The 121,896-nt window shown below is 41.5% G+C and overlaps 3 protein-coding genes across 10 annotated transcripts in view; all 3 read right to left on the minus strand.

The window, feature by feature from the left end:
- The window catches only part of tle2b (TLE family member 2, transcriptional corepressor b), an 83,852-nt gene extending 78,669 nt beyond the window's left edge, over positions 1–5,183 (minus strand). For 3 of the 4 annotated variants that reach the window (XM_080472855.1, XM_080472853.1, XM_080472854.1), the window contains exon 1: positions 4,478–5,182. In XM_080472855.1, the coding sequence (XP_080328981.1) occupies positions 4,478–4,501 (24 nt within the window). In that variant the 5' untranslated portion in view covers positions 4,502–5,182. Of the gene's footprint in view, positions 1–4,477 lie in introns of all 4 variants that reach the window. The other variant, XM_080472852.1, reaches the window with a different exon arrangement.
- Positions 5,184–42,753: 37,570 nt separating this feature from the next.
- tle5 (TLE family member 5, transcriptional modulator) lies at positions 42,754–87,212 on the minus strand. Of its 4 annotated transcripts, none has more exons than XM_080472857.1 (7): positions 86,095–87,212; positions 67,461–67,549; positions 60,250–60,313; positions 56,907–56,951; positions 49,448–49,510; positions 48,514–48,588; positions 42,754–46,556 (listed from the first exon to the last, which is right to left on the minus strand). In XM_080472857.1, the coding sequence occupies exons 1-7, from the start codon at positions 86,119–86,121 to the stop codon at positions 46,335–46,337; spliced, it is 585 nt and encodes a 194-aa protein (XP_080328983.1). In that variant the 5' UTR covers positions 86,122–87,212; the 3' UTR covers positions 42,754–46,334. The 4 variants fall into 4 exon arrangements, with proteins under 4 accessions (XP_080328983.1, XP_080328982.1, XP_080328985.1 ...); XM_080472856.1 differs by having other exon boundaries at positions 42,760–46,559; XM_080472859.1 differs by lacking the exon at positions 48,514–48,588 and having other exon boundaries at positions 42,760–46,556.
- A 5,716-nt stretch (positions 87,213–92,928) lies between these two features.
- On the minus strand, positions 92,929–120,924 carry LOC308115591 (guanine nucleotide-binding protein G(q) subunit alpha-like). Of its 2 annotated transcripts, XM_080473173.1 has the most exons (8): positions 120,583–120,787; positions 101,269–101,453; positions 100,909–101,063; positions 100,291–100,419; positions 99,566–99,694; positions 96,517–96,646; positions 94,870–95,023; positions 93,052–93,394 (listed from the first exon to the last, which is right to left on the minus strand). In XM_080473173.1, the coding sequence occupies exons 1-8, from the start codon at positions 120,716–120,718 to the stop codon at positions 93,204–93,206; spliced, it is 1,209 nt and encodes a 402-aa protein (XP_080329299.1). In that variant the 5' UTR covers positions 120,719–120,787; the 3' UTR covers positions 93,052–93,203. The 2 variants fall into 2 exon arrangements, with proteins under 2 accessions (XP_080329298.1, XP_080329299.1); XM_080473172.1 differs by lacking the exon at positions 100,291–100,419 and having other exon boundaries at positions 92,929–93,394; positions 120,583–120,924.
- Between the last annotated feature and the right edge of the window lie 972 nt (positions 120,925–121,896).

A 121,896-nucleotide genomic window follows, 5' to 3' on the forward strand; every position in this document is an offset into this window, starting at 1 on the left:
ACGAAGTGCAGGGTCACATTTCAAGTTTAGATTCCCATCAATCACAGAATAACAGAGGGAAGGGTTGGATCAGTCCCAAATCCATTCTGCAGCAGGACTGTGACTCCAAACATGCATAAACAGCAATAAAAAAAAAAAAAACTATTTTCAGTAACAAGAAGAACAAGCAGTCCTTCAATAAATGGCACGGCCCCACCAGAGCCCATATGTCAACATCATGGAGTCAGCCTGAGATTACATGATATTATAAGAGACAGAAGTCACTAAGACAGCCTGAGTACACAGAAAAGCTGAAGCACGCACAAAGACTTGGGAAAGAAACAGACTCACAAACAACTTTAAAAATAGTGTTTCTGGTGCACAACAAGCAAAGAGGTGGAAACAAAATAGAATGATTTGATGGCATGTTTTGTGTATCACATTCAGTAATGTGTTAACTGTCAGAAACGCTTCATCCAGATTATCGAACCTCGTCAAAGGAACAACATGAGCTGATGAAGTCACTTAGATAAGGGGCAAAATGTGTCCCAAGACATATGACCGAGACCATGATTCAATTGCTTTAAGATGCGTTCCCCTTGGACAACTGAGAATAACCAACATATTGATCAGATTGTCTTTCAAAGGATCACAACGTCAGTTCAAGGCCTGAAACTTTTACAGTCCATGCATAGAGGGACACACGAAAGCCCTCGTGTGAACCTCAGCACACACAGCGAAATCAACAGAAAACAGTAGCACACACACAGACAGGTTGCTATTACAAATACGTTGTCACTCTCAAAGCACTGGGAGGATAGGACACAGACACAAAAGAAGAGAATCACACCCAAAAAAAAAAGAATAAATAAAAGAAACACACCTCAACACGTGAAGACACAAACAAACAGAAACACACACACACACACACACACACACACACACACACACACACACACACACACACACACACACACACACACACACACACACACACACACACACACACACACACACACACACACACACACACACACACACACACACACAGTTCTTATAATGCTTGCCACAAAAATCCAGTGGAACCAATTACAGCTCTGCTCTCCTGGAAAATCATCCCTGGTTTTTAACCCTTTCCCACCAAAGAGCAAGAAAAACAGTCAGTCATCGTTTGAGCCCTGGATGCATGGTGTGTTTATTTACACTGAGCATCTTTTTTGTTGTTGTTTTTTCACGATCTCCAAAGAGAAGGGGCGAGGTTCAGGGCACACTGAGGGGAATTAAACCATGATGTCCATTTCAATTGACACCAACACGTATGAATCATGCCCAGCAGAGACGAGTCAGTTTATTGGGAAGCCACAGAAGTAACAGATGTGCAGCTCAGCATTTACACAGAATAATCAGAGCCTTGTGAGTCTAATGAACAACAACAAATTCCACATATCCATAACTTGTGAATGTTTTCACTCAAATTTACATACTGAACACGTTTCATTCAGGGAGAACAAGCTTCCTATGACATTTATCTCCAAGAACCTTTTCCACATAAATGTACCTTATCCATATGGAAGAGGAATTGATTTCTAACACTGAGATTTAAACGCAATTGCCACGAAAGCTCATGTCACAGTTTCATGGTATTCAAGTGCACACATGGTATGGATTACTGTTTAGTTTTTTCCCTGGTGTCATACATCAGCTTTTCGAGGTGGTGCTCATGGGCAGCAGAATGTCATTAGAGCGTTGGAGTTTTGTTAATGCAACAGGTTACATAATGAAAGCATGACTCAGGTCTCCACAAGGTAATTTTTCGGGGGTGTATAAATTGTGTAATACTCAAAACATACATGGTAAAGTTGCAATATTATTCTTTTATCTTTTTTTATATAGTCATATTTTATACTAAATATAAACCTTGTATATTGAAAATGAAAGCCCAACTACAGGAGATTATTATCCCAGCTGCTTTTTGTGAGAGAGATCAAATGAGCAGTGGTGGCCTAGAGGTTGGAGAACCTGACTTGATCTGAGGTTTGCTGGTTCAACTCCCACAACCGGCAGGTTACCACAGTTGTGTCCCTGAGAAAGACCGTTAACTCCCATAATGAGGTGGCCCACTGCTCCTAGAAGTAGGATAGGGTAAATGCCCAGAACACTTAAACGATTGGATTAATAAAGTATTTCCTACACTTCTACTTCTAATGATTCCAAAGACGATGAACTTTATCATTTACCTAGAACTGTGTATATACACAACCACTTCTCTGCTACAACAACTCATCTAAGTTAGGGAGGCAGGAGCCAGTAGAAGCTGGGATTGAGGTCAGGTCATGCCCCATGAAAAGTTTGATCGTTCATCCCGGAGAAAGCAAAGAAAAGCACACAATCAACCATGATGACCACACCAACACCCGCAAAGACCTGAGAGCAAACCTGGTCTTCTCGTTTAGAGGCCACAGAGCTAAACACTGCCCGCCCAGCCGTGCCCTAAATTCACACTGTATGTATACCATGTTTATACACACACACACACACACATACACACACACACAGACAGACACACACACACACACACACACACACACACACACACACACACACACACACACACACACACACACACACACACACACACACACACACACACACACACACACACACACACACACACACACACATACACTGCTCTTTGCACCTTCACGCCTCTCCACAGATCACATTTCAGAGCAACACCAGAACTAAAGTTCCACTGGCTGAGGGGAGGAGGGCCGCAGAGGAAGGAGGAGAGCGAAGGAAAACAGAGAGGGAGAAAAACAGAGCAGAGACGGCAAGAGCACGATAGAGGCGATCGATCGGTTGGAGTTGGCTCGATCTGGGAATGAACTTTATCACAAACGCAGAGCATCGCAGCAGGAAGCTCTCTGATACGCCTCTAAAGGAGAGAACAGAGGAATGTTCACACTGCTATTCTGCCTTCACATCTCTCATTCATTTTCATTTCTCTTTCCACCCCCGGCCGTATCTTTTAAAAGAATTCTTCTTCTTTCTTTCTTCCTCTTGCTTGGCTCTAATATCTTTCACTTTCTCCTTTTGTTTTTCACTTCCCTCTGTGTCTTTCAGCATCTTTCTCTCTCTCTTATTTTTCAGTGGCTGCCTTATTAGCATTCTCTCTGTACATATAATTGATTCCTCATGCCTTCCTCTTGTGAAAATGCCATTCATAATTCTCTGTGATAGCTCGCTGGCTGGCTGGATGGCTGGCTGACTGAGTGGTTGGCTGGCTGGATGGCTGACTGTGAGGCAAAGTGGCCACTGACCCATTTGTAGTAGATACAAAGAGACTGACAACCAAATCTGATTATAGCAACCAGACTGGGGCCCTTGTGAAACGAATGGCCTCAGCCAGACTGAGCCTAAGCTGTCATTCATCCCTTCATGCTTTTTAGCCTATATTGAACCTTTATTTTACCCTGGCAGGTAAATTAAAAGCAATTCCTCACTATTGACGGAAAGTGAAACTAAAGGAGGGAAGAGACTTCGAGGATGTACCATATGTTAATTATGAAAAATGTAGTTATCTGTGTGTGTGTGTGTGTGTGTGTGTGTGTGTGTGTGTGTGTGTGTGTGTGTGTGTGTGTGTGTGTGTGTGTGTGTGTGTGTGTGTGTGTGTGTGTGTGTGTGTGTGTGTGTGTGTGTGTGTGTGTGTGTGTGTGTGTGTGTGTGTGTGTGTGTGTTTGCTTAGCAACAGAAATGAGCAAATGGACAGCTGACAGCCAGACTGAGGCTTTCACACACACACACACACACACAGATCTATTCTCACACACGTATTGACATGCACAGTCTTTGACACATACATACACTCGCGTAGATGAATTAAATACCCCAGACACACTCACACACACACACACACACACACACAAATATGTGTACAGTATATATACACATGTAAGCTGAGATGTGCAGATTCAGTTAGATGCCACCTACATAGTCAACTATCAACAAGAGCTCAAAGGCACCTGGCTGCAGCTGACAGAGGGAGGAGTGTGTGTGTGTGTGTGTGTGTGTGTGTGTGTGTGTGTGTGTGTGTGTGTGTGTGTGTGTGTGTGTGTGTGTGTGTGTGTGTGTGTGTGTGTGTGTGTGTGTGTGTGTGTGTGTGTTTGTGTGTGTGTGTGTAACCAGGAACCTCTTAGCTCAAACACCCCAACCCAATCTCTCCTCATGTTACAGTACAGTTCCTTTAAACTAAGTAAGCTGTAACAGACACACAGGGGGACAGGGAGCCCAGGACGAGGTGAAGCGAGGACACACTGGGACTGGGAAAGAAGATGAAAAGAAAGTAAAAGGAAGAGAAGAACAAAATAGAAAGTTAAAAAAAAAAAAAAAAAAAAAAAAACATGAGGAAAGACAGAGGAAGACAGGACTGGCGATGTGGGACGTTGGAGTTGGGAGACAGACAGACAGACAGGAAAAAGAGACATGAGGAGGTACTTACCGGATGCCTGCCCTGAGGGTACATGATCCCAGGAGAGGAGAGGCTGCCAGTCCGTTTGATGGCCAGGTTTGTCCCCTGGCCCTCCACTCCTCTGCCCTCCACCGGTTACACAGCCGAACAAACACACACACAAAGTCTCTCACACACACACACGCACACACACACACACACTGAGCACCCAGTAAGTCCAAGCGGTGCTCTCTTGCTGGGTCTGAACACAGCAGCAGTCTCCCCTCTTCCTCCTCTCGCTCCGTGTCTTTCTAATAGGAATTCCTGTTGACAGACAGGAGAGCTCGGGGTCCGTCGATGCGTTTGTCCCACAATGTCATGTTAAAACTGAATGCCGGACTTTACCTCCGTCTCCTCCTCCTCCTCCTCCTGCTCCTTGTTTTTCTTTCTCCAGTGAAAGGAAAGTCTCAGTTCCTGCTCCTCTTTCCTCCCTCCTCCACCTCCTCCTCGTCTTCTGGACAGTGTCTCTCGCTCTCTCTCTCTCTCTCCGGTTTCCAGACCCTGTGATCAGTCAAGGTCCACACGTAGTGACATGACACGGAGAATTTCATCCATGCAAGCTCCTCTCTTCCACCACTCCTTCTCCTCCTCCTCCTCCTCCTCCTCTCCTCGTGCCCTCTTCACCCAGCAGTCCAATGGCAAACCGTGCAAACATAAACACACACTCGACTCAACCAAATAGTCTTCTCCTCTGCTGTTTCCTCCTCTTCTCTCTCTCTCTCTCTCTCTTTCTCTCTCTCTCTCTCTCTCTCTCTCTCTCTCTCTCTCTCTCTCTCTCTCTATGACACACTGAAGCGTCTGCCTTGACTGCTGCTGCAGGAAAGAAGAAGGAAAAGAAGGAGGAGAAGGAGGAGGGAGGGTGTAAGGGAGAGAAAGAAAGAGTGAGAGCTTTGTTTTTAATCTAAATGTGGAAAAAAAAACAAAAAAAAAAAACGCAAGAGGAAAGCAGGAAAGAACAGCAGGTCAGTGGAGGATCCAGCGGGCTTTTCAGCAGCAAGCCCTAGACTGTAATATATTGTGCCTGTTGGCTTCAACACAAACACGACAGGCTGCTAAAGCTCCTCTTAAGGTGGAACTGAGGAGATGGACAGGCTCATGGAGGAGGGAAAGAAAAAAAGAAAAGAAGAGGCAAGAGATGGATCCTTTTTCAATTGTGGTCAGACAGACAAAGCAATCAGTCATGCACAAAGACTCGAAATGATACGAATCGAGATTCAAACAGACAAACACTCATACACAAATATTTGACAGCCATGTGGACACACTCAATATGCAGTGTAAACACACACACACACACACACACACACACACACACACACACACACACACACACACACACACACACACACACACACACACACACACACACACACACACACACACACACACACACACACGCTTTACTCAGAGTGATACGTTTATTAGCCGGTTTACACCTTGCATTAAAATGTCTCTGATGATTGAATAGCAGTCCAATCATGCCCAGTCACATAAACCTTGATGTTTCATAAAAGAGTACTCCTAATACAATTTCTTGAGTTTCCCCGGGAAAGGGTTTGAGAACGGCTGCATCCAGATGTCTGTCAAGTATACAAATGGATCGTGTCAAACGGCATAAAACCACCGCAAACTCAACACAACGGAGGAGTTCAATTTAGATACGGCCTGAAGGCCGACAATGAAACCATTTAATAAAAGCTTTTGCACCAGTGAATAAATGACCAACCACACTACTGCATGCTCCATTCATGGTGAAAACAAACCGACACACAGCCAAAGCACTGCAAGGTGAATTAATTGGAAACCGAAAGAAGTTTTGTAGAGGTGATTTGGACTTGAATGGGGTCATACTACTGCCTTATACTGCACTACAATGACATAACACGTCACTGATTTTAATAACCATCAAGTCTTTTAAACTGCCATCAAATAGCATGCAAACTACACAGCTGTATAGTGTATGTAACACATACACATTACTCATTTCATAGCTGGCAGCGTTTGATCTTTGATGGTTCTGCTTTTTCAACAGATGGATTTAAGTGTTGTTGTTTTTTTTATGGGTTCCAATCATTTTCTCATCTCTTAAAACTAATAAACTCCGTAAAAATCAAACTACATTATTTGCGGTATGAACCAAAATTGGTTTTTTTTTTTGCACTTTCAATAAACAGTTATGGAAGTAAACAAAAGTAAACATCAAGTAGTTTATTTCATTTTGCTTTCTAACTTCCCAAATATGTGTTTGAAAGAAGACACACACAAAAAAAAAAAATATATATATATATATAAATAAATGAAATAACCCGCCGGGAGTAAACAGAACAGAAAATACCAGAGCCTCCTTCGCTGACCACCAAAGATGTCAGGGAAATCAACAGGTTGAGCATCTGAAGGATTATCACAGTAACACCCCAGGAATATCTGCGCTACAAGAGGACAGAAATGTTTTCCTGCCTTCATTTAACTTTTGGCTCCAACGTACATGTTATTTACAGGACTGCCCAGAATGGACCTGCACCAGCTCCGACCTGGTATTTAAAGCCTTCCCATGTACAGCACACCAGTCTGGCTTCGCCGTCTTTTGGCACTGCTCATAATGAGTTCATCCAGGGCAGCGCTGCCTTTGAACTTGATCAAACAGCCATTAATCCTACACTGCAGAATCGGACACAGTCGGTCTTGGCATCCGTGGAGGGTTTCCAGTAAGACAGAAACTGCATTTGATAACTCCAGGGTTAGCCAGAGGTCAGCCTCAAAGCCTCAATTAAGGTCACAAACAGATCCCATTATTCAATGCAGCAAGTTACCAAACACTATAGATTATATAGGAGAAAACTGAAGCTGTTTTATTAAAACTCCACCCAAAAAAAAAATAATCCACAAAATCTGTTTAAATGCTTGATGTTTCATTTGAAAAGCGAATACTATGCCACTTTGAACTTTTAATCTTCCATATCTAGTAAAAACACCAACTCTATATTAAACAAAAGAATGAAGTTAATGTCTATTTCAACAAAACAAAAAGGGTGGCTGCCTGTTCTCCACTTGTTTATGCAGATAAAAACTCCTTCAGTAAAAATACGTTTGATTTGAACAGGCAATGGACGAAATTGAACAATCGCAACAAGCTTGAGCTCCGCAAGTGGATCTGCACTTCATGAAAAGTCAATCTTAACTAAGTGAAGCTGAGCAGCGACTGCTCACACATCAGAGGGGTCAGGGTCATCAGATGGGAACCTTCTTTATTCCGTGTGTTGTCGGGTTGATCCCATGAGTGGCTCTATGAGCTTCTGCTGGAGCTGATGTGATCCTCACCTTACGTTTTATTATCTTAGAGAGATGAAATAACTATAAATAGAAACACACAATCCTGAAGTGTATTGATGGACCACCTATGCACTTTCAGTTCGATAACGATTGAAAGGATGGTGTTATTTGAAACAGCGACAGAAAGGTGAGAGACTTGGTCACTCCATAAAGTCACAGCAGTGTCAGTGTGGTTCACATTGTCCATCACAGTCACCTATTCACACACACACACATTTACACACTTAACATAGTGTGATTTCCTTTTTTTTTTTTGTGATCTTATGTTGTAAATCGATAGGGATTGGCAGACAGTCGTCGTGGTGGTTGTGCGACCAGACAGCCTGATATATCTTCTGCCAGCGCCAGATGAAATCACACCACTGCAGTGGGACTGCGACGGTAAACAACAGCTACTAACCATCAATAGCGAAGCATCAGAAAATGATGTGATCATCAAAGATAACGCAACACTCAAAACAAGAGTTTGCAGATTCCCCGCATACAAATGCTACTGACACTACGGCTCCATTCTTTTTTCCACTTTGTTCATTTATGTCCTGAAGACACCCGTGTAGAACACACAGGTGATAATGTTGGTCTCCTTGCATACCGAAGTGCATCATCACCTCTGAGTCAGTGCAGTCGGACTGACTGTCGTACCCAAGATTACTACTTCCATGTTGCACAGTGTGGCAAATAATAAACTCATAAATATGCAAACGCCCCACAGTCTATTGACTTTTACTCAGACAACCTCATTGATCCCAATCAGGGAAATTCCGTTCATTCCAGCCCAGGGCTTAGCCAAGACAAATGAAGATGTAAACAGCCAACATGAGTGTTCAGTATGTGACAGAGGAACAGAGTGAACACAGAATATTCCAAAAACAAGACCACGCAGGAGCAAGACACCCTCTCTGTACGCCACACCGAGCCCGAGGTGAAGCAGCCTGATGGCTGAAGGAATGAAGGACTTAACAAGACCATTTGTCTTCCTTGGTGGCACTAAAACGCGGCGGCCCGAGGGCATCAAACCGTGTAGGAGCCTCAGCAGTGACAGCCGCCATGCGAGGTGCTCACACAACCACTGGGAACAACATGAGATTCAGGGTGTTGTCCAATGGCACTTCAACACTCGGACGGCCAGCGATGGGGACCGAAGCAGCAACACCGAGACCACAAGATGAACAACTCTGCTCTGAGCCACCCATAAACTCAGATAAAGACAAGATGGCAATAATGTCAGGAAGTAAGACCAGCCCAAAGTTATGCAAAGAAAAAAATAAAGCAAACTCAATGTACTAATACTTCTCGCATAGTCTCTTCATGTCAGCACAAGTCTGTATGTTAGACTCTGAGCAGGCAAACCGACACCGAAAGGGAACTTCAGACTTGTCAGGTATCGGTGACGGCAGCCGCCCCGCTCTTGTAATTGCAACATTTACGCTTCCCAAACGATGAATGCTTTCTGCCTTGCTGACACTTGAGCTTTATGCATACCTTTTTTTTTGATTCACAACTCCATAGTCTTCCTCTCTTCTGCCTTCATTCAAAAGCTCTTGTGCAATTACCTTCTTAACACAAACACAGATACAGACAGACGCACCAGCAGCGACTAAAGCCCAGGCACTAACACGAGCAGCACCACTATTCCCATGTATCCCACTGTACTAATCAGTGCTATCTAATTGTGTAGAATGGATTATACAGGTAATTATTCCCTCGACTCCTCATACTGGGTTACAGAGACAGATGGGCACGCATGCAAACACACAGATATGCAGACAGATGCAGACATTAACGGCTAAGTATTATCCTGAAGTGGCGTACCTTCAAAGCTTGCAGTTTCGTTTGCCAAGAGTACTTATACTACTGTCGTGATCCGTCGCAAGTGTCCACAGGAACTCGTTATGCAGTGAGCAGTTTTATCAGGTTGAAACAGCTGACAATGTGAACTCAGCATCACTTTACCGGGGCCGACACCATCGTAAGTTACATCGTTACATCAGAGAGAGAAACTCTTTTTTCTTTTTTTCTTTTTTTTTTAATGTAATAAATAACCTGAAAAAGACTGATGACAAAAAGGCCTGGCAAGACTTAAAGAAGAAAATGCTGCCTTGCCTTCTGGCCCATAGTTCTGTCCTGAGGGATTTATTTTTTTGAATCATCAGAAAATTAAAAATAAAAAAAGAAAAGTCGTTGAAAAAGAAGGTAGAGGTACTACACAGCTTTTGGCAGCACGGAAAACAGTGATTTCTTTTTTGACAAACCTCAACTTTGATAATCTAAAACGAAGGAAAAGGACTCTGCCCAGGAGACTAAATAGAGAATATCTACTGATTGCTCGACATTTGAAGCACAGGAGTTAAGAGAAGTTAAATTACACTGTGATCTCAGCTCTCAAACAAGTTCAAGTTGTTTTGTTTGTTTGATACCCCAAAGTACATTCACGCTGTGGTTACCGGGAGCCGCCAGAACGACTGCTGAACACTCAAGATAGCCCTGGAAATATTCACCCTGAAGAAACAAGAGAAAGAAAGAAAGAAAAAAACATTCAGTGCTTAAAGGTATGTCAGGACTCATCCCCTAAACAAAACAATTAGACCGCTGACAATACGAAGTTAATACAGAAAAATTAAAAATCATAGTACAACAAAAAATATTCAAAAATCTCTAACTTTGCTGTCTTTTCCATCTAAACATTGGTCAAATGAACAGAAACACAAAGACGTGGGATCCGACCACGGCTGAATATAAAACTCTTTAAATGTGGTGACGCCTGCTCCTTTAGTATCGACTGTTAAGTGCAACTGGTTTGGTTATACAACAAAGTCGTCACCTGTAACAAGTTAGTTACAGAAACAACGGAGTCAAGTAAAGTTCACACACCTTAAAGAAATCTACATAACGAACACTGAGTGACTTGTCATTGTATTGTATGACAGCGCCTCATGCTTCAGTGTGATGACATCAGTGTGGCACATTCAGCAATGTAAAGCAAAGCAGCGTATTTTGTATCGCGCATTTCAACGACATGTACTATCAGTCACCATGAACATTGCAATAAAGGCAGAACCAAAGCAAAGACAACCGGAAAGGCAGCAAACAAAAAAACAAAACAAAACAAAACATAAAAACAAACTTGTAAAAGCATTGTTATAAGAATATTATAAATAAAAAATAAACAAGAAACTATCTATTTTTAAAAAGTATATTGCTACAACAGGTAAAGATAGACTGCAGCTTGAAATGACCTGATTTAATAAAGGGCAACACAAAATATAAAAGTCCTTAACAGCCACAAACTCACCGACGGCCATCCTTATTGTCAATAAAGTCTAATTACTTTGAAAAGAGCGATTTAACAGCACTTTCGAGACAGATCGAGTTGTCTGTTGGCAAAATATAGTTGTGAACATGTTGTAAATGTAACAGAGTTGTTATGGGATATTGATCTTTGTAGGCTGCTAAACTACATTTTGTTGGTGGTAAAGTTCTCTGCATTAGTTTATTACTTAGTGTTTGCTTCTCCCATCTGAGGATGTGCTGACCACCATCTACTGCAGAAAATGTACAATTACTATGTGAGTAACAGCAGCAGTGGTGTAGCAGTGGCAACATTGATGCAGCAGCAGCAGCAACAGCAACAGCAGCAGCAGCACCAGTGCAGCAACACCAGTACAGCAGCTCCTGCAGCAACACCAGTGCAGCAGCAGCAGCAGCATTAAGACCAGTGCAGCAGCAGCAGGAGCAACAACAACATCAGTGCAGCAGCTTTTTCACATAAACTTCAAACTAATATAATAACAGTTATTATTGTTGTAACTTACATTGAACTCGGGTCACCTGTCAGTCAGACAACTTCATCTACCCTGTACTCTTTCTTTCGTCATTAACAAGTCCTAAAGGTGAGGCTTCGTGCTTATATATCTCAATTTAACCTGCACAGGAGGCCGAGCATCTACTCAGTTCCACCTTAAAGGCTCTTTCCTGGCTGAGGGCTCGATCTGCACTCTGATTGGTTGGAGGATTGCCTGGTCCCAGCCAATGGCCAACAGCAGACCCCACGTTGGGCTCTAACGTCATGTGATAAATTGACCAATTGTGAGCCGACCGAGTGCTGAATGGGTGTGGGCGGCAGCGGAGGGATGAGAGGCGGAGAAGGGAAGGGGGGGGGGTCTGTGGGGGATTGTGGGCATTGAAGTTCCAATTATTCAGTGCGCGCGCGCACGTGCACACGCTCACGCGCACGTTGTCAGTCATGGTACATAAATGCTCAGTAAATTCTGCCATTAATTTAAATCCCACTATTTCTTCTAAACACACATGCGCAAAATTATAGATTTCCCCCCTCTTCAAACACTGAAAAAATCAAACCGAGTTAAAGGGTGGGCTTCAAATTAAAACAAACAAAAAACAACAACAATCAGATGGACCCACATAAATCACTGGAACGTAAGAAATGAGCAGTGACATACAACCTGCAGTGTCTGCCTCTCTGCTTTGAAATACTGCAGTCCAGTGTATGCCTGATGTTATACTTTGTTTGGATCTCTCCTTTGTCTCGAACAATAAACATGCAGCTTCATATTTAAATACAATTTGTACATATTGAACCTGATAGGAATACACATGGTTTTCCAGTCCAACAGTCACCTCAGCCTGAATAACCGTCTTTATTTTTCCATATGTAATCCACATTCCCCCTCGGAGGTATTTGCTCCTTGCATGCGTCACATTTCAGGCTCATTTTGGGATATTTGGTGTCTCACCAGAGCACGCTTCGCCATGATGACTCCCTCAACAGGGTCAGATTTTACAACTCTGCAGCACAGTGAAAATAAAAAGATGCTGACTCCAGTTTTACTCAGTGTCGTGTCTTTACTTGTGCAGAAGGCTGACATAAAGCTTTATGGACAGAGTACATGCATATTTTTTCCCCTCTCAAAGAGGACGCTGTCATATTTATAGATGTGTGACTGCATAATGCACTATGCATGGTAGGTGAACAAAATGGGGGACTTGACTATCTACTTCATGACAGAAATATGAATGCTGGGGAACAGTGAGATCCTCACGTGGCTTTTTAAGTGTTTTTATGCCACACTGCTGTTCGGTTCCTTCAGTGCATTTTCTGAACGGTTTCCGTGTGCCCTTCACTCAGGACAGCACATTTCTATGAGGCCACTGATCACCACTGTAAGTTGTACACCAAGTAAAAAGGATTGTGCGCTGTGATTCCTTTCAACTTACTGACCATTGTTAGAAATAAAATACACATAGAAAACTTTCTTATTAAGAACCAAACCGACTCAAATTCTGCATTCAAAAGTAGTTCACTTTGTTCCCAGTGTACATATTATCCCACTTTTGAAATTCCTCTGTACTACTGCCTCAAACCTGTAAGACCTTTTGAAGGCTTTTAGTAACGTTCAGACGTGGCATTATCTACCGACAAATCCACACATTGTGGACGAGAACTCATTATATTGGATAAAAATGAGCCGACACGTCAAAACCAAAACACTTTTTACAGAAGGACAGTCTCCTTTCTTCACTCCCACATGAATAAGAAAGTTAAAAAAAGTTAAGTAGGTGTTAAGGGAGACATTAAATGTTTGATGCTGGCTCTGGTGATGACTCTTCCTTGAAACCCATATTCCAGCTGTGCTCGTTTGTTTCTTATTTGGCTCAAACGTCTGATTGATCAGATTTCATTCATGTAAAATCAGTTATTCTTTCTTTCACACAGACTCACGTAGGAGGACTTGACGGGTCTCTTTAGCGATCCAAATAGAAGTGGGAAGGGATGTTAGACGACACACTGAAATGAAAGGACTTAGTCTGTTTGGGTGGAGGGGTTTCAATTCTAAGGGGGAACATTGATTCTCAAACTGTGGTACATGTGCCACCAGGGCGAAACAAGCTCCCTCTAGTGGTAACATGGGAAATCAGACATTTTTGAAAGCCAATTTTAAAAAATCGTTGAAAACAGCACAAACAGATCCGATGAACTTGAAACTATATTTGATAGTATCTACATTAAGTTTTTTTTGGAGTTCAACTGTGGCAATATGGGCTGGAAAATCATATTTACATACTCCAAACATTGGGAATAATAACGTATGTTTTGCAAACTGCCAATAGCGGATTAGGCAAGGCTCTGCTAATGTATGGTGGGGTTGGCCATATTGGCGATCCATAATTTCTCTGTTCAACGTTTAATATCTTTCAGCAAAGAGAGGGAAACCCTATCCCCATGATGTGAGAGTCTGGATAAACTCTGCTCTGGGAAACACCGGATAGAGACGGCTATTCACACACACATGCCACAGCTCAACTCCAACCTTGACTCTGATCTTAATCACAACCGCAACATCTTTTAACTTTAATTTATCTTTAAGCTGTCTGCAACCTTTGCTTCAAACGCACATTTTAAAGCTCACCCTTAAAAATATGCAAAACACTCTGGATTCCAGCCTTCCAGTCCTCAGAAGGGAGGTCAGACCCCACAAGACTGGTACATTTTGGACCTCAGTGAGGAAGTGAAACAACTTACACACACACACACACACACACACACACACACACACACACACACACACACACACACACACACACACACACACACACACACACACACACACACACACACACACACACACACACACACACACACACACACACAGTATAGCCAAATGTTTGCACTACAAGGTCAGAAGATCGCGTGTGCTTGCAGGCATTCAGGGACCTGTAACACACCACAGGTACGTGTGTGTGTGTGTGTGTGTGTGTGTGTGTGTGTGTGTGTGTGTGTGTGTGTGTGTGTGTGTGTGTGTGTGTGTGTGTGTGTGGACATGTCTGGAATGGATTTTTTGCAAGATCAGTGTGACTTCCTGGCTGGGAGTGTGGGACATGTGCAGTAACACTCTGTACCATAATTAGCTTCATCCAACTTATTTCCTGCAGTCGTTCGTGTGTGTGTGTGTGTGTGTGTGTGTGTGTGTGTGTGTGTGTGTGTGTGTGTGTGTGTGTGTGTGTGTGTGTGTGTGTGTGTTCACGTGTTCATGTGTTCATGCATGTGCGCACACGTGTGTGAACTGTGACATAGTTTAGAGCTGCCACTGTATTCATTCACTCTGGATGGTAATGAAATAATGACCATCGAGTTGCAGAGCTACAAAAGAATACTCACAGGTAAAAACATTTATCTTTTTTACTTTATTTTCTTGTTCTGTTGTTGTTGTTGTTTTTTCTTTATGCATTCAGGATGAAAATACACATGAACGAAACCAGAAGAAGAGTTAGCCGGTTGCCCTCAGTAACAACCACTTGAAAGAGAAAACGTTTAAACCCACCCAACATTGATTCTAGTCTCAGTATGTGTGTGTAGAAGCGTACACGTTTTGAGTACAGATGGAGGACAGATTACTCATGTAATAAATCATGTACGAGTAGAAAAAAAAAAGAAAACTTTAAACTTCTTTAAAAAAAACAAAATATTCCCAATATAGAAATGTGCATAATGACAATTAGAGGCTTCGTTTCAGGACGGAAGAAAGACAAGTTCGGTAAACATTATCAGACAGTCGAACTGAAAACAGTAACGTATTTTTCTCACATTTCAATAATTTAAAAAAAGCACGATGGTGCCATGGTTACTGTAAGATGATGTCAGGTTTTTGGTCAATTAGTTTTACTGGCGACTTTAAACTGAGGGTAGAAAGTACATTTGTCTGTGTGGATCCATCCTGTTGTCCTGACGTCGATACAATAGAAGATAGATTGGTAGCTCTACGTATTGGCCAGTGGGACCACAAATAATATACCATCCATACATTAATGTTCTATACTGCTTTATGGTTTTCAGGGACGGACATTAGAAAGGAACCCAGCCAACTAAGTGTGACGGCAGGGTACATCCTGGAGGGGTCACCAGTCCATCACGGACTGAGAGACATGCGGCCACACCTATAGGACATATTGGCTCGCTAATGAACTTCACATGTATGTTTTTAAACCATGGGAGGGAACCACAGTACCAGGAAAGTCCCACCCAGGCCCAGATAAAACACGTTAACTCCACCAGAGAAGGCCCTGGAAGCTGAAGTGCTAAAACCACTAAACCAACACAAAAATGTTCAAGATTTGTTTTTAAACTTCAAGGAAATAGTCACTGCACAGAGATACATGACCTTGTATTCATTTTAACGGGTCACTTTGACGCTGGCAGTGGTGATAAATTCAACAGACCTTGGAGGTCATTGCCACAGTGATTTTCCACCATATGAGATCAAGCGTTGCTGTTAATCTGCTCAACTAATTTTGGCGTCATTAAATCGGGAGATAATTTATAAAAGGGGCAACAAGTCCTTTATTGTGTCCCGAGGTTCCTCGAATTAAACACAAACAACCGCAAATATATTTTCTTTAATCAGGTAGAACGCCTGAAGAACGAATCAGTCAAAAATAAGGAGAATGTCCAACCACGCATAATGAGGTCAGCATCCTTTCACCATTTATTCTGTCACATATGAAAAGGGAGAAAGTGAAGAGAAGGCTGCAGCCAACAAACACTTGTTCAGACTTCCTTGATGAAAATGATGATCTTTGTACACATCAAGGCTTCTGTTCAGCACATTTGTGATGTTATACATAAGGGCATGGTCCCCCACATGGAGCATCTTCCTTTGGTTCGTCTAACACACATGCTGCAGATGAACTTATTTGAGGAAAGGTTTGAAAAGTGTGGGTGCGTGTCAATGTATATCCAATGTTATGATGTGCAGAGGAAGGCTGTGGTGAAAAAAATACATGGAACAATAACAGTTTGAGTCGATGTGTGAAGGATACACATAAGTGTGTGTGCGTGTGCGTGTGCGTGTGCGTGTGTGTGTGTGTGTGTGTGTGTGTGTGTACAGCCCTCAAGGCTGTAGTACACCGTGCTGGGATCCTCCCGCCTGGCGTAAGTCAATTCTGTGACTAATTGGGACTGAAGCCGACTGCAGCAAATAAAATACCTCCTCCCCTTCCATCATTATATTCTCTCTCTCTCTCTCTCTCTCTCTCTCTCTCTCTCTCTCTCTCTCTCTCTCTCTCTCTCTCTCTCTCTCTCTCTCTCTCTCTCTCTCTCTCTCTCTCTCTCTCTCTCTCTCTCTCTCTACCATATTACAATATTTAATTTCACTTTTTTCAGCATTGCTGGGAGCACAGCTCTACCAGTTATCCAGCCATCTGGTCCAAATGTAAATAAAAATAAATAAATAAATAAATAAAAAATAAAATAAAATAAAATAAAAATAAAAATAAAAATAAAAATAAAAATAAAAATAAAAATATAAATATAAATATAAATATAAATATAAATATAAATATAAAGTAATGCATCACCGTCACATCCCCTCCCCATAGAGATGCTGACACATGTCAGCCCAACCTGTTGGCCATCGCTGCCTCCATATATTTCACAGAGTTGAACTCAAACTGCTCCAACAGAAGCAAGAGGATACTATTTATGACAACTCCTGGTGGCTACGTTAATCATGACAAGAGCGATGTAGATAAGTAGGAATCAGCCCAGTATTGGATATTAATGACCTCTTTTTCAAGATTCAGGTTGGCAGCAAAGCTTGAGCTTTTATTCATGAAGACAAAATAAACAATGCGGTGGGGCAATAAAAACAAAGTACCCAAAAACAGCTTTTTGGGTACAAGTAGTGAGCACATTTATTAGATTGCAACTAAACCAAAGAAGAAACACTTCATAATACATTTCTCACAACAAAGGGCTTTTCAACATACATATGGTGGATAATTGTCAAACTTACCCAGAGTTTGCGGTGAGAACACTTCATTTGTTTTATGGTTGAGCTTGCATTTACTGACCTGGTCAATCTAAGATGTTTCATGGAAGCTCACGTTGTGTCAAAGTTGGCGCCCATTTGTGTAACGTATTTGAATATTTCCAAATCTGATTCAAATGCTGACATTCTCTTGGAAATTGTTATAAAATACTTTTTTCTACTAAAAACCTGCAGAGCTTCTAACACGACAGTAGATTCTTCATAAACAAACCTAATCCAAAACATTAACTCTCGTGAATCTTCCATCACACATGTGACGCACTGACAGTTATACCGAATTAATAATGGAAACTTGAGTAATTGTTTGTCAAAGTCATCCGCATGAAAGAATTCTCCAGAGAGCAAATACTTCCACGGTAAAACCAGCAAACATGACGTGATATTTATATACTTTTTGTGTCGCTGTGTGTATTAGACCCCATAGATCTAATTGGTGTCTATCGTATTTTCTTTCCTGTTCTGATCAATTCCCCCGACGGCAGGAAAATGCAGCTCTTTACTTTGTGACAGCTGGTCACTTATCCAGCAGCAGCAGCAGCAGCAGCAGCAGCAGCAGCAGCAGCAGCAGCAGCAGCAGCAGCAGCAGCAGCAGCAGCAGCAGCAGCTCAGTGGCTGTTTTGTTTGTCATCTCTGCATCTCATCCTATATGTACCCTGTATGTCAAAGCTCTTTCTTGTGTGCCTCATCAGACTTGAAAAATTGTTTGTCGCTTCATCGACAACACTAATCAAACCGAACTATTTTGACTTTATTGTCATTTTTCTTTGTGCTGGTGTTTCTCTTGCTCAACGTTTTGACAGTAGACGTCAATTATGTAAGTGTAAAACGTCCTGGCAGAGTGTTCAGAAAGACAAGCAGACGAAGAGAGAGAGAGAGAGAGAGAGAGGTGAGACAGGCTGGAGGAGAGCAGATGCACGTATGCGTGTGAGGAATGCCGGATTGCAGTGGGTGCGTGTGTGCGCGCGTGAGTCAGTGTTGAAAAATTCATGATGCCATGTTTGGAGATTCCTGGGAGATATCTCGCTGTTCAACTGGTCCTACAGAGCAGGCGTGCATCGTCTCCTCAGAGAGAAAGTTAAAAGTTGGTAACATAATAGAGAAACTCAAACACAAGGAAGAGAAGTTTCTTTTCTTTTTTTTTAAAGCAATGTTTTTATCTTCCACTCAAGGATGCATCACCAAGTTGAATAATCCGTATCTGTCATATGAATGCACACCAATTTTGCACAACGGTAGAATTATTTTATGTACATTTCTGTTGAAATTTAATTAAAAAGTTAAATGACATTTATTTCCAGTGAATCAAAAGTAAATCTACTTTAAAAGACAATATAGACTGATGCAGCTCATGTTTCTGACATATTGCTGGTTGTATTCCATCATGCACATGGAAACTTCATTGTGTGTGACATTTCATCTTTTTACATTAGATATACAAAATTCTATGACTCATGTTTCATGAATTAAATTATTCCTCTATAATTTAGTCAATAAAGTCATAATTATCATGTGAAAGCTGAAGTTACCGAATGGTAAAGAAAAGTGGATAATGTCTTTGGAGACTTCTCATGTCTCATAAATTATATTAATTTGAATGGTTCCTGAAATATAAAAGTCACAGATGCTGAAGCAGTTGTTTGTAAACGTGCATCCCCTCACTGGGGCTTTAACTACCCTGACACTGACCTTCACAGTGGCCCACATTGCTGCGATCAGGTCCAAACATCTTTACAATACTTCAGCTTTGTCCACATTTTTAAGACATCCAAGCCTTTTTGCTTTGCTTTCATCGGAAACTAATTTTCACTACTTTTCAAGCTGTAACAAGCGATTGTAATCAAGTACATTTCAGTACTTTGTACGCCGTTGAACATTAAATCGGCTCACATTTGTTTAAAGTGTTAAAACAATATATAATATACAACCTCCTGATGGTCCCATGTCGATGTCGCTCTGTCCAAAATAAGCAATTGGTGCTTGACAGTTGAATGTTTGTAAACAACAGTTTATTTTTAATTTTTTTTTTATCCCACTTGATATTTGTTTCTGTGTTTAAAATGAAGACAAAGAGCCACTGATGTAGAGGAAGGTTAAAACGGGTGCATACGAGCACAGCGATCCTTACTCCCAATTACATTCACCTCTCCTCCTGCTGCCTTGACGCCGTGTTTGTTGAGTGAGGTGTTTGGGACATCAGCGTGCCAAGATCATTTGAGCAAACAGCAGTGCAACGCCGAGCAGCGAGCTCGGACCAGCAGTAGGTAATGGAAACTGGCTGCGACCAGCGTGACAAACTCAAAGCCCCACACTGAGCTGAATATGAGCCAGCGGTCTTGTTATAGACCTGTTTTCTACTTAATTTTGACTTTGTTTAGTTTGTCTCTGCTGCGCTGTGTCTACAAAGAGGTGATGGCTCAGTAATTCAGTCCACAAATCAATAATTGGTTTCAATGAGTCAGTTGGTCCATATTTTCGAAATTCTCAATTGTTTTCTGCGCACAGATCATGATGGAGTTGTTTTTTTTAGAGTTCATTGTTGTTTTGCCTGTTTTGCAGTTTGTTATCTGTGTTTACCGTGTCTGCTGTTCAGAAATATCCACCAGAGTTTTTCCTGAAGGATTTCTCTCTATAATGAATCTATAAAAAAGGGGATTGCTATGATAGTGTTTGTTTGATACCTGTCAGGAGTATAAACAACTCCCCTGTAATTGGATTGATTGCCCTCACTATTTTCTTTTATTTCAATGAGGCAGATGTCTTAACGTCTGGCTAAAAGGACAGTGAAACACGTCACCTGAGCTTTGACAGATTTTTTGATTAATTGAGATATTTAATGATGAATATGTAAACACAAGTATCAAGTAAATGAAGTATGGATATTAAATATCCATATATATAGACATACATACATACATATACATACATACTCATATCCATACATATCCATCCTTTCAGCTGACTTGTACACTCTTTTCTTTCCTGCAGGGTAAAAGTTCCAATTCCCTATTTTCTGTCTCGTCATCAGAGTCCACATTTGCAGCAACACAAATCTGGAAATAATCCTGATCTTGCGGCATGGTTTTCTACTGATCAAGATTTTTACTTAATTCACTGATCATTCGAACGGAAGCAGCTTCTACTGTCCTCTACTATTCATGAGGCAGGTTATGCATGGGTGCCTACGTAAAGATTTGAGTTTGGGTGATTTTTATTTAAAAAAAATTTTAATACATTGTAGAACGATAAAATCTTATTTGGATGTGTTTATGGGTGCACCCAACATACTCTGCTGATCATTTCATGTTTTTTCCTTTTAACAATGGCTATATTTGAATAGTAAAGCTTTCTAGCAACATAAGGTTTGTGGCCAAGGAGCATTCTTACAACAAATAAGTATAATAAGTATTCTTTCAAAAGATAATTTGATCATTTAATGTGTTTCATTTACATAGACACACACAGTGTTACCATTGATACAAAGTCTGACGTGTGCACACACAAAAATGTTTGTGTCACCTTAATTATTAATCTTTTTTCATAAACGCATGTAAACCAACACACATGTCGCAAACCTGCCACTAAATGTGCACAAACACAAATGCACAATTTGGAAATTGGAAAGATGCGTTGCACATTTCATACCAATCACTGCAGGTTCAAAATATAAAAGCGTTCCCACATGGGATTCCCACTCTAATCCGCACTATTTCACCCCATCCTGCGACCAGAGTGCATGCACCCCTGTCCAACCACACACATTGTTAAACCTACCAGCAGTCACCTCACTTACATTAACCAGCTGAGACACAGCCACAGCTTGCAAAAAACAGTCATCAAACGCACTACATACCTCCTCAAACATTAACCCAGTTTCCCACCCGAAGACCCACCTGACACCTCCCCCACCCCCGCAACCTCACCAACACCTCAGCTGCAAAGTCTTTGTTCGGTGTGGCAGCCATATCTCTGACAGCCGGCTGATATGAATGTAGGAATTGGCATCAGAGGAGGAGGAAACAACAGAAAAGAACACGAGCATAGAGGGAAGAACGTGGTTATTTCAGGTGGAAGAAGAGACGAGAGATGCAGGAGGAGTGGGGGGTGGGGTGCAGGAGTCAAAAGATGACAGAGGATTGGAAGGAAATGGGCTCCGGGCCCAGTGACCATCTGTAATTTACTACAGTTTTCACTGACATGTCGACGCTAAGGTCTGCCTATTATCGAGAGTCACTCTGACACTGTTTACAGAAACATCTGTGCCTTCTAGATGCAGCTTTTCCAAATAATTCACCTCCATCCCCTCCATCGCGCAAGGTATAAGAAGGTAGAAAATCTGCACAACACACACACACACACACACACACACACACACACCACATATACATACATATATGCAAGCGGGACAGAGTAACCTTCTTGGGCCAAATGACACCATCTGGCAGGGAGCTGGATCTGGGACAGCATGGTCAGCCAAAGAGAGAGAGAGTGTGTGTGTGTGTGTGTGTGTGTGTGTGTGTGTGTGTGTGTGTGTGTGTGTGTGTGTGTGTGTGTGTGTGTGTGTGTGTGTGTGTGTGTGTGTGTGTGTGTGCGTGTGCGCGCGAGCGTGTGTGCATATGTCTGTGTTTATAATACATACAATAATACACTAAATGTTAAAATACCTGTAAAGAGGAAACAAAGTAGAAATATGTGGAGAGTGTGATGTAAGACTTCACCATAGATGAGTGCTTGTGTGTTCCTTGTAGGTTACTTTGAGAGAAAGTGGAGCTGCCTGCTTGGTCGGATGGGTGCTTGGCACTAAATGGGACGTCCAACAAAAAACGTTTGTGTAATATGTTCCACATCCATCACCTTCAAGAAATTTAAACCAATAACAGATAATAATAGACACACAAACTGTGGATTTAATTCGGTCCATGAAAAAGAAATATTCTCTTTTCATTCACATTTTTTTTTTTAGATAAATGTGTCCGGTATGTTTACTACAGAGTAACCCTGTAAAAAATTTGCCTCATTTTTATGACACATTGTCCTCAGTGACAGCAGCGTTCCCTCAGAGAGTAAATGTCAAAGTGACATTGAGCGAGCATCAAACCGGCCTGCACTCTGTACGTCCGCGTGTGCGTGTGTGTGTGTGTGTGTGTGTGTGTGTGTGTGTGTGTGTGTGTGTGTGTGTGTGTGTGTGTGTGTGTGTGTGGTCCCCTGGGACACTGGAGCTGGCTGGCTGACTGTCCCCAAGCTGTCACCAGACATTGACTCACAACGCTCCACACTCACCACTGGCACACTGACTCCATCCATCCATCACATTTAAAAAATACACTCAGAGAAACTTTGAATCCCACATTGAAAGTCGGCATTTTTCAGATCTCTCACTCATTTGCACAGGAATTTGGATTTGTTTTCAGGAAATATTTGCTTACTGAACTCCAATCAGGAAGCATTTTGTCTTGTTAAGCTTTTGATGATTCCGCTGGCAATGCTGTGTGCAACCACGCAGCTGCATCTGCTGAATGATTGCTTCTTTTTTTCCCTTCTTTGTCCCGGAGTTTCAGGGTAATGGAGATATTAACTGGCTGCTACCAGCTCTACTTCATCCATCCAATAGGTCTGGGCTTCTGGGCTGTTAGAGCCTTTTCAAGTCTGCTGCTCTGTGAACCAATCCTGTGAGCGACTGTGATGGACGTGGTATTCTTTCTGAACAAAGTGCTTGTTGGACTGTCTAGATATCATGCAACCATACAAAATAGCCTCATTTGGTCCCTTTGTATACTGTCTAATAGAATAAAGTCACAAGACCAGACCTACAACAGGGTTAGAATCAAATATCATAATTAAATTAAAACTACCTTCCTGAACTTATCAATTATCATTATCATCACCATTATTATTATTATAACGGGTGTTTTTAAGAGACATTCCATGAAGGTGTAACCTTCGCTGGTATAATTTGGTAATACTGCAAAGACATGCCATCCCAACAGCTTGTGAGCAGGTGAGAAAATAGCAGGAGGGAATGAGAGGACAAGATAACTGTTCCCCCAACTGTACCATCCAAATTCCAAAATGCTTGGGACGACGTGTAAAAAGTAAACAAAAGAGGATGAAATGATTGTGTTCATTTCATGAAGTCGTCTTGTGCTCACAACAGAAAGATAGACAACGTAAGACACTCTACATTTCAGTTCTCCGAAACACGTAAAATAAGAATCTGATTAAAACATGGGCACAGTTTGAAGTAGATAGTAGTAACACAACTCTAAAAAGGTGAAACGTAGGCATGTTTACTGTATCTTTTGAAATGTGAGTCTCGCCGTTGGCACTGAGGCATCTTTAGATTTGATGTTTTCATTAAATACCTCCACAGTCTGACAAGTCTGTAATTCTTTCCTCACATTCGTTCATGTTTTTATCCTCTAACTCATTTTCCTCATCTGGCTGTTTTAATTCATACCATTTACTCAGGTGTTTTTGTGTGTGTTTCTATCACCAAATGCAATATTTGCACAGGTCTTTCATTCACAACTGACACTTTGACCCAACATAATTAAAATTCTATATAAACGGGAAAATGATTCACTGGAAACAAAAAAAAAAGCTCTCAACTCATAATAAGAACTATGAACATTGCAAAGATGTGACACAATCTGACAGGCGACTGAGAAGATGGCGCAGATTTTATCAGGTTTGAATGTTTCTCCAGCAGCAGACGACAAGGAGGATCTACTGAATACACCTCCCAGTAGTCTAGGTTGAGCAGCCACTGAGTAACAAGCTCACGTACTGTATAGCCACCTGTCATATCCATCAGCCTGATGAGAGCAATAGATTGTAATAATCCTGCGGTGGACAGGATGAGGCAGAGCTGGATCTGCAGCACTGAGCTGTGCAGAAAAACTAACCCGATCTCAGTTTATGTGTTCGTCGGCCGCTTTGTGCATCATTTTGGAATCTTGCAAATGTGATTTATCTGCATTAAACTTCAGGATTTAATGAGGAGAAATAAACGTTCTGATCATTACTGTTTCCCTGGAGAATAAACCACCTCAGGACTACATCAAATATCATACACAGGAATGGGATGCTTTATGAATATTCCACACATACAAAGCTGAAATTCATAGTACAAATCTAGAAAATAAAGCCCTTTGTTTTATCTTGAAAGCTGCCGCTCACTAGGATGGTCCCCTGCAAGGCAGGGTGGGCAAAAGGATGTCTGTGATGAGCCAAGCCACAGGGTGAGTTCATGTCCTCTTAATTTAATTTAAGAGTTTGTTGTATTGTTTTAAGTTAATGTTCCTCTCTCTCTGTGTGTTCTCTTTGTTTCTTTCTTTCTGCATATAGTCATCTTTAGATCTTATAATCAGCACGATGACCAGAATGCTTTGAACGTTTGTATCTTGGAGAAGAGAATCGTGCTCCTCCTGTTCCCTTATTTCTCACAATTTGACAAACAGTATCTTCTTTCCTGGCTGTTTAAGGTACGTATCCTTTGCCCTGCCACAAGGTGACAAGGTGAGACCTTTTGGTTTTGGTGGTAATTTCAGCCTCCAAACAGAGTTCCACCGTGCTACCACTCAGTGATTGGGTTAACTGGGGGACGTGTGGATCCATTCAGTCTCACTAGTGATAGATGAACCATACAAATGACAAACATGGGTAATCTCCCCAGTCCCCCCCCCCCCAAAAAAAATCGGTGTATCCTTTTAAAACGTGTGTTATAAAGCCTAATCCCTGGCCCCTCGCTCTCCCGCAGATCTGTGTCAGTGTTGTTAAAAACCCCACAGACAGCCCTGTACAAATATAGTGGAGTAAGTAGGCCTACCGCAAATAGAACCGAACTGAATTTAATCAAATCAACACAGCGTGCTCTATGTTCCAACATTCACCCTCTGGCAGCACCCCTCCTCCTGTTCTCTCTCTCTCTCGCTCTCTCATTACTTTATTGCTGCAATTCCCCTTGTTTCTTAAATGCACAACTCTTATTTTTTGATTTTCTTTCCAATTAGCTGTTCATTGTTTAGTCTACTTTTGGTCCTTTGTGAAATCATCTTCAGTCTTATCATTCATCACCAGCTCCTCTGCTATACTTATCAGATACATTCAGCTGATGGTCGATAACTTCAGGACAAAAAAAAAAACCAACATCAAATGTTTCACAAACCATCAGAGGAGCTTCAGTTTGCTGCGATATTGATCTTATATGTCTCTTGCACTCTGATGGAGGGACCCACATCTATATTCTTATAGTTATTCCCTTGATAATGATGGTGGAAATTGCATTGTGTGTTAAGATCAGTTATGTTGAGATATGCTGACTTTTGAGCCATTAATTAACGTATTAATTAAAGCTTGAATTGAAGGCCAGAATTGGTCAATAAAGAATCATTTTTATTGATTTGTAGTGACACCTTCAATCAATCCTTTTTAACTGCTTCATCCAGTTCAGCAGGGGTTGCAGAGCGCTCAAGCTGATCCACATCGATAGTAGGTGAAGGGCAGTGTACACTCCAAACAGGATGACCAGGCAAAAACCAAAAAAAGAAAAGATGGGAGAACATGCAAACTATAAACAGAAAGGTTAAATGTTGTGACTCAAACTGGGATTTGAATGGGATTAGGTGAGAGTGCTAGACCACCACGCACTCCTCAGTCCACAATGACAAATCATCTTGCAAAAAGTGCTGTACAGCATCATTTTGCACCGCTGAAATACTGACATTTCAGCAGTACTCAGAGGTACCTGAGAAAACCTATCCACACACATGGGAATCGTGCAAACTCCACATAGAAAAGCTCTGAAAGAGTTTGCAACTGGAAATGTCACAGTGAAGCGAGGTACTGTGAGCACATAGAGGCACAAGCATTACAGATGTTGGCTGCACTGTTGACAGCAGATCACGTAATCTGACGTTTTTCCATAGATTTGAACACAGATCTTAGTTTCCACTCCTCCAATATCCCATCAATCAGCCTCTGTGACTGGAGCCTCTGCCGTTTCAGCACCAACAACACGCAACACTTTGAAAATCTGATCCTCTTGCATCATGAAAAACTAGAGTCAACCACAGCTGCTCAGCATTCCCATTCATGCCACAGAGCGTAATTGGATATTAATTGCTTAATTGTATCATGTAGTGCACCTGAGTGGAAGCATCTGTGTTCATTATGTTTCTCATATCATTTAAGCAGATTTCCCCCTTTATTTGTAACCTGCCTACATGTGCCGCTAAATAAACGTCACCCTCTGCACTGACACATCACAGCACCCAGTAGACAAGGCCAAGGCACATACTGCTGTGAGTCAGTCAGTTTCATCACTGACCGCTTTTCTGCAGGCTGCAATTATTGGATGATAACTGGTATTTCTTTGTATTGTTCTAGAATTCAGATAAGAGGGAACATTAGGTTGGAGACAGCTTCAACTGGAGTCTGAAGGCAGGGATGTACTTTCACTGTGACATGCGGGGATGGCTGATGATGGGCTTTCAGCGGTGTGTGGGTGTGTTTTCCTGTTTTATTATCGTTGTGATACTCACCTGTCTCGTCTTCATTGATTTGCATTTGGTGCTATAAACCCCCCCTTGCGCCCTCGATTCTTCAATAAACTCTTTAAATTATATTGCTCCGGCCATCCAGCCGACAGTCCAGGCAGCCGGCCTGATCCAGACAGGGTGAAGCGGCAGGCTGGTGAAGCAGAGTGAACCGCAGGCGAAGTGCAAACAGACCTCAGTCAGGCCTCATCACAACCACATACCACCCTGCCATTTACAGGGCTGCATGTGGCTGTCTGCAAGGACGGAGGCAGAGGGAGGAAGGAAGAGCAAAAAGTCAAATAAAAAAAATAAAAAAAGCAGGAAGAGATTTCACAGTTGAAGGCTGTTCAGTCTGTGCAGTTCAACGATGGAGGGCAAAGACAGAAAAGTTGTAGAAGAGGGATACAAGTTAAAGAGCTGTTGAGAGGTAAAGGGGAGAAGAAAATAAAACTAAAATACACACGGAGAAACTGTGATCGAGGAAAAGGACACGTTAAACAGATGGAAAATATGTTTTTCAGCAATTACAAAAAAATGAGCTTTCCATCTTCATCCAGTTTATGTAAAGTCTTTTATATTTACTACTGAGAAATCTGAGTGACATTTCGGCAAGAAGCTAAATTATTTATTTTCTTACATATCAGTGTGCTTTTTATTAAAGTTACACTGTGCAGGAACCCAGAAATGCCCAACATTATGTTGCCAATAACACTGATATTACCGTTACGAGCCGAACTAGGTGACAATAAGTGCTGAACACGACACACAACAGGGGAAGTCTAAATTAGTTTTAGTCATGGATTTAAAAATAGGTGAGGCAGCATTATGTTTGTACTCCTCTAGCGTTACTCCCTCTTGTGCATCTGTAGCTATATAAAGCCGAACAGAAGTATGGAATAAAAGAGCCGGATAAAATCACAAATCAAAAAAAAAAAAAAAAAACAACCTGTGAGGAAAAATCCAACTATACAACATGTTTTCAAAGGGTATCCATGTTTTCAGATATACATTATTATGAAATTATCAATAAGAAAATACTGAAAATTCAAACTTAGTGGCTTTTTCAATAGAATGTCTGAGGCGAAGCAAACAAATAACAATGATGCAAGGAAAGCCTGTGTTAAACTGGAAAAGGCAGCATGTTAACAAATTAGTGGATATTCCTTCATCTTAGTGTTTTTCGGGGTTTTTTCAAAGTCAAATTAAGCCAACCTTTAATGAAACTGAGCTTAAAAGTCACAGACGTGTGAATGAAGGCATCGGTCGTGACTATTAAAACCTTCTCGGGAGACTGCTCTGTTGATTCATGCACATTGTCAAACCTGCCGTTGAGGGTGCACGATCAAGCTTTAAACATTGAAAACTTTGGCCAATATGGAGAGGAGCCGTCATGCCCGAGGGCGAGAATTGATCAAATTGTCAATCCAAACACATATCGAGGAAAATATGTCAAGGCCGGAGGTGGATTCTTTTTTTTCCATGCAGCATAAAAGAACCGAGAAACACTGAACATTTCAATAAACTGAGCAAGCAAAGGCAGACAAACGGGTGGGTGATGAGATCAAATGTTTCCGTTTACTTCAGGTGAAAGTGCGCCGTTACTTTACAGAATTTGCATGTTTTCACATCGCTTTTCACTTGTGTCATCTCACAGTTCACATTGGTATTCAGGCAATTTGGTGTCTCTGAAATGATTGTAGGTGTGAATGGGTGTGTAATTATCTTTGTCTCTGCATTTGGCCGTGTGTTGGGCTGGTTACTAATGTGCTTATTTTGCTATGATTATGGGATGGGCTGCAGTCTTGACGACGCTTAAGTTGTGAAGATTGTTACGACAAGGGGTGGAGGGCAATCTTTTAAACTGAGGTCAAGTTGCGAAACATTGGACATGCGTCTCACTTAAGATCAAATGTTGCTGCATGTTACCACTCAAACCAAAAAAGTTTGAAACCCTGATATAATGGAAACTTTTAGTGGCAATTAGCTCAATTACAGAAGAATAACAAATAATAACTAACAAATAAACTTTTGGAGTAAATGCCAGACATTTTCAAATCAAGAGAGAGGAGGGAGTCCACTCAAAAGCTATTCATTCATAAAAATAACACAAATGTATTCCTTCAGATTATCATCAAACTGAGTCAAAATGATCCATTTATGAGCCACAGATGTTTCAATGAAATTCCACGGCGGTTCATGGAGCTGCAGTGTTGACAGTGTCCCATTCTTTGAAGGGCTCATTGGTTCAGGGATCTTAGGTCAGTCAAAATGATGAAAGAAAAGGGCAAACGGAAAGTTTGTTATCTAATTGCCCAAATGTCTATTTTCCAATGGCCAGGGGTTGTGACCCCAGCAGATCTTCGTCACCGTCGTTGTCAGCCAGACGTAGTGGTCTCGGGATATTTCAGCCCAACGTAAAGTGTTGAATGCACCAACCCCGTCCCCAATAAGCAGTCCCTGATACGGTTGGGGCCAAGCTACCCATGTGGACAAACTCAGCAGGATCTCTAACAGCTCGGATGTGAGCTGGCATTCTAACGCCGAGTCGGATATTGCGGATGACAGCTGAAAACACTTGCATCACTGAGGAATCAGTTTTCCAGCAATTGAGCAAACCTAGCATTTTACAGCTTGACAACCATGTATTTATGAACACGCACAAAGGACTTTGAATGGTTGCCACAGACCATAGCGGCAGGAATAATTCTGCAGATGTGAAAAAGTATGGAACCCCAAATGCAACTAAATACCTTCCACTTACTGGAGCAGCAGCTCAGACCACTCACCACCCTGATTCCCATGAAACAGCCCTGCAAAAAGAAAAAGAAGAAAAAAAGAGAAAAAAAAAAGACCAACTAAAATTAAATTCTGGAGTATAGATGTTGGCAGGAAGGTAGCTGTGAGCACACAAAAGAGCTGAGAAGATGTACCATTAGTGTTACTGTGTTTAAGAAACTAACTACAAGGAAGACATTATGTTGTCATTGGTACTCGCTGTGTTGTTTGCTTTTAGGGGAGCGTGTGGAGTAGTTTGGATGAATGCAGTTAGAACAGGAAAATAAGAATGGAGGCGAAAATAAGAGGCAGAAAACCAGGATCAACACAAAATAAATACACAAGTCTGTAAAACTCAGAACAGCAGCAGCTTCAGAGAGAGCGAGGGAAACGTGGCAGAGGGAGAGAGAAAAAAAAAATCAAATAACAAATCAATGTGAGGTAGAGAGAGCAAGTTTTTTTCAGTGTGAACTGAGAAAAGGAAAAGAAGCAGAGGGAGGCTTGATGGTGCGAAAAAGGAAGACGGACCACTTTTGTTGCGATTCAGTCGGAGGTGTTTTCATACTTGAGCCGGTCCTGATGGATGGAGGTCGTGAAAGGATGAATTAGTGATGAGGATCACGATGAAAGTGCTTTCCAGAAACAACAGGGCCGGCCAGACCGAGCCGGGGCACATGGGACAGGTGAGCCCGGGGTGTGAGGCCTGGAGTGATAGACGGGACAGGCTGGCCGTGAACCCATGAGCTGTCAACACATATCAAACATGCCAACAACACTTCAGTACAATCTGTGGACCTGTCAGCCATGGCTGCTGGGCCATCTCGGTGCAATCTGTGTTTTCATGGTTTGCCTTTTTCCTCACACGTTCAACATTCCTCGGTTCTGAAGTTTTCTGCTCCGGAGTTCACAGCTCGACGCTGGCAGTTTGCCACCATTAGCAGCAAGGAAAACAAACCGACCAATTAACCAAGCTGTGATGAATCAGTTGCGGTGTTGGCAGGAGCAGCGGCGGAGTTTCAAAGGACATTTTGAAGACGAAAAAAACGGTGATGTGAAGAAAAGAAAGCAGAGAGTCGAGAAGAAACGTGAAATGGCATTAAAAAAAAAAGACCAAATGTGGGTCAAACAATCAATGAAAACGAGAAAATTGCTGGATGTAAGTTTAAGGAGTGATTGTAAGTCGGCACCAGCTCATAAAGTAGCTTTTTCCTAAAGTCTGCAGAGATCGAATCAAACACAGGACTTTGATTCTGTATCAAGACAAATCAACAACACTTTAGCTGCATGATACATGAAATGCTCCTGATCCTTTTATTCCTGTTCTTTGACAATGACGGGATTTGGCATGCGTACTTCCAATAACCATAACTCTTGTCTGGTTGGTATATGTTGAAAATGAAAGGCTAAATAAACACAAGCAGACAGAAAGCAGAGAAATGGAGCTTTGCATCGATATACGAATCATTACGGTGGGGGACTTCTGGACAAGGACCAGCCAATCACAGACAAGACACAACACTGTCACACATGTGTAACATGCACAGTGAAAACAGACTAATATTGATTAATCGGATAATAAAAATCAAAGTTATTCTCGAAAAGGAGAAGAGGAATTATCTTTCAGTCATTGTACACGTTTGACAATTCTATGGCGACGACACCAGAATAAATCCAGAAGTCTTGAATATGTTTGTTGTCATAAAAGGACAAATGCTAAGGACAAACACTACTCATCCTTCCGAGTTCTAACAATGTAGTTTTGGGGTCTAAACATTCCCAAACTAAATGTGGTCCTTGTGTTCCCGTACGTGAAGCGTCTGCAGTCAACTGCACTGTTTTGTTGCTCAAGCTTTAGTACGTAGTCCCCATGGTTCCCTTGGTGCCAACCTCCTAATGCGCAGATGTTAAATCCTGGTCCTGGAGGTCCACAGTCCTGGATGTCCTCTGTGTCTCTTTGCCTCACTACACTCCTGGTCAGGACAACAGCCTTATGGTACCGGCATGAGAAATATCTCACACTAATTGTATTGAAGAAAAAAAAAGTCCAAGTCCAAAGAATGTGAGAAAAGATAAAGCAGATTAAATTAGAAAATAAACAAATCTATTAAGTAGTTTTTCTTACATTTGTATTGAATTCAAGCCTACATTGATGTGATCAGTACAATCATATCAATTTGAGAAAAAAGGATTAAGGTATCTCTAATGCATGGATGGATGTTTATATTCACATTTCCTCGGGACATGTTTCATTCATAGAATATTGATTCTCTCACTGCAAACAAAATAAAATCAATAAAAATGGAAGAAAAGAAGAGGATGTGCTTGTCAGACCTGATTAAAGTGACGACTATGGTTAAGTGGTGACAGAGTGGCGTGTCCCACTGAGGACAACAATATATTTATAAACCATGACATATATACAGACTTTCTACTAGTCAGCAGTGTGTGTGTGTGTGTGTGTGTGTGTGTGTGTGTGTGTGTGTGTGTGTGTGTGTGTGTGTGTGTGTTAACACCAACTATTAAAAAACCAAATATATAATAATATTAGCAACAAATAAGAAATGAATCTATATACTGTATATATATATATATACTGTATATATATATAATATTATGGAGAGCTGAAATACACAGTGGGGCAGATGCATGGAGTCGTCACACTAGAAACAACGTGAGATCTTTTACCATTTTTAAGTCCCTTGCAAGACAATAGAAATACTTCTATGACAACAACATTATGATTGTCCTGATATTCATTTGCGTGCATCATGACCTCTGAAAAGTCTGGATTGTGACCGGTTAAACAAGACTCAAAGCCAGGCTCTCTTGCAGTTGCAAACGTTTTACACCAGTCACCATCAATTGATGTAGAGCCTTTTGGATATTATCTATTGAATCTTTCATCTGACAAAAATAGAAAATACTCAAAGCATTCTTCTGTTTCAGAGGTTTGCTCAGATGCCACCGTGTAACTGATGCACATACAGTCAATCTCAGTGACAAGTGAGCGTCTGTAGAGGCAATTTATGAGGCCAATTCTATCAAAAACAAGTTTAGTATGAAAAAGAAAACGTTGTTTATGTGCTGCACAGTGATCTGCCAGTTATCATTTGTGTGTCTCAGAGTGAGATTAACCTTGACCAGGGTTTTGGTTTTTTTTTTTGTGTGTGTGGAGTTTGCATGTTCTTCCTGTACATGCGTGGGTATACTTCCACAGTGACGGTGGACTGTAAGTTGTGAATGTGTGTTTGAGTGTCCATCTCTGTGTGGCATGGTGTGTACCAGAGCGAGCTGCAGCCGACTGGGACCTGAAGTCGATGAAGCGGGACGGAAGATGAATGGATGAGAGTTGGTTCTCATTGATAACAGTGTAGACATAAAGGATAAGTCATGTGGCGTTTACCTTTTATACCCAGAATGGGGTCATATTACTGTTACATTAGAAGCGATGCAAAAAACCTTGCAGGTAAACAATGATAAATCTGTTTTTGAAGTCACATAATGATTGACATTGCTGGCTGTGTTCCTGAGGAACGATGCCAAAGCTAATCATAAACTATCAGATTATTATAATGTGTTAATCTGTAGTGTTTATATGTCGTCATAGCCTGCTGAAACAGTGAAATAACCACAGAGTGTCTTATATACAGGAAAAGACAGTTACAGGCAAACATCAGGGGGAAAAAAAGATGAGGAAAAGGGGGAAATAAAGGGTGGAGGAAGAGCGATAGAAGACCTGGTTTCTTATCTACCAGCAAGGAGAGGAGGAGGAGGAGGAGTAGGAGGAGGAGGAGGAAGAAGGCTGCAGCAGGCTGCAAATAGAGCATGAGAAGGAGAAGAGAGAGAGAAGGCAGTTGCTAAATGAATTTGGCTCTCAGCAATAGAGAGTTTACTTCACTGCTGAACCAGTAATGTATGTTTTGTGTGTGTGTGTGTGTGTGTGTGTGTGTGTGTGTGTGTGTGTGTGTGTGTGTGTGTGTGTGTGTGTGTGTGTGTGTGTGTGTGTGTGTGTGTGTGTGTGTGTGTGTGTGTGTGTGTGTGTGTGTGTGTGTGTGTGTGTGTTCTCCGCAGACAAATTATTTTGTAGGTTTGTCCATAGAAAACATCACTGTGCATGTTTAGGCACATCTTTTTTAGACAGGCCACTGAAGAAAGCCCCTAAATGATGTTGTGTATCAGAAATAGAAGTTGCATGGGTGTGCACACATGCATGCAGGAGAGTGCGTGTGTGCGTGCGTGCGTGCGTGCGTGCGTGCGTGCGTCTTAGGCACACACTGTCACCAGGATTGGAAGTGACAGGCAGGAAGTATCAGAGGCAGCTGGGTAACAGCCCACTAACCACACAAGGGAGGGCTCCACTCCCAACAACATTAGCAGTGGGGGACAGACAGACTACAAAGACAATCAGAGGGGGAATCGGGGGTGTACAGAGAGAAAAGAGTACAGGGAATGGACAGAGGAGTGATAATAAAATTATGTGTTTTCTTTCCTTTTTGTCCTTTGGTGTTCCTGTTGTTGTGGTTATGGTGCCAATAACCCTACTTCTGAGCATGCTCTTTATGCTTTTAATATAAAGCAGCTGGATGTAAAATAGAACCCCCTTTTTTTCCTACATTCATTGCAACTTGCTTTTTTCTTCTTTATAAGCATGCACTGAGAACAGCATGTTGCTGTAGAGCCCGGCACTGGTGCCAATCAGCAAGAAGATTCAGGTTCAAATCTGTGAAGCGATTCAGTGAGAGGTTTCTATATTCTCCATGTGGCCCTGTATGTTTTCTGTGAGTCTTCGCCTCCCAACAATCTAAACTGGACATGTTTGTTGTCAGTGAAATGGTGACTGTAGAGATAAATCTGTCTGTCTGTAGTGGACAGGTCACCTGATGTCCGTGCCTTGACTGTACGGCGTGATATTTCTGGAGGTTTCGTTCTCCAGCAGAGATTCGGAGCAATAGTTTCAGGTCCACACATGGATGATGTGACAGACATTAAATGCGTCTCCTAGTTTTTTCAATATTTGTAGGACATTGCTCTGGCAATTGACAATAGTTTGCTAATGCACAACAATTGCTCACACTTTAGAATATATGGGAACAAATATTTCCTCAACAGTCTATTGTTTGTTGACAAAAGCGATGCATCGATACATTTTTAGGAGATGATCAAAATGCTTCAGGGAGTTGAACCTGCCATCCACCACATTGCTCTGATATTGTGCATTAAAGGGTGAATCTGGGAACCTGATCCAGCTTCAGTGTTTTTCCATAAAATTGCACAGTGAAATTTATCGAAATCTATGTTTCAGAAATTGTAATCATGGTCCATAAGACTTCCTGATAAATGAAAGTGATGACCTGAAGGCGTTAAGTTGAACGTTCTCACCTCAGAGCAAGAGTGTTGTGTGTTTGTGTCAAGTACTCTCAGTGTTCATTACTTGTATGTGTGTGTGTGACTGTCTGTCCCTCTGTGTTTAACCCTGTGATGAACTGGTGACCAGTCCAAGCTGTGCCCGGCCTTCATCCAGAGTTCATCTGGATTAGCGAGAGATCCCTGAAACATGATGCAGCAGAACAGATGGCCTCTGACAACAGCTCATGTTAAAAACATCACGCCTGAATCACATCCAGGAGCGGGTCACAAGGGTTTTGTGTGTGTTTCTTTTAATAGTTTACATTTGACTTGTATTGTTCCGGGTCATACATTTTGAGAATGTGTGTTTTCAATTCAAGCAAAGACAATGCAGATGCAAAACAATCAGTGTTTCAGTAGATGAATATGGAACATCAACAACATAGTCAAGTTCCACTCCTAGAAACTGACCCGGGTAAAAACCCGACTACGTTGCTTTGAACCAAATGGAGCCTCAAATAAATGGTAATAAAAAGTTAGATACAACAAGCTTCCTGTTTTATCGCGCTCTGACAAGTCTCCGGGTATTTCGTTATACGCGTCTATCTGGTCTAATATACGGTACGTCAGTATTGATTATATTGGTCACATACTTCACACTGTCCTGGATCAGACAAAAGAGAAAAAAGGTTAATGTTTTTCTCATTAAGCTTATTTTGTTGGTGTTTCGGGTTTATTGAAGAGTTTGAAACACTTAAGAATTCCAGATGAGAGCAAAACTATACTTTTCTGTCCAATGTTGATAAACCCCTTACCAATGGAACCTCGATTTTTAATACTATTTGTTTTTACAAAACTTTTAAAAGTCCAGCATAACAGATATGAGAAGAAACAGGCTCAGTGTTTCTCGCCGTGTTCATTGTCACGAGTGGAGCAACACGGGACTAAAAATATTACTCTTACTCCCTCACTATCCCTAAAGTACATACAGGGTGGTATCACTGCTCTCATTTATTATTAACAGAAAAAGAAGAAGCATTTTACATAAGGTCTCGTATTATTTCATCACTTGCCTTCAATGGAGGGTCCAAAAGTCGGTAAGAACGAAAAAGTGGTGATAATTGCATAAACCCCAGTTTCCTGGAAAGAAGAGCAAGGCAGAACGGTATCGGCTGGAGATGGCCGCTCTTAGCCAGCAGAACCAAGATGACAAGAACGAGCGCTAGAGATAGATGGTAATGGAAATAAGACACCCGCGGTTATGAGTCAAACTTGAAGACAGAGCCGTAGATGAAAGACAAAAACTAAAAAAAAAGAAATGAGAGAAATGGGGAGGGAGGAGTGGGTAAAGTGTGCAGATAACAGAGAAGAGAGACAAAAGGTGAGAGTCAGCCTTAATAAAAAAGATGAAACAATCAGAAAAGACCAGAAAAAGAAGAGATGAAGACGAGGAGGGTCAGTGACGGAGAGAGATGGTTTGAATCTCATACGACTCCATTAAAGTTTGAATAGTCTCTCATCTGCGCACACACACACACACACACACACACACACACACACACACACACACACACACACACACACACACACACACACACACACACAGACAAACTTACACACACGTACAAGCAAACAAATAAAGCCATGCACACGTACATTTCCCTGCGTCGCAATGATAAACAAACACAGCTCGTGGCTGCGACGAAGAACTGTGTGTGTGTGTGTGTGTGTGTGTGTGTGTGTGTGTGTGTGTGTGTGTGTGTGTGTGTGTGTGTGTGTAAGACAAGATTAGAAAAGCAGGCCAAGAGACAGTTTCCCAGGGTGCATCTCTGGAAGCATCTGTATTAGACTGGGCTGTGTCAACACTGACTGTTCTCCAGCTGAGAGAGAGAGAGAGAGAGAGAGAGAGAGAGAGAGAGAGAGAGAGAGAGAGAGAGAGAGAGAGAGAGAGAGAGGAAAGACTGTTTTTTTCTTTCCAATCTCACTTTGCTTGACAGACACACTCGGAGGACGACGATAACTCTGAATGCAGTGGAGGGGGGGACGGGGGAAAAGGGGAGGATGAAGATATATAGTGGAAGTGTTTGAACGTTTGTGGAGAGAGGAGAGAGTCACAAAGTGGCAGGAATTAGTGAGACAGGGGAAGAAGATGAAGAAAGGAGAGGGTAAAGAGTGACGGTGATGGCAGTGAGAGAGACGGATGGATAGACGGATGGATGGATGGAGGGATAGACGGAGGAACGTGTAGTAGGTTAGAGGATAGAGACAAGCAGACTGAGATTGACAGCCTCTTTTCCCGGGGACGGATGAATAAAGTGACGCAGCACGGGGAGGAGGAGGTGGGTGGTGGGGGAGGAGGGTCAGACAGAGAGAGAAAAGATGAAGAAATGGAGTGAGAGATGGAGGAGGGGAGGTAATGAGAGATGGAGTGCGTCTCCGTAATCAAGCCATAAAGGAAAGCTGGAACGAGGTAGCGAGGGAGAAAAGACGAGTGGGTTTTGAATGAGTCAATCATGATTAATCAAGACGCTTCTTGCTCTCCGCCATTCTCTCCATCTCTCCCTCTCTCTTTTCTGCTCAGGCTCATCATCATCCGGCGCGCGCGCGCGCGCACACACACACACACACACACACACACACACACACACACACACACACACACACACACACACACACACACACACACACAGTGTTTTCAAAGAAACGCTCTTCAAAATCTCTAAATTGTTGGCTTGTGAACCTTTAAATTATGTCTCCACTCACAGAGAATGGATTATGGTGTAAATGTGCAGAATGTAGGGCTTTGATGTTGAGGCTCTGACTTTGTCACTCCAAACAATGTAGCGCCAAGCTCAGCACAGCGGGGGGTGAGGAGTGACAATACTAAAGAAAACTTTCCTTTTAAATGCTATATGAACGGCGGCAGGAAGCAGACAGTGAGTGACAATGAACGGAGTGCTGTGCAGGGAGGAGGAGAGACAGAGGAGAGCACGCACCATTTCACCAGCAACAATGAAAAGGGTGCTTCAAGATTTAGGGCCGCGTTTACACGACAGCGTTTCACGTGACAACACTTAATCCGCAAAAAAAAAAAAAGTGGGGGCGTTTACACTGCAGCAGCGGACACAGAGACAACGGTGTAGTTAGTATGCCGGGCCACTGGAGGGCGCTGTTGCTGGATTTTGTTATGAAACTACACAGACGTGTGTGCAGAGAACAATACACTATAAACGTGAGGAAAATGGAGAGAACCTGACATCTGCATGGACTGATGATGCATCAGATGATATCAGGGGTGAGTCTCAACTATCAAACTACTGATCTGGACGATAAAACTAGAATACGGACCGCGGGTCGTACCATTACGCTGCCGCCATGTTTGTTTACAACTGGATGAGCAGGAGTGAGGGGGAGAGATGTGCATGCGCAGTAACAGGCTCTGTAGCCGCCGGGCAGTCTCTGCAGGAGGGATTTGCGCCGTGAAAGAATCTTTCCTCCTTGGGAGCCGGATTAAAAACTTTGCGGATACAGTGTAAACGGACCCCCCCCCCCCAACAGTGAAGAAAGTTTTGCAGATACACTCTAATTCGTTGTGTGTAAACGGGGCCTTACACATGAAAAAGGTCCTCCTGTGACCGCCTTGTAGCATCTCGGTACTCAAACACTGTGACAGAAAGCAGAACGCACGCCAACAACACGGCGGAGCAACTTTACCCAACAGAATGACATGTGGTCAAAACGTCTTCAGATATGTGTGTCTGGTTGTTAATGGAAGCCCATCTCAGGTTCTGGTGAATTGTGCTGCAGCAATGACCAGTCCTGGATACATGAACTTCCCTCGTGATCACAACAAGCATGAGAGGACAGAGGCAGTGGTGCACATCTGCAGAAGGGGGAACAATCACGAAGGCTTCCATGGGAGGCTAAAAGCTCAGCCCAGCAGACCACACCGGCCTGACTCTGTTTACTCAGCACTATGGGGGACCACTCAGCGTGTCATGTTGTCGGTGACTCCCTTCCTCAGACGAGAACAATGAGGAGGACGTGATTTGTTGTGGGGCCGAATGAAGGGCTAGACGTGGCTCGCTGTCCCTTCTTCTGCTGTATTATTCATACAGGAGGAGAAACACAATGTATCTTCACTCCATAGTGATTAAACATACCCCACGTTGGATAAAGCTCAAAGAAATGTACTTTAAAATCTAAATACAGCCGTCACCTCTCACCCATCTGGAGCAAAACATGTGATTCACACTAAACTCGCGCATTGTTTGTGCACCGTGGAGTGAATATTGGTTGAACGTTTGTTTGTTTGCGTTTCAATATAAACTGATGGGTGGTAGGTCGCATGCATGTAGTATTAGTGCTGGTTGGGCAAAAAAATGTATTTCTTTGGGACCTTTAAGGGGGAGCAGCGTTGAATTTATTAGAAATATTTATATAACTGTTGAAGCAGTGATATTTTTCTTTAGGTATTTCCAGAAGGTAAGCACACTTATATGTAAGAATTTCTCAGGTGTGACTAAAGCCACATTGTACATTGATTTTCTAACCATTCATTCATTTAACCATCTGTATTCTTTTAACACAGATTATTTTATAATCCAATAGTTTGTTCACAGAATGTGTAATTATTTTTTTATGTTTTATAGAACGTGTGTCAGTGTGGATACAAGACTCACCTTTTCTTCTTTTTTCTTTTTTTTTGGGTCAAATGGATCCTCATGGTCATCAACCTGAAAAGGGAAACATGAATTACATAATGTGTCTCCAGGTTAAAAGCTCACAAGACGACTGAACTCCAACCAGAAATCATTCTCAGTATGAATAACACATTGTGCTTAATACCTGTTTTCTCTCTCTCTCTCTTTGCCACACAAACGCACCATCGCACCATTAATGTCTCGGTAATTAAACAACTTGTGAGTGATTGTCGCACTACTTTTCCCACAGCCTCTGGTGTGCTCTGTAGAAACACAGTGACAGAAACCCTCCCCACCTCTGCTGCTGGTGGTGAGGAGGAGCGTGGGAATCCTCAGACAGAAACAGGAAAAAATAGGACACTTTCATATTTATTTAAGTGTCAGAGAGAGAGAGAGAGAGAGAGAGAGAGAACTCTGAGGGCTCACAAGTCAAGAATAAGGCAAACAGAGGGAGAGAGGAATAGGGGTTTGAAAAGAACAACAACGTGAGGAGCTGGATGAGGAGCATAAAGAGAATCATCCACTTATCGAGCCTTCATCTTCCCCTCTGTGAGCACGCGACAAGATGGGGAAAGCAGCAAACCACGAACGAACTAAGGAAGGCGGAGGCGTCGCAGGTCACGATCCAGTGATCCGCTCTGGGTACACGCAGTGCAAGCATAGATAAACCTTCATCAGCTCACCCTGAAGACCGGGAAGCGGCCCCACCCTCGGAGAATACCTCGGAGCGATCACCTGCTGGTTGCACCTGAGGGCGCACGCTCTGGTAAACGTAAATCAACAGTTCCTCCTGGTGGAGCCGCTGTGAACTACAAGCGCCCCCAGGCTGCCAGGAGGCGCGAGCTCCTGCTCCAACTGTAAAGTCAGCAAAGTATTTCGTGTTGCTTGAGTAGTGAGACGAAGGTGTACGAGCTGCTTTTATTAATTTTTTTTTTCAGAGCCTTTTCCTAATTACCTTTTATCGTGTTTTGTTTTTAACCCCCCTACATTTTAAGCAGTTTTTTTTTTTTTACATACCTTTTAGATTTGTATGTTTCTTATGGCACTTTGAGTTTGTTTTATTGTAAAGTGTGTTATAAATTAAATGTATTATTGCTATCATCATTATTATTATGATCATCAATATGTGCACGACTGCAGCTTCACAGATGTTTGTGAAATCCAGTCCTCTGTTGTGAGTTGTCCAGTCACACCTGAAAGTGCAACAGGTTTCTCTCAGGAACGGATCAGCGGAGTTCGTTTTCCTCACACGCACGTGTGATGTCATGGAGGTTTGAATGTCTTTTCCTTTTGAAATAAGCCAAGAAGAACTCCTTCAAAAGTTTAGAAAAGAAAAATCACATTGAAATTTACTATCCTGAAAAAAATTGGATGGGCGTGACACGCATAGGGCAGCGAGATTTGACACTTTAAGCAACCGAAGGTATTATCTTTCCCATGTTTATGTTGATTTGGGTTTCCAATCCCTTTGAATCACACTTTGTTGTTGGTATAACAGAATGCATCTCATTTTCTTTCTTTTCTACTCTACTCCAAAAAAAAAAAAAAAGATAGACATTTGTTTCTGTTAGAAAGTTGATGGTCATACATCAAGATGAACGTGGATTGATGCTGAAACCCCATGTCTCACTGGACGGCGACAATTTCAATCCCAAATTCAAGACATGGTGTGAATAAGCAACTGTTTTCACTTGAATTTGAACTAAATCAGTAACTTTGTGTTTGTGGCAGAAATGTTGCAAGAATATTTCACAAACCTCTTGCAAGATTCAGGTCAAATGGCCTGGACTCTGCATGCATGTTGCACAAAACTCGCTCTGCCAAGCATGATACTTTGGGGGGGACGACTGAGAATTCTTGACCACTTAAACACAGTCTCTCTCCACTGCAGCGTTTTCATTTCTTGGACTTTCGATTCCATGGAAATTGAATATTTAATTCAAGAAAAGTTGAGATATCTAGAAGCAACTATAGAAAAAAAACTTTAAGGCACTTTTTTTTTCTTCTATATATCAAACATTCAGGTAACTGACCTGTGAACTCCTGCAAAGGTTTTGAGATATTTTTGGATCTCCTGTGCAAATTACTTTAGCAAATTCTCCCAGCTCAGTGAGATAATAGCTTCAAGGGATTGGTTTTCTTGTGCTTTTGGTCACATATACAGTGTTACAGTGAGGACTGTTGAGACCGAAGTGTTAAAATATTGGATCATGTTTACCAAGGCTGATTTGTGCTCGACTCAGTTTTTACTTAGGTGGTCATCCAGGCCACCAGCAGCAGTCGGCAAGGTGGTGAGGACGGTGTCAAATTACAAGCATATCGAGCCGCACGTTGGAAGAATCTTCACTGCTTGAGGAGAAGCTCTCGGTGACGATGTGGAGCAGTAGAAAACTGTCCTTTAAGAGCTTAAAGAGACAGAGGATGAAGTAGTAGGACATAGTGATTACCTATTATCTCTGGTGAACAAACACGGCATTGTGAAAAACCAGTTCATTGAACTTTTACACATATTCATGTTGGTTGAGAAACAAGCAGAAATGCGATCCGTGATTTGATTGACTTTATTTGTAAGGCACCAGAAGTCCTTCCTTACTGCAGAACATTTCATATTATTTATAGTAAATGTTTGTTGCACTTTTTTTTTTTTTTTTTTTTTTTTAAAGTTTCTTTCATCGTTTGTTTAAATGAAGCTATGATTTCAGACACAAAACATTTTTTTTTTTTTTTTTTTTGCCAAAGTACACACTTTCAGGTTTTACATTATACACAAAATAAGTATTTAAAAAAAGACTTTTACAAAGCTCAAAATGCTTACAATGCTTCACGCTATGAGGAGGAAAACGTTGGGAAGAGGGGATGTGGCATGGGAATAAAGGGCATAAAGGAGAATGGGGCAGGAAAAGAGAGCGGGTGGGGTTCAGAAAAGAGAGACGGGAGCCAAGGGGTGAAAGGTCAACGTACTGCGTACGCCCCCCCCCCCCCACCCCCACCCAGTGTCACATCAGTTTTGTAACACAATTAGTACAAGAATCATCCAGGACAAACAAGAGAAGATGCAGCCATATACACATAAAGCTTTCTATGTAGAACTGTATACAGAGGCCAGTGCCTCCAACTACTTGAACAAATACATAGAATTTCATTTGTATGTTTATAACATCAGCTCTGCAATTCTCTTCCGAGTTCATATCGATTAATATCCAAAAATGAAGAAAAACGTGAAAAATAACAAGTGAATGTTTGGATCAAACAATTTTTTAACAAAAAAAAAAAAAAAGTCTATTAGAAAGAAATCGAACTCGGTTCCCCTGCAGACATGCATTGATGAGTGTTTGTCGTGTGTGTGTGTCGCTTTGTCTCCGCGTTCTGCATATCACTACAACAAGTACAGTTTGTAGCTGGATGCATACAGCGTGCGGCGAGATGGGAGGACGACGCGCTGCGAGCTTAACCGACAAGCAGGAGGGTCTGAATACACGTATTCACATACATACACAACAGTGGGAGATCGAATGAGCCATCCCGACAACGGGTTTTTTTTTTTCACCTGAATTTTAAGAGCATGAAGAAAATCTCCCTATACGCAGTGAATTCATCAGTTAAAAGTATCAAACTTGTACAGGAAGCGGTCGTTTATGCAGCAAACGTCTCAAAGCTGCTTTGACCATAAAATTTGCTCCGTTACTCACAGAAGTGGCCGTTTGCAAAATAAAACACGGATTTCACACTGAACCCAACTGAAATGAGTGAAGCCAAAAGAAAGTTGTGTTTTTCCGTCTCTGTGTATGAAACACACGCGTCGCTTCGCATTAAAACTCTGACACGGACCTCGGCTGAAACGAGAGGCGTTTGAGAAATACCGTCCTCTCTTGAACTTTGCACTCCGACACTGCTCGAGGTCTGATCAGTGCAGAGGACAACTTTTGCTGGAGATTTATGCTAAATATTCTCAAGAGTAAGTGTAAGCTGCTGCAGCAGTTCAATTGCATCTCAACATTTAATGGGGGCCATTATGGCTGATTTAACTGATCTATCAAAGAGCCCCCCTCCCCCGGTATGCCCACAGTCCACACGCACACACAGGGATTATTACAATATGTCGCCTGATTAGACCTCTACTTGAGACAGCAGGGGGATGTACAAACTACACTTCAGTGACATCTGCTTTTCCCTTCTGTTGGTGGTGTTGGGACTTCTGCTGCATTTGACGGATGCAAATACAATTGAAATGCAACGTTCATGCTGCATTAGGAATGCCTGTGAACTCCCTTATAGATTCACATAAACACTGAACACAGGAAGAACAAGGCTTTGCTTGGACAAATGAAGGTCATTAGGAGATTTCAAAATCTCATATCACATCAGAACGGCCTGTCGGCAGACAGGACACCATTGTCAAACAGGATGCAGGCTTTTCAGTCATTGGGAGAAAAAAACGTTTTTTCATCCAGGTGACCCCCGTCACTGACCCACCACGATCCCTATGAATGCAAGGGAGTTGTGTCGGCACCGGGTTTTCTTTTTTTCAGGATAGAAAATGCTGCTAAAATCGCAGGCACGAGCACTAAAGAATATTTTCTGTCAATTCACCTTTAATCAGACTGGAGGTTTAATCTGACAACATCCGTATGAGTGCGTGACACCTTTCAGGCTGAGGGGAGACTATATTGATTTAATTAGTTGGTTTTTTTTTTTATTCCAACATCTGTGACATCTGCTTGTGCTTCATTTGTGTGACTTTCAATATTCATGTGTTCTAGAGCTTTCATGCTGTGGTATGGATGCCTGTACAAAAGGATGCTCAGAATACAAATGGCCAAAAAACTGGTTTTTTTTTCTTTTAGTACAGGGACAGATTGTACTGCAAAGTGAACCATTTGAAGATCAAAAAAATAAACCAGAGAACCGCTTCTCAAAAAATCGACTGCAAGAGTGACCAGAAATTAGCTTCACCAGTCGAGTGTCCGTGTTTGGAATTTAATTTTCTCACTCGGAGTGACAATATGTATCTATGGCATTCCTTTGATTCCGATCCTTGTTTTGCACAAGCATGAACCCAGCAAGGAGGATTCAAAGACACACGCTGCCCTCTGCTGTCAAACGTACAACATGCACGCCGTCCCGGCCTGTGCTCTAATGTTACCGCACAATGAAGGAAGAACTTGGCAGTATGTGGAATCGAAGTGGCATCAACTGTCTTGGTTGCACATTGTGCGTCCTAAGTTCTGTTCAAAGATGTTTTCAGTTACGGTGTCTGGTGGATTCATCCCACGTGTCTCAGGCGGTCCGGTCACGATTGTGGGTGGAAGGAGATTTCTTATTTCTGGTTTTGTTATTCAGTCAATGAATACTGAGTGACGTCTGCTATAAGAAGGTGCCTTTTTCTTTTTCCATCCAAAATCGAGGATTCCAAAACAAAGCGTAGTTTATCGACTGAAGAAGTCTTCCCATTACGATGATTCTACTCTGAAAGCAGAGGTATTTGACGAGGACATAAGTGTAACTTTTAAGACATTTCTGTCTGTTCGGGGCATGAGGGCGCTCTCCAAACATCTGTCTGATCTGAAACAATCAACGGATCAATCTCACAGCTCACCTTCAGCTCAAAATGAGCGCATGCAGTCTTAAACGACATAAAGTATCAACACTTCTGATCTGAGAAACTTTTCCTTGGAGAAGTTTCTTGAAAAAAGAACTCCCATGTTGTGTCTGACAAGTCTCGCAGCTTGCCGACGAATCCCTGTGTTCAACAGTTTGCCTGGTTTAACACCTACAGGATGGTGTTTTCAGTCTTACAGATCAGCCCAGGAAAACAATGACCTGTGTAGAACAAAGGCAAGAGGACAGGGGGGACTTGAAGAAGAAGTAGCATGTTGAGGAAGAGAAAAAAAAAAAACAACCCAAAAAAAACGGACTTTACAGCAGTAAGAACCGAGAGGAGACTGAGAAACAGGAAGGCATTAAGGAACAGATATAGAAAGAAGGAGGCAAAAAGATGGAGCCTAATCTCATAGAAGAAAGAGACAGTGTTTGAAGAAAAGACACCAGATACATTGGAGGGAGACAGTCTTGCAGAAATAAAAAATAAAAGGTGGAGGTTAAACCAACTCCAGCAGGTAAATCTGAAAAGATCATGTGGCAAGCGCTAAGACTCTCCCAGCAATGGGACTGGCAAGAGATCTGAAGCTGGAGCTGCGATGATGGGACTCGAGTCCATTTCGTGTAAGGTCAGAAGAAGGGAGGCCAGGGGAGGATCTCGGGTGTGGGGGGATTCAGCTTCCTGGATAAAAACAGAGCTGAAGGGGGACACCATCTAATCGGACTTGTCTCCGTCCTCCTCGCGGTGGCTGTCGACGCCGTCACGAGACGCCTTCTCCTCCTTGGCCAGCTGGGCTTGGGAAGCCAGAAGGGAGGAGAGGGAGAAAAGGCCGGAGGAGGTGGTGACGGGGAGGGTAGGCTGGCTCAGGCCCAGCGGCAGGGGGGTCATGGGCAGGGCCAGGCCCTGGAGCTGGGACAGCTGGTGAGCCTGAAGCTGCTGCTGCATGGAAGACAATAGGGACACAACTTAGGCACAGCAGGATGGATCAAGAACATAAATCACTGCAAAACAATCTACAAAGCATAGAGCCATTATAAATCACATTATGTTTAATACATAACCCCCGAGGCTCAGCGCTAATAGTTTAGACACAATAGATTAGAAAGAGCACACATATCATAGCCAAAATATGTGCTCAGTAAGAGATGGAAAATCTGCAGTACACATAACTTATTCATAATAGATGGAATTTCAAATGCATAAAAATATGAAACGCCAAGAAAACAAGATCGGGAAAGGAGAAAGAACAGCGCACGATGAAAAATATATAAGATACAACACAGACATGGTCAAAATGAAAGAAAAGTATACAATGGTATGCACAGGCACTTTATTTTAATATAAAGAAATGCAATTTGTTACTGTCAAGTCTGGGCTTCCTCATCACTCCCTGCTGTATACACATTCGACATGATGACACGTCAGTGGGTTGATTTTAGTTTCGGTCCTGACTGGCTTCTCATGAACAGAGTTTAGCAGCTGCGCCCACTAAGTCAACAACTCTGCTCAACCTTCAGCACTGTGACTTCACCCACCCAATTAACCAAACTGCATGGACACCTGTGGGAGCCGAGCAGGTTCCTGCTCCGCACACAGATATTCACACACCGGGTGTGAGGCAACAGACACAAACACCGAAGCAAAGCCATTCGGTGCATCATGCATCACGGTGATGGAGTGGATGGGTTCGCTCAGACCACAGCCTTAGTAAAATGACTGAGTGGCTAAGCCATCGAACCTCAGGCTGATAATGATGAAGTGAAGCTGGCGAGCAGCTAGAAAGGATTGCAGCTAAGTGACTAAAGCCTGATGTGTAATGATCCACTACTTCTGCACGCTAATCCCACTGATCGGCACACAACCGTGGCAGCGTACGCGAGGGTGGAGGGTGTCATTGATGAGATGATACCACTTTAATTAACAAACAAAAGACAGTTGAGGAGGCAAAACCAAATGAATTATGAAGGAGAGGAGTCAGAGGAACTAGTGTCTGAATGAGATCAAAATGTTGTCGGGATTTTCTCTCTTTAGAATTAAACTCCACATTTAAGAGAAAAATTGGTTTAAAAACACTGAAGCCAATGATTATGTATAGGCAAGTATCCAAAATACACCTTGCAAGTAAGAAGATACCAAGTTAAACAACTGGTACAAGAAGGAGTATTTGTTTCCTTGACCAATATGAGAGTCTGGGGTTGTTAGGTAGTTTCTTGGTTGGGAGACATTGTTCGGAAAGGAGGACTGTAACGTTACTTTCAGACCAAAGGATGTGAACAGTCAGCACACTGGATATTTCAGAAACAAGCAGTGCATGCCAAGAATTTGAAGTGGGGAAAAAAAAAAAAAGCGGGGGAAAAAAGAGCAAGTTTTAAAAAAAATGGGCCCAAAGCAACAAATTGTGACAACATACTCAACCTTGCATTAATTTTGACAGTCATTTCTTTATATCCTGACTTTACTGCTTTATTGAAGCGTGATAGTAGATCAATCTATAAAATGGTCTGTTTGGAAGTTAATGGTAATGTGCTGCAAGGGATCACATGTTCATCAAGTCATTTATTCTCTTGTTTATTATAAAGATTTATGCAAATGACATGTTATTTAACATTTGTGAACTCAATCACCTGGATTTATGTTTTCTAATGTCTACTCATTTGTAAATAAGTAAATTGGTCCCATTGTTTGAGTTATATTGTTCCTCTTATGTTTAAGGTACAAGTTTAATTTTACGAGTTATAACAAAGCTTGTGATCACATGTACCATTTTCTCATAATGACCCAATAAATAAGGACCATTAAAGAAAACAATAGAATTGATCACACTGATCAATATTTGCACTTTTCAAGCCATGTTAAAAACCCTTGTGGGTGACTCAGGGCTGGAACATCGTACCCTTATGATAGAGTTCATCTCTGGAGGGGTGACCTGCTTGGCCCTCTCTATGGCTGCCAGAACCTGCTGCTGGTGCTGGAGATGATGATGGGGAGTGGGGGAGAGAGGGAGAGAGAGAGAGAGAGAGGGAGAGAGAGAGGGGGGAGTGAAAGCAATAATGGAGAGACAGAAACAAGGTGAGGAGAGTTTTGTATAGGGGGAGAGAGGTGGAGAGGTTAGATCAATATCAATAGTCCCAACGGAGACCCAACAATCCTCTCTGGTGATGCACCTCCCCCACTGGCCATTTAGCTAGTCATTCAGTCATATGGGCACGCACGCACACACGCACGCACGCACGCACTCACGCACGCATGCACATGGATGAATAGTGGGTTGGTGTGCTGTAATGGGTGGAGGTCAACCCCTCGTGGGCAGATAAGAGCAGGGCTTATCTGAATCACACAACCATTTATTACACTGACACACAAACAACATGTGTAGAGGAAAAGCAAAAGGGGAGGGATGGGCTGAAGATGCAGAGAAGGGAGGGAGGGATGAATGGATAGAGGGAAGCAGCAGAAGCAAATGGGAGGTAGAAAAAAGGGAGTGGGAGGAAAGAAAGCCGCAAAGAAGGGAGTTACTGAGTATGACAATGGAGGCTCCGGGTGGGGGCGGGGTGAAAGTGAAAGTGAGGTGGAGAGGAAAGACAGGAAGCGAGTGATGATGAATGATGGCAGGAGAGAGGAGGGATGCTGAGCGAGGGGGTCAAAGGGGAGGGGAGGTAATGAGGCGGGAACGAGGGTGATCTCATTCCAGGATGTAAGGAATAGTGCTGAGGGTCGGAGGGTCTGTGTGTGTGTGTGTGTGTGTGTGTGTGTGTGTGTGTGTGTGTGTGTGTGTGTGTGTGTGTGTGTGTGTGTGTGTGTGTGTGTGTGTGTGTGTGTGTGCTTACCTCTTGAGACAGGTAGGGGAGGACTTGTGCACAGATCCCATTCAATCTCTTCACTATCTCAGCCTGTGGAAGATAAGTTAATTAGTTATGAGCTCACTATTACTGTCACTATCAGCAGTCCAGTGTTTCCCGGTAGTTTCCGACTTCTCCGTCATTTCAGTAGTCTGTCTCGGCTTTAACGTTAAAATATGAACTATTTGTAGATTATTTTACTTCGCCCAAATTACCTTCAAAAATGTGGGAAAGCAGGTTTTTTTTGGGGGGGGACGTTGCTGAAACAAGAATAAACACAATCTGGCAGAACGTTTTGTGCATGAGCGCCTCAGAAAACAAACACCACAGTGTGCGTGTTCATCATAATGAGGTAATATGTCATCCAATGCAGCACAGTTGCTCACTGATGTGTTCTTAAAACTCTGACACAGTCTTTGCGAGCAACCAAACCAAAACATGCCCGGACAAATACACTTGCAACCTGAAGCCAAACGCATGTGGGGAGCAGAGTCATGGTGGCCGTCACAATTAAACTACAATACTGCACAAATTTGGTAATTGTGCAGTATTTCACAAAACATTTCACGATCAGCTACTGTCTCTGTTATTTTGCCAAGTTCGTTGCTTGTACTTAATACTTTTTCTCAGAAAGTGTTGGATGCAACAAAACATGTGTGACACACAAGCACGCAGGCACTGGATTCTGTCAAACAACAGGAATATAATCTGTAGTCTTCCAAACATCTCACCTCGAAAACTGGACATTGAGATCCTGTTACAATTTCATACATTTCACCAAAAAGTAAAAAAAAAAAAAGAAATCACATTTTTCCCACTCAGCCACCCACAGACAGGAACATGAAGCGAATGCATGATCCACCAAATATACAGGTGTTTCCCCCCCCAGGCTTCATGATTAACCCTTTCCTCTAGAAGTGCACTGATCACGATTGAATAGCTTGTGCTCTTCAACATGCTGCACACTTTAGCTCATTGGATTTTTTTTTTTTTTTTTTTTTTTGAGTTGACATATCAAAACACTGCAGGTGTAAATAATAACATAAAATATTTTCATTTCATTCAGCGGGTTCTGTTATTGTTCATGCTGGTTCGCTGCAGTGTGTCACTGGAGCACTTGATTATGGCCGAGGCATTAGTAATGTGATTTAGTAACACCTGTGCTTTCCCTGTAATGACATGTGAAAAAGCCCTGCTGGCAACTGTAGTGTTAATTCAACAATTAAATTTTTTTACAACGATGTACCAGTTTTGTTTTTTTTGTTTGTTTTTTAAAATCAGGTGAGTACCTCCTGAATAAGGTAAAACAATTTTGGCAGCAATACAAGAGAAACAATCTTAGAGTCCAGGCTGAGTCTGAGCATTTCAGTCGTTTCCTTTTTTTTTTGTTTGTTATTCCTTGGTCTTTAAAGTCTGCATTCAAGTAGTACTCTGGAATCAGTTTTTATTGTTTAATTGTTAAACTATTGTTCAAAATTGTTTTAACACAACGACATTGGCCCTGCCAGCAAAACACTACACTGTCATTCATTCATTCATTTTCTTCCGCTTATCCGTTTCCGGGTCGCGGGGGTGACAGTCTGAGCACTGTCACCCAGATCACATCGCACCATTTAAGAACCTTCCTGCAGGTGGTGAGCCCACGGGAAGGTGGCGCCCGGCGTGGGACACAAACCCACTACCCTGAGATTGTGAGTCTCATGCTCTACCAACTGAGCTAGCCGGGGAGGACACTACACTGTACACTGAATAAAGTTTAAGTCAACAAATGGAAAAAGGCAAATCCCGTCAGAGGATAAACTGTTTTTTCTCCGCTATTCTGTGTGAATTTTCAAAATAGGTGTCAACAAAAAAATAAAAAAAATAACGAGAGCTTGGCCAATGCCATCCCAATATTTAAAGACACCTGTGCATAAATACATGGAGTTAACCATCTACCGAGTGTCCGTGGGAGTCTGTGATGCAGAAGAATATTCTGTATCAGGCTTTGGGCACATAGGCTTGTTAATAAGATCAATTTATTGGTGGTTCTCATCATTTCTTGGGTTGTACTGACAAGGACAAATGCAGAATCTCACCAGCCTTATCCTTTAAACCCCCATTAAATGTGAAATTGTCATTCAGTGATTCAACCCACACTCTCATCAGTATGGGAAACATCTGCTGTAACCTTCGCAAACTTGTGGGTGGGTCTCTCTCTCTCCCTCCCTCCCTCCCTCCTTGTACTTAATACTCTTTCTCAGAAAGCGTTGAACACACACACACACACACACACACACACACACACACACACACACACACACACACACACACACACACACACACACACACACACACACACACACACACACACACACACACACACACACACACACACACACACACACACACACACACACACACACACACACACACACACACACACACACACACACACACACACACTTTCTCACATATGGGTCTATTATCACATTTGGTTGGTAATCATCCAATCCGTCTGAGATATGCAAAGCAGCAGTAATTGTGTTAGAGCTTAATTCATGGCGCAATGAGGAGAGAGGCCCTCCTAACAGTCATTAGGCATGCAGAGCACAGTCCCCCATCAAGCGCTTCAGTCCTATCTGCTCATCATTACACGTACAATCTCCGTGACATCTCTAAAACGTCTCTCTAAAATGTCTCTGTGGTACTCGCTCAGCGCTAACTATAGCTTCTCCCTTTTGCAGTGGCCTTTATTTGGTCCACCTCATTCTCTTCCAACACATCCTCTGTATGTCCTTTTATCTCTTCATTCTATCGTTTTCTCTTCTCTGTCACAGATTTTGAATGCAGTTTTCTCTCTCGTGTCTCACTTTTACCAGGCTATTTCTAGGATTCCTGAAGCACTGCTGCAGTAGGTGTTCAATGACGGAAGCATGATGTGTGTGTGTTAAAAAAAAAAACATACATATGATAAAACCGAGTCTGGAGACTGAGCCATGGCGTGAAAAATTCGGTAGAGACTGAATATGAAAATGTTGGGAATAAGTATGCTGCTTTTTGTCAGTTAAATCATTTTAGATTTTGAGTTTTCAAATGAAAAGGCAAACACAGACCCCCCCCCACCCCATCCCGGAAAGAAAAATGTGCGAGCCGATTTAACATATCTTTAAAATAGCAAAAAACAAAAAAAACAAACACATACTATGCACTGTGATGTGTGCAGATGACACCGTGATCTCTATACCAAACCAATAATCCAACTATTGGTCTCCAAAGTCCCTGATTGGACCAAAATACACCTGAGAACTGTGATGTTACGAGCCATCATGACCTCGCAGATCATCTGAATCAAACCTACTTTTTGTCATCAGAGCTACAATGAAACAGTTAGAAACTGCTTTTAGTTTCAATGTGCAATATTTAGAAGACACTCGTTGAAATTTGTTGAAGTATGGCTCCAACTAAGTTCTTGTCTGCATGCTTCTATTCAAGTTGAAAGGGATGTAAATGCAAATGCTTCGGTTGCATTGTAGAAGGGTGCTATATAAATTAAATGCCTAGGAAAGGGCTTTGCAGTGGGAGTATGGAGAACATTGAGGTGAACCTGGAGAAGTGAAAGTTTGCATTAGCAAGGAGGCAAATGAAGGTGAGCAGGAGTACAACAATGTATATGTGTGAATTTGAATCGGTCCAGTGAAACAGGGAGGACGAAGAGAGACGTAGCAAAGATTTAGGCATTTTTGTGTAAAAGAGAGATGAAGCCAGGTGGACTGGATGTAGACAAGGAGGTCGGAAGTGATCGGTAATAGAAGCGTCTCAGCTAAGATAATAAATTTAACCGTGTTGTCTATGGCTTAATGGAAATGACAATAACCAAAGACAGAAGGCTGAACTGGAGGTGACAGAGGTGAGGATTGGAAATGGGTACATTAGAGGGAAAGCTCCTGTTGAAGGGCTTTGTGGGAAAGTGAAAGGGACACGATTGAGGTGGATTGATCAAGAATGAACCGTGAGGAATTCATGGGCGCAGTGCGGGAGGACCTGCAAAGGACTGGTGTGAATGAGGAGGACACAGGAGAATGTAGGATGATTCACCGCAATCAGGTACATTCCAAGAGAAGATTATTATAAATGCTTCTTTTGTTTTGGCAATTCACACCTTAACTCAAAAATAATCAAGATGTCATCCTGTACAACAAAGTCAGTCAGCAAAATCATGACAGAAAAAGCCATAAAAGACGGGGACATTTAGTATAATTGGCAGGGACCTTTCTGACGACTGAACAATCCATTAGAGGACATTTCAAATCACTGCTTTTGCTTATTCAAAAGGGTGTTCCACTGTCTGAAAGGTAGTTCAGAGGTATTCTCTGTTTCATCTTATAGCTTCACGTCCTCCAACACAGTTAAATATGTCTGGATTTACCTTTACTGTTGAATATGTCTCCTCACCAAGACAAAACAGAAAGATATGGAGAGAGAAGAGACAAAAGGAAAGAGTGAACAGACAGAATGGAAAGGCATTTTTTTGAATTGAGTAGGACAGAGTGATCAAGAGGGAGCAATTGAATGTGTGAGAGTGCGAAAGAGAAAGAACGAGGGAAATAGAACGCAGAGGTGGAAGAGGAGGAGGGAAGAGGAGAGACTGGCTCTGCACAATAGACCTAGACATGAATGCTCCTCGACACTCGTTTCCACACATCCCCTTCAATTTCAACTCTCTAATGGAAGTAGTGATTCTCCGCACCCACTCACACTGTGCACAAAGAAAATGCACACATGCGCACACGATAACAAGAGCAGCCGTGCACGGTGACACACAACCAGTTATAAACATGAACCAATCACACAAATATATGAGCATATGTACTAATGAACACGCACCAATAGCTTGAGCTGGCAGGCTCAACCCACACACATATTTTTTAATATTCTTTATATATATATGTATGTATATATAATATTAAAAGTGAATGAGTAAATGTAGGACACACACACACACACACACACACACACACACACACACACACACACACACACACACACACACACACACACACACACACACACACACACACACACACACACACACACACACACACACACACACACACACACACACACACACACACACACACACACACACACGTGAGTTTCATCCCTGTGAGATAAAGGGAAAAGGTGTGATAAAGTGAACAAATAAAGCTCACCGTGTGCTCCGTGTGTGCGTCTGCAAGTTTGTGTGTGTGTGTGTCTGGCGTGCATCACTGTGCCTGCTGTCTGCCTCCATCGAGTGTGTGTGGGCAGATATATGCGAAGGCCTTTAAATCATGGGAGTTAGGTGTGTGCGCGCGTCTGCGTGTATGTGTGTGTGTATCCATTTGTCAAAGCGTACTCGGTTCTTCCAGTATAGCTGTCAGCGCACACCGTCAATCATAAGACTGTGTGTGTGTGTGTGTGTGTGTGTGTGTGTGTGTGTGTGTGTGTGTGTGTGTGTGTGTGTGTGTACCACCAGCACCAGACGAGGTCACTGATAAGGACTGGCCCTTTGGAGGCCCATTCCTCTTTCCCTCCTACAGGCTGAACATAAATTACTCCCTCAGCTTCAGCTGCACAAACTGATGTATGGACATCAGCAGCCTCTCACCCCACCTCTGCCTGAGTGGGGGCTTTCCTGGGTGTAAGTGTACATTCTTCCCTGAGTTTAAACTGATAACATTCGGATATACAAGTCTTTTCTTATAGAAATTACAAGATAAATCATACAAGAAAAACTGCCAACATAAGTGCAGACCAAACTTTTGAGGCAGAAAACACAGAGCAGAAGTATTTTCACTATTAAAGACTTTTTTGCGAGATTCAGTGACAAAGCTTGACAGGGAAACTCTAAAAGTACACAAGATCAAGAGGAAATCAAAGCATTGTCTGTGAACACCTCTAAAGTGATTGAAGGCTTTTAGTTGTGTACAATATATTTCTGCATATCTGTGCGATTCGGGTACAGAGGGAGTTGGATCTACTAGAAAAGGTCTAGTTTCCTTTGGCATACCTGAAAAGTAATGATACACTGCAATACCAATTATGAGTTACAGTGTAATAGGAATGTTTTTCATATAAATATTTAGTAATGGCAAGCTGCTTCAAGATTACTGCAGTGCCTGTTTACACTCTTGCTCGTAAGGCAGATGAAGCACAACCTTGTGAAGACCTGGAGGACAAGAGAAATTCTGCCCTTGACCCCAGGGATAGATTGACAGTGCACCAGTACAATTTGAAAAATTTTGAGTATACAACTTATCACAATCATGATACAATTGGGTGGCAACAACTACTTAACCAGCCCGCAACAATAAGATCTCGGCTTCACCTGAACTGAAAGAGCAGCAAATGGTGTGAAAGAGCCAAGAAGCATGACAGGCACAAGGGAGACCTGCTTTACAAAGAAACTAAAAGCTGAGACTCTCGCAGACTGTCTGTAATGCCCAGGCTAGTAATGAACGTACATTCACACAGCAACAAAGTCAATTATTCGGGTGACTGACGACCATTCAGTGTCTCGTGAGTCCTCACACTGAAAATGGCCCTATTAGGGGCCTTGAGAAAATATTAAATTGCTATTGGTATTGCTACTAAAGTTGAAAAAAATGTTTATACTAATATGTCATATTTCTAAGTTTATTTTACCAAGCCAGTATTCACCTTGACAAGTTGTCCTTTAAAACACGAACCATCCTTCGTATGAACAGACAATGGCCCAGGCCAGCAAAATGCTGCTTTTCAACTGAAATTTTGTTGCCAGGGGTCCAAAAACAGACCTAGACAAGCCTAGACCAGCACATGCAAACCTCCTTAAACGGTAAAGCTGCAAAAAAATTTGAAGTTAATTTGGTTAATTTGGTCAGATGAAACTATGAATGTTCAGGAATGTCCCTACTGAGTTCTCCATTATGATATCTTACAAGGTGACTGTAAAACCAAGCCGTGACCATCATGTGCAGATAACGCACACTTGCTGTAGTGTTACTAACTAGATTTTTTTAAACTTTAAGAGCTCGTGAAGAACACTGAAAGTGTTTGGTAACCCATGTCATGACGGACTGCTGTGTTTACTGTTTCTCTGTCCAAGACAATAGGATTATGAGCTTTATATCCTGCAGAGGAATGCTAAAAAATGTATTATCCATTTGCATTTTCATTTTATACACTTGTGCACGGGGACAACAGACAAACAAGACTTTTGCCAACATAAACACGCTTTAACACACTGACAACCGAAGATTGCAGCCTCATAAACATGCATGCCCCCCAGTTTGAATCCAACCTGTCCTACAAGCAAAAAAGGCACCCTGCTGTGGTTCAATTTTTCCCCCCCACAAAAGCAATATGCTATGGCCATACAACAGTTTTATAAACTGATTGATGGGACTGGCAGAGTTCGCTCTGGGAATACTAAATATTGGCTTACCTGTTTGTGCATCTCAATATTGAGCCCATAGGACATTTCATAGTACTAGACAGGGAGAAAAGACAAAAAAAGAGAGAAAAACAATGTGAAAACACAGGTAACAGTGGCTGTGTGAAACAAAGTACTGATACCTTCAAACCAGCAGGATACACAGTTGACTTCAAATGAGTGCCATAATTCCCGTTATTCTACCAGAGGCACATCAATACAAACGAGGAAATGAACGGAGGGAGAAAAGATGATGTGGTAGAGCTGTGTGTGTGTGTGTGTGTGTGTGTGTGTGTGTGTGTGTGTGTGTGTGTGTGTGTGTGTGTGTGTGTGTGTGTGTGTGTGTTAGTGTTAATTAGAGGGCCACCTTCTAGGCGTCAACCCTGTTAATCACCCACTCTGTCTGCAGGGCGACTGGCTCTGTCACTGGAAAGCAAAGCACACACAGATCACACATGCTCGTACTGGAACACAGACATGCACGCACACACGTACACACTACCGTTTTCCTTCAATTTTCCCTTTACAACATCTTGCACGTGTACCAAACACACTGATCTCTCACGCGCACACACACTTTCACTCTGTACTTCTCCGTAGCAGCTCGTACCGACGCGGAAGCTCCCTAAAGTAATTACAGCACTGGGGAAATGGAGGTGCTGCCGCTGGCTGGGGAGTGGGGCAACCTGATATGCTATTAGAAGATGGGAGGGAAGGTCGTTGTCGGGATACAAGACTGGGCCTGCTACTGATGGAATGGAAGTGCTATTGAAAGTGTGCGCGTGCCTGTTCCCGGCATGACTTTTTTTGTGTGTACATGATTGTGCATGTGTGCGCCATGCACAGGACAGAGTGACACAAAATTATCATCTGATAGAATTGTGTTTTTAATGCGACTCATCGGTTTACATAAATGTTCCAATATTATTTTCAGAAATGCTACAGCAATTCCGTGAGCAGCCCAACGCCTCTGTTGGAAACGCTAACCAAAATGAAGATTTGCTCCAAAGCGGCTGTTCTGAAATCTGCCACACCCTGTTTGGACAGTTTACAAGCCTTTGCTCTGCTGCAATCATCCTGCAGCACGTATACATCAGCGCTCGTCTGGAAGTGGACCAAGATTCAATATTATTTGCTTGATTTGTGCATAACAGAGTTTTGATTGCAAAGTTCATTCTTCCACAATTGCATCACACCAACAGTGCCAGCACGACATTTTATTTTGACAAACTCCACTGACAAGAGTAAACAAAGATAGCTAACGTTTTCTAATCCTAGATGGGGAGTATTGTCTCGGATCACCGTCTCTTATTGACTCTGGCATTAAGAACACGGCAATCCAACATTGACAGCCACTTTACATTGTGTGGAGATAAAGCAGAAGGTAAAGATATCACTTTTGTCTGGACTCAAAATGTGGACTATTATGTGTGTATTTTTCATTCTACAAAAATAAAAGTGTTCCCACAAACAAAAAAAAGGGATACTGTACTATGGAACACGTGCTGAAACATATGAAAACAGTTAAAACGGATTATTACAAAAACACTAATGAAACACCAGTCATTTTGCTATCAGTACTTGTCTCGATAATATGAGTGTGTGGGCCATGGTTTGACCTGCTGAACATTTTCTTGATCAAGTAGTTATGTTAATTTAGGAAATTTGGGAAAAGGCAAAAAGCAGGTCAACTTCAATTGTAATTAATAAAAAGGTTGGGACGATGGGTAAGTTGTACCAAAAACAGGATACAAACAATAACAATTCCTATACACACCATCAGTTGCCGGGAATAGATGTGCAACTGGGAAAACTAAAAGCTCATTTTCATTTAATGACATAACGCATATGGATAACAAACCCTTCCTGGTTTTCTTTACATGTTACACATCATCCCAACCTTTTTTATAATTGGTGTTGTGACATGTACAACATAAGAACTTCAAAAACAAAAATTCTAATGAATAAATAGATGAAATGAAAATGTTTGGCTAATATATATATATATATTCTTTTTAAGAAACTAATTGTTTTAACTACATTAATATGACTGTTTAAAGGTGGTTTTAGGTGAAATCTATGTTCTGAGTGTGTGCAGAATTGTATGTGTGTGTCTGCGGGGCTCCTGATGGTGGAGAGAGCAGTGTGGCGGCACAGATTAGATGAGATTAAAGCCAGTCAGAGGATCAATTAGAGGCAAAACATCAGACGGCTACACAGCCACGGCCAGCAACAATAAGATTAGCCCCGAGGTGGAGCAGGGAGCAGGCGAGCACATCTGTGTGTGTGTGTGTGTGTGTGTGTGTGTGTGTGTGTGTGTGTGTGTGTGTGTGTGTGTGTGTGTGTGTGTGTGTGTGTGTGTGTGTGTGTGTGTGTGAGAGAGAGAGAGAGAGAGGAGAGCGATGGGAAGAATGATTAAATGAAAAGAGTTACAGAGAGAAGAGACCAAAAGGTAAACAAAGAAATAACTGGAGGAAAATTTCTGATTTATTTCAGCTGTGGTTTCATTTTTAGGGCATCTTGATTATCAGTGGCTTAAACAAGTTAAACACTGAGATTTCGGCGCAAAGCAGAGTCAACAACAACATGTGCAAGGACAACCAGCACTGTCTCTGGTTGTCCTGTACAGATCATAGTTTAACTACCAAATTAAATGTCAAAACAGTTCATGGTTTTCATATTTTTCAAACGTCCAATTAAATCTCAAGACACAATAAGGAATGAAATTTGAATTAGAATACGGACAAGGATTGAGAGCCCTATTCTGAAAACATGATGCTATTAAAGCCTTCGGATCCATGGTATGTCCTTCTGTCTCCACATTATATTTCAGACATTACTTTAACAGAACTGTGCAATAGAGTATGTGACAACATACAAGATCATCCCAAACAAGAAATTACTGATCCTGCACACCTTTTGTCTTGCCTTACCTCGTTTAAAACACGTGTGTGCTATGTATAACGCTGTCACTGCAAGAGCTCAGCAATATTGTCAGTGAGAAAAGTTCTTTTGACTGCATAGCAGAGTGTCCAACCTTTAAAATATGTGCCAAGTAGTAATAAACCACAAGTTCCTCAGTTTAGCCAGTCCTCATAAAAATAGCTCTTTTTTTTTTTTTTGCAGTACAAAGTGAGGTCAGTTGAAGTAGATAGAGGTGCATCACTAGAGGGTGTATATCTAAACCACAGTGTGACAATATGACAACAACAAAAAAAGAAATAAAAATAAAAATTAATACTTTAATGAAATAAATAGCTTGATATTCAAATATTACATTTCATAGACTGTGACAATTACAGATGAGGAAACATATAGAGCACACAGACATACACATACACACAGCTTGACTCACCATGATATAATGCCGCTGCATCTCTGACTTCTCACTGGCCAACTTGTCACATTCAAGCTTCAAACTGGGAAGAGAGAGAGAGAGAGAGAGAGGGAGAGAGAGAGGGAGAAGGAGAGAGAGAGAGGAGGGTAGACCTTGTTATTAAGCTTGACAGGCTTCTTTCTAAACTGCTGACACCTTGTGACTTCGTCATCGTAACATCTGCTATCGCCAGAGAACACCATCATCACTTCATCTCCACCTCCGTCGTCGTCATCATCATCTCCATCAGTACCACCCTCCCTTTTCATCTTCTATATGAACAATAGCATCGGTATCATTGACGCCCTCTCATCACCAAAATCCTTATGCTCACCTTTACTGCTCAGTGGCAGCGTCTGTACCGAACCCGATAGGTGTCAACTGACACCAGGGATCAAAGTTGCTCTGACCTCCAGAGACGAGCCAAAATGTCTGCGTTCTAAATCACATTAGACACAGTGAAGTATACAAGTCTAAATATAGTGTTAGAGCGTTCCCTGCGACAGCCATTAGCTGTAATCATGTCAGCACTGGTGTCACACGAGGCGACGGGACAAAAGGAGGAAGCGTCAACAAGTCAGTTTGATTGTCAAATAAAAACAAGCGATAAATAAATTAAAGAAAGAAAAAAAATAAAGAAAAAAAGAGGCCGCTCAATGATTCGGATTGAAGCAGCTAGTTAGAACTTGCCACTCTCAGAAGACCTCATCTGATGTAAAGACGGGGTAAGACCCATCAAAATCTGCCCAGACATACAGAGGATAGGTTCAGATTTAGGATAAGTCTGTAACCTGTTTGATGGAGTGTATATATTTTTGCTGGGATGTTCTTCTCAGCTGTCTGCAGCAATGACAGCTCGATTATAGCAATGGCTGGATGAGTCTTCATCGCCGTTAGTCTTAACTGGCAGACTGCACACAGTGTTACACACAGCCGATAATGTGAGCTTGCTCGTACGCACAGCATTGCACTTCTTCTGTAATTATCGCAGCAGCTGCAGCCTTGGCTAGATTTTCATTTGTGGCTGAGTGTTCTTCTTCGGCCTGACTTCAAGTTATGTTATTGACGGATATAACAATGAAACTTATTATCTCAACATCTTAATTAATTAGCGCCCAATCCTGAGCTGAGCTGGGAAAGGCCCGATTGGAATGCAAGGAATTATTATTATTATTTTACTTTATTCTTCAACTGTGCTAAATGCTGCTTTTCTGACAGCCTGAACATGCTCAAACGCTCATGAAAATCTGCACACATGTCAGAGCTGGTGGGAAAATTTATATTATATGGTTATTACACATGTGTCTGGCAAAATGGCTCCATAGCACTCGCTATATTGTTTTCATCTACTCTTGTTGTTTCATCAACATCTACTATGGGCAACATGTTTAACAAGTTTCACCTATGGCCAAGGCATTTGATAGATTGATGCAGCACATCGGGCCACATAAAAATGTTACAGACACCCATAGTCTAAACCAAACAGGAAGTCCGCCATTTTGCTTTTTGCGTCAAACTGTTGAAACAAGCGCCTCTGAGGGGGTAAGTCTTAGAGATTTGAAATATTACCACTATATACAACAGGCCTTCTTGATGAATAAATTACAAAATGTTCCTCAAAACACAAAGGGCGTGGCCATGGCCCCCCAACGAAAATCTAATGGTTTGCCATGAAACAGGAAGTGATGTGTAGCTCTGCTCTACATGCTGCAATAAGCTTAAAACTTCACATGCCTGATCAAGGACCTCCCCTGATCGAACCCATATGCCAATATCCATTCACAGACATAGCACCACCTGCTGGCAACAGGAAAAATCATGTTCTACAATTTCATGTGCTATTATTAACTACTTGATTGTATTAACCTTAAATGTGGTGTTGTAAGTTTAAAATATGTTGATGATGACTCACAGGAGAAAATTGTGACTTTTCGTCAAAGGGTGTGTCGGTGGCGGACCCCTGAACTTTGATGTGTCGGGTCCGACAGACACACAGGTCCTGCCGTGAGCTGCAGACCCATACTTGATTGTCGCTTAGAAATCTCACACAGGATCGTTTACATAACAAAAGTGACTTGACTTTTTGCTGAGGAGAAGGGGGAGTGGGGAATCTCTGCCGATAGCGTATCAGAAATTTCCCATTATTGACATATTTAATATTGTTAGCCCACATTTCCATCACACTCTGACTTGCACTAAACCCCAGCATGCACCATGTTCCAGCGTGTGTCGATGTGCGAGGACCCGTTCAACGCTGAATGCAGCTTTAATGTTCAATTGCGGTTCTTTATTGAGTTCATCCTCATGTTCTCTGTTTCTAGACAATGGCAGATCTCACTGTGTTAACGTTTATAGCGTATTTTTCTCTGCAGACATGCATGTGTGGTTTCTTTACAAAAACAAGCAACAACGCCCACTCCTGGACTAGAATACCAAGTACATCATTTTCAGTCTGTCTGCTGCTGTTGTGTAAACACGACACTTTCATTTAAACGGACAAGGTGCTGTCACTTGGAACGTGGTTGTGTAAACTGGGCCTAAGTTGGATAACGTGGTATCGACAGTAGTAGTGCTAAGTAGGTTTTGTTTTTTATGTTTTAGCTGAAATGTAGCTTGATCATCTGATTTTGGAGCTAAAGCAATACCTTTGGTCGACTGATCACAATGAACACTGCAAAACATCAAAAATGTTTTGTAAATACTGAGTTTTAATAATATTGTAACACCAACGTTACAACAAACAACACTTTGATTTCACTGCCACACAAGACCTTTTGCTTTTCTTTCTTTTGATGCCATCTCCCAGTTGCCACATCTTGGGCATGTGCCAAGATCTGCACATGGAGTCTACCCCTATATAGTGTTTAGGGGGGTGTTATCGATGCTAATTGCCAATTACGTATGCCAATTTAAGGTCAAGTGGGATCTTTCATTCATCATGCCAGGGCAACAGCAGATTTGGGTGATTAAAAGAATTTGGTGCATTTCAAGTTGACTCTTCTCTTTTTCTCTTCACAGAACATAATGAGAAAACATCAAAGAGGAATCCAATAAAATGCTGCAGCGCAAGTAAAAATCTTTATAGACCCAGACCAAATTATACATTTATAGTTAGAGTTGAACTGCTGCGAGGTAATAGTGTCCCCCTAGAAACTAGTTAGGAAGCAACTGCTTCAAGTATCCATTAATTAAAATGAATTGTTTCTGTAACAATTTGACAGAAACATAATTTCATGTCAATTTCCATGTGACACCCAAAGAAATTAATAAACTGAACCTCTTTCCAAACGTGAAAGTCAAGAATGTAGTGATATTTCACAACAGAAATGCAGCATCCCAAATATCTTTATCTGACTTGTTAAAAGGGGACTATCAGCTACTAATTTACAGTTGTGATCTTCTACCTTGAAAGGGATCCCAAGATTAAATTTTACTACCTGCACAAGGCAAGAGTACTATCATGATATTGATAGAGACAACAACTGTGGTCATAGTAATGCACAAAGAAGATGTTGATACACTTATGATCGCATTATGATTATGAACTCCTACCACATAATCTATTCCGTGACCTGTTGACACGGGGTTTAACATATATTCTATGCTTGGGAAAGTCTGTCTGTCTGTGCATGTGATCAGCCTCCACTTTCCAAAATGTTTCCCTTCCCACCTACATAAAACCCTTCTTGCGTTCCCTGTGTACATGCGTAGGCCGTGCGGTGGGTTGTCATGACGACAGGCGTCCCTGCTGCCAGCCTACCTGGTATTGGCTCTGCGCCTCCTCTGATTGGTGTTCAGCAGCCCCCGGGCCTGCACCACTGTTCTCAAACGACACTTTGATGGAGTTTTACTGCCGATTCTTCCGTCTCTAAATCGCTCCTGCTGTCATCTTTATTTTGATTTATGTATTCCCTGATCTATTTATGCATGTGAACGAGGGGAGGGGAGAACAGGCAGGGGGAAACGAGGTGGTGTGGGGGGCGGGAAGAGGAAGACAGTGACAGCTACAATGCTCGGTACTATACCCGGGGGAACGCCTGAGGTACATTTGCCTTTTAAAGTCTTCAGCAAAAGACAAGCGCAGCGCAGCAGCAGAACGCTACAAAGCCTCGTTTGTGGCTCCGGATCCCCCTCCCGCCTCGTACCAGCCCCCCTCCTGAGTCAATAAGCACTGTATGCATGTTCTGTGTGCTCAGACAAAAAAGGTATTCTTTCAACTGTGCCCCGACTCTCTGAAGGGGGTTAAACGGTGCCGCTCGCTGTTGTGGGAATTACAACAACCAAAGGCAACGAAAGAGGCGTGCAGGACGTTATTGCAGCCTCAGAATACTTCAGAAACAAGAGTGATCAGACCAGAGTAGGGATTTTGCACACATTATGTCAGGCTTTCATCTGCCTTTGCCTGTCTCTGTGACCGGCAGAGGCAAGCCCCTGGAAGGTTCTGGGAGTACAGGTACAGAGGAACAAACCGCCTTCTCAGGAAGGAAGGCGTGCTTCAAAGACTCTCACAAAGACAGGATTTCTCTCAGAGATGCAGACCCCCATGGCAAAACCCTGCTTTTTAAATGGATATCAACAGATCAGTGACGGTTGGACTTCGGAAGTACCTCAGACTACAGGAAGCGTGGCAGTATTTAAGTCTTAAAAGAAACATCAATAACTGATGGTAAACGACATTGATTTAGCGAGAGTCAATTCAGATTGTTTCATTCAGTGTTCAGTGTTCAGTGAGGGGGTAAAGTTCACACTTTGTTCCTTCTTTTGAGCAGAAAAATAAAATGTAGGTTTACCCAGATCAAATGATGTAATTTGGTCTTTATTACAGGGAAAAACAAAGATTAATATCTGGCACTTCTGCTTTTGGTGTGACAACGTGTGACAATCTATTAATTCACAACCTCATTTAGCAAACAGTCGGGGCTCTTTGTAAATTGAAACCAAGGGTAGAAAATAGTGGTAATTTAACTCCTATGGTCAAATAAACAACTAGTCTGTAACAATTGAATAGATGTGAACAAATGTACTGACAAACTTAAAAAAATCTTAATCTCATCTACTCTGCTTAAATAAAACTATGGTGTTTTTGCTTATCTATTTTACCACAGAGAGAGAAAAACAAGCATCTCCCCTACAAGGTGATAAGTACAATTTGTTCAAAGTCCGGATTTTCTATGTTTTCAGAATATAAAAAAAACCCCACTTTGTCAGATATAGTCAATAAATTACATTTGATAAGAGGTGCTATTTAGAGGCTTTTGTCACCAAAAGATATAGTACATCTCTAAAATGAACACACCTAAAACAATTCTGATAATCTTGGTCATTTTAGTATGTCCTAAATAATTACATTTATTTTCACGAAACATGAAGTTGCAAAGAACTTGTAAGTCTCAATCTTTGAATTTAATTTAAACCATGTATTTATTGGTATTCTACCGGAGACACTGTAACCCCTTTTATACATCATATTGAAAACATCTGTACTTCTGCTTTTGTCATTACACTCTGTATATAACTGTCGTAAATAGATCTTGTTTGTCACCGTTTTAACATTTATCTCTGTTGTTATTTTTTTTTTTTTAATTATGGTAAAGCGCTATTAAACAATGACAAACAACCTTGAATCCCAATGCACCACATGCGTTACAGGTCTGAAATGCTGGCAGGTTTAGCACTGAGATTGGTCAACTATGAAATCATGGTGTAGCAATGTGTGCATCAACATTAGTTAGCTGAAATAATCAGGGCCAATCACTGAAAAAAAAAAAAACTTTCGGCATATGTTGCTCCAAAACTTGTAAATATGGCTCAGAATTAATGAAACCTTCACAGATGTGCTAGTCACTCATGCCATATGTAGTATTGCACCCCCATACCATCTCAGATGCTGCCTTTTGAACTGTGTGCACTGATTACAAGCTGGATGGCACCCTCCATACAGCCTCCAAGATTTGTAAGAAGAAATTCAGATTTTAATTCATCAGACCGATGAACAATTTTTAAGTATTGTATTACAGCATCTTATTTTTACCTTGTTTCTTGTTTGCGTGGCTCACTGCATGGAGTTCACGTTGTGATGAATTTCATGCATGTCACCCCATTTATGTCAAACTAATCTTATATGAACACACCCCAAAGACCTGAACGCTGAACTGCTTTGCCTGTCTTCTTACAATCTGTTGATACTGTGGCGTTATTTGTACAGCAGCAAACAGACTCACCAGTTCCCAAAGACGCCTAAGTGACCTACAAGGTCATCATCGTATGGTTAAAGTATGCAGCTATAACGTTCATTGTGTACTTCGTATCTTTATTATGTAAACATTGTGATCAATTATAGTTTTAAATTAAATTGCATGTGCAGCAATGTGTGAGTCATCTGTGAAAAGCGCTTCACCTTTTACGAAGGTGCATGTTACTTCAAGAACAAAACCAAACGGGCTGCCTTATGTTTGAACTGGTGTTGTCTACAGTTGTTTAAAATTATGTCTGCCAGGGACGTAATCAAATCATCGGCGTATATTTGTTTGTCCGCCTGTCAGTTAGCAAGATTACCTCAAAACTACTGCACAGATTTTGTCGAAATTTTCACCACAGATAGATTTTAAGCCATGGAAGTTTCCGTTAAATTTTGGAGGCGATCTGGAAACTTTCTTTTTTTCTGAGTCCAGGTGAACCTTTGGCGGACATCAGAGATCTCGGATTGCTCTTGTAAAAAAAACTATTTCAATTTTTTCCTGTGTCAAGTTATTTGAAAACAAAACAAAATAAAAACAAACCAAAACAGTCATTTCAGTTCTACAAATAATAAATCTCCAGTTCTATTCAAAATTTGTAAGCTGTAGTTTCCCCAGCCGTCTTATTTGTATTTGCAGTTGAAAAAGTAAAAAGGATTTAAATGTTATGTATTTTAAAAAGCATATTGCAAAACAATGCTATAAAAAAAGATATCCATCCTCATTCAAACTAATTTTTAGGAAACAAATGACAAGTTATTGCAGCCTTTACTTCAGCTTGATTCAACCTAGCGGTTACTGTTACCACAACGTGTTCAATAAAGCAATATATGTAGAGCCTTGAGATATACGCCTTAGTACAAAGTGCTCCACTTTTCAAGTTGTAATACTGTCACCGTTTCTGAATTTTCTTTGAACTTATGCACTTGTGCGGTTGTGTTTCTGTGCACACACCTGTGATATTGTGCTTGAAGAAACTGGAACTCATCCTTGATCCTGTCGCAGGAATCAGAGGTTGTGAATTTCAGCTGCTGCGATGAGGCCTGCCGAAGACAAAAAGAGAGGAAAAAAAACAGTCAGAACCAAGTGGAAAAAGAAAGAGCAGGAATGACGAGGTAGGATGAAAGGCAGGGAAGGGGAGCTGCATGGGAGAAATAATGAAAAACACGAAGATGAAATCAAGCGGTTTTTAATTTGACACAGTCCTGCGTTACGATGGTTGCCAAATATGTTTCCATATACAAGGGGCCAGATGCAGAAAACTCCACGGTAGAATCAAGACTGAGTGCATGCACAAAAAGCAGAAACATGCCGACTCGTTGTACCTATGAGATTTTAAGCCCTTGCATATGCACTGTTCTGTATTATATCTTAATCACAGTCATATATTATGCCTGCACAGAAGCCCAACCCACTACCTAACCACAAAACGATTTCAACACACTCCAATGTACCTTTCTATAGACACAACACAGACCTCATCTGTCCTTGGGTCTGGCACTAGCAGCATCCTTACTCCACAAAAGAAACCTTAAAAGTTGTTACCCAGGATAGAGGTGTATTGTTGGATGGTACACAATTGAGTCAAACTTATGTTCCAATGTGTGCTATTATTTTAGTATCACTGAGTATTTTAACATTATATATGGGTGACAACATGTAACGCGACTGGCGTATGAAAGCGAAACTTTCTTGGACCAAGATTTATGTTATCTTTTATCAACATTGGTAGAGGGAACCCGAATGACAGCATTGTGTCATGCAACCTGAAAATATTTAGCTCCAAGCTGATAATCATCATTACATCAAAAATCCTCAGCCAAAAGTCTGAAAGCCCAGCTTAAAGCTGGTTGTAGAGAAAAAGCCCGTTCAGTACAGCGACAGCAATTAGCCATTGTTCTGAGTGAAATGTTTATTGCAATAAATAAATACACGATAGAGGTGGCATTTGGTGCATACATTCGTACACAGATTTCGTCAGGTCTAAGGTTTATTCACCGAGCTTGAATATTGCCATTACCCCTTATTGTAATTCTGGCCACATGAGATTCCCCAGGCAGCGGTGGATGGACTGGTTGTGTGTAAGAGCACAGCAAGCATCAAACCCAAATATGGACAAAATCTCATTATTTTGCAGCAGGCTGCATAATGGGTCAGGTGGGGGCTGGGGGGCTGTGGGGCTGGGAGTTGGGATGGGGAATCGACATTTTCTCACTACAACTGAGCGGGCACAAAAAACCATCAGAAATCTGATTGCAGCACTTACGGGAAGCTAGCATGCCGCTGTTAGGCATGACCTGTCGCTTTGTACGCTGCTCCCCCACGACATAACGCTCAGTCTCATTTTAACTACAAATAGGCTGCTTTGCATTCACAGAAATGTGGCCAGATAAAATGTTCAGCAACAGGATTGCCCAAGGTTGTAGGAATAGACCTGCATGCTTCAAAGGCTGAATTAGTTTTTGCTTGGTGACTCAGTAGGAAGCTCTTTACTCTAACATGATTACAGGTCGGGGATATATTCCTACTAAAGTCTTGCAGGGTAAAAACACACATTCACGATAATAGATGTCAGCTTGGGCCTTTAAAAAAAAAAATCAATATTTTTTTTCTATAGCCCATTCATGCAAGTCAGCACAATTGAAAATACTTTACAGATAACTGTCAAAAATACACCACACACCATGTGAGGACAAAAAACAAGACAACAATACAGCACAATAATATTTAGAATTTGATAAAATACTAAGTGATTGAGTAAAAAGAAAACTTGAATAAAAACAGAAAAACACAACAATAAGAAAGGGTATCATAAGCATCAAGGCTGGATGAGTGATGGGAGGTCATTAAAAAATTTAAAAAAAAACAGTCTTGGAATTCTGTGACAAATACATCTTCGCCATTTCACTTTCGAATGTCAAGAGTAATGCTGACAGTATCCTGCTGCCAACACATATATAAGTTCACCGTACACAAAAACATGCTGGTGCTTAGAGACAGAGGCTGCATCTGTAAAGCAGAGTAACCTTATTCATTATCTCTCCAGCCAGTATGGCATGGACCAAACTCAGCAGACAACAGCTCGGCTATATGGATCTGCGCCATACAGAGTCTGCGTCAACACAATGCACTTGGCTGCAGGCAGTCCTGCAATCCACACTGCACTGTGTGTGCAGTATTTTGTGTATGTTCTGTGTGTCTATGTAGAGGTCCATCAGTCAACCCCCCCCCCATGCCAAAGGCGAAAGTTGTTGCTCAAGATTTGATTTCCTTCTTGTGAAGTGCAGTATGCAACCGTTTAAAATACCAAAGTCTCTCTGAGTCAACTGCCCCGGGTGTTGGAGGCAATGAATTTGAAGCCAAGGACAAAAAAAAAGTAAGCAAGAGGAGGAGAAAAATGCAAAAAAGGGGGAAGACACTGAGGATGAAACCAAAGGTCAAGGCCACATCGAAGATAACAATTGTGGCGGCAACTTAAATTTGTGAGAGAAATGTTCCCAATCAACACATGTTCATATATAAACAACTACTTTAATGCACAGCATGATTATTTATATTCTAAGTGCAAATTGAGCTCTAAGGTAAGATAAACATAATGACCAAAGATGGACTGGCGATTTGGATGGGTTGATAACGATCAATGAGATTGTCCAGTGCAGATACCACGCCACATAAACAGTATTTGAATTTAAAATCAATGTTTGTGTTTCTTGTTTGTCTGCTAGAGTTAAGAGGTGAAATTTTTATAGCTATCGTGATGCACCAGAATCTCTTGTATTTATTATATTGAGGGATGAGGAATTTGGAGGTATATATGAATATTGTATAATGTATTCATCATGATTTCAGTGCATTAACAATGTGACATTGTGAGAGGAATGGTAATTCCCTTTACTAACATAAGGAAGAGGTCTTGAGTTGCATTGACTTAAACTTTAATTTACATTTTGGTTTGCCCAGCTTTACATGATTGGACTTTCCAAACTGATTTAATTTGAAAGGACTGACCAAAAAGTGGTTTGAACCAGATAATAAACACCCTGTAGCTGTTGTTGAGACTTGTGTAATGGATCGATACTTAAAAACTCAGTCACACAATGCAAAAAACGTTTGTCAGCCCACAGAAACTATCCACATCTATGCAATTAGTGAGCAGTACAGCGATGAGAGGCTGCCTCAGACATGTTACACACCGCCTGTAGCAAAACCACCGCTGCCAACCCTTCTTGACCCAGGGAAACCGGTCAAAAGGTGGCATGACCACCCAGCCTTTTCGCTGGCCCATCAACGAGAGCGTTCAATCAGACTACCCAATAACCTCAAAGCATTCTGGTGTATCTGCTGCAGTGAGGTTTGGCATATCTCAGTACAGTGTACCAAGCCCAATAAACCCACGTCAAATGTATGTAGTCTGCCAACATTTCCCATGATTCCTTTGCTGCCATCCTTGGAGAAAGACGAGACCGCAGACCCATTTGTCCAGTGACGGAGGATCACAGGAATGGAGAGCCTCCGCTGGATTGTAGAAATGCCAGTATCCTGGTTAGTGAGCCTGTGCAAGAAATCCATTACTCCCTTGAATGGAAATAGTGCAGATTGTGTCAATAGGTACATGCAACTCTACCCAACTACCAGGAGGAAGCTAAACATTAACACGAGGCGGTTGACTATCAAGGTGGAAGTTGTTAGGGCTCTTCCACTTCCTCCTTTCAAACACAGGAGCTCGAATTCTCGCCTTCGCGAGGTCGCCATTTTCAATGCTCAGCGTCCTTGACAACGGGCATGCGTGGACCAATGCGCATGAGTGGAGCGCGTGCTGCCGCGAGTCCAGAAGAAGTGGAGCATGGCCACAATCGTGTGCGCCCCGCGGACCCTCGCGGACATTGATAACATGTATAGGCTTTTAAGTGGTAAGACATTTCAGCAGGGTGAGAATATGTATATACAAAAAGACACATTTTAAAAACATTGTGCTCAACCAGTCGTTTGAAGTTCTTATTTCAGATGGGACTCAATAATGGGATGGGATTCTTATCCTAATTTCCATTCAGGATAATAACCAATGGAATGAGCAATAACTTTTATAAAATAAATGGCTCCAGTAAAATCAAAGACCCTTTAAGAATATTCTCAAACTGTTATCGAAATACATTTGCTGCTACACAAGCAAAGTATGTTAGGTTTTTTAATGTTTCTATGTTTATTATCTCTTTCTCTATCACTGACCAAAAAAAGGTGCTCTATGAGGGCCTGAGAGCCCACACCAGATGGATGCTCATAATGTTAATGAAATATTGCAATAATATTGTGACACATGCCATCTGCTGTGACAAAAAAAGGTGACCGCATGCTGCAGGAGTATATGTGAATTTGTGCAAGAGACTGCCTTCACCAATGTTGAGAGCATGTGTGTGAATGCTTTTGTTTGTGTTCCATAGGGATGCCATAGGCACTGTGAATGGGTTGGAGGAAAATGTATGCGTGTGTTACAAGTAACCCCCCCCACAACCAGTGAATAGATGTGTATAAGGGACACATTTTTCTGTGTGCATGTGCGTGCATGCATGATAAGCATTGATCCTCAGGTCAAAAAAATTTGGAAAATATAAAATTTTCTGCAAGAACCAGAGGAACCAATATTCACCGCCATGAATCATACACCATACACAAGGAGACACCGGCCCACACACACACACACACACTCTTCCCTCACATACAAAACAAAAATTCACAGCACACACGGCACCTAGATGTAGGACAATCTCTAATTTGATTCTGCCCTGCTCCTTTGAGACGTAATTAAAGCATTAAAAAGCTTTGTGCAATGCTGAGGCAATTGAGACAGTCTTCAGTGAATAAATGGGATTCATCGTTTCAGGAAATTGCTCCCCACCCCCCCCAACACACACACACACACACACACACACACACACACACACACACACACACACACACACACACACACACACACACACACACACACACACACACACACACACACACACACACACACACACACACACACACACACACACACACACACACACACACACACACACACACACACACACACACACACACACACACACACACACACACACACACACACACACACACACACACACACACACAGAGTTCTAGCCTCATCATCGGGTTCAATCCATGTGAAATCTACTGTGAACCATAATGTCTATTTTAAATAAGAATCAGACTAAGGCTGTTTCTGCTTCATAGATCAGTCGACAAAAGCAATGGAAAGAGGTGGAGATTAAGGGGGTGGTGGGGTTACACACATACAAACACACACACAGAGATCACTGAACAGTGATTAGACATAGCATGCCAACAATGCTGGCGCACACACGCACTCACGCACGCTCACACGCACACACAATAACAGCAGGATACATTGGGAAAACATCCTCCTCAGTATAAATCCTGCCTGAGGGCAGCGGCAGTGTGGGGATAGTATTTCCTGGAGCACTGCCTGACTGTTTACATCTCAGTTGAAGTGTGTTTGTGTGCAGTATATGTATGTGTCTGGGTGATGGGGGCAGGGATGGAGTCTTGGCATTGTAATCACTCACTAATGACTGGATGTTATCTCACTCCCACATTTAAATGAATGCAGAAGATCCACACTAACAAACAGTTGGCCTATTTCTCAATGCCAGGTTGTCTGTTTGCTCCATAGCAACAGTTCCAAGGATGCCATTTGGGCCATGTGCCTCTTCTGTCCATCACATATTTCTACTGTTCAGTTTGAGTGTGTAGGATAGAAGGAATCACGCTATTATCCAAGCATATGGCATTTTCTAAGTGGCTAATAGTAAAGGTAAGGTCCTTCAGTTTCAAAGAAAAATAATGAGTCGTCTCTTTCAGCTGCATGTGGTGGCAAGATTAAAAATTGCAGGATTTAATGAAAGCCGTATTATCTGGTTTACATAAATACAAGGTATGCAGGTATACCTGAAATTTTCAGACCATCAATGAGTTCCAAAAAAGCATCCTGCTAGCAAATACCTTATAAAGAAACAAGATCTTCAAACGTAAATCAATATACAATGTCCCGTTGTGATGATTACTAAACTTGTTGAACTCTATGTTGTGTCAGGGCATTGAATGCATTGTCAAATTGATAAACTTGTTTGTCACTAATTTTAAAAAAGTGCAGGTTGCTGTCTCACTCAGCCTCAAGGTTGAAAACTAATGTGGAGATAGTAGTCCCATAAACTTAAAACAAATTTGAGAAATCTTATAAATAGGAGGATCTCAGACCCAATACTGCTGTATAGTTTATCACTACATTACAGTCACTTTGTTTGACTCGACATATTCCAAACCTCTGCTGTTCTTTTAACAACTTTTTAGCAAACACGTTTTTAAAGGTAAGTCAGTGATTAAATCTGTAGTGATGTATTCATATCTATATATATTATGCAGTATAGCAACATCATATTTACATATTTTAAATATTTACCACTGAGCTCATATGGTAAATAAAATGACAGTTCTTTGCGAAAGTCATGGCTACTCTGCCCTGACAAACAAAATGCATGGAGTCTTTACCAACTTGAGGAAACCTATCAACAAAAATCTGCCATGACATGATTCTCAGAGCCAGACGGTAAAGGCTTATGCATTTTGCTGATACACAAGTGCCAAACAGGCTCATATCCTTCATCTAAGAATAGCTCCAACTAAACAATTCCATTTAAATATCCTGGATTACCGTTTGTACTAAACTATATGAGCCCAGTGATCTGAGAGATGGACAGTGGTAACTGGCCAACATCCAAGCTCACCATGGCCAGCTCTGTCTCGGCTAAGAGGAAGCCTTGCTGTGTTATCTTCTCAGTGCGTGTATGTGTGTGTGCAAGAGGAGAACCTAAGGAATAGGATTGTGTCTTCAGCCGATCTGGACAGGGGCTTTAGCGCGTGGGGAGAGCCTAATCCTGTTTCGGCCAGGAATTTGATTTTGATTATTATCTCTCACAAACCAAGCAGAGGCTTACCCCCATTTCTGCAGCGTTATCCCCACAACACACACACACACACCTCCCTCTTGCAGCCCAACAGATTTGACCTCGTTAAGACGCTTTAAAGGGGATTATTCTACTTTTATCACTTCGAGTGAAGTGCCCCTGCAAACATAGGCTTGGCATGGCTTGCCTTCCCTCCCCACTCTACAGAACTATCTTGACCCCATATGGAAGGCTAGCCAAGCGCACAGTTCAAACACACACAAACATGGCACTTAAAGCACACAGTGTGCAAAAACAAATGCAGTTGTGCATAACAAATTTTGGTCAACTATACCTACACAGACATATGGACACACATAGCAAACATAAGGTGGGGAGGAATATTAGAGAGAGAAAAAAAATTGACCTGAGGCCAAAGGCTTATCGCACGCACACGCACAGGCACACGCACAGGCACACGCACAGGCACACGCACACAAACGAAAAGAGTGCAGACATTGCAAAGCCAAGGGAAATGGGCAATTTGTCAAGAGTGGGGAAAGTGGTGAGGCCGACAGTACTGTGGGTTTGGAGAGCAGAGCTGAGATTAAAGCCAGGCTCACAGAAGGGGGGCTTTAAGATTACACCCAGTACAGTTGTGTAGATGATTGATGCCTGCTTGTAAAAACCAGGGTTATTACTTACAACAGCCAGGGAAAGAGGAAAGACAAGGGAGGAGGAATGCATGCTTCGTCCCAAACTTCCCAACAAGTAAGTGGACAATAAAAGCAGAATGTGCAGCATGTGTGTGGCACACCAGGGAACTTGTGGTTTATCTGTTCAGCTGAGATGCTTTCAGTGCCTATTGACACTGTGATCATCAGGCGTTAAGATGTCAGTGCCCATAATTCAGTGGTTGTTTCACATGAAGAAAAAAAAAAAAAAAAAAAAGAAGAAGCGCAAACCACACATTCAGGACAACCACCATTGTATTTAGAATAATTTGGTTTTCAACGCATGATTTTGTCAAAACGGTTTTCTCTGCTAGGACCAACAGCAATCCTCAAGACATGGAAAGGCCCCGTCTATACACCAATGACCGACTGAAAACACTTTTTCATTTTAGAAAAGTTTTTTGTTGCACACTGCATTTTGAACTAGATCTCCACACACATGGAAACAAAAGACACACTGGAAACAATGTAGTTTGTATAACACACCACTAGTGGGTGCTGTGCTTTGTATTACAACCACCCGTGCATGCACAGTTTATTTGAACTGTCTTTCTTCATTATTTTGGCCCACTCAGTAGCTGTTGTGTGAAAGAAAAGTGTCTCCAAATGTGATCCAGATGATGCTGTCATAAATGTAAACTTTATTGGAGAAGCACTGTTAAAAGAATAAACAGCACAAACAGCATGCGATTTCCCTTCACTGTTTTTGCCGCAGTACAAGCATTTCAGAAAAGTTCTGTGTTCTCGGTTTACATTGAGATGGCGCATTTTCAAAATATTGCACTCTAGAAGCAGTTTTTAAACATGTCATTTTAAATGACTCCGAAAGCCACGGTCATGAAAACGAGCAGCAAAACGTAGCAAAAGTTTGCAGTTTTCACTTGAAAACACTGTTGTATAAACTTGGCCTAAATAAGATTTTGGAGTCCTCACCTCACTGACACCAAGTGCCATTTCTGCCATGGACCAAACATGAGGGCAGCAGTCGAATGCAGGCAGCGGACAAATCTAGCAAAGTGCTTCATAACAGCCACTATTTACCACTGAATTGGAACACATCTTTGGTGAACAATGAATCATAAATCTGTGCTGTGACTCACCAAACACGCCAAAATGCAGAAGAAAACACATACCACAAACACAGAGAAGAAGAGAATACTCCTGCTCCTCCTCGTACTTGAGAAACTAAATATGACATTGTTTCCTGAAATGTGCGTCTTTGCCCATCCACACCTCTAAGCCGAGCCGGCGTTTTAAAATCCCACACTCTGGAACCCGTGTTTTAAAAAAAAATGATTTGCGGGCTCCTAATACGCCGCGCCGTGTGGATGATCGGCAAAAAATGATGCGTTTACATGAAATGGCATTCTCGTGTGGACAGGCCCTTCCACTGAACTTCTACAATCTCAATACAAAGAAAATTTCATGAGCCTGGGTGCCACAGCAGATGAATGACCCTAGTTGTTGCTATCAACCATTTTGAATATTGATCTACTTGGCAGGCCCTGAGAAAATAGAAGACTTCCAAAACTTTCACAGCAGGCTGCTGACAATACTAGCCAACATATATTTTGAGCACAGCACAACCAGCCCAGTTTTATAGTGGACGTCTGTGTTCACCATCTCCCCCCTCATGGTCAAACAGCACGCATCACAGAGGTTTTCATTATCTTGCTGTGAATGCTGATGAGGTCTGAATGGGATCTTGGTGGGGTTGAGGCAACATATTGGTTCTGTCATGGCCTTGCTGCTCTCAGACACACAAGCACAACAGCTAATTCTCTTGTCTGAACTGGTGCAGAGTCTTTAGCTTTGGCAGGTCTGCAGGTTGAGGCCAGGCTGGGCCAATCAAGGCGCCTCCCGTCGAGCTGCTTTGTTCCAGCTCAACGCACCGTTCTGCTGTGGGGAAGGGTTACCCCACCCGCAGCCACCTCGCTCCTTTCTTCCCACCTCCCACGTTCTCTACCGAGGAAACAACTGCTGAATACTGATGGACGCATGCACGCATGCACGCACGCACAGCTTATCATCACTTTTCTCTCCTCAAACCTTTCAGTCATGCATAGACACACTCAAAGTTTGCACAAAAAATACTTATACAAACGACAAAAAGAACTCCCACACATACAAAGCTGTCAATTACTGGTGAATTTGTGGAATGACGGCCTACACTCTTCAATCCTCCTCCACATTGATATGCAAGAAATGCGTAAGAATGAATAAGTAGCTCTGGCAGCCTTCAGCCTGGTACAGCCCAGGAGACCCGTTTATATTTCTATTTATTTGTTTTGATTACTTTGCTGCACAATAAAATAAAATAAAATAAAATAAATTTAAACCCACAAAAACCAACAGAGAGGTAGGGATAAAGTTGTGCCGTTCATTCTTGTCAAAGTTAAAAGGAGAGAGCTAGACAAGGCTGCATGCAGCAAGATGAAACCCTCTCCAGGAGTACAGGAGCGTTTGGGAAGCCAAATAGCAGGACCATGAAACAATAGTGGCTAATGCTGTCATGTTCAGTGGCTATATGTTTTCCTGTTAAATATCAGAATGTGTGTGCTGGGTGTGTGTTTCAGATGGCTATACTGTGGCCAAATTATTGCTGTAAACTGTGTGGTTGTCCAATCCGAGCCGAGGAGGGCTGGCATGTTGTTGTTCCCAGCTTCATGAACCACTCACAGCAGAGAAGCACATACACAACCAAAAATTCAGTCGAGCATCGTGGATGTTGAAAATGCTTTCAGCAGGCAGATGGCTTCCGACTCTCCGCGCTCTGCATAATTTGTGTGAAAATCAATTTAGGAGACCTCATGTATCTACAGCGGCAGCATGTATGCCTGTGTTGCCAAAGGTACAGGGCTTGAGGCAAATGAACAAGATGTATCAGATGCTGTGATGTAGTACTTGTAGGGCAATTATTAAAATTTTTACCATCCTGTTCATGTACCTTCCTATTCATTTTGACAAGAAACATTTGTACTTCGGAGGACATCGTTCCAGTTTTGTTCAGCAGTTGCATTTGTGGAAGTTCCAAAATTCTAGTGGCAAATTAAATGCAAAATATTTTCAAATATGTTCAGGAATATTCCACCAGTTTGATGGTTTGGTGTGATTCAGTCAACAGGATCATGAATCATGAAGTAATTTGAAGTTAAAACATAAAATTCCATTAAACACTTCATATGCTGATGATACAATTACACTGTGCACCATCTTTTGCATCGATACAATCAAGAATAAAGTCTTTGTGGTGACGTCACAAAGTTTATTCTTGTACATGTTTGTATAATTGACTCTTTTCCACTAGTTTCTTCACATAATGTAAAAATCAGGACACAATTACCAACATTCCTTGTTACAATCAGACAAAATGCAAAATTAAGACTTTTGACAACTTAATAATACATCCATCCATGAAAGTTAGTATCAAATATGCAAATTATATGCTTTTGTTTCCTCATTAATAAACAGCTGGAGGGTGAACGGACAACTCGTCCACAAAATTTCAACCCCGGACAACTCGTCCACCAAAGTTAAAACACCGCTTCATAGATGACGGCTTTCAGTGATGCGTTCAGGTGCTCGTAAACATGTCGGAAGCCCACATTTCGACATGTTAACGAGCTGCGGGGCTTATACAGTAGCGGCGTTACATGCTTTTTCAGCAGTAGTGATTTGAAGGATTGGATTTCAAAGTATCTTTATATTGGTGCAAAGACATTGTAGTGCCTCGATGTCGGAACGGGATAACGCTGCTTCGTTGCTGACGACTTTGAGTGATGCGTTCAGGTGCATCACGTAAGTGCGCCTTTCGACATATTAACGAGTTGTGGGGCTCATACAGTAGCGGCGTTACATGATAAACATGAATAAATTATGACTGATAGTTATTAGCACTGCAGCACACGGCAGTGCCGAAGTTTTGGGTGGGGTGGGGGGGCACCATGTGCGCAAAGAACACCATTCTTCGTGAGAATAATAATGGGGTTGCAGTTTTGTGGACGAATTGTCCTAGAGTCGTTGAAACTGATGTAGGTTGGTTGTTGTGGTGTTCTTAGTAAAGAAACCAACACAGCACACCAGCCACCACTGCAGATTTGCATAGTGTTGTGCCACAATAAGCTTAAGGAAGGCATAAGTCAGCGTTTGGATGTGTATTCACATGTATCTTCTCTACCTCCTTGAGCCAAAGTCACAGTGTGTGTTCAACAAGAGAAGGGCTGCAACCGTCGACACCCCTCCCTTTCAGCCATGCCCGAAGCACTTTGACAATCATCCACTGTGGCCCTTCACAAAAATCAACATCACCTGTGACCCGTGGCCTCAACTTGGTCACTCAAAAGTAGGGCCTCCTGGAGGGTGGGGTGGTGGTGTTGGGGCAGGCAGTGGGGCAGCATGCAGGGCTGCGTTTGTCATGCTAATCAGCTGGCCTAACCTTAATGACCCAGACATCTGCTTGCCTGCGTGTGTCAAGCCCCGCATTCAATTTGTTCCCCAGATACAAAAAGCAGATAAGACCCTTGAGACTTTTAAGAATGTGTCTGTGTGCGTGCACGTTGTTGATGTAAGGGAAAAAATCCTTTTATCTCCATGCATGTAGTGGAGCAATAATTACTGGCAGAGACGAGAAGGCAGCCGAGGTGTACATTTTGTGTGTTTCCATGCTTTCGTGTGTGTGTGTGTGTGTGTGTGTGTGTGTGTGTGTGTGTGTGTGTGTGTGTGTGTGTGTGTGTGTGTGTGTGTGTGTGTGTGTGTGTGTGTGCAGCCGAGCGATAGAGTGGGGGTGGGGGGGAGTTTGTTTAATGGGCGAGACAGGGGACCATGGGGATTAAGCTCCCCCCAGCTGTAGGCTTTAGAGGAAAGGCTGGGGGCTGTTCTGTTAATTCAAGTGGGCTTAATAATGCCTGTGCACCCTCTGCCCCTGACCCTCCCACCACTACATAAGATCTGGGAGGAAACGCATGATAAAGGAAGACAAGCAGCAGGAGGGGGAGGAGGAGGAGGTTATGTGTGTGGGTGTGTGTCTGTGTGTGCGTATAACCTGTGGCCATCTCTACAGTTGAGCATGGGCTCAAGGGACTTGAGAAATTTCTCCTCCATATTATTCGCGCTACTCTTGGGCTTTGGCACTGTGCCATTCTGTTGCTCCACTTTCATGCGACAGCCAGCTTTGTTGAAGCTGCGTTAGGATTAATCAACACCCAAACAATATGGCAAATGCTGTCAACTGGGTCAGGCTCTGAACCACAATCAAATGAGGGTCTTTTTCCTCTTAAATCAATGAACTATACCTATAACCTGCAACAGGGGATTAAATGTGCCCAGTGAAAAAAGAGAATGCTTATGAATCCTATAAAAACCCCAACAACCAAAGATTTCTTTGTGACTAATCTGACACATGCACTGTTTTGCAGATACAGTACCAAGAGATTGGTCTATAAGAAAATGAGCCCAGTAAAATCCAGGAGGAAATTCATAAAAAAAAAAAAAAAGTATGCACTTCTACTAGGCTTCACTGTGACTTTGAGCAGACGGCACGATCTCAAACAAGAAACAAAAATCTTAGATCTTTTGGGATAACTACTGAATTTAATGAGTTCTTATGATGAACCAGAAACAACATAAATTCCTATTTTCAGTGTTCACTGACACACTTTCAAGCTTAAAATTAAGCATATTGTATATATTTCGGGTTGACTTCTGACCAGCAGTCATCGGACCAGTACTTAAATTTTGGGCTTGGGAACATGTCGATGTACAGTTTGCATTTTCTCTCTTGGTATGAATGGGTTTTCTCTTAGTATTCAGTCACAGTGCAATGACATCCACATAAGGTGAATTGGTGTCTGTCGGTTGGCCAAATGTGTGATTATAATTTTGTTTAATTCTGGCCCTGTCCACACGAGCAAAACCAATACTTTTTTGTCCCCGTAACCCCCCCCCAAATCCATAAGCACCATAAATATCACTCAAAACAATGTAGTACATCTACCAAGCCTTTAAGGGGCACTGTAAATCTGCCACAGAAATACACCAAAACCAGAGAAGAAAACACAGAGCATGAGAAAAATTCTCATTGTCAAAAAATCCAACATTTTGCCTTATTAAACCAAATAGCATGAGTAGATTCTGCAGCCTGATCAGGAACATGTCAGTCTGCCTTTGTTGGTTTTTTTTTTTGTGTGTTCTTTCTTTCCTCTCTTTGTTATTGTTGTTAAGTGACATCGCAGAAAAGGTGGTGGGGCGATGACATTGTTTTCAGCAAATGTGCATTTTCCGAGGTGGCGTTTTCAAATTTCTCCACTCTGGAAGCCATTTTCAAAAAAAAAAAAAAAAAAAACTGTTTTTCAGGCTGCTAAAACGCTACGGCGTGCCTACGATGGGCCAAAAACAATGCAGTTAGATGAAACGACGTTGTCGTGTGGTCAGGGCCTCTGGCTCTGTGTTTGTGTGTCATGTGATAAACTTCTGACCGGGTCAGTATGTATTGCCTCTAGCTATTGTAGGTTGGGTTTGGGTCCAGCCAATTAGAAGAAATAGTCGAGTTGATGGCTGGATTGAGTAATACCAATACTTATGGGTTTTGTGTTAAGAATATGGAATTCAAACCAATATTGGTGGGGTCAAACAAAGAACAGAAAAATGGCGATGAAAAAAAAGCAATGCATGTAAACATATGTGGCAATTCTAAGCAAAGTTATGATTTGTTTTTATCCTTTTGCCCATATTTTACATTAAATATAAAACAACTTTCACAATCCTCACAGAACAGCTCTTAACATTATTTTACTGCAGCGTGACCACACATTATCACCAAGTATGGAACATCCACGATCTCTTCTGTCAATTGCATATCTAAAGAAAAGCTTCTTGGTTGTGTCCTTTCACTGTGGGGGAAAAAAAAAAAAAGACAGCCTTCTAACAGAATTGAATTTTAACACTAATATCAGTGTGTGAGCTAAGGAAAATAAACTGGGAAGCAGATTAAGCAGCGACACAGAAAGTTTGAGAGAAGCATAATCTGTCATTATGAGACAGCAGTGTTACTCTCTCATCCTCTCGCTCATTATCTTTGGCACTTATATCTATATGGGTGTCACATATTCTTCCCACTCTTGCACCCTTGTGACAGCAGCAGCAGCAGCAGCGAAAGACAGATTTTCAGAGAGAGGATGCGCATACATGCACAGTATAAAGCCCCGATGGACGGTGGTGCGCAGACAACTCGTCCACAAAACTGCAACCCCTGACACCTCGTCCATGTGATTCCAGGCATCTCGTCCACAACAAATTTTTTCAGCATTGTTGATTTGAAGGATTGGATTTCAAAGTATATTTGACACAAAAACACAAGATATATATTTCATTATCTTCTCAACTAATTTTTTCAGCATTGTGGAGGGTGGGGGTGGGGGGTGGGGGGTGGGGGGTGGGGGGTGGGGGGGCTTACAGGCATATTTGTCAAAGACTGGGAGTGACTGGGAGTGAAGTCAGTTAGGACTGAACCAGCTGCAGCTCTGCTGAAGAGACATGGTAAATTCCCCAAACCCATTTTTAATCCTGTGTGCTGGGTCTTAATACTCTAATCAAGCAGCATAAGGGCACTCAATTGGATTAGAAAAATAACCTCCTAGACAGGCAGACAAGTGGGAGCAGAGGGGCCCAGCTGCTCTCACCTTGGAAAAGGTGACTGAGGTCTCAGCCCATCAGGAGGTTCCTGCTTCACCACTTCCCCCCAACGGAAGGAGGGTTTGGTTTGAAAGCAGGACAGTAAAGCTTAGAGGAGAATCTATGTTAATAGGCAGTGCATGGTTGCAAATGATAAGTGTATAGTCCCAGAAATGGAACTACACATTTGAGGAACTTGGAACCATTTTGTGAACTGTGATTGGTCTACTTTTGCCGGTAAATAATCTTTATCTCTCAGACATTATTCTACATGCAATAATCTATTGATTAACTGATTAACGTTTACACACGTCATCGCATCCATCGCTTGCAGAACCTTTAATGACTTGCGGTCCGACATGCGAACATCAGTTTTAGTTATCATTTCATATAGATATAGTGATACAGAAACCTCACCAACATCCAAGACCTGAACACCAGACAGAAATATAAAGACAATCACAAAGGTTCTACATATAAATGGTAAATGGATTTCACTTATATAGCCCTTCTCCACCTTGTGAGCGGTCCCCAAAGCACATTGCACTGTTAATCACATTCACTCATTCACACACACACACGCGCACGCACTAACACCAGTGGAGGCGGCTACCACGCAAGGCACCCAATCCATCCAGCAGTTTGGGGTTCAATGTCTTGCTCAAGGACAATTGGACATGTGGGCAGGGAGAGATGGGGAATCGAACCTGTAATATTCGGATTGAGAGATGAGCGCTCTGCCAACCCTGCCACCTCTTCAGACTTTAAATAATCATATATCACATTAATGTGTGTGTGGAGCCAAAAATAAGCCATGTTCTGAGTTTATTGTAGAACAAAAAGCACACAAATATAAGGAATTGTGCGAATAGTTTCTTTAAAGATGAGCGGTTCAGCCCAATTCAGCAAAAATTTAAGATAAATTTAAAATTTCAGTCCTAAAATCGAATTCAGTAAAAGTCCCCATCGCTTCATGATCACCAAGAGAAGTTGGCTGTGATGGTGAAGCGCTTTGTGAATGTGGCTTTTAAGAAAATGAATCCACTTTTTCCATCTATATGTTTCAAGAAAATGTAAAAGTGGTGATTAGATACTGTGTGAATCAAGCGTCAGCTTTGGGAGAATGTTACAAGGTCACTGCGTCAGACCCACCTTGATAAAGCTTGTATTATTCCAATCTTTCTGAAATATCAAATTGATATAAAAATGTTTGACGGTGCACCGTCAGAACGATATTCTAAACATGTTCACTACTATTGCACAGACAGTGAAAGAACAAAATACTGTTAGTTAAGAAATCATAGCTGCCATTCACCTATACCTTACCATTACATTTAACCATTCAACCATTATCTTAACATTACAAACAAAGACAAACTATGATCAGTTTCCCAAAATATTGTTGTGTATGTAAATGCCAAGCTTGAGACTAAACTGTCTTTTTCTATCACTTATTTGACAAATTGTTGAAGAGCTACTCACGCTACTCCACAATTATTCAGGTGCGTCCTAAAGAAAACAAACAAGAGTGGACCTGTTCTTATGTGATGATGCACTGTGGACAGACGCTCCGGAAGTCAAAGATGACCGTCAATGAAATCTGTTCATGTCTTTACAAATCGAACAAATGACAACCGAGTCACTAAGCAGAAGTAGATTTTCAATTGGGAAGTCCTTAAATACTTGTTTCTTGTAAACCCTCGAAGTTCATATTATTCCTTTATGCAAATATTTGCCAAACTTGTTAAAGAACAGACAGCTTTATATATGTTAAGACATGTATATACACTAATGCCAGATAAGCTTTTATATAAACAACCTGGATTGATCACTACTCCATCAAAAGGTGAATAAAGAGGCAACAAAATAACACCATTTGCAATTCGGAGTCACCAAATAACCTTAAACACATATTTTTGTACGGTTTTGTACAAATCCAACCCATTCACGAGGATAACACGCAATCTCCGGACAGAACAGGGGTTCAAATCCCTGACTCTTTTCACTGCAAGGCAAGAGTGCTAGCCATTAGATCACCATGTGACATCTCAAGCTGAGCGTTATTCTCATTAACCAAATTATATTTATAATTATCGCTTGCATGTTGTTTGTTTTCAGATCTGAATGTCCAAGAGAGTAAAAACATAAATTTTCATGACACTGCAGCTGAAGAGGATGGGGCAAACTGCTAATGCAGGATTTCACTGATCTGACAAGCCCAGGCTGCAAAGCAGAGGTTCCCAAATCCTCACATCATGCTTCCTCCGCTGAAAACTCACATCAGCAGCAGCATCACAGCGCAGCACAATCAGGCTGCCACACAGACCGACTGCCAAAGGGCAAACCATTCATGTCACAAGACATTCAGGTTTAAGCTTCAACAGACAACCCTTACCCTTTCCGCAGTAAAAGAACTAGTGATGGCTCCAAAATGTTGCCAGGGAGAAAGTGCCTTAAAAACACAACAGCTGCCTTTTCCTATATCACCCAAACATCTCTCTTTAATGTAGTTGCCATTGAAATTGCAAGATGCTAAAGGCCACAAATGCAAGGAGCGGGTATGTTATTATTAATAGGAGGTTTGTAAGTTACTATGATTATTATAATCATAATTACTATTATACCACACATAATGAAATAGCACGTGCTCTTCCATTATGAGGCACTGCCACAAACGTACAGTGACAAGTGCCACAATTCTGACAGTCACAAAATATGAATGTCTGACCAATGGGGACAGAGCCTTCATCACTGATGAATGCGTGCCCTGGACTGAGTCTTTGTTACCATGGAAACTTAAAATTTAGGGAAACCAAGATGTGCGCATTTTCTTCTGTCATAAAAACACCCACCAGCAAAATAACCCGAGTGTACGTTTTTATGGGTGGTTTATGAGGACTAATACAAGTGATTATCTGCTTTAAAAAAAAAAAAAAAGATATATTTTAAATGAAATTGCAAATATCCATAGAAAATAACACGATATGTGAATAATTTAAAAGCCTGCGAGAAAGTTCAACAGCCTTAAGCCTGCAACTGCTCTTACAACCCAAACCAGCTCGTGTCAACTCTCCGTCTCCAGAAGATATTAGATAAAACTCCAGTTGACTGCAACACGGTGCCTAAAAAAATTTAAGTTGCATAAATCCTCCACCTCACTAACCCTCTTTCGCTCTCTGCACCTCCGTGCTGCGTGGATATTTCAAAGGAAATAGCACTTACTGAGTGTCTTGATTGTGGAAACATCATGTCAGTTCCTTGTTTGTTGCGGTCCTTCTCAAGCACGATCAAATGTTTATATTTCTCCTCCTGTTGTTGCTCCTTTGTCCAAAGCTAGCTCAGTCTTCACAGGAGCTGTCCAGCGTTAGCAGGATCACAAGCTAATGGTCGCCAGCGGACCCCCTCCTCCTCCAGTGGGGGGGGGAGAAAAAAAAAAAAGAAAAATAAGAAAAAAGCCGAATATAAGTGATGTTATCTCGTTGATGTAAGAACATTCGGCGGTACCTGCTGTCCGGGCCCCTGTATTTACTGTGTGTGTGTGTGTGTGTGTGAGCAGGGAGACGATCCTCTCCAGCTAAAGCTAACTGATTCTCCCAAAGCTGTCAGTCACAAATGATTCATCGCTGTTGTGAGGCTTTCCGCCTGAACGCGCGAGCGGCACGAGCAGCAGCGGTGCGACTCAACGCACGTAAAAATTAATCAGGTTTTGCACACGCAGCGGTGTTTGGATGAAGCAGACGGAGCTAATTCCCCCCGCCGGAGGAGCTTTCTCTTGTCCTTAAACACGACACCGAGGATAGGAAAGTGAAGATGAGCGAGGAGGGGGGGGGGGAACAAAAAAAAAAAAAAAAACACACACGAAAAAAAAAAAAACGGCGTAATTCTCCGAAATGACAAAATGTCTGCGGGTTCGCTTAAGTTGAATCCCGTTTTCGTCGGGCGGCAACAACAAGCGAAACGCCGCAAATCAAATGATAAAAAGAAAAAAAATACTAACAAACTGGGGGAATGTCCGCCCCGAGCTCGGAGTTCAACTCTCCGCGTTTATCCCTGGAAGCGAGCGTCGCTGCGAGGCGGAGTGAAGCCACAAAGTCAGTCCTGGAGCTGCTGGGTGGACGCGACACTGACTGAGCTGAGCTGAACGCCCCGCACACAAGCACGGCGACGAGAGGATCTATACACCGCAGATCTATAAACCACAGATCTATACTTCATGGATCTACACCCCGCAAGAGCTATACACGGCGGATCTACACAACCGTGGCGCGACACGCTCAGATCTACACACTGCAGCTCTACAGCTCAGGCCAATGTCTGAGCAGAGAGCGCCCCTTGTGGACAAGTCCGCACACTGCACCACCCTGCGGTCACTTTATTATTAGGCACACCTGTACAGCCCGGCTCTGACGCCATGACCTTTTGTTGGAAATCGTTTTATAGGGAAGAATGTTTGCGTCCATGCGTCTTTCCTCATCATTTTACAGAAAACTATTAAATCAACACACCCCGTTGTTTTTTCTCTCCTTTTCTCATAAATCACTTCAAACTTTCTCCAAACTACTAAGCATTATGACTTAAAATGATCAATGTTACAAAAAAAAAAAAAAAACTAGCACAACATAACACAACACAACACGAAAATCTTCAATAAAATAGATAAGGACAGGATGGCAATTTACTGGTGATTAGAGCCTTGATTGTTTCATCATGTTTTATATTTGCTGAAATCAGAGCCTCAAATTAGCAAGATGCCGAAAGAGAAAGTTTATATATGATTTAAGTTAAAAACCTGCTTCTACTTTTGTACTAAATACTTTTGAAAACCAGTATTTTCTTTGAACAAACAGGCTTTCTACTCCAGTCAACAATATGGACACTTTTAGAGTGTTTTTCTTTTGTTTCTTTGATGTTTTTTATTATCATTATTATTGGCACAATATTAGCAACCATACATTTCATCTTTACATAGTCATTTATACATTTACAACAGGGTGGAGAGGCAACATGTGGAATGAGAAAAGAAGTACGACTAAAAATAAAAGGTGTGGTTATTGTACTTTTTCTAATATTCAGAGAATGTTAAGAGGATGGGCAGCGTAATGACATATCTATGGTCTTATCCTTCAGAGGCAATCAACATTAATGTTACCTATTCAAATGTCACCTGATCAAATCAAAACCAAATCTGTACTGTGGTTCAAATCTGCTCACCTCATGAATAATTACAGCATAACTGAAATTACATTGAAGTTTTGATAAAACATGATCAATCTATTTCTTCTATCTTAGACAATTCACATGCTAATTATTGCTCAATCCATACATTTCCTACAGCTCCTCATCTAACTTTATGGATGGAGGGATGGGGACGTTCCAAGCTGATGCTAAACAAAGGGCAGAGCATTTAAAGGGTCGTCAGTCCATCGTAATGGCATCATGAGTTAATCAAAGAAAAAAAACACCATCACACGCCGTGTGTTCAGGACACACATTTCTGTAATAAACAACTATGTAAAATTACCAAGCTGAGCAGGACATTGATGGGAGCATTAGTCTATACAACCTCAAGTTTAGTCCACATCAGAAAGTTTAAGGTTGAAGCGACACGAGTGTTGCTCGCCATCGACCCAGTTCATAAGCGGGACGGAGTGAGTGCATGTCTCCAGTTCAGAGAAAAGACCTCAGGACTCCCCGGGGTCTCTTAAGAACATGCTGAAAACTGCAGTTGGAATTAAAATGTGAAGCCTTTTCATATATGTAAGTGAATGATTTATCACAAAGGAGGAAACACACAGGGAGACAAAAAGAGAGTATAGGAACATATTTTATTCCAATTTAAAACATTTAAAGGAGAAGGCTATGTAAAAATCATTTTCATGTTTGAATGAGGTTCAGGCAACAGTGGTTGAAATGAAACATACAAAAAGAGAAATATGGCTAAAATACTGTAAATCAATAACCATTTAGACACCTTATTTCAGGGTGTTGGATCAATAGTATCTCACCCACCCACTCCCTCCCCAACCTGACAAACACATGCAATTAAAATGACACTCGTCTTAAAAACAGCAGTTCATCATTAATATTAAATATAGAATAAAACTGTCCTTTTTCTTTTTGTTAATTAATCACATACTTAGTGTTTGATTTATAAACCGGACCATGAAATTCACAGGCCCTCTGATTTTTCACAACATTGGCACTTGTTAAGAGTCTGGCTTTACAAAGAAAGGGGATTGGCACACTCATTGTACAGAATTTACATTTGGTATACTTCAAAAAAGAAAGAAAAAAAGAAAGAAGGAAGGAAAGAGAAAGAAAGAAAAATCAAGGAAAAATACATTACTTTCAATTTGTACACCACTACACAAAGTTTATTTTAAGTCTTTTTAAAAAAAAAAAAAAAAAGAAGTTTGTTATCTTAAGTGGTCCTAAATACAAGTGTTAAGGTGTGTCAACCTTGCAAAAGAAAATACAAGATGCAGATAGCTTTTAATATCACTGTACGGCAATCCCTCGGACAAGAATCGACCTCAAGAAAAGCAATAGCCATCAAGGAAGCACACACACACCCACGCACGCGAGCTTGTATGGACATCTAAGTTGCAAGAATACAGGCCCATTGCAGTGGTGCAGTTTCAGTGCCTTCGACCCAGGGAAACGACTAGTCAAATCAAAGAATGGAGGTGGGGGGGGGGGGGCAGACGTAAACACGCAGCACTTTCATACACTCAGTTGCTGTTAAAGCTACCAAAAATACATTTTCTGTACCTTCACTTGACAAAAGTTTTTAATAAATATATTAATACTGAGGCTTCAAGTATAATTTGGAAACCATTATTTTAGATTCAATCAGCACTATTCGCAATCAAATTCGACCATGAAACCCTGGGTTGAGTTTTGCTAAAGTTTTTGGACTGTATTGTCAAACGAACCTGTACTAAAGTATTTTGAATCAATCAAACACAGTTAAAAACCATTAGAACAGATTTAAATGGACCGAACCAGCTGCTTGCAGGGTTCACTGGTAGCGCAGCCATGTGACTGTGTGTTGGCTCAGAGAAAAGGCATTGCGCAACACACCGTTAACCATTAGTGTTGTGCCGACACATTTTGATGGATATTCCCCCCCAAAAAATTAAAATACATATATATTTTTTTAAAAGAACAGATTTTGCTGGCTCATCTCATGTGTGAAGACACACCTGCTTCTGTGGAGTTACCCACTGTTCAAACGAGCACAGAAAACATCACGAATCCCAAAACCTTTTCATTTATGAATTCATGGCACATCGTTTCTGTAAAAACCTTAAAAAAAAAAAAAATGTAGATTGAAATCTGGACGAACAATCTAGAAGTGAGATTAACACGTTTTACATGGGACCATTAAAAGGCCTTTAACTACTGATTCAGGGAACCGAAACACAATGATAGAATACAACAAACTATAGCTGAGCTCTGCAGCGTCTTTAGTGTCGTTTTAATGTTAGAAAAGTGTGGCACTTAGCACAAATACGCATCAGTCCTCCAGTGAAGTGTTCCGAGACGCACACATCAGGTGTGCAGATTATTCTGTCAAAGTCCAGCCAGCATCTATTCTCGGTGAAATTCAAGCAGAGGCGATTCCTCTAAAAGAGAGCACATCTATTGAAGAAAAGAAAAGATTAAACGGTTGGCAAATCGTTTCAGAACCACCACACGCACCATGGTGTGTCTGTGTGTGTGTGTGTGTGTGGGGTTGAAATTCTCTGGTGTTGAATGGGAGCCCAGCGGCTCTTTAGCGTGCGCACAAAAGGTCAAAATGTCTCAAGCACTCCCAACACGGCCGACGCCAAAGTCAGACATGGAAACACTACCAACGGAGAGGCAAATGTGCAGAAGCACATGGTGGGAGGGGAGAAGAAAAGAAAGAAAGAGGAAAAAACAAACAAAACAAACAAACAAAAAAAAAAAAAAAAAACCCGGACGATTGGCACATAAGTTATGAGTGCAGCCAAAAGGTGGTATAAGGTGCAACGGATAGGACAGGAAACATCACCTGGGAGATCCCACTCGCTAGAACGTCAGCCGCTTGCCTCCTCTGAAGGCAAAACGAGAACAAAGAGCCAAACAGCTGCCAGACTTTCCATCAGGAATATCATGTAGGCATCTGTGGACTGCTGTACTACCCCCCCCCCCCCCTCAGGGAACCTGCAGCCCGCCCTCTATACAATATATCAGCACAGCTTTTGACTCACTCATCCCTGCGTATCTTTTTTTTCCTCTTTTAATTGCACCTTTCGCTCTATGCCATTCATAGAGTTCTTTCATGTCTACCAAAGCTGCTAAGAGTAGCCCTTGTGATGGAAAAGTTATGGAAAAACTTACCTGAATTACATTGTGAAGACCAAAATAGCCATCTATCACCTCCCAGCCTCATGGAATATTTAAACCACTGTCGGGCAAGACGCACGGTATGGGATTGGTACCAAAGAACCAAAACGCGTATCCTTTTAAAAAGAAAGAAGAAGAAAAAAAAAAAAAAAATGCAAGCATCCTCAAACAGTAAATATTTTACCACCAAGTATTTATATATATATATATATATTTTTGTATATTTTCATTTTCCTATTTGCATGAAGCACAAACCCGACAATGGAAACCGTTTTCCTATGTCAAGCATCAGAACTGCAACAACTAAAAATATGAAGTATCATTAGAAAGATAGAACACCTGTCCATAAAATAGTTTTGATATTTTACAGTAGTATAAAAACTCCTCCGATCTCTATGGTTGGAAAAACTTTTAGAGCTGAAACTATGGAGGAAGTCTCTCTTACTGTATCAACACTTAAGAGTTCCATTGATAAATTAGACATACAAAAAAACAAAAAAAAACAAAGAACTATTTACTCCCTTGCGATCTGTGACAAGTTTATCAAATGTTGGTCAAAAGGCATGGCAAACAGAGAGAAAGAAAAGAAAAAGAAAGGCGATTACGGAGAGAAGCCGTTTGGACGATCATGACCAACTTGTGACTGAAGCTAACTGGCAGCGTTCGTCTGGAATCGTCACGTGGTGCGCGGGGAAAACGTAACCTCATCTTTTGAAGGAAACCAGCCGGCAAAAAAACAACTCACAGTACGGCGACACGTGTGACCCAGATGACTGTGCACTTTAAGAGAGTCAACTACAACTGAATGATGGAACAGGAGAGGAAACTCTGGCTTGGGTTTGGTAATACCAGTCTGGAAATTATTATTTTTTTCTTGTTATGCATCTGAACCAAGTCATGGATAAACGTGATACTGGCAACGCAATTTCATTTACAGGACCCACCCCCCCAAAAAAAACCTGGACATTTATAATTTGGCAACAAGAATATTAGGTTGGGAAATGATGCACAGTGTGTAAATACCAGTAGTGTTGTGTTTTTGTGTGCGTTTTGTTTGGTTTCATGTTGACGACTTCTAATGGAGGGCAGAGTGTAAGGAACACAATGTGAGCGGTCAGCTCAATTTGAATTAGCCCACAATGGAAGGAACAATAATAAAAGAGAGAAGTGAACACAGCTCACGGGAAAGCCTCTAAATGTCTCTGTGTCGCCCTCACTCTCGGTGAGCAGAATGAAAACTTTATTTACATTCATTGCACTCTGATTTGGGGCAGAGTTAACAAATTGGGAGGGGGGGGGGGCAAAGAAACGAGTCAAGACCCATGGAAACCACGTACCACCCCCAGCACTGCCTGATTATACGTTTCCATCATTGTAATTAGTTAACCTTTTGCAGATGAGCAGAGTTCACAGTCTGCAGCCTGACCTCCAGCCCTCATGCTGTAGTGTGTAGCATGCGCAGGTTAAACAAGGACGGGGGGGGGGGGGGGGGAAGCCCTTTTGTCCGGAGAACCTTAAGTCTACCCAGAGAAGGCCTTTCACCCACCTCGAACCCACAAGCGCTAGTGATAATGTAGTGTAGACAAAGAATTGTGATCCATGCCCGGAGCTAAAAGAGAAGCATCCAAGCAAAAAAAAAAAGATTTAAATCCCCCCCCCCCCCCCCAAAAAAAGAGGAGAACAGATGGAGCGAGTGCTATATTCAAATATGTTTCATGTGCATGAGGAGCAAGTAATATAAGCACAGAACAGATAACCATTTCTTCAAAACTGGGGATGCGAGTGAACCAGGGAGCAGGACGTGGAGGGTGTTGGTCTGGTGAAGTAAGAGTAGACGCTCGCCTCTTGGAGCATCAATATGTGTCATGCAGATGTGTGTTTCAGGACTCGGCACCGAGTGCGAGTGGGGACAGCGGGTGTTTTGCTTGCTCTCTCTCTCTTTCGGTCTCCCCGTCTCTTCACACCAAGTTGTACTCTTTGAGGTTGAGCTGCAGGATGGTGTCTTTGACAGCTGCAAAGACGAAGCGGATGTTCTCCGTGTCGGTGGCGCATGTGAAATGGGAGTAGATTATCTTATCACTGTCTGGGTTCAAGTCCACGAACATCTTCAAGATGAACTCCCGACCGGCCTGGGCGTCGCGCTGAGGACCTGGAACACGAAAGACCGTAACACCTTAATGTTTTAGTCCATGGCGTTCTCAAAGCCACCCCTTGACAGAGAACTTCCAACACCATGCAACCCTTTATTTACAGCTTTGAAACTAATTAAAGGAGGAAGAAAGATCAACAAAATGCATTTGAATTGTAAAAAATTCACAAAATTCTAATTTGTAATTGAGAAACATAATGGCCAGTCAGGCAACAAACAAAATTGTGAATTGATGTTTTTCATAGCGGTCTAAACGTCATACCTGGAATCGCAATATTACGAGACGAGATACAACATAAATTGTTTTGGCATTTTCTTTCTAAATTCTGTTCTGTAACCATAATTACTATTCAAGTCTACATCAAACGATGCCATGGCATTGTCACCAAATTGGGATGTTTTGTCTTAACAAGACCACATGCTCTCGTGCTGTTATTAGCGTACAATACTTCCCACATCACAAATTGTGAGCATCATCAGACACAACCCCCCCCCCAAAAAAAAGATTAAAAAAAAAAAGTGAAATAATTAAGCTCTATGTCAGCACAAATGAAAACAACACCACCAAATCACATAACTGTGATGGATATTACCGTTTTTGGGACCCGCATCATTGGTGTTGCAGTTTGGTCTCATAGAGAGAAAATCCCTGGTTTCAGTCTGGGCTTGTGACGCCTCAGTTTAAAGTTTGAGTTGTTCTTGTTTTACCCCAGGTACTTCGGTTTCCTCTCACAGGTCAAACCGCTGCACTTCAGCTTCACTGATGACTAATATGCCTGCGGGTGTGAGTGTGTCTGTCTCTCTGTGTTTGCTCTGTGATCGACTGATGACCTGTCTTGGGTGTACCCTGCCTGCCTCCATAGACGGATCAACTAAATCCCCCTGCAACTTTATGCTGGATAAAGTGGTATTACGGATGACTGCCTCTCTGGTTAATTTTGTCCCGCTTGCAACCGCGCTGAAACGTCGCTGGCATCCTCTCATGTAGCTGCCCTGCACGCTTTGTAAATCACAGTTTTAGTCAGTTTTCATTTAAATAGAGGCACACTGTCAATTTACTGCAGTCGTTTTGTGAAATTTTTCTAAAAAATGAATCAAAAAAACAAAAATATACCCAAACAAGTCAACAAACAAGATGAGTGAGCAGGCCTGGAAGTTACAAGGTATTATCAGTAAGTTTAGTAGTACACCTCATAACCACAAGAGGGCACTCTTCGTTAACAAATCTAATAGTGGTGTAAGGGTCCAAGAAGAACCAAGGGAAAACGTGACACTGCCACTTCTACTATATGAAAGGTAAACATACATCTTGGTTTTCACTACGGTATCCCTTACTGTGTGACTCATACAGTAGTTATCAACCAGTTAATATGACTGATGGCAGAGTCAAACACTCAAAGCTCACCGTCCCACATAGAGCAACAGTCCATCTCAATTAAAACAAAAAGAAAGAAAAACAAGAGGGGCGGAATTACCATCAAACTCTGGGAAGTAGTCGACCAGGTGTGAATACATGATCTTCTCCTCCAGCAGGTCCTTCTTGTTGAGAAACAAGATGACAGAGGAGTTCTGGAACCAGGGATATGTGATGATGGTCCTGAACAAAGCTTTACTCTCCTCCATACGATTCTAACGGAAATGAAGCAGAAGAAACAAAACGTCAGGCTGTTGGGAGTCTGAACATGAAACAAAGGCGCTGAAGGCAAATTCTAAACAGTGGTGTAGACAGTGGTTTGTGAGCAAAATGCTAAATGAATACAAAGTAGTTATCGAGCGAAACCTAAAATACTTTACTTGCTAAAATTGATGGGGGGGGGGGGGGGGGGGGGGGTGTTGACCTTTTATCAAAGTCCACAACAAAATTTGAGGAGATTAAAAAGTTAGATGGTATTTTGTTGCGGCAAAGCTGAGAGACACTCAAGGAATAATCAATATCACTTACAAGTGTAATAATCAGCAGAAGGTTAATCAGCTTTTCTGACAGTTGTTTCATCATTGTGCATCGTTTTAACTGCAATTTCCTGACTCAAGTTTCATAAATCTTAATATTGATTGAATTTTTCTTTTTTATTACCTCTGGGCTAAAAAAAAAAAAGGGAGCCAAGCAACAAAGAGATTTACACTTGAATTTCAGGCTTTGAGGAAAAAGGCCTTTCAAGTATCTCAACCAATTCAAAAACCCTGAAAACTGATTGTGAAGACAATCTGAAGTTCCTGCACTACAACCGACCTTCCCAGGTACTATGATTAGTCCATACCCAGCCTCGGTATGGATCTAAGTTTTACTTCCTGAAACTAATTGGTAAAGCACAGCTCAATCAGTAAAGCCATTGAACGTCGGAACATGTTCACCAAAGTCACTTCAGAATAAAAGCTGCCGTTAAATCTGTTCTCCCCGATCTAAGCTGCTGTTATCACTCCAACAGTTCAGTCGTTGTGGGTCACATTATTATCCGAGTCAGTCTCAACCTGATGAAATCAAAGATGTTTAGGAACACTCCCGTCATGGTCTGACGGGTGTGAAGGGTCAAAGTCTGAGTCTTGAGGCTGTCATCACTGCAGGATTAGCTCTGCACACTGTGCGGCCTAAGCTCTGCCTGGATTTGTCACAGCAGACAGTCACTGAATAATTGTGAGGGTAAATTTGCTGGATGTTTCCATCAACTGCTGCAATCTGTACACCAAAAGTTAACAATTCAATGAAAGCTTGCCAAAATTAATAAAAACAAACACTTGCGTCTTTTCCTTTCATTCTATGTCTGCAGTGAAACGGCTGCAAACCTGCACCAACCAAGAGCCTAAAGATTTGACCAGACAACCGCACAGGTGAATTTCTCATGTTAGAGAACGGTTCTACTATCAAGATGTTCTCCTGGGGGAGCTGTTGGATTCGTCTTTATATAACTTCAATCTGTCAAAGGTCCTGCAGTGATTTGTGATATGCTTTAATCGTCACTGCACAGCTACAAAAGAAAGAAACAACCGTTTTAAATAAAATGTTTGGGAATGGATTTATACTTTCACAGTTGAGCTGGAGAACACAGAACACGGCTTCAGGCTCTCATTTGAGATTTGCTGACAGATTGAGTTCCACCGCAGAAGTGCGCTTCTCAGCACCTTACCTCATTGTCGGACTCCACCAGGACCTGGTCGTACTCGCTGAGCGCCACCAGAAACATAATGGAGGTGACGTTCTCAAAGCAGTGGATCCACTTCCTCCTCTCTGACCTCTGACCTCCAACATCCACCATCCTGACCGGACATTGGTGAGACGAGACGATGAGCAGAGAAAATCAACGTAAATTCACATGTTTTTGAATATCAGTTTTCAAGAGGAGCTGCTTATGCACGTTTACACATTTGCAATGACTTTGGGTGTGAATTTAATAAAATGTGTAACACAAAAAGCCAGGATATACATGTAATGGAAAAAAAAAACATGTATTACAGATCATTTGATCCAAAATGCAGAACCCAATCCACAGTGATGGGAGCATCAACTCAGGAAAAAAACTGTTCTGTCAAAGTCAAGGCAAAAATTTGTGCAAATTCAGAATTAAAAAAAATATATATTTATTTTCTTTCAGGAAAACAAATGGGTGCAAAGGGGTGTTCAATTTGACAAAAAAAAAAAAAAAAGGCTGAATGTTTGTATGTTTTAGAAACAAAAAGCTTTATCTTTAGTTACTTTGTTTTAACTAATGTGGTAAAAGCATTACTACAGATGACCAATGTTCAATTAAACTCCAATGAGTCGAGCTAAACACCCCGTTTGCTGCAAATATAAACATAGGAAATGTGAAATTAGAAAATGCAGCATTAAAACACCGCGGAGACAAGAGCCACCCTTCACTGAGGTGAAGCAAATTAACTACAAAGAAGTGCATGTGTGCAAATGAACAATGAAATTCTTCTCTCCCGCCTTTGCGAAACAGATGCAGGAGAGTCCATGCAAGTGAGTCTTTAAAATACAGGGAAACCCTTGTTTCAAAGTGCTCTCAAGACACCGTGAGAGATGTAGAAGCAGCAGCAGAGGTCATAGGAGAGGCAGAATGGCAGAAGGAAAAAAAAAAATAAGGACGTGTATGAACTGTAATTTAATTCCTGGATGAATGAGTAGGTTCCCCCCCCCCCCCCCCCCCTTCATTTTAACATTTATCTTTTTGCTCAATTTAGCTTCTTTCCCATTAACACAACCAGAAACAATGTTAGAAAAACAATAGAGCTGCTGCTGATGATGCGAACGAGAGTGGCATGAACTCTGAATAAGCCACCTGACACAACTTTGAAAAAAAAGACTCACAATAAACCGACTGTACTAATTAGTTTGCCGTCCTGCATAATATTTCAACAAATACTTGAACTGTGATTAGATGAAGGGACAACATTTATCAACGGGCCTACAGAAACCAACCTAAAATAATAGAAACCCTACACACACCTTTTCCTCTTTAACAAGGATGACTGACACACTTGGTTTATCCAGTGTAAAACAGCTTATGGAACCAAGTGAAACATTTTTCTGTGACTTCAAAAGCCTATCAAAACACAAGGGGACGTGTCTGCGGGAGACGCTTGTCAATGAAAGGCTTACTTGTTGCAGCTGTGGAGCAGCAACAGCAAGCAGAGGCTAAATGGTCCCACGTGTGATTGTTTCCCACCACCGGGATGAGCATCTTCTCGTCCAACATCAAACGTCCTCCATGTTTAATTACAGAAAACCGACAGCCCATTCTCATATCTAATCATTACAGTCGGACAAGTCTTTCATCACGCTCTTCTTTCATTTAGAAAGGGACACCTAGCGTTCATTGGCACTTCATATTTATCTTTTCAGCTTCACAGCACAAAACTGATGTCACGGAGAGCACGCAATGATTCACCATCAGCAGCGCAGCCAAGCAGCGTCGAGCCTATCAGCTATCAGCAGTAGGGCTGCTGGGAACCTCTTCAACACAGCCTCATTGCAAGCAGAGTTATTTCTAGCCTTGCCAAGCGTAGGAGGGGGCTGACATGATGGCTTCCTATCGATTTGCACTCCTCTGTAATCGCTCTTGTTCCCTAGGTCCATCTCTAGCTTTTTTTTTTTTTTTTTCTAAGGAGGAAGCAAAGCCACTCTTCACACTGGCGCTGGGTCCTAAGACTGTCTTTGTTTCATGTCCTGCACACTGAGCCTCTGGGCTGCACAAATGAAGACTGTGATCCAAATATTCTGCTTGTCCAAACGACAATGGAGTGTCAGAGTCATCAAAAAGATCAACTATATATCCACATTACTTTATTTTACAATGCTTCATTCATCTAGACCTGCTACTATTATATGATAATCAGACTGTAATTTAGCAATAACATAGGTCCATTTGGTACTTGAATAATTACAAGAGACCTACAACTAGGATGAAAACTACAAGCCTTCATCAGGTGATTCCACAATGCAGCAAAACATTCGACGCATGTTGTTCCCCTGCGGTCTTCCTCCATACTACCAGCCTGTCTCCCCTTTATTGAAATTCAAGAAAATGACTCTAAAATGTAGAATTCCAAAAAATGGTTGAAAATCTAAAACCCTCGAAATGTTTCCTGTCATAAAGAAAATAATTTTCATAATTGTCAGAGTGACAGAACAGTCCTTATTTCCTGTTTCTGTGTTTAATTAAAGTGCAGAATCTAACAGAAGCATACAACTTAGACAGCCGTTTCTAATGGTATGATGCAGAGATAAGTTGCAGATTTTAGACTCAATTCTGGATGAAAGTTTATTTGTCTGCATGTTAACGAGATACTGCAGTTGTTACTTCAGCATACTTCTGATTTCATAGCAACCTGGACCTGGATAGTGTTTGTAATACTAATCTTCACCTAATGACATCACAGCAGCCAGAGCTGTTGTCACATGACCTGAAATCTAAAAAGACTAATCTATGATCTATTTCACAAATAAATAAAAAAAACCTTCATATTGGTTTTTCTGTAAGTGGATTTATAGATTGCTTAAAGTCTATTGTAGAATTTCACAATAAAACGCACAGTAAGTGACAGTATGGAAAAGAAGCACAATCAGACTTTGTGTTTTTATGCACAAATGGGCACATAAAACATGTTGTTAAGCATATTGACAGATTTTAGGAGTGCAAACGGGGATTAGTCAAAGTACCATAGGTGGTCTTCTACCTGAAAATGATGCTTTGCAAGTCGAAAGGGTATTCTATAATCCCAGTAGTTGGGATTCGAACCCTAAGCACATCCTGTTGAGTTGGTAGATAGGACGATTCGGCAATGCGATCCAGATCACTTAGATAGCTAGAGACAGGAAGGACAACAAAAGACAAGAGAGAGGGAGGAGAGAGAAAGTGAAGCATAACTGCAGGTAAAGCGCATCCCGTCAAAAGCACGAGCATCAGTTCAGATGTAACCAGAGACGATTCCCAAGAGTTATGAGGGGATTACGTGATATTTCAAACCACCATCCCCAAAGTGCCCTCTTAGAAATTCAGCTTGAGCTTTGATGACAGCTCTCAAAGACAAAACAATTCACCACTTTAAAGTCAACTCTTGGCAAAATGCTCAGCATTGAAGGTCTGCAAGTTCAAAAAAGCAGATATGTTCAACTTGAAGCCAAAAAGGTGACTTAGCACTCAGGAGAAAACTGGGGGGGGGGGGGGGGGGGGGGGGGAGAAAAAAAAGGCTGCCTTTGCAATATCTTGACAGGAGGTTTGGAGCTCATTCTTGAGGCCAGTCTTTGAGAGCATACCATCAGGGAAGTGTTAAAGTGCTGAGCCCTGCCGTGCAGCACGGGGAAGATGGAGATAGCGGCATAGACGGTTTCCAACTGGCTGGCCAACTGTCTGCGCAGCCGGCCAACCAGTGACGGCGTCGGCAGCACTTGACACCAGTACCTGAAGATAATATTCTCCAGGTCAAATGGGTATTCAATGATGCCGGTGGTAGGCACTCGAACCCGCAGCACATCCTGCTGCGTGGGAACGTACCCCGGTGACGCTATTCGTTCTAAACTGTTAAGGTAACTGTGAATGGGGGAGGGGGGAGGGAGGGGGGAGCATATGACAGAAAAGTACATGTAGACAAACCAATGATCTCAAGAGTAAAAGACCAAATGCACAAGTGGTTTCCGAAAATACACAAGCAATCGTTTGAAGTCAAACACACAAAAACCTCAGCGCGTGCAGCAATATAACCAAACAGCAAGATAATACAAACAGCCTAAGACAACACTCGGTAACAATGTTTAGATATATCATAACACACTTCTGCTTGGATTGCTTTCAAACCTTGAGGTTTTTTAACAAGCCTTAAATAACTTAATGTACATTAGAATGAGCCCTGATATTAATTGTAGTAATTTATAAACCTGCCAACATTTCCTTCCCTCCTCCCCGAGCCCTTTCCCGTTCATCTGAGTGCATTTGGGTGTGCTGATAAAGGTTTCAGACTCCCCAACACTTTCTTCATAAGAAAGAAAACAAGCGGTCACTGAGGCAGAATAGGAGACATACTATTTGGTTGAGTCAGAGAGCTGGTATTCTCTTCTGCGATCGTATGCTTCCTGGATGCCAGGGTCTGTCCACAGCATCTTTATCGCACTGATGTAGGGCTGGTCGAAGGACGAAATTTTCTCCACGTCCACCTCACGCACCAGCAGAGCATTATTCTGAAAGAAAAAAAAAGAAATTATGGTGACAAATTTAGTTGAACACTAATAGAAGTGAGAAACATGACATTTTAGATTTGCCACAGCGGATTGACCTTACAGGATCTGATCATACAAACCGATTGTAAATATTTGACACTTTGACATTAGATTTCATGTCTCACACATCAAAGGACTGCATTTTAGCACCCCCGACAGAACCCACCTTGTTCTGCTCATACTTGAAGGGGATCTTGAGGGTCTCGGTTGCACGGATCATGGCTTGCATCGAGGTGAAGATGTTCTGATAAACCAGTTTCGTGAAGCCTTTCTTATCCTCATCGGTGTAGCCTGACCCATGGATAATTCTCATCTGCTTGATGAAAGTGCTCTTGCCACTCTCTCCAGTACCTAAAAGGAAGACAAGACACTGATGGTCAATAATAGAATCATATAATTGTTGGTTTTCACAGAAACAACAACGGAGTAGAGTCTAGTTCCGGTTATCAAGTGTAGAGAAGAGTACTGAATGGGTTAGGGTTTACGTCTAACGGACTACTGGTGATGCAAAGCAAAAACAAAAACTGAATAAAAAGCTTGTCCAACAAATCTAAAACAAAATTAACACTATTGTGTATTGTGCAGTTCATCTTTCATATTATTGCAGTCAGCAAATGTAAGGAATCTGTTGCAAAGAGGTAAAATAAAAAAGAACTCTGCTCTCCACTGGTCAACCAAGCACAACAGTGACAAGTTTAAAAGTGGCCTCTTTCTACATAGCCCATATTCCTGTGGTAATAAAGTGGTCTGTCATTGCAACATGCTGACCTCGTCTATCCACCTACGCCCTGGTGCCGATACATACATCTGTGAAAAAATCTGCACTCCCGTGCCCTCAGGCAACGATCCAGACCTCAACACCAGCCCAGTCTCTTCACTGGCATAGGAGTTATACAATTTTGATTTGACCATGATACATCAGTGATCCAACTAAGCACCTGGAATTATAGATGATAATAGTAATAATAACAACAATATTAACACTAGCAATAATAACAAGAATAATAATATTTATTTGGAATGCACTTTATATTAAAGCAATCTCACAGTCCTAAAGATAAGAATTTAAATACAATATCAAAATATATGAAAGGATGACTGTGGGTTTAATTGTCATCTTGGTTCTACTGTCCTGACCTGTGAAATGTAACAATGCCATGTAATGATTGTTTTGGCAGAAACTGCCACAGAGGCTGACCAAATGAGGGCTGCGTGGCTCACCTCAACTCAACAAAGCACCGGGTGCAACGAGTACACTCCTGCAATTCTGCATCGGTCATCATGAATATGCACGCATGCATTAAAAAAAAACAAAAAAACACAGTGCATAAGCTAGCCATAGAAATATTGAAGCAATATACCCAGATATATCCTGGTCTCAATCACATACGCTTTAACGTCCCTGTTAAACTGTGTGTATTGTGTATACGGAATACAGCCGGTTCTCTTTCTTTATATGGTCATATTCTATGAGCAGACTACCTCTGCGCTGAGGAGATGTCACTATCACGATGAAAGCATCAAGAGCTTTGTATACTGTGGTCATCAACCCAAAGGGAACCGTTGAAACAAAGCAGGGAGCAGCCTAATCGGAACTTAACCTTCCGTTTCACCATGTGTCTGCTGTTCTCTCTGTCCGAAGCGTTCTCTCTCTTCTTGTCTACCACCCCATTCCACCACCTCTTTTCTTCTTTTATGACCCTGTTCCATCTCTCCACCGCCCATCTCTTAATATCCCAGCACTGTAGACTGAATCACTCTTCATAGTCTCTGGTGAAGTGTGTGTGTGTGTGTGTGTGTGTGTGTGTGTGTGTGTGTGTGTGTGTGTGTGTGTGTGTGTGTGTGTGTGTGTGTGTGTGTGTGTGTGTGTGTGTGTGTGTGTGTGTGTGTGTGTGTGTGTGTGTGTGTGTGTGTGCGTGCATAAATATATAGTTCCAGAAACAACTGTTTTGGAATCCATTATTCACTGAACCTTCACGGAAAGTTCCAATGTAATGACAAAATACAAAGCAGTTGTGTGTTGTGAATGGAGCATGTTGAAAGCAGCTGACAGCGACAGTCATACAACAAAGCAGAAGAGAGAGAACGAGTGGCTAAACCTACAGCGTTGGTATAAAGCCCACAAGTTCTTGCTTGCATATGAAATGGTATTTTATACATAGTCCATTTGTTGTTTGCCTGAAATCTGCTTATGTGCTCAAATCCATGGTGAGCAGTTGATAGTCGTATGATCTACTCACACAAATGAAAGGATCTGTGCTGAAACAGTTGTGTCAACCATCTTTTGAGATCGTTATGATCAGCTACCATCACTTTGTGTGACTCACGATCATTTGTGAGGCAACAAAATTCGGACAATAGTTTTGAGGCTAATGCCAACAAATGGATATTCTACTGGTTTTAATGGTAGCATGAAGTTATAATTTCAAAGGTATATAGAGTTGACAGAGTAGACTGGGGGCCACAGAAATGTTAACACTCGGAATGCGAGTTATGCCAATATTTAAAAAAAAAAACTAAATATTTCTGATGCAGACACCGGCAGGATCCATCAATTTCCCGCTTCCCATTCATTGTCTACGTGGAGGACATGGCGGTGCATGCTGGCTGCAGTGTGGCCCGGTGTCATCTTTATGTAAATCAGGCGCGGGGAGCGGAGGTCCGACGTATCGTAAAACATCTGCAAAACGTCTAAACTAGCTGTTGTAGTGGGGGAAAAAACGAGTTGGGTAGGTTCTAGTTTCATGACCCAAAATGGACAAAACATGTTTTGAGGGATTATTTATAAGGAGACTAGTTAAAAATATTGTGGCAATGTCTGCTGCTGGTAGATTAGCGAGCCCAATTAGAGAATACAGGCAGTACTAAAGAGAAACAAACCCATGTTCACAGCCCTCTTCGTTAAAGTCGATCAGATAATGGGGTTTCCTTTATGTGATTCAGCACAAAATATTTAAAAACAAAGTAAGCAGGAACTGTATTCTTGGGATGACAGGAGAAAAGTTTAGCGCTTGCTAACTGACGAGCACAGTTGAATGTAGTGAAGGAGAGCCCTGAGCATTGCTGGTGCCCCAAAAAGACAGAAACTTTGTCTGTGGAAAGCAGGTCAGGCAGCATTGGAGTTTCCCTTTCATACAGTATGTCTTTGAGAGAGGGACATAAATAGCAATTGTGGAGACACAGCATTGGAGAATTCTCTTTCTCATCGACTTAAGAACTGAACAAAAAGGAGTGGTGTTACTGAGAGAGAGTGAAAGGGGGAGGGGGAGGGGGGGACAAGGACTCGCGATCATTCAGTCTTTCCTTTTTCTTGATCACTGATAAGGCGTTGGGAGGGAAGCTTCAAACTGACAAGTAAATAAATAAAGAGTCAAGACAAGCAGTGAGCATATCAGCTTTGTAAAGCAAAGTGCACATGTTGTAGTTTTTTTGAACACATACCGCCAGAGGAGAACGGTATGTCCTGCAGGCATGATCAGCTTAGTTCAACAGATCCAGCAGCTCTCTTGCCTAACTGGAAACCCCAGAAGAAGCGTTTCTCACGGAAAAGCAACTGTACACTAGCGGGAGCTACTCCTGAGGGGTAGTGCTAGTTCCCATGGCAACTACAGAAATGCACATGGCAGAAAACACCAGCAGAAAGGCTCCAGTGTGGACAGAGCCCAGTGAAAGCTGCAACTTTTTACCATTTTTTTCTCTCTCTTTTTTTTAAATCCCACAACATCCTCCATTATTACTCTCCAGTCAACCACTGGGAATTTAACAATCACAGAAGCCAGTAAGAGAATTATATTCAGCTCTTGAGAATGTGTTCTTTTGTTTAAAAGAATTGGTGAACATTTCATAAAATTACATGCGAGACATAGGTCTGTTGAAACTGAGCCCAAGTTCTCAGGTAGTATATTCAAAGTCATGCCTTTATTGTGCTTACTCCAGTATATTATGCTAATGGCTCAGTGTGATTGACAAACCTCGCAAAAGCTCTTTTTACCCCCTCACTCAGCTGGTGTGTGTGTGACTGACAGCAGTTGACAGGCTGACAGGAGTACTGGTGTTGCTCCTGAGAGAATAAGACAAAGTAACGTATGCTCTAGGCTACATATCATGCAGACAGCGAGTCATTGGTGGTATTGAGGAGTACCGCCCGGATTGGTCAGATTGTTTACATGCTGTTAAATGTGCTGCAGCTGAGCACATAATTAGTTATCTAGCCTGAAGACTGGGGTCTTGTTGAGAAGGCGAAAAGGTGCAGAAGACGGCGGTGTGTTGGGGACTTTAGCAGGTAAACTAATCAGACATGTTGAGGGGCGGAGGCTGTGGTTTGTGCTACATTTTGACTTGTGGTTCAGGATTATTGTCGGTTGCTGCCTGCTTTATGTGTAATCTGATTGAATTTATTGATTTCCATAATGAAAGGTAGTCCAAGATTGTGTTACTTGTTCCACAAAGATGTATATGTTCAAAATGTTTTCAAGCTGCTTTTTTCTCACACTGAAGAGAATAAGTCTTTGAGCGAAAGAACCATGAATTCACAAAGAAAAGGATAATATATGTACGATCTGATAGATTTAATTGTTTCTGGCCAACTGGAGGCCATGACAGACGTTTTGGCGATGGCAATACCATTACAATCATTGACATACGCAGTGAAATGTGAGAATAAATAGTTAGAAAGACAGGAGGGACAGGAAGGAAGTCTGACAGAGTGGAAGAGACAATGTATGCTCTGAGTAAATGATTTTCAAAGGTTTTTTTTAAGCACATCAAACAGGAAGCTATGTCCGCTTCAGCACAGTGTTGGTGAAAGATTGACATGCAGGAGGCAACTTGTATTTGACCAAATAATCTCTGTTGAGTGTATGAAGTGATATTACATGAAGCATCATCAAAGATGTAACCAATCAACACAACATCTACATTATTATACTGGCTACATATTTGTAAATGTGTCTAACATGCTACTTTTTTAATGCAATCCTTGAGATTTTGATTTATAGCAATAAATCCTTTCTACTAAAATAAAAAAATACTTGAACAATTTACCATATACTAAAGTTTCTGGTGAAAATAAGTGTGGTATATTAAAAATAAAGCTAGATCATCTCGGGTAATTTTAAAGTGGAACCACTATTTTTCTCCACTGGGAGGAGTTGAGGTGGTTCCCTGCACCCGATCATTCCATTAGAGGTGCACAAAGCACTGCCAACTGCGACAAAGCTCTGTGATTGGCCAAGGACCTGCTGGAGAAATGATGTCCCGTCTACAAATTGTTATCTCTAGAAAATTAAAAAATAAACCTAAATTAAATCTTGTCTACATGCACCCAAGCTATTTTTGTTCTTTGTTACTTCTTCAGACTGAAAGACAAAACCCTAATCTTTGAATCACCATGAAAATACCTGAAACCCGCCAAGTCATTCATTCCAACGGTCTGCATCACAGCAGTCAGAGCTTCATCTTCATCTGCTCGCTTCAAAGACAGGTGGGCTGAATGATCATCATTTTTAAAATACTTTCTTTTTAAGAGGGGTACTGTAAGGAATGAGTGGGAGGGAGCTTTAAGATTCAAGATGTTTAAAATGTATACGTATAGAGCAAGTGGACTGATAAAGCGCATCTAGATCTTTGATGAGAAAGAGAATGAAACAGAAAAGGAGGGGGTGGGAGCCACAGGATCTCTATTTCAGTTTTGTGAAAATTCCTGGCATACTTTTCCTTGTAAAGAACTTAGATGTCAATTTAATCATTCTGCTTCTTTTGGTTCCCATTTAAACAAAATGCTTGTTGAACTTGAACAGAGGTTTTTCCCCACTGGACAAACGTGTTGTAGTTTGTCGTCCCATAGGCAATATTCAATCTGTATTCAACTTGTTGCCCTTCTTCCTGGTCTTTGCTGAGAACTTGCCCACAGCTGACATGTTTAGAAACAACTATGATAATAAGCTTAAGTTTAATTTACTCATATAACCTGACGAGTTCAATTTTGAAATTCACACAAGTGAATTAACTACTGCATCCAAACATTTGTTATTCATAAGACATAACCATCAGGTCATGAGGATGACCATATACATCAAGGTTAGCAGAGTGAAACAGATTGGTTTTTCACAATATTCCAGCCGCTTTGATTGCCATTGCTTATCTTCTTTATGTTACAATGGTCAATATGTTCCGAGGTGCAGATCACAGATAAATGACAATTACAATAGAACATAACGAGGGCTTTTACTGGGCCATGTGTGCCAGTATGAACAAGCCAGACAGGCGGTGACATGAAAGGGACCTGGCAGTCTTTCACAGGTCTGACTGCCACATAACTGCTGAAACTCTGGGTGTGTCAACATCAGTTTGCTCAACCAACAGAGCCGCCAGACAAACAGTGCAGAACTACCAACACCTACCCGTTTTGCCTTCCTATCTTAACGTGAAATCCAAAGTTTCGTCTGCCAGGTACAAGAGCTTAGGATTGCAATATAAATAAAAATTACATATATATAAAATATATATAAAGAATAGCTGTACGGCAGTACAGCTATAAAAGTAGATCAAGAAGGCCTTATACATTAGAATAATAGTTCAATGGCTGTGTTGTGGTTTTGTATGACATTAAAATACAATATAGGGATGCAACAGGACATACAGTCTCTGATAATGGTTCCCAAAATGATGAGGGATATTTACAACATTATAGTTTGTCATAACATGCTCAAAAAGTACTCAAAAAACTTACACAATGAAAACAACAAAAATGATATGCAGCATTTTGCCATGTTAAGTGTGCACAAATCTAAAGGAATTAAAATAAAAAAAAGACTTGACCTTTAGATAGTTCATTGAGCATATCAAATAGCTCTGTACAACTAGCATAAATAAGAATGAGTCTCAAACAGCCACACTGAATGGACTTCAACGAGCTAATCTACTGACAAAGAACTTCAATGAAGTCATTTTTGTTCAACCTGTTGCTCAGTGTTTGACAGACCTTTGCATTTGAAATGAATGAAATATGTTGTGTGGCAAAATTTCATGTGTTATCATGTCCCACAGTTCAAAACAACGTGCAGACATACAAATAGGGATGAAATCAATCCTCAAGTTATCAAATTGCTAAAATTTCTAAAGGTTAATCATCTAACTTGAAACGTCTTTTAATTAAACTTCAAATCCGTTTCACCAGAGCTGTCTCTATAAAAAGGCTTACAGTTCCACGTATAAGCATACTGGATGGTTAACGCTTTCACTTTCACAATAAGTGAATGACAGAAAGGAACACAGCAGTAAAGAATGACTGTGACAGAATTATGTGATCACTGAAGGCTTAACATCTATTGTAAAACATACATATTCATTTTAAAATATGCTTTTATTGTAGCACTTTGAGTTTTGTGTACTAAATGTAAAGAGCATTACAAATACAATTTATTATTAGTATCATTATTATTACTATTAAAACAGAACTTCCATTCAACGAGAGTGCACCTTTAATGCTATATATAAAACACCTTTAAAGAAAGCAGCCACTCTGTGCATTGGGCTCATCAAGTGGTATCACGATTGCAGCCCATCTCTTGCTACCAATGTAATGATGTAGCACATAAGAACCTAAAGTAATCAAATCAGTAAACTGCAGAACATGATTATTGATCAACATGATGTACACAATACTCTAATAATGGATAGTTTCAGCCTCACACAAAACAATCAACAAAACACAACAAAAGGTGATTTTCTCTATAAAATTGTAAACTTTAAATTTCCAAAGCTGCCAGCCGGTGTCACAAAACAACTAATCCTCCTCCATTCCGAAGGTCTACGTTTGTAAGCAGAACCCAAGTTAGTATGCGTTGGTTATTGCGGGTGGAGTAAAAACTAAATTACAACCATACTTTTGACATGGGCAATGTTGACAACTGTCGCTCATGGTATGGACCAGTTAGAAAAAAAGGTAGCTTCTTCCCTCAACTTGGGCTCACTTTTTGCCCTAGCTGACATTTTTATGACAAATGAAATCCCCCTTGTGAGATAAGGTTGTCTCAACTACACAAATGTGTAAACGTAATGGAGGAAGGCTGCTATTGAATACATTCTGCAATTTTCCATTTCACTGTACTTGTACATGTGAAATGACAATAAATTTGAATGATAAAACTTTCATTATGTTTTCAATAATGCTGTATGCACTGCAGTGCCTGTGGAATTACTGCAGTATCAGGAACTCACTAAAAGATTCAGAAATGTGTAAAATGCCAATACGGCTCCCAGAATATCTCTGCCGTGTCCATCAATTAGTGATTGCTTTTGAAGATTGTCTTCTCTTGAATTGGATAAAGCAGTAGAGAGTGAGTGTGAGTGTTAGAGTGAGAGTGAGACAGTTCATATCTTACTAAAACTGCACCAGAGTGAATTTGGAAGCAAACTATTAGCAACTTCTTAAAAAGGTGTCAGTCTGGTTGATGGACACCACTGTTCGGTCCACAAAATCGTGAATTTCATGTCCATCTTTTACCGATGACCATTTGGTTCCCTCTCGGTTAATAATCACTTCTCTAAGTAAATCGGAAAAAATTGAGCGACAAATTAAATGTTCATTAATTCCTTACATGGCTATATCTGTTGAAGTAGAAATTTCTTATTAAAACAAGGTCAGGACTCAATCAAGTCTGTAATTTATATAAACACAACTCGTCATCACAAAGTAACGATAACAGAAATGAAAGTGCATAAAATAAAATGGTGATTGAATTTACGTCATATGTGTAATAATTAAACTAGCTATGATGCGCTTTATTGTGTTTGTTATGTGCGTGACCTCCTGCGAAAAAAATTATGTTACTTAAAAGTGGTCTGTGGTGCAAAAAGGGTCGAGGACCACTGATCCAGATGATGGTGAAGGAAATGTACACTTTATCAGAGAAGCCCTTTTAAATTCAAGAGTGAACGTCACACACCGCTTTCATTATAAAGGAATCCTTTGCGTGCATGCACAGAACTATTTATTACGACTGTAGTAGGAGCATTTCAGAAAAGTTCAGTTTTATGCTGTTGAAGATAAGATAAGAGATAAGTTCGGACTTTATTCATCCCACATGGAGAAACTCAGTCATCACAGCAGTTCAAAATTTCCTGAATACTTAAAGACAGTCAGGATAGTTGCACACAAAAGAATAGACTATGTGTGTATAAATAGATACATATATATGTATATACACATAAATACAGGGGAAAACATATAGGGGAACAATACTTAGTAGTATTTACATTTACGAGGGGACGGAGCGTATTCAAAAAGTTTGAAAGCCATTTTCAACATTTTCCATTTTCGGTAACTCCGAGCACCACTGTTGTGTGACACCCAAAACATGTAAATGAAATGCCTGAGACTCCGTGGGTGGATGGGTCGGTAGGCACGGATGGCTGGATGGTCTCCATATGACTCATCCACACAGTCCGATTAGCCCGGCAATGATTTTGATAAAATACATTCACCAAATTTAAAACTGCAATTTGCTGCACTGTCAGAAATGCAACATTGCTGCAGTTTTCAGGACAACAAGGTATAACTGAAGCCATGTTGACAGAAAAAAATAGAGGTGTCCTGGCTGTAATTTATTGAACAGTGTAATGATGTTTACTCAACCGTGACGTGCAGCCAGAACAACTGGCTGAAAGGGTTGGATCCATTTAAACAGAATTTACTGCTTAACGTAATGGGACTGAGAGTACAGGCAATTTCCACACAGGGCAGAAAACCACCTCGATATGAACCAGTAGGAATACGACAAGAAAAACCAGCAGTTAGTTGGCACAATCACACCGGTATGCCAGGTCAGGCTGTGAGAGTGCAACAATTTGAGATTTGTGGGAAATAAGCTCACGTGGGTGATGATTAGCATTATCAACCTTGGCTGAAAGTCAGGCAGCACTGCGAGACATACAGTTGTGGGAGTTAGGATTCAGTAAAGTATCTGCCAAATGTGCCTTCAGCTGTGCCATTATGCTTGTGAGAATGGCTGGGATATTAGAGGGCATCCCCACGATGGCCCACAATGCGCACACACACTTTTTTTTTTTTTTAATCAGTCTGCAAATTTGTTATTTCTCCAAAACGCAGCCAAGCTTGTTGCCCTGGCAGCAGTCAACAGTGAACCAAACAACAATGGCTAAGGCCGGGCTTATCTGCTTGGCTTACAGTAAGACTTACTAAGAGAAATCATAATAGGCGTAGGTAGGCTCCATGCATGAAACATCCTTGGGTGTTGCCAAAAAACAAATACTCATTAACCCAGATACTACCGGCGCGTTGGAGCACCAAGCTCATTGATGGATATAGTCCGGAGGTGCGTTCGTTGGCGAATGCATGGTCGTGGTAGTAGAGGGATCTCACTTCCCACTGCTACAAACAAGAAGGACTTATTTATAAAGTCATTTTCACATTAACAATTTTAAGCATCCTCTGCCCGAGGTACAATAGAGGCGGTGTTAGTGTGAACAAGTGTTTTTTGGCATGGACGGAGCGGGTCAGCCTATTTTGTAGAGTCGGTATTGTTTCCAATGGAAATGATGTCAAGCTTGTGATCACATCGTAATTTGTGCACAACCGTTGTCAATAGAAACAGAACCGAGAAGCATGGAGATTGGGTTGAAAAATGGTGTTGAACTGGTAAGACACAAAGATGAGGAAGTCCTTTATCTTTGAAGAGGAAGACACAAAAATCAGCCGAAAGGCCATTTCATACTTCACAAGAACAAGAAGAAAGTTTGGCACTGCACAGTCTTGCCGAACAAGATTACGCAATTTTCTTTGGCAAGCTCCCTCTGGTCGAAAAGATTTTGGTTGGCAGTGCCAACCGTCCAGGCTGTAGTCGCTCGGTGCCGCCAACTTATGTGTGATTAGTCAGACTTTGCTCGTTTACTTCCGCATTCCACCAGGAGTCTGAGGCCGGGGACGTGCTTTTTGCATTTACACACTGCCGTGCGCTGCACACACGTTCCAGCACACCAATGACTGTATCAGTCATATTTTAATCATGTTCAGCATGTAGCCGCGCTACTTGTTAGCATGTAGCACAGATCGGGGTTACGTGATGCCCCCGAACGCGTCACTCAGGACTGCCAGCTCCTGCAGTTAAAACCGGACCAACATCGCGGCACGGACACAAACACTCTCTTATTCCATGAAGCAAAATGTATTTCTGAAAACATTTGAAACAAAAAATAAACTGTGCAGTTGAAAATACCGCGTGACAGATGTGTGGCTGCTGTGAGGGGGCGTGGCCTGCGAGCTTGACAGCTTCTTCTCGAAGTATGAACTCTCCTGCCAGACAAGAATTTGTTTCCGCCGCTGGCTGACGTCACGGCTGAACTTTTGTTCTTATTGGAGTACCTAGGGGCCTCAACTGTCCAGTTTCAGTGACAATGGTATAAATGGTGGATTTCAAGTTTATGGACGTCGAGATTTTTGTCATCAAAGTGGGAAAGTCTAAAGCAGGTTGTAACTTGTCTAAATCGGAATTAAAATATCAGAGAAGTAATTAAAATTTGCTCTACCACCTGAAGGCGATGCATTCAGCAGCAGCTAACAATGTGACAAACAGACCGAATCAGAGCACTACTTGTCAGTACTTCAGTACAATCGCTCACAAATGAAATCGGTAAATGAACACTTTCAGCTCGTACTGTTGTGAGCAACAGCCGAGTTTCTGTTTGAAACTAGGTATTTGTCTGCACTTTCACAGGTCATAAACAAACACGGGTCATAGATCCATCTGATATACAAACTGCTTTCATAACTTAGTAGTTGGCCAGTTCATTACAGCTGGATGGCATCACATTAGGATTTCAAAACTGCGGCGATTAGCCAAATACATAAATTGAATTGGGTGACAAAGTTATCAATGAATTTTTTTCAATATATCTAACACATTGCACTCTGGACATTTTTTTAAAAAAAATTTTTTTTTTTTTAAGTGCAGTCCCTCAAACTAGAGTTGCTGAGTAAACAACCAACTAAAACACAGCTTAAGTGCCAGATTTTCTAAGCCTGTCTCCATCATTTCTCCCCTCACAATCCTCACTGAGCTCTCTCCATACACTCTGTGACCTGGGCCACACACAACTACTGTTCATGTCAGGAAGCTAAATGTGTACGGAGCATATTGATGTCCCGATAAAGACACATTTGGAATACAGTATATTCTCTACCAAAAGAAAACAGGTTGAAACCCAGTCCAAGAGCAGTTCAATTGTAGATTAAACTGCCTTCACAATCGCATTCTCGTCTTTTTGCTGAACTAATTTTAAGTGAAAATCCCGTGTGACCTCGTCAATCATGTGATGAGAGTTTAAGAGACTGTTGTACAACAGTGTACTATGAAGAAGCTTAATATTCGATTTTGATGGTTTTTATAAGCAAATAATTGAAAGACGGTTGTGATACAAATTATTGCACAATGCTTTGAACGGTAACTAATTTAATTACTCAATTTTGGAACTGTAGCATGTTACACTAGCAGTACACAGACATGTCAGATTATTAGAATAACCCCCCACCAAAAAAAACAATGAACTCATGAATATAGAAAAACTGCAATACACGGGAAAGTTCTTTTCATTAAATCTGATGAACTTTGACATGAAGTGGAAATTACGAGCCTTATTATTGATAACCAGAGGAGCTGATCTCAACTTCTGTGTGTCCATTATCTTTTTTTCTGTGTTAAAACTCAGTATTTTAAGACAGTGTCCCTTACATTCAATCCGACGTTGGGGGGAAAAAAAAGTCCTCGTTAGTGAACAAACCTCACAAACGGGGGCTGCAACAACAGCTCCTGAGCTCTGGCTGTACACATTTAATTACTTGTGACTTTCATTAGCTCCAGAGCAGGCGGCAGCGTGCTCCTCTGACCCTGGCTTTTCCACCATGTACTAGCTAACCACACCACACAGGAAAGCCGGCCTGTTACTGATAAACAGGCAGAAAAATTAATCTCCGCTTGACTCGGCAGACAAAACCACCAGTGTTCCTTATAGGTACAAATACTGCAAACCAAGCTTCATACAACTGTAACCCTGTGACTGTATTTCAGTAAAGGCTTTCAAGATGTGTTTGCAACTTAGCACAGTATAATCCCCCAATGAGAATTGAACAGGTGTACAGAGGTTGTATTTTGCTATTAAGTTTAAACCCAGCTATACCTTTTGTTCTCACTGTTGGGTGTCACTTTTTTTCAGATTCAACAGTTCATTTAAGAAGTCGCACGTAAACTACTTCACTCATAATAAAAAAAAGAATCAAGATGGTCTATACATATACATGCAGCCAAAAACAGGACAGCTACACTGAAAAAGGTCAAAATAAAGCAAGACACCCACAGCGCTTAAAATACTGATGCAATTAGATAGTTTATTCATCCTTTGTACACAGGTTTCAGTAAAGTGAGAAGCAGTGCTCGAACCAAAAGCTGAAACATTAAATAATGGTACTTTACTACAACCCACAAAACATTTCGGTCTCATATTTAGTTTTTTTTTCTCAATGAATCATTAGATTTCCAGAGTCATCAGATGATTCCGATTGTTATGTAAACATGATAATGTGATAGTTTTCACAGCGAATAGTTAGGACGATCAGAAATAGGAACGCAGCGCCTTGACGTCAAAGTAATACTTCAGTGACTATGTGCATTTATACTAATTAACTAGATTCATGTTTTGAAAATAATTATTTTGAAGACTTATATCACTTCTTAGGTATGTTTTTCAGTTATTGCATTTTTGAATGGCCAGAAAAGGCGTCGGACTCGAGTGCCGCAATTATCTGATCACTCTCACTTAGAAATGAACTGTGGGACATTGAATCTGTTTACATGGCCATACAAATAATACGAGTCAGAAAAACTGCACAATATCAATGTTTTTCTACAAATAACACTAGCGTGTTTCTAATCAGTGAATGGAAACATATTTTGCAATTTACCCAGTAGATATTTTCTGTATGCCAGTCATGGTAAAACTGGGGGTTGTATACTTTATTGATCCCTCTTGGGGAAATTCTTTCTCCACATTTAACTCATTCTATATTTCTAGGAGAGGTGGGCTGCCACAGCGCGGTGCCTGGGGAGCTGCTGGGGACCAAGGACCTTGCTCAGGTACCCACAATGGTGACCCATCAGCTGTGGGATTCAAACCTGAGGACCTCCAAACCCACATACACATCTCTAACCTGAGGAGAGCACAAATTCCACATTACATAACAATAAGATATCATCAAGGACGCTCCCATATGTCAAAAACATTATGGCCGTCTGGGTAAAAAATTGAGGCCGGAGGTATGAGGGTTGGTTTTTTGGGGGGCTTTTTGATCATTTGTTCTGTTTGTTCTGTTCTGAGACAGCCTGCAAGTAAATTGTTCAGAATGTATCATACCTTCAATCTAGGATGGCTTCCAACTCCCTAGAGATTCTTACTGGGGTCAAGCTTAAAATACCAGGCTGGATATTGAGGACAAAATGATTTTATTGGAGTTTTTAAATGACTGTCAGCAGAGGTATAATAGTGTTGAACATAACTGGAAAACCCCAGGAAAAAAAACTTTCATTTTCAATCTCATTTTATACTCGGGATACACAATAGTATCCTCAAAACATCCGTATCTGCACATTTTCACGATAAAAGTCCCTCATTAGTAGGAGAGAACACGGAGAGAACATGAAAACTCCACACAGAAAGGCTCCTGCCAGGATTTGCACCGAGACTTTTTTTTTTTTTTTTTTTTTAACTTGGACCTTGTGGCTGTGAGGCGAGAGGCTGTGGACTCTGTGGATTCAGGACGTGGTGAGTGAACATGTATTAACGTATCGTATTATTTTGTAGTTTATCATCTCCCACTTTAGATCTTCTTCCTCTCCATGTTTTCTCCTGGTTGAAGGAGGTCTGCTTTGCAGAGGGTGATGTAATGCAACGTAACGCAACGCGACTTCACGTCGTGCTGGGAAATGAATTGTTAAGAAGAATCAAACACATATAAGGTGTACGATTCCCATGAAATTGATCAATAGGAACCGGTTCTAAGTCAGAACCGGTTTTCGATTCCCATCCCTAGTCATGACATCATCAAAATGCAGTTCATGACCGCATTTTGTTAAACTTGCTGTGAGAGGGACAGGAAGAACCACTTGAAATAAGCATTGCATATTGACAGACATCATCCTGACACTTTGCTCAGCCCAGTGGAGCCGGGTGGCAAAGCTTTAACGACCCTCTGAGCAACGGATTCCCTCTTCAGCTAAATTATTTTTTACTGCTGAGACAATACTATCAATCTCCATCTCACATTGATTTAAGTTAGTCTAATGGCAGACTGGATAAACACATCAAAATAATCTTTGAATTAATATTTAAAATATAAGTAAGGCAGAACTCACATTATGCTGACGTCTCACCCTAATCCGGAAATTTTGGTTGAGGCCTTATTTCCAAATAAAATATTTTGTTTATAACAGCTTTTGGGGCAAACAGCTGTTATCAGATGGTTACGTTACAATATCAGAGGTGTGCTGGTTAAAGACTTTTACTTTGAGGAAGAGAGATCGGACAGTCCTTGTACAGTTTATATACCAGCATTTATCAAACATTCACTTCTAATAGTTATTTTATACTCATTTAGAATTTTTATTTGATCTACATTACGTTCTGAAAATTTGTGTTACAGTTAAATAAATATTAATTTTAAAAACCTATTAATCCTATTTCATCACAATTTCATGATAAGATGGTAGTCTTATGAGAGACTTAGTTTGAACGAAACCATGACAAAAAAAAAAACATTGTGAGGACCACAACGGAAATAAGTTGACTTTTTTTGTGTCATCCTCGGGTTTCCTCATTTACATGTCATCAAAATTGATTAATATATAGTTGTATGTTTTATTTTGTGTGCACATGTAGAAAGTCCAAATGAAGTCATTCATTCAACATTTATTGGCTTTTTAATAACTGTTGACTGACTTGTAACACATGGAAGGTGTTACTTTCAAGGTAAGTCAAAGGTCAATTGAGATCACGGTGATATCACCACCAGGTACGTCTCGTTATTTGACAGTACACAGCAGGTTTACCTCTAATGTCGTCTTCGGAAATCTTGTGTTGGCTGTTTGAATGTACTGTGAATCTTTCTGGTGATTAATTGTTTTGTTAGATAAAACAAATAGAATAAAAAAAATTTAAAGACAAGTCAACTACTCTAAAAAAAAAAAAGTTAACTCATTTAAAAATGTTCTCTTTTTTTTTTCTTTAAACAATTTAGCACAACTTATAGTTCAGTATTTTAAACATTGTTCTCCAAAATACAGCATTTCTTGAGAGGCACTTGAAGCGTGTAAGAAGCGTGTAATAACAACCATTTCGGATGTTAAATGCCACTGAAGTGTGAGCCACTTTGTGCTCTGGGGTTATTATTTTGCGTCCTTGCATGATGTATTCAGGCTCTACATATTCTTTTAGCATGACTTCAACAAAATGAAGTGGAAGCATGTCTTGCGAGGTCATTGCTGTGACAAGCCGTGTTATCTTCTCAGGCCCAGCAGTAACACAACGTCTCCGGCATGCAAGATAACTACCTTAGCACAGCACAGATTAGGCATGTCAAATTGGCCTAAACACAACGAGCTCACACAACCAGCAGCAGCAGCTGTTTTGTGCATGTAAATATCCAAATGCCTGTTTTAAATGTGGTCATGCATTGCTCCAGTGGAGAGCTAATATATCAGTAGTTTGTTTTCTTTCCACTAACAACTTCATTTACAGGTTCTAAAGTAAAGTGCTGTCAAATGTATTGACTTTGCAAGAAGACATCAAACTACCCACTGCACTCTTTTAAAGTTGCTGTCTACTCCAGCACTGTTGCATGGTAGAGAACTTAATGCCGAGCGTGCAGTATCGCCTGCTAGTGGCAATATGCAATGCAACTGTAAGAGTTATGCAGCAACTTGTACATGAATGAAACACTAACCGACAAATATTTCTGGTGCCGACTAGAAAGGGGGCTGATGTTTACACATATAGTCAAGTAGACAAGGGTATCCCCAAGGAATACTGTCCATACTATGTAGTTAGAAGGATGCACCTTCCAGTTTAAGCTATGGTCCAGTATCCTAACTTGTAATTTTCAAGTCAAAATGTCATTTCCTCAGGAAAAAAAAAAAAAGGGTTTTAGTGTCCCAGTTGTATCAGCATTGCAAGTCTGAAATTCACAGTCGTTTGCACTATTATAGGAAATTATTGTACCACTATGGCACAACTTTCCAAAAGTAAAGTGAAAACACTGCCATCACTAACTTCATATGATGCCTAAAAAAAAATGTATAATCGCATTACGTCGCTACTCTACACATATACAGTAGCAACGAATTGGAGGAGAAAGTGCTATGTGCATGTGCTACAGACACTAATGTAACCAACATGCACATGCAAATGTACTGACTGACCTACTTTGATATGCAGTTGAAAAGGCATTTAAATTCCAATATCACAAGCAGACGTGTTTATTCAATCAACAAAAACCCTATAAAATAATGAAACAACTGTGCAATCCAAACACAAAGGCTAAGTTTCAAAATATGACTGTGAGGATTTTTAATTTCTACACTAAGATGTTAGTTACTGAAAATAACACTGCAGGTGCTGGATGCAGCTTCTATTTTGTGATTGTGAACTTTTTTGTCAGACCAGGAAATATATTTTTTTTTAACAATTGAAGAGGGAGACAGTGAATGCAGACACTCGGCTTCTCAATATCTGGCTGGAAAGACCAAGCAACCGTCTGAGCCATTAAAAAGGCCCAAAGCACAAGTAACAGCTGGGCGACAGAGACGCTGTCTCGCTGCATTGGACTGCTGTTGTTGTTTTGTTTGTTATTGAATAAAATGTTCTTTAGTTCACCTGTCTTTCTTTTCATGATGAATTTGCCAAGCCAAATGTCCACTGTGAAACAAGTCAATAAAATGGATTACATCGATCTGTAAACAAATGCAAAACCTTATTATGTGGATTTTTTTTATTTTATTATTTTTTTTTTTTTAGGAAATACATTAGCACAACTACCCTGGAGTTCTGAGAGGGACACAGCCACTCAACAATACGATCTGTTTGAGGAATGAGAAAGGAAAACCATATTTTCTTCCGAGTTGTCATGTATGTCATCGCCTTGTGTTGACACAGCCATGAATGAGCACACCTGTAAAACCAGGAAGTGTGTTTTCAGTCACCTGTGACAACAAACCTGAGACTCCAACTTCTACTTGAGCACGATATTGAATCCGTGTTGGGTATTTTTAAGACGTCATGTAACAACAACCAAACAGTTACTTTCCGGAGATAACTGGGGGGAAAAAACTCGCTCTCTTTTACTAGGTAAGATGTTTAATCAAAACTCACAGAATTTCAAGTTGCACTGAAAAGCTATAAAGAGCACTGCAAACTCTCTGGAGAGAGAATATTTCCCAAAGCAGCCTGCCCCAGTGAAGACCTTTTCCAGACTAGATAACTAGGGAGTACGGTCTCCCTTGTAGCAAACTTAATTAAAAGTGTGTCTTGTTCATCATTTAAGCCACATTTTTAACGGAAGATAATTCCAAGGTACTGTAGCAGGTGGATAAAAAATAAAATAAAAATACTAACAGGTGGTTAGGATGTTTACTTACCCAAAATCACACTTGGAAAAAAAGATTATGCACTTCAACCATCAAGCCAGTCAACTTTTGTTATCACATAAGAAGTGAAATGGTTCGCCTATGACTTACATCGACTTAGAGTTTAGATATATTATCATCCTTTAATACAATTAAGGGCTTTTTGGGCAACAGACTTTACATTTATTTATTTTAAATGGACCTTTCAGAACTTACCAGGCTGTCATAGCTGCTCTTTGTTGTTTTCATTTACCTATTTAAGAGATATTTCCAGATTTTATATCTGTATATTTTATGGGAGAGCATTAACAGGCTCCATTACACCATGGTAGCAACATTAATAATGACATGTAGAATTTCACCCAGTATTGTGTGGTAACAATCTTATTATCAATGTCAAGGCTCTTGACACTGACTATCACAACAGTGACAAAAACGCATGCAGTGAACACATGCAGTAAAGGTATGGAAGTCAATGGAGGCTTTGAAGAGACAGAGAATACAGCATTCAGGATAACTGGTCCAGGTTTGCCTCCATCCCTGGATCAGTGGCTGCACTCAGCAATCAGACAGTTAAGTGAAAAAGCCACAACAGATTTCAGATTTGCATGACACATCACAGGCAAATACTGAGGCGGTGTCGGTAATGAGGCTCGAGCGTTTGTGGCTGCAGTGTTTGTGCGTGCGAGACCTGCGCCGTACAATCACACTGACCGCATTCGCATGCGCCGGTGTCACCCAGGTACCCAGGCCAGGCTACTGCAAGACATTTGAGATCAATCACGTAGACTCACCCAGCAAAAGTAGCTTCAGCTCCCTCCTTGCATCTCTCTTGTCTCGCCGGAGTTGCTTCTCGATCTCAGAGTTGATTCGTTTGGACTCCTTCGCCTCTTCACTCAGGCAACAAGCCATCATGGAGTCTAAAGTCATCACCGCATGAGCTGGAAAAGCCCGTCTGACAATGGGCACCGGGCTGCAGCTCACACAAAGTAGCAACTGAACAAGCCTCCCAATGTGCAACAGGCCGTTTTCAACAAGTTCTATCCAGCCTGAGACGGCGGAGGCTGCTGCTCGGTGCAGGACCAGGCCTCCCTTGTTGACGGTAAAGCAGCTGTCAAGTGTTAAAAATGTGACAGTTTAACGTTAGTCCAAGTCTTTAGTAGTCCCCGGGTTTACACGAGCTGGAGCCTCAAAGAAAACCTGCAATGCAACATATCTGCATAAAACTCGGATAACGACCGAAACTTGGAAAAACAACAACATATAGGATGTTCTTGCCATAAAATAAAAAAGATTTTTTTTTTTTTTTTTTTTGGAGTGTCAGTCACTAGCTCGTAAGCTAATGGCTGCTGACATTAAGTGACCAGTTGGTAAAATTCCAGAGTGTCAACACGCTAAAATCTTTTATCAACGTCAGGCAAATATGTACCGAATTACCCACTTCAGCCCGGGAGACAGCGGGACACAGCTGGCTGCCATGGCCGCATTGGCAAAATCGCTACGTTGATTGCCCGGCCGAGCGCAAACCTAGCCGCCCAGAAACTACCGCAAGTTACGCCCGCGCAGCGACAACGAGCCCCCGTGCCGCCAACAGTCCATCCAGATCGGCTGGCTCTCGGGTCCCGACCCTCGACGAGCGACGAGCCGCGTTGCAATCCGTGCGAACCGCCGGAGCAGGTATCCCCGGAGTAGCAGGGGCGACCAGCGGCCAACGGAGCCAAACGGGCAGGCTAATGGTTAGCTCGCTGCGTTAGCTGAAAAGACATCCCTGGAATCACAGCCAACTGGCTACAAACCGCACCGAATAACAGAGCGCCTTCATGGCGCTAACCTATCGCCAATCACAACACCGAATCCACCGGGGAGCCGAAACGTGTTACCGACAGTGGAGCGGACCTGTACCTTCAGTGCATTTTATCGCTCTTGGTATTTTTTTTTTTTTTTTTTTTTTTTTCCTGGTGGCGGTGATCGCTCCCAGTCACCCACTCCCCCTCAGCCCCGGTGTGGCGCTGCCTGTGACGTCACCCGGGATACGACTGACTGACAGCGCCGGAGCCAATAGGAGTCGAGGGTGTAGGCGCCGGGGGAGGGCTTTTCCCCCGTCAAGA

The sequence above is a fragment of the Lipophrys pholis genome, assembly GCF_963383615.2.
Source record: "Lipophrys pholis genome assembly, chromosome: 10".
Lineage (NCBI taxonomy): Eukaryota > Metazoa > Chordata > Actinopteri > Blenniiformes > Blenniidae > Lipophrys > Lipophrys pholis.

Excerpts from the sequence above, each read along its gene's own strand:
- tle5 (XM_080472856.1), bottom strand. The coding sequence starts at position 86,121 with ATGATGTTTCCACAATCAAGACACTCA. Across the intron at positions 67,550-86,094 it reads TTCCACAATCAAGACACTCA|GCCTCATCGCAGCAGCTGAA; the intron begins GTAAGTGCTATT and ends TGTCTTCGGCAG. Across the intron at positions 48,589-49,447 it reads TCCCCTACCTGTCTCAAGAG|CACCAGCAGCAGGTTCTGGC; the intron begins GTAAGCACACAC and ends CATCATCTCCAG.
- LOC308115591 (XM_080473173.1), bottom strand. The coding sequence starts at position 120,718 with ATGACTTTAGACTCCATGATGGCTTGTTGCCTGAGTGAAGAGGCGAAG. Across the intron at positions 101,454-120,582 it reads GCTGAAGCTACTTTTGCTGG|GTACTGGAGAGAGTGGCAAG; the intron begins GTGAGTCTACGT and ends TCTTCCTTTTAG. Across the intron at positions 95,024-96,516 it reads TGGTGGAGTCCGACAATGAG|AATCGTATGGAGGAGAGTAA; the intron begins GTAAGGTGCTGA and ends CATTTCCGTTAG.